Source organism: Diceros bicornis, chromosome 36 (assembly GCF_020826845.1).
Source record: "Diceros bicornis minor isolate mBicDic1 chromosome 36, mDicBic1.mat.cur, whole genome shotgun sequence".
NCBI classification, from domain to species: Eukaryota; Metazoa; Chordata; class Mammalia; order Perissodactyla; family Rhinocerotidae; genus Diceros; species Diceros bicornis.
In genome coordinates this window covers 16,717,001-16,856,546 of record NC_080775.1, presented here as the reverse complement: position 1 = coordinate 16,856,546, position 139,546 = coordinate 16,717,001, and the positions used below count along the sequence as shown (strand labels likewise).

The window sequence follows — 139,546 nt, the reverse complement described above, 5'->3', positions numbered from 1 at the left end:
TTCTGAGCATGCCAGGGAGTTCCAGGAACCTTCCTTGATCGTCTTTTTCTCAGGTTTTGCTCACAGCCAATGGATAGGCTCATTTCTTCAATTTGAGTTCATTGCTCTTGTTCTATTCTTTAGCACAGAAAAATAATTCTGATCACCTTCATCATACTGCCCCATTCAATACTTAGCCACTAGTCACCTGTGGTTATTTAAACTTAATTAAAATTAAATAAAGTTAAAAATTCAGTTTCTCTGTTGCAGTAGCCACATGTCAAGTGCTCAATCCCACATGTGACTAGTGACTGCCTTATTGGACAGCACCTAGATATGACACATCCATCATCACAGAAGTTCTCTTGGACAATGATGGTATAGAAGAGAGCTTAACCCTCCCTTAAAGGCCCAAACTGGCTGTATTTGTTAAGGTTCTGTCAATTGTAAGCAACATAAACCCACTCTAGGTAGAACAAGTTTTAAAAAAATAAAGGAGAGTGACGTCAGCATCATGGCAGAGTGAGCTTTCCCGTGAACTCTTCCCCCGACCAGATACAACAAAAGCAACAGTCACAGACCAACAACGGAATCCCAGACAGTGAAAACCTAGAGCGGAGGGATCCACACTGCCACACATCTGAGAGCAGAACGTGCTGGGCCCCCGGAGGAAGTGGGGAGAGGTAAGGAGAACTCCGCTCCCTCCCCATCAGATCAGCGATCCCGGTCCACGCGGCTCCCAGAGAGGGGGGAGGGGCGGCCCTCGGTGGGGAAACCATGGCTCTTCGGACTCTCTCAGCCAGTGGGAAACTCCCGCACAGAGGACTCAGAGGAGCCACAGGGCTACCATCAACATCTGAGCACCCCAGAGAGCAGATAAAGAGGGGCAAACGAGAAGCCTCCCACGTCAGGGACCCAGAGGGCAAAAGAGAGAGCTCCCCCCTCCCTGCAACCTGGACTCTGCAGCTCAACCGACCAGACCTAGCGATCCAAGGCAGACCTGATCAAACAACTGGACCCGTGGATCGCAGCGGGGAAAAAAAAAAAACAAAACAAAACTGCGGATCGCAGCAGAAAAACCGGGGCAGAGCGCAGGGGGCTTAGACTACACAGTCCTTTACCACCAGACAGTGGCGGCAGGTGGAAATTGCAACCAGAGACTTCCAGGATGAGGAAAAACAAAACCAACACAGGAACCACAATGCAAAAATATATGAAATCACCAGACCAGAAACAAAATGACAAGCACCCAGAAATCAACCCCGAAGACACAGAAATCCATAAACTAAATGACAGAGATTTCAAAATAGCTATCATAAAAACACTCAACGAAATACGAGAAAACACAGACAAACAATTCAATGAGATTAGGAGTTTCTTCACAAAAGAGATTGAAATCATAAAGAAAAACCAATCAGTGCTGATGGAGATGAAGAACACAATGGAGGAGATAAAGGAGAATCTGGAATCTTTAAAGAACAGAGCTGACAATATGGAGGAAAGAATTAGTACTTTAGAGGATAGGAATACAGATATACTCCAGATGGAAGAGGAGAGAGAACTAAGACTAAAAAGAAATGAAGAAAGACTCCGAGAAATATCTGACTCTATTAGAAAATGTAACATAAGAATTATAGGTATTCCTGAGGGAGAGGAGAGGGAAAGAGGAACAGAGAGCCTATTCAAGGAAATAATAGCTGAGAATTTCCCAAATCTGGGGAAGGAGCAGGAAATACCAGTAAGCGAAGCCAACAGGACACCTATATATATTAACAGACAAAGGACTTCACCACGACACCTAGTGGTAAGGCTAGCCAGGGTCAACGACAAAGAAACAATATTAAGGGCAGCTAGACAAAAACAAAAAATAACGTACAAAGGAACTCCCATCAGGCTCTCAGCGGATTTCTCAACAGAAACTTTACAGGCTAGAAGAGACTGGAATGATATATTCAAAATACTGAAAGACAAAAACTTTCAGCCAAGAATACTCTATCCAGCAAAAATATCCTTCAAATATGATGGAGAAATAGTAACTCTCCCAGATAAACAAAAGCTAAGGGAGTTCATGGCCACGAGACCCCCACTACAAGAAATACTCAAGAAGGCCCTCAGGCCTGAAAAAAAGAAGAGAAAGGGAACACAAAGCTTGGAGGAAGGAGAAAAGTAGGTAGACAAAATCAGAGAAATAGTAGATCTTTACCAGAATAGGTTAGCAACCACTTAAATACTAAACTCAAAGATCAAAGGAAGAAATTCACCAAAAATAAATTTAACCTCATCACTGTAAGCACACAGCCACAACACAAGATAGAATAAGGTATAACAAGAACAACTTAGAAGGGGAAGGGGAAAGTGACTGAATTGACTTAGTATAAGGAAATAGGAGGCTATCAGATAATGGACTATCTCATACACAAGATTTTTTGCCCAAACCTCAAAGTAACCACTAAACAAATAATCAAAGCAAAACCACATATGATAAACAAAGAGAAAACTAGAAGAATCATAAGACAGAACAACCAAACTGAATTGGCAGTCCAAAACAAATGGGACAAGAAACAAAGGAAATGCAAAAGAACCAGAAAATAAGTGACAAAACAGCAACATTAAGCCCTCATATATCAATAATTACCTTAAATGTAAATGGATTGAACTCTCCAATCAAAAGATACAGAGTGGCAGGATGGATTAAAAAGCAAGACCCAACAATATGCTGCCTTCAGGAAACACATCTTAGCACTAAAGACAAGCACAGGCTCAGAGTGAAAGGATGGAAGACAATACTCCAAGCTAATGGCAAACAAAAGAAAGCAGGTGTTGCCATACTCATATCAGACAAAGTAGACTTCAAGATAAAACAGATTAAGAAAGACAAAGAAGGGAAATATATAATGATAAAAGGGACACTACATCAGGAAGACATATCACTTATAAATATATATATGCACCCAACATAGGGGCACCAATGTACATAAAGCAACTATTAACAAACCTAGAAGGAGAAATCAACAACAACACGATAATAGTAGGGGATCTTAACACCCCACTTACAGCAATGGATAGATCATCCAGACAAAAAGTTAATAAAGAAATATTAGACTTAAATGAAAAACTGGACGAGATGGACCTAGTAGACATATACAGAGCACTCCATCCAAAAACAGCTGAATACACATTCTTCTCAAGTGCGCATGGAACATTCTCTAGGATAGACCATATGTTGGGAAACAAAGCAAGCCTCAATAAATTTAAGAAGATTAAAATCATAACAAGCATCTTTTCAGACCATAAGGCTATGAAACTGGAAATGAACCATGAAAAAAAAACTGGGAAAGTGACAAAAATGTGGAGATTAAACAACATGCTACTGAACAACCAATGGATCATTGATGAAATTAAAGGAGAAATCAAAAACTATCTGGAAACAAACGAAAATGATAACATGCCATATCAAACCATATGGGATGCAGCAAAAGCGGTCCTGAGAGGGAAACTCATAGTGATACAAGCCCACCTTAACAAACAAGAAAAAGCCCTAATAGGCAACCTTAAATTACACCTAACAGAACTAGAAAAAGAAGAACAAACAAAGCCCAAAGCCAGCAGAAGGAGAGAAATAATAAAAATCAGAGCAGAAATAAATGAAATTGAGACCAAAAAAACAGTAGAAAGGATTAATGAAACAAAGAGTCGGTTCTTCGAGAAGATAAACAAAATCGACAAACCCTTAGCCAGGCTTACTAAGAAAAAAAGAGAAAAGGCTCAAGTAAATAAAATTAGAAATGAAAGAGGAGAAATCACAACGGATACCATGGAAATACAGAGGATTATAAGAGAATACTATGAGAAATTATATGCCAACAAATTGGACAATCTAGAAGAAATGGATAAATTCTTAGATTTATACAACCTCCCAAAATTGAACCAAGAAGAAATGGAGAATCTGAATAGACCAATAACAAGTAAAGAGATTGAAATAGTAATCAAAAACCTCCCAAAAAATAAAAGTCCAGGACCAAATGGCTTCTCCCGTGAATTTTACCAAACATTCAAAGAAGATTTAATACCCATCCTTCTCAAACTATTCCAAAAAATAGAGGAAGATGGAACACTTCCTAAATCATTCTATGAGGCCAACATCACCCTGATACCAAAACCAGGTAAAGACAATACAAAGAAAGAAAATTACAGGCCAATATCGCTGATGAACATTGATGCAAAAATCCTCAACAAAATATTGGCAAACCTAATACAACAATACATTAAAAAGATCATACACCATGATCAAGTGGGATTTATACCAGGGATGCAGGGATGGTTCAACATCCGGAAATCAATCAACGTGATACATCACATCAACAAAACAAAGAATAAAAACCACATGATCATCTCAATAGACGCAGAGAAGGCATTTGACAAGATACAACATCCATTTATGATAAAAACTCTCAATAAAATGGGAATAGAAGGAAAGTACCTCAACATAATAAAGGCCATATATGACAAACCCACAGCCACCATCATAGTCAACGGGGAAAGACTGAAAGCCATTCCTCTGAGAACAGGAACGAGGCAGGGCTGCCCACTCTCACCACTCCTGTTCAACGTAGTACTGGAGGGTTTGGCCAGAGCAATTAGGCAAGAAAAAGGAATAAAAGGAATCCAAATAGGTAACAAAGAAGTGAAACTCTCACTATTTGAAGATGACATGATTGTATATATAGAAAACCCTAAAGAATCTGTTGGAAAACTATTAGAAACAATCAACAACTATAGGAAAGTTGCAGGGTACAAAATCAATCTACAAAAATCAGTTGCATTTCTATATGCTAATAATGAACTAACAGAAAGAGAGCTCAAAAAGATAATACCATTTACAATTGCATCAAAAAGAATAAAATACCTAGGAATAAATCTTACCAAGGAGGTGAAGGACCTATACAATGAGAACTACAAGACATTATTGAAAGAAATCCATGATAACATAAAGAAATGGAAAGATATCCCATGCACGTGGATTGGAAGAATAAACATAGTTAAAATGTCTATATTACCTAAAGCAATCTACAGATTCAATGCAATCCCAATCAGAATCCCAATGACATTCTTCACAGAAATAGAAAAAAGAATACTAAAATTTATATGGGGCAACAAAAGACCCCGAATAGCTAAAGAAATCCTAAAGAAAAAGAACAAAGCAGGAGGCATCACAATCCCTGACTTCAAAACATACTACAAAGCAATAGTAATCAAAACAGCATGGTACTGGTACAAAAACAGACACACAGATCAATGGAACAGAATTGAAAGCCCAGAAATACAACCACACATATACGGACAGCTAATTTTCGACAAAGGTGCTAAGATCATGCAATGGAGAAAGGAAAGTCTCTTCAATAAATGGTGTTGGGAAAACTGGACAGCCACATGCAAAAGAATGAAAGTGGACCATGTGCTATCGCCACTCACAAAAATTAACTCAAAATGGATCAAAGACCTGAAGGTGAAACCTGAAACTATAAAACTCATAGAAGAAAGTATAGGCAACACACTATTTGACATTGGTTTTAAAGGAATCTTTTCGGATGACATGCCTACCCAGACTAGGGAAACTAAAGAAAAAATAAACAAGTGGGACTTTATCAGATTAAAGAGCTTTTATAAGACAAATGAAACCAGAATCAAGATGAACAGACAACCAACCAGCTGGGAGAGAATATTTGCAAAACATACATCAGACAAGGGGTTGATCTCCATAATATATAAAGAACTCACACAATTGAACAAGAAAAAAACAAACAACCCGATCAAAAAATGGGCAGAGGAAATGAACAGACACTTCTCCAAGGAAGATATACAGATGACCAATAGACACATGACAAGATGCTCAACATCACTAATCATCAGGGAAATGCAAATCAAAACAACACTAAGATACCACCTCACACCTGTTAGAATGGCTATAATCACCAAGACAAAAAACAACAAATGTTGGAGAGGATGTGGAGAAACAGGAACCCTCATACACAGCTGGTGGGAATGCAAATTGGTGCAGCCTCTATGGAAAACGGTATGGAGATTCCTCAAAGAATTAAAAATAGAGATGCCCTATGATCCAGCCATCCCACTACTGGGAATCTATCCAACGCACCTGAAATCAACAATCCAAAGAGGCTTATGCACCCCTATGTTCATTGCAGCATTATTCACCATAGCCAAGAAGTGGAAGCAACCTAAGCGTCCCTCGACAGACGATTGGATTAAGAAAATGTGGTATATATATACAATGGAATACTACTCAGCCATAAAAAAAGACAAAATCATCCCATTTGCAACAACATGGATGGGCCTGGAGCGTATTATGTTAAGTGAAATAAGCCAGAAAGAGAAAGACAAACACTGTATGATCTCACTCATATGTGGAATATAAACCAACACATGGACAGAGAAAACTGGACTGTGGTTACCAGGGGCAGTGGGGATGGGGGGTGGGGGATGGGGGGTGGGCACAAGGGGTGAAGGGAGTCATATATATGGTGATGGACAAACAAAAATGTACAACCCAAAATTTCACAATGTTAGAAACCATTAAAACATCAATAAAAATAAAATAAAATAAAATAAAATAAAGGAATAGGAAGGTGGTGGTGGGACTTACTGGGAGATATAAAATATCCCACAGGATCAGAAGGACAGTTGAAAGAAATAAGGGCAGCTCCAAGAACTTCAGCAATAGGCTTTTATGGGCCTTTTCTCTATGGAGCTGTCAATTTCTCTTTCTATTCCACATCTCAAAAATCAGGAAAGAGAATCTGAATGGCCCATTTTCAGACAAGGATCTACGCAGCCAAGTGTGGCTGGTAAAGAGATGGCAGCAGGGTCCAAGGGGATAAAATGGTCACAGGATATCCACCCTGGTGTCTTCCCAATGATCCCAGAGAACAAGGAGTCACTGTGGGTGGGGCCGCCATCTCAATCAGAGTCCACTGCTCTGGATAAAGGTTTCTCTTTAGTGGTTGATCCAGAACCTTCCATTGCAGAGTAAGCATTGCATATACTTTGATCTTTAGTTTTAGTTGGGGCACAGACAGCAAATATGATGATTCCGTTTACCTATTTGGCAACATTTGTTGAGGACTTACTTGGTGCCCAGGTGCTGGTAGAGATGCTATGGGAGATATAAAAGGGAAAGAGGTCTGTTATGTTAAAAGTATACCTAGTCCCTTAATAGAATCTTGTTCTATACAAAACTGAATAATTTGAGAGCTGAAGGGAGGCTGGTTTCACTGGATTCTTTGCCCGTTACTTTCACAACCCTAATAAATATTTTTATTCTTTTGCTGCTTCATCCCTGTGAAAAATTATACAAAACAAACAAACAAACAACCCTCAAACCTAGGCTTTTCCTTCCAAAGCAACCATCTCGTTTACTTTAACCAGTTTTTATTGCCAGGATCAGCTATAATGACATCTTGCCGAAGCCTGCAATTTTATGTTAGTGAGACAAATCCTGTAATTCTCCACTTTCACGAATAGTTCACTCAAAAAAAGTTTTCCATCTTCAATCTCGTAGATTTTCTTTAAGTCAGTGTATATATACCTCAATCATCCTATAACACTGAGCTCTATGATTGCAGCTAAAGTCCACACAAAGACTTCAAACCCCTTTAAAATATGCTATTGACCCTAAAGAGGCCACTTCATTTCAGAGAACTCAGTTTAGATTGAACTCTCTCCTACTTTAAATTAAAAAATGTTACACAAACGAATCATTAAAATAATTGCATTTATGGTTAAAAAATTAAATCACTAATGAGTCCAACATTAATAATCAAGAAACAAAAGGAGGAGTGTATTGAGTGGATGACAGCAAAAATGAATCTCCTAGCCAACAAAACAGGGAAGATTTTAATTTGGAGTTGCCCCACTCCCAGCGATCCATTCATAGTATGCATCCATCAAGCTCCTGATGAATATGAAGGACCACAATTTATCATACCAGTAGAGCGCTGGCTAAGGATATCAATAGATTTTGAGTGGGTCAAAGGATATGGCGGACACCTATATGGTGAATCTTCACTGTCTCTCTCTTTCCTCTCTATTGCTATTTCCAGTTGCATTGCTGAATAGTGTAATTGTCAATTCCAAGGGATTCCGATTCTTTAGATATGCTCACATTGCTTCAAAATCTTTCCATGACCATGACGAAATGTAAATGTCAAACTTAAATGTGCTGCCATATTTGAAACTTGAGTTATTCTAAGAAAGCTGGTATGGAAAGCTCTCAGAAGGAAAACCAGCAAGTCATTTTTCTCGCTCATTCAGATTCTCCTTTACTAGTTTAAACCACCTATATTTATTCTGGCATTTTTAGCTCCCTGGCTCCATTCCCTTTGGTGTCATGAAAAAGTATTTATTTTTCCCCTTTGTATTGTGTACTGTTTGTTGCTTTCTAAGAGCAGTTTGCCTTTTATCTTCTGCTGATGGGAGAGTGTTACCTTTGGAGTGGTTTCCCGTCCCGAGTATTAATGCACCCATCACAGGGATGGCGTTACCATCCACGGAACCCATCTCAAGTTCATTTCATTTCACAATACATATTTCTATATTTTTTATATTATATATATATTATATGTATTATATATTATATCTAAGAGGAGCTGAAAACTGTTAAAATTCGTCCTATACTGCATGCTCAAAAATCTTCAGAAAATTCATTGGCTGTCTCTGGAGTTCTGGGGTGCTTTTACCGTGAATACACTTGTCTATATTTTAGAGATTGTGCATAAATATCCAATAACTTACTCTAGGCTAAAATTAGAGTTCCTTAGGTTGAAATAAATACTCTTAATTATCAATAAGCAATTAAATGTGAAGGGATAAAAGTGATTTTTGTATTTGCAGTAAGTAGATCAGTGTTCGCATTCACGGGGTGCATACAGTTGTTAATTTTTTTCCCTCCCAAAAGCTGCAGTGCATGGTTGTATATACTAGTTGTAAGTCCTTCTAGTTCTTCTGTGTGAGCCGCCATGACAGCATGGCAACTCACAGACAAGTGGTGTGGTTCTGTGACCCAGAAACAAACCCGGGCTGCTGAAGCGATGAGAGCACCGAACCTTAACCACTAGACCATCAGCGCTGGCTCGGTTGTTAATTCTTTTTGTGTGTGAGAGGAAGATTAGCCCTGAGCTAACATCGGTTGCCAATCCTCCTCTTTTTGCTGAGAAAGATTGGCCCTGCGCTAACATGCATGCCCATCTTCCTCTACTTTATATGTGGGACGCCTACCACAGCATGGCTTGATAAGCAGTGCATTGGTGTGCACCCGGGATCCAAACCTGTGAACCCTGGGCCGCCAAAGTGGAGTGCGCAAACTTAACTACTATGCCACTGGGCCAGCCTCTTAATTTTTCATATGAGTAGTTCCTGCTGTCTATGAATATTGTTATCAAATAGTATATGCAATCATTTTCTGTTTTCAAAATTGGAGATTTAGGTGTGATTTAGTTAACTTCCTATCTGCTCAACATTGTGTTTTTATAATATGGATAGTAACACTTATATTTGTAGTAATTCACGGATCAAAATATTATAGGCATAATTTGGAAACCAATCTGCCAAATAGTTCAACTTTGTTTTTCTGTAGCTAATCACATTTGACTGATCTTTTCAAATTACATACTAAAAGGAAACAGAAATGTGGAATTTATCTGCATTTGTTTTCCCTGAGCTTCCTCACTCCAGTGACAGCGTTTACTGCGATTTGATTTTTATTTGAAAATGAGTCGTCACCTCTTCTGGTTTAAACTCCTCTCTCTGCTCTTGATCCCATTCATTCTGTTCTTGCTAAGTGTATATTTTCTGGGAGTAGTATTTGCCTCTTGTTCAACGTGTCAGCTTTCTTTGAATGAATTTCAAGATGTACTATGGTTGGTAAGCTGAATTAGATTTGGGCTGCTTTTGTTCGTCATTGGGGAACATTTCTTCATTTTTGGTAAAGCTGCCTTTGACTATTATCCATGATATGGTTTCATACCCTTCACTTCATAAATTCTTCTTAGAATTCTTTGATAGGAAAAATTCTTTCTCCTGAAAGACTGGTATGTTTCTTTGAATAAATCATGAGATCAAGGTAACTCATGGTGTTTCCCTTTTTGCCTTGGCTATTGGGGAGCACAGAAGTATTTTATTTTCTGTATAGCAGCTACTGTCCTGGACGTAACACTGCTGCTGCGATTCTTTCTCCCCTCTCCCCAGCTGTTCTTTCAGTCACATAGCTCTAGTTCTCTTATTTTTATTTTAAAGGAACTATTTTATATGTATTTTGGTTTTTTTTGGTCAGAAACTTCAAATACTTCATTGGAAACAGGTAAAGTTTAAAAGAATTAATATGATCATTTTGTACTTTAGAAGAAATATATCATCTCCATTTCGCGACACTAAATAGAGTATAGGCAGAATACTTTTCCACAAATCTTAAAGAAATGAGCGGAAGAACTCCATAGGAGATCCACCGGGGCATACAGTTTAGGTGGATCATATGGCCATCCTCTCTGAGGAATTCATCTTCCCTTTTAGTAATCACAGGTGAATTTCTGCTCCCCACCATGCACATGCTATGAGGCATTTTGAAAATTCAATAATTCAATGGTTAAACACATCTAGTACTATTTTTTTTTTTCGTTAAGGAAGATTCACCCTGAGCTATCATCCATTGTTAATCTTCCTCTTTTTTTTTTTTTTTTTTTTGGCTTTAGGAAGACCAGCCTTGAGCTAACATCCGTGCCAATCTTTCTCTACTTTGTATGTGAGATGCCTCCACAACATGACTGATGAGTGGAGTATGTCCACGCCCGGGATCGGAACCCTTGAACCTGAGCTCCTGAGGCAGAGTGCACGGAACTTTAGCCACAGGGCCAGCCCCTCTAGTACTATTTTTAACCTATTAGAACTGGTCCTAAATATCCATGAGTCTACAAACATCCCTTCCCGTATAGTCCACATATATGAGGTCTGACATCTAAGGCCCTCATACGTTTCAAACTCCAGCTCTTGTACAGGTTATTTCTGAGTTCTTATCTTTACTTCTTTTATAAAGAATTGATATTCATCTGGTTCTTAATCTAACATTTTGGGCAGTTTAAAGAGTATTCAGTCCTTGGAAATGTCTAATTTCCAGTCCAGGCTTGTTCACTATATCCAGATTTCTTCAATCTTAAAAAGCTCTTTTGAAAACTATGCTGTTTATTCCCAATTCAACAACTCAAATCAACAAACATATATTTAGCCCCTAGTAAACATGTCTTTAGTGCCTGTGGGTGGGAGCGGGAGGGGGAGATGGGGGGTGGCAGAGGGTGGGGGATGCCGAAGATGAAAAGACCTGGTAGTTCTCTCAGTAACAGGAGAAAGGACAGGGGCTTATAACAAAGCAGAAGGAAGTACATGCTATAAGAGGAGGGAAACACACCAGGCCTGGGAAGCACAGAGAAGAAAGATGCAGCGGGAGGGGGTGGGAGGGTGTCACGGGCGCTATCAGGAAGCGGGATGAAGACGGTGGCTTTGCAGTGGGGCTACCTGAAGCGCTGGAGGAAGGTGATTGCAGATGCTGTGTGTGAGATGCTTTGGAGATGGCAGAGACCGGAGGAAGAGGAGCAAAGTGCAATTCTCATCTTGCATGTTTTAAATGAAATTAAATTGAACACGTTAATGAGAAGGTAATAGAAGCGACTTATCCAGAGAATTCATTCTAACCAGTGCAGTCGGACACTAGATAAAACATAGATTAGGGCCTTCTGAGCTTGTTCTGAATTTCTGAAGGAAAAGTTAATTATGTAGTTTAGACCTGATGCTTGACTTTCTCTGAGAACCACACTTCTCCTAAAATCTCTTTTAATTAGCTCCTAATCTTTTTTTCTCTTTTCCGTTCAAGACCTTTTTAAAAAAGGAACATGTGGAGGCCCCCCTCAGCCCTGGGGGAAATGGGCAAAGAGGGCCAGTCAGTGATCTGTCTAATGCTAGAACAAACGTTCGTATGTGCTAGGGTGCCGAAATCATGTTTTTGGGCTTTTGACACAGAGAAACCATCATGGGTAGTCCATATCTGGCTCTCTTTATCTGACTATTGAGACCTTCTGCCCACCCACCAAAACAAATCCTTAAGAGTAAATGTAAAAGAAATCATATATATATATATATATATATACACACATACACACACATACATACACAGTCATGCATCACTCAACTATAGGAATGCATTCTGAGAAATGCGTCATTAGGCGATTTATCGTTGTGTGAACATCATAAAGTGTACTTACACAAACCTGGATAGTATAGCCTAAACTACATACCTAGGCTATACAGTACTAATCTTATGGGACCACTGTTGTATATGTGATCCGTTGTTGACCGAGACGTCGTTATGTGGAACATGACTGTATAGGTAATTGGGAATATAGACATACACACACACACACAAATAAATACACGATGGAAGCTATTGGATAATAGACATGTTCAGGTAATCCTCTAATTTAGCCAATAGTTTTAAATTTTTTTCCATGAAAATTTATCAAAAAAATCATGAAAGAAGGCATTGATAATAAAATGAAAAATTTTGCCTCTGTGAAGTTGCTGTCTTGTTGGAATGGTCCCAAAAAGGCAGCAGCAGGCAATAAAAGGCTAAAATACCCAGAATGATTAGCATCTGAGGCTCACACTCAGGCTCTTCCTGTCTGCTGATTGATATGAGAAAGGCCTGAGTGAAACCGTAGAACCTTCGTGGATATTGACAAGTGGAAGGATTTCCACTTGTATTTTGAGCTGTACAGAAAAGGAAAAATCACAAAACCCTGATCTAAGTAAGACCAACTCTTATTGATTTTTTCCACTTTCCAGAGCCAAAGATAAAGTAATTAATTAAATTATGAATTGTTACTAATACTTTCAGTGGGAAACACTGAAGTATACAACTACTTATATTGAAGGTAAAACTACCTACAATAGGTTGATTTTGGCTTTTTTCCCTCCAGCTTATGACAGATCTAAACTACCCCCACAATTTATTTTTAGCATTATGGTTTCAAATTATATCTATTTTCACATAGCTTAAGACTATTCCCAAGAAATTGCCTGCAATAGGGAAAAGCTGATATGTCTATTCGCCTACAAATACCCAAGGGACACAGTATTTAATTACAGGACATATTATTCATATTTGAAGGTGAGTTGCTCTGGGGTTGCACTCACATAGGAGTGGGGCTGAGTGCACCTTCATGTTCATGCCTCCTCCAGCCTAATTACTCTTAGAGCCAGACTCTAGAATATCGGCTACTCTTGGTAGGGTCTGGTCCTGTTGGGGATTCTCTGTAACCTCTGCTCTCAGAATGGAGGATGCTTTAGATGTTTTAAAACAAAACAAAACAATAACACTACCAGAATTCTTATCACTGCCCGCCCCGCTGATCTGTCTGCCGCCCAGCTCCTCAGCTGTGTCCCTCTGATGTATCTTTTGCTTGAAAATTCCCTGTAGTTTAATGACAGCCGCTTTCAGTTTCTTGGATTCACCTATGTACCTCGTATGACTGAGTTACCATGACTATAGCTTAGGAGGACTTGCTGATCTCTTAGATCTCATTCTTTGTAACTTTCCCTCCAATTCTACATTAAGTAGGATCATAGGGACCAAACATTCGACCCATGGCAAGCAAGTATAAAATATCGTATCCATTCTAGAGATTTCATCCTTCTCTTGATTGATGTAGCAATAATTTGGGACCAACTCAAAGCCATATATTGTAACTGAGTCTCACATAACGTGCTAGTTACCATCTCCATCTGGCTATTCGATAATTTTCTGTCAGCAGACCTCCAAGCTAGCTTTCCAACTCACTGTCTTCTGTGGAGAGTTTTGTGTTGAAAATCCCCTACTGAGTGTGGTTATGACTTAGGTCTCCTTCAAGGGGATTGCTCTTCTGGCTCACTGTACAAAGCAGCCCTCCACAGTATGTTTGCTTTGTTGAGAGTCTTCATCCACAGGAACAGTTCCTACGCAACTACCTCAATGATTTTTAAATACGTTTGCAACTTGTTGACTTGGGGAATTTTCCAGAGGACAAAAAGCACGTTCTATTGCTTCCTCCTAGGTTCTAAATCCGAAAACTTTGTCTATCAAACTTCAGTGAATTCAGATGACTTGCTATGGAAGTTTATTTTCTTACTTTGGAGAAGGGTAAAGTGATCCTTGTTTTGCTGTGCTTTATATTATAGAAGAATACATGTAGACAACTCTCCTGGAGAACTTTTGTGTTCTTTCTAATTTTGTCTAAGTCTGTGATACTTATTGCCCATTTGATGCCATTTGTCCTACGTCTGACCTTTTTGCTTTAGCTTCCTTTACTAAGCCTTGTGTGCTACCATCCAATTCATAAATACACACCCTACTCGGTAGTCCTACAATATACCAAGATGAAAGTTGACCTTTATCTGGCTCTCATTATGTGTTGAGTATCATTGTAATTATAAGCATTAACTCACTTAATCTTCACAACAGCCCTATGATTTAGGTATTAGTGTTATTCCCATTTTATAGAAAAAGAAATTAAGCCTCAGGGAGATTAAGTAACTTTAATAGCTACTAAATGAGGAAGCTAAGATTCCAATTAAGACCCATCTGATTCCAAAGCTTCCCTCTCTAACTAACTCCAAGCAGACCCTTTCTGGCTGGAAATCTACAGTTCTTCAGTCAAAAGAGTGTGTGTTCTAAAATACAACTTGGAGATCCAGAAATTAAAGATAAATAGCTGATCCAGTCCCATTTTTTTTTACATTTTTTATGTCTGTTTCTCTAGATAGCCCTTGGGTTTGTTACTTCATTTTTTCCCCTGATATAAGAAATACTATTTCGGTTTAAGTGCTGCTGGATTTGGAAATCATTCTCATGACTAAATATTTGTTTGCCTAGTAAGAGCCCAGTGTAGGGCTGTGCTGCCAATGGGTGCTCAATAAAGATTAATGGATGACCGTGCACGTCTGTGTGGGAGTCGTGTGCTTCAGATCTGCTCAGTTCTCCGAAAGAGACAGAAATGATGTGGGGAAGGTGGAAATCACAGGATCATCCCCCAACCCAGATCATTGGTTTCCGTATTTGACATTTAAGGGTCCCAAAGGCCCAGATGCTGAAGGAATGGGAATATGGAGTCTAGCGTTTTCTTCAGAAATGATTGGGAAGTGCTGTGAAAATTAGATTCCAAGGCCTACCTCCCAAATTAATATCAAATATGAGAGAAAACTCGGTTCTCAGATGAGGACTGCAGAGAATCAAATATTTTTTTAATTGACACATTTTCTATTATTATATACATATAAAGATGATGAGTAATATGCCATATCAGATGGTTTATTCAAACTGTCAGAATAAGGGCTGAAGCGTGAGTAACTTTCCAGTGAACCTTGTGAGAAATGCAAGCAGTGGAAAGTGGCAGTAACCAGCCATGAGTTCATCCACGGCCCAGTCATCCCTGAAAATCTTGGGTGAACAAAAAAAAGTTTCCCCCCAACGTCTGTGGTGGGACATTTCTAGAGGAAAGGAAGGAGACCAGTAATTGAAACTTACTTCACTAAAAAACCAAATGCCCAGGCACTGCCTGGGTTTGCACACTCAGTAGAGTAGATCAGCCATGTGGCCCGGGGGGTGATGCCTTCATTACGAATGATGACTACTGAGCTCCTTTCCAAATCTCAGCAGAACTCTAAGATGTTAGAGCCCTCACTTGCAAAAGCAAACTTTGCTTTGGCATCAGAGAAAATGGAAAGACGAAAGCCTCAATTACTGGGACCAGTACTGTAGGTCTTGGGCTGGGCTGGGATGTGTTGATATTGTGGTACAGAGGAGAGTGTACCAGCAAGCTCATTGGATGGCCCTGATTCCATGCCCAGTTCTGTGTCTCAGTCTCATCGTCTGCAAAGTGAGCGGGTAGAGAGTAGCTTTAGGGTCCACTCCAACTCTGCTATTTCATGTTATCCATTATGGGTTCCTCTCTGAGATGAGCATTCTTCGATGGAAAACTCCATGTGTCTTGAGGTTTCCAGTGAGAATTTATTTATACAATTCTACCTTTTAAAAACTCTTTTATCCCTCACTGAACTTCCTTCAGCAATAAAGAGGTCTCATGAATTTTGATAATTTGGCGCATCAGTAAAGAGTGTATTTCATTAATACATTAACCTCCATTGCCATCACACTTTACCATTTTGTCCCCCAAAAGAAAGGCTACTTTTGGGAAGCAGCCCATAAGGTGTGATAGGTGTTATGGCCAGGAAAGAACTTACTATGTGTTTGCTGCTTAAACATATGGAAATAATGTAGCTCATGTGAACAAAATATTCTGAACTCTCTCTATATAATTATGCCCAAGTTATAGACACACATTTATAAAACCACAACCCTAAAATAAAAGTTAAAGGTTTGAGAAGTGGGAAGGACTATTTTCCAGTAGCAGGCACAGTGGCTTTCTCAGCAGCCAGGCGGAGAGAGAATGTAGAGACCGGGGGAGGGGGTGGGGCAGGCTGAGCCCCACAGCCCAGCCCTCAGTGTTGATTCTCCCAGGAAAGACCTGAAGGAACTGCTGACATTTCTCTTAAAAGAATCAATGAATCTTTGTTGCCTTCTGCTTGTTCATTTGACCTTATTTTGTTTTGAAACAGAGAAGGAAAGAAAGAATGAAACTAGTGGGGTGGGGTGTGGGGTAGGCAGAAGGAATAGAGAAGATGTCCGTGCTGTGGAGCCCACAGACAAGATCACAGGCCACTGATCGTTTCGGGGATGTTATTGTTTGCTTGCTGTAGTGTTATTTGTTCCTGCTTCCCATTTGAGATTCTCGCCCTGATGTAATAAGTCACCATCTTCCCAGCCATCATCCCTGTATTGACAAGCAAATGTCACCCACGTTTGATTGACATCCTTTGCTCCTGAATGCAAAAGTATGATTTACGAATCTATTCTACTTGTTCATTTAAAGCTGTTCTTGTGTGTCTTATATATTTGTTGGTGGGATAACTTGCCTAATATCTACACTGGGGTGCTTTCCGTTAATATTATGAATCCAGGCTTTTCCTTCTCCTGCTCTTTCACTGCAAATGGGGCCCTTTCTCATATTTTTCCTATTTTCCCCATCCCCCATCCGACACGCAGGAAATGTGCTGTGGAGCTTATGTCTTTCCCTATCTTAGGAAAAGGTCTTGCCCCCCAGTACTTTTGTAAACACTGCTTGCTTTATCTTAAGACTTTTGAAGGCATTTTGACAAGTGATTATTTCTCATGCATGTAGCGCCTTTAAGTAATGCAACTTCAAATCTAATGCCAGTATCTCCTGGGCTGCTAGAATTGTAAGCCTGTGAGTAGAGTACATGCGTATATGTTCACCATTTGCAGCATTTGTAAAAAGAACCCCCCCCTCCCTTTATGTGGGCATGTTCATTTAAAGTCATTGAGAAATGTCCTTTGGCTTTTCAACACACCTTACTGTTCTCTGGTAACATCTTATTTCATTTTAGAAGGCTGGTGAGGAAAACTGAAGGTTAAAAAAAAATCACATCTACTGTCTGGAATATTCTAAAGGGCCGTGCTTCTGCTAAAAGTGGCATTTTGAAAAGCACCTGAAGCACTGATTGTGGGTGAGCCAGTAGAGAAATATTGTCAACCAAGCCACCCGCCTTTCAACCTTCACCTCCACCCTTCAACTGGGGCTGCTGGCTGTGGGGGAATAAGGGACTTAGGTGTGACCCGTGAGTTCTGAAGGCTACTGCACATCTGTCTCCCTCCCCCCAGGCATGTCCAGCGAGAGCGCTGCCATCGCCTGGGTTCAGCAAGGGAGTATTCAGGATCTCACTGTTCATCCATGTGCAGAGAGGGGAAAAAAAAGAGAGGCCGAAAAAAAAAAATCCCACATTGTCAGAGTAATGCCAAACTCGCTCTGAGTGGGATGAGCAGAGCAGATGCTGCTATGAGATGCCAAAGCGGCTCCCCTTCCTCTGTGCCTTGGGTGCCTATAAATTGCTCCGGCGCGCGTTTGTCAGCCTCCTCTTCTCCTGGCAGGTGGTACCCAGGCAGAATTCTGCGTTCAGTCTCTCTCGCGCTCCGCTCCCGGCCGTGAGGCGCTCGCCGCTGCTCGCTAGCTCCTCCGCTCCAGCCCGGAGCCGCGCCGAGCCGACCGTGCCCGCCGCCGCCGCTCCGCGCGCCCGGGGGGCGCCTGGCCCCAGCTCGCGCGGCCCGCGCGGGTCTCCGGGGGTGCGCCTCGGTTAGAGTTGCGGTGGTTGCAAAGGAGGAAACAACCAAACAAACGAGGCAGGGGAAGGGCGAACAGAGCGAGCGAAAGAAGAGAAGGAGGAGGCAGAAAAAGGCAACTTCAGACGGAAAGTTGGTGCGAACTGGCGCAGTCTGCAAAAACGGAAAAGTCGATGCAGGCAGCGGCGGCATAAAAGTGTGAGCGCCCGGCGAGCGCGAGAGGCGGCGGCTGGCTCTGCCCTCCGGGTGGCCGCGCCGGCGGCAGCCACAGGTGCGAAGGGGCTCGCAGGAGGCGAGAGGGCGCCCTGCGCACCCCTCCCCCCGCCCCCACCCCAGCTCCGGACTTCGGCTCAAGTCACTTGGCGTCCGAACTCCCTCCCCAGCCGCAGCCTCAGCGGGGGGAGCAGGAGCAGGCGAGGAGCGGCCGGCGCGCCCGCCCAGGGGAGTTGGGGTTCGCAGGGGGTTGTTTTCGGCTCTGAGGAGGTCCCCGCCCAACCTTCAAAATTTTGTCCAAAAGCAGACAAGAGGATCGCCCCGCGCTGAGCCGGCTGGTGGGCAGCAGGAGGCGCCTGATCGCCGCCGGGGCGCTGGGGGTGGTGATGGTGCTGCTGCTGGTCATCCTCATCCCGGTGCTGGTGAGCTCGGCCGGCACGTCGGCGCACTACGAGATGCTGGGCACCTGCCGCATGGTCTGCGACCCCTACGGGGGCACCAAGGCGCCCAGCACGGCCGCCACGCCGGACCGCGGCCTCATGCAGTCCCTGCCCACCTTCATCCAGGGCCCCAAAGGCGAGGCCGGCAGGCCCGGGAAGGCGGGCCCGCGTGGGCCTCCCGGTGAGCCCGGGCCGCCGGGCCCCGTGGGCCCCCCGGGCGAGAAGGGCGAGCCCGGCCGCCAAGGCCTGCCGGGCCCGCCCGGGGCGCCCGGCCTGAACGCGGCTGGGGCCATCAGCGCCGCCACCTACAGCACGGTGCCCAAGATCGCCTTCTACGCCGGCCTCAAGCGGCAGCACGAAGGCTACGAGGTGCTCAAGTTCGACGACGTGGTCACCAACCTCGGTAACCACTACGATCCCACCACGGGCAAGTTCACCTGCTCCATCCCGGGCATCTACTTCTTCACCTACCACGTCCTGATGCGCGGAGGGGACGGCACCAGCATGTGGGCTGATCTCTGCAAAAACAACCAGGTGAGTGCGGGCGGCGGCGGGGAGGGCGGGGAGGGAGCGCGGGAAGGTGCGGGCGAGAGGGAGGAGACCCCGGAAATGGGGGTGGGAGCCCGCGGAGGAAGGGCGCGGCAGCCCGGCTCCCGGGAGCGGCGCGAGGGGGGACGCTGTTCCACCTTGGAGAGGTGGGGGTCGTACGCCAAAGAGGGCGCCCGCCGGCCTGGAGAGGGCGGTCCCCGAGTCTAGGACCTGCACTCGGGGCCCGCGAGAGTGAGCGCGACCCTCAAGGGGCGGGAAACCCGAGCTCGGGCCCCTGGACAGCTTGTGCGCGGGGAGTCCCGGAGCAGGAAGCGTCCCCGGCTGTGGGGTCCTCAGCAGCGTAGGATAGCTCTCAGGCTTTGCCGGGAATGGGAGGGCTGGGGGTGGGGTGGGGGCGTCCCGAATGGGCGTGCCACGGTGACAAACCCGGGGAAGAAAGACAGGGGCCCGAGGGAGAAAGAAGGAGCCCGGAGGATCGGGTCCAAGCGGGGCGCGTCCAGGGCCGAAGCGGGACCGTGGGACCGGCGGTCGCAAGCCCCTGCGGTGTCCCAGACGGGGAAACTCACATATCGTCAAATTCAAGACGCAAACTCCAGTTTAGTTTTGGCCGCAGGAGAAGGGGGAGAGGTAGTGAGTGCTGATAACAAAAAGAATAGTTGCGAGTCCTGGGTTTATACCGTAAAACAGCCCCAAACACAGAACCCCAACTCGCCTGGCTGGAGTAGGAGGGCGCACAGGCAGGCGGCCGAGCCCAGCCCCGGGGCTCTGGGCCTCATTGCCAGGGTGACGGGCTTTCCAAGCCCTGCCTTGTAGCTCACGGCGGTGGCCTCGGCCTTGACTGTGAAATAGCCTCAGATGAGCCCTCGGCCACGGCCACGGCCACGAGGACTTGCTCTCCTGAGCTGGTCGGCGCTGCCAAAAGGCCACGGCTTTGCAGTTTTATGCTGGGGCCACTTTACCGTTTGCTTGAGAAATTCACGGTCACTGCAAAAGCGAAGTGCGTCTAATCTCTTAGTCACAAGAGGAAAATAATATTTGTAACTACCTAAAAGTGTAATCAGATCCACTGCACGCGCTGAATCAGCAGCCCCCTTGGGGCGAGGCCTTGCTGAGGGCGAGCCTGCAGCCTGGGCTGAGTTTTTGGCTTTACCTCTGCTCATTGGGTGACACAAGGAATGGCCCGCGCCCCTGCCGTGGCCAACTTTGACTTTACAAGGGCTATCCGGCTTCATGTCTCTCGCCCCTGGAATTCAGACCTTTTTAGCTATAACCCAGGTTTCTATAAGCACCGTTAAAGCAGAATTTCTAATTCTGACACCTAATTCAGTGTCAGAATTCTTTCAAAAGTGTAAGACAAATATCCTACATGTTTAAGAGAGAGGAAGGGCAAAAGATTCTGTCCCTCCCCCTTCCTGCATCCCCACTGTTCTAAAGGAATTTAGAAGTCAATGGCTTAAGGGACATTCTGTTCTATCTCAGGACAGGTAGAACAAAAAGAGGAGAAATGGCCACCAGGAGGCACTGACAGGGTTGTTTATTATAGTTATTATGCACGAAAATAATATTAAGATAAATAAAAATTATTCACAAAGCAGTGGGATAGTTGTAGGTAAATGGCTAAAAAGAGGAGGACTCACTGTGCACCCTAGAGCAATTGTGTCACGCTTACAGAATGGTCTAGGAACAACCCCTGAGTAGGCAGCAATGAGGCACCCATTTATTTACAAATTGGTTCTCTTCTGACTCAAAGGCTAGGTCTGGAAAATACTATTAGGCTGCAGAGCTTGTGTGTGGAGTTATTAGTTAAACTGGAATAAGATTCAAGTTGTATCAGCCAATGTATAAAAACGCTCACATCTTTAAATATCTGAAAATTTCAGTTGCATGAAAAACCAGGGAACCAGTTAGATTAATTTAAATGTTGATATCTAGACTGCTGAGCCCAGGTATGTTGCACCGATTCCAAGAAAACCATTCCATATACGTGTTCTATGGGCATTTTGTTTTTAAAATTAGTTTATTTTGGAGTGTAAGAAGCTCCTTGGTATAATCCTAGCATGTGGATTCTACAAGGATCAGGAAAAAAAATAAGGCAAAATAGCTGACCTTATATGTGTAATGCTTTCCATTGGCATGATTAAGCTGCTACTTTTGCGAAGGGTGTGCAACAAGTAATTCAGAAAAATAAATATAGTAGCAAACAATATATTTTCGAGTTCACCATGGACTATTTTCGAAAATGGTTGTTACAGTATTACTGTTAAGGAATTTAATCTCTAGAATAGAATTAGTTTGTCAAGTCTGATCTGCAGGAAGTTGCAAATGAGAAATCTTATAAAATCTGTTTTTCATTAATATTAAATAAATACTTTATCCTTGATTCTCAATTATGCTCTCCTCCGATCACTTTTTTGAATGGCGGTTTCCATTCTGAGCTGACCTAATTTGTTTTCATAAAACAGAAGCTCAGAGATCCATGTCAGCGTAATGTTCTGTGGATTAAGTGGATTTGAGAAGCACAAAAATTAAACTAAAAATGCAGTTCACTCTAGGATAGAGGGATGCCTCTGAACTGTAACCATATGAGAACCATTTTATTTATGCTTTGTGTTGAATGCAGAATCACAGATGGAAACATCAAAGACCAGTAAATTAACCTGATGTGCCACTTAACCTTTTGTTTATGATTCCACAGAAGTACAATGAAAATGAAATTATGAGAACATCAGTAGCAATTAATTAAATTAGCAAATGTTACCATAAATATTGTCTCTAATGATAAGCCCTCACTAATAAGATAATGCTAAAACTATACAACCTATTACGTAGTCACAAACATACCAGTAAAAGGACCACGGTTTTCATATTCCCCATGAAACCATCAACCTAAATTTAATCTCACCATTTGTTGAGAGCCCATGACAGTGCATATTAAAGGTAAAAGTTGGACTCAAATAGCTTTACATAGAGAAAGGAAATATTTTTAATATGTTTGCCTACTTTTAGCAGAAAACCTGAAGAAAAAAATATTGCTATTTGAATACAATCACTATAATAATCCACTGTAATAAAAACTAAAACTGGCTCAAGATTAGAACTATAAAACAATTAAAGACCAATTTTTACTCTAAGAATTTATTAGTTATGGCACCAGTGAACATAAGATATATTGGAAACAATGAATAGTTTGTGGGTTGATATTCATTTATTAGCGAGATTAATGAATTGTCAAATTAATTATCTTTTTAGGGGCTGTGAAACATGCACTAAAGATCAAGCAGAATCTAAATAGTTAACTTATAATATGAAAAGATTTTAGAGCACATTTAGGTAGAAATGGGTATATCGGGCTAAAGAAAGGATGCATCATATTCCCAGAGAAAATGCTGAAATCAGTGTACATTTAGACACCTGAAAATAGCCTCCAGGGTGGATGCATTACCTTCCTCAATAGTTTGATGGCTTAGAGGAAGAATTGCTGGAAGTCGCTGAGCTGGATACTAGAACATGAAATTTGAAGTCCCATTATACCTCTAGAGTATAATCAGGTGAGCAGACATACTAAAGTCATGCATATCACACTGGAGTATGGCAGTGCTTTAATTGAGAAAGTCTTATGGTACAGTATAGGTTCAAATCTTAGAGAATCACTTTCATTACAAAGCAGTCACACTGGCTTTATCCAGCAAAGGAGGTGAAAACTGAAAGGGTAACCTCCCAGTCTATGGGATCACACTAATGCATTTGCAGATTTTTGTGGTTACACCTACTGAATAAAAATGGAAACATTTACATGGGTTTGTGATTATACCCTATAGAATAAAAACTGCAGTGTGTATATATTTAAGATTATTGTCTCTAAAACAAGTGATTTTGATGAGTCCTGGTTCCCAAATGCATTCATATAGAAAACAATTTTAAAGCACAATATCTGTAGAACATATACTAAATACCTAAAGCACTAAATAAAATGTGTGTCTGGTTATTAATAATAGCTGAGAAGTATATTATGGATTGATAATTAATTAATATATTACAAATATGGCTAACTACTAGTTTGCATTTTAATTTTTCTCACCCATTAAAAATCCACACATTAAAAAAATCAGGTCATAATAGCGCTATCCTCCTTGTAGATTTCTTTTTCCTGGGAATTAATGACTAGATGAAATTAATGAATCAAAGCCTTCGACTCCTACAAACTTATGATTAATTCCTAGGAAATATTATGACATTAAATTATATTATTACTTAATGGTCAAAACAGATCACCTCACTAAATTGGTGTATACATTTGAGTCAGTGCTTCTAAGCATAATTGCATGGTATATGGCTTTCATTATATTAGTGTCAGCAGTGTTAAGCAATTGTAAATCCTTTAAGCTCTTTTCTCCTTTTGCTATACGATATCCAGAAAGAAATTTTAAAAATACTACTCAAATTACTTTACAAGTTCAGCAGTGTCAAAGAGCCTTCTCCTTTTTTAACATTTCAGCACTAATGTGAGAACATACCACATGAAAATTTAATTTGAAAGCCTATCATTTCAGTTTTGAAAGAAATGCATGGAAATTCTTGACTTATGTCTCATTTCTCTCATTTTGCCAAGTGATAAAATCCAGCATATTGTACCCCAAGTCATGCATTATTACATAGTGCAGGTTTACAAAACCACTAAATCACTGGCTATGTTATTCAGGGAAATATCATTAGAGTGGAATGAAACAAGCCACAAAGTAGAAGATGTTTTACTGAAATAAATCAAATACAAGTCTGCCTACTGAAAAATTTTTTTCCAAGCCAGAATCAAAATATAGCTAAATGAATATGAAGCCTAATTTGAGTTGAGGATGTGACAGAATGTCCATATTACTTGATGTGATAGGCAGTTTGACTGTTTGCAAGTGTCTATCAGCTCACTAATGAGATTACAGGCTCCACATGAGTGGATTATAAGTAACCTCTGTCCTCAAAGGAAACCACACATTTAGAATCACCTAGATATAAAGGGGTATTCAATGAGATCATTCGAAAATTCTAGAAATTTTAAGAGACCTCAAATCATGGAAATTTAGTTCCTCTTGTAACTTTTAGATATGTTGAAATTAAATAATTGATTTCAGTGCACACATCACAACTAAGTGATAAAAAGGCATAAATAGAAAAAAAGAACTCTGAAAACCTGAGTGATATAACAAGATGCTTAAATGAGTTAAGCTTCTGGTAAAAGGGGCTTTACTTGAATTAGATTTTGAAAGCCCCAAATCAAAAAGCTTTCTTCCTTTTTTTCTTCCTATATAGTAGAGTTAGAGTGGTGGTATTTCTCTGAGTCTTCACCTACTGTGGGTCTCAATTTTCTAATACACATGAGAACTAACTGAAGTTTGGATTGAACTTCTATACTCATAAACAGCTAGTTAGACTATTACTATTTGGTTTAACTTAAAATGCAAAAAAATACCATTATTTCCATTTCAGGAAGTGATTGGGCATAGAGAGTCAAGGAATTAGAAAAAGTAGTGATTTAGGAAGAGAATAGATTCGTATGCATTGTTTACAACATATAATAAGAAAAGAGCACTATTTTTTCTCCTTTCCATTCCTCCTTTACAAAGACTTAGTTGAAACTGTTACAAAGACATCCTTGTAAAGCTCCGAGGCCAAGGTGGACTTTCTCACGCTAAATTCTGTGCCATGGCAGCAAGTCTGCTTGTGATGCTGAGTGAACAGCAAAAAAGAAAACTTGAGAATGCTCTTCGACAAATTCTAATTCTTGTCTGTTTCACGTAGGTGCGGGCTAGTGCTATTGCCCAAGATGCTGATCAGAATTACGACTACGCCAGTAACAGTGTGGTTCTCCATTTGGAGCCAGGAGATGAAGTCTACATCAAATTAGATGGCGGGAAAGCCCATGGAGGAAACAACAATAAATACAGCACATTTTCTGGATTTATCATTTATGCTGACTGATAACACAGAAACTAAGCTTCTTAGTCTGAGTTTGGACACTGGATTCGTATGGCTAACGTCAGTGAATCAAGGATCCCAGGGGATGCCAGTTGCGGGGCACCTCAGTTGTGTATATGTGGGGAATTCAAATGCTACCTGACTCACATCTGTATACTCAGAAACATGATGTAAAAAAATATTAAAGGCAAGATAAGCAGATGTGTGATTCTCTACCGCCAAAGCAAATACTCCTTATCGTTAGTGTCCGTGTGAATGAAGTCCTCTATAGATCACAAATTTTTATAGAAAAATCTAAGACACTGAATTATTTCTTCAATATATATGATCCTTTGGTGTACTGTGATCTTGCTGCTTTTATCCATGTCAGCTTTGGTTCTTGTGAGTTTATCTGCTTATTATGATACCTGGAGTCCATTCCTAGGGTGGGGAAGAAGGATTTTACCCTGCAGGAGAATGTCTGATTGAAATAATGCTGCTTGTCCCCAAAGAAATCGTTTGCCTTGTACTCTTGTTAACTTTAGAGCTAGACCTGGGAATGATTCAACTTCAAGCCTTAACCTGGAATTTTCTGGATTTGAGGGAATTCCCAAGCATATGATCATTTTCACATTTTCTTTTTCTTATGAATTTTCTTTTCTCTTTTTTCTGGTGATAGTCTTTAAAAATAGAGGTTGAAATTGTATCATAGGATTACCCTCTCAGTGTGAAAATGTGTAATTATGTATGGTATTTAGAAAATCCCCTATGTGTCCATTTTGTCAGTGGAATGCGTTTAGATTTACTCGGAAAGTCAGAGAAATTTATTCTTTGGTCTTAAATCAGACTGAGGCTTTTGCTTTCTTTGGAACAAAAGATTATTCATAACCCAATGCACAAAGGTTTAATTTGAGCTAATGCATGCGTCACCAAGGGGACACTAAGTAAGGTCTTCAAACAGTTACTACAAGTTGTGGCCTGAGGTTATTTCAAGATGAACAATTTCACATATAAACAATATGACAACAAAGTGTATATATTTTATACAAATACCTGCTACATATATATGTGTATATATATATATATATATGTTAGATGAAATATAATATATAAATGGCTTCAGACCATAGGCACAGTGGCTGTATAGCCTCAAAAATTTAATTAAAAAAAAATGTATGTATAGTCACACACAAACATGCATAAATTATTTGACATTTTGGATTGAAATATATTTTGGATGACAAAAATATATGGAGTAGCAAAATAATTTAAATGACTTCTAAGAGTTACCCAGAAAATTAAATTTCAGGAGGTTACAATGCCCTATACATCACATGTCTGTAGATTAAGCCTATGGCTTCTTGATTACCATATGCCAATCAATACTTTCACTGCATTCTGTGGCAGACTGTTAATATTAGGACTGCAGAAACAAAGTGGCTCTCCTTTGCCATGTTTATGAATTATATGCATTTGAATTATCAATTTTTTTCTCTTTTCTCAGGTGGATTGTGGCTGACAGTAAAGTAGATTTTGAGAGTAGTGCAAATCCTTTCTCTCTGGTTAAAATACACTGCCAAAAGCCATCTCTTTAATCTAAGACAAAGATTAAAAATGCATGTTGATATAACCTAACTATCAGACAACTTCCACTATTACAATGAAAAATCTGTTCCCCTCTTAGTTGTCTTTGCAGACTTTTTGACAAGTAGATTTCAAAAACAGAGATTTAAAAATCTGCTTGTTTCACTGGCGAAGGACATTTGCATTTTTTTCATTTAAAGGAATTAGTTTGTTCTCCTGGCTCATTCCTCTTGGGTACTTTCTGTTCTAATACACAGAAAGCTTGATCATCTTTGATCCACAGAAATATCTTTTATTTAGCAAACCTCAACTTTCCAAACGAGTTGTGTGTGCTGTTCCCATCTGAAGGTGCTTGGTTTAAATGCCTCGGTCTGAGCAACTGTCATGATTTATATGATTAAAAACACTTAGCCCATTCCTCAAGAATAATGACTCATTCTATTTGGGATTTCTAATATGTAAGATAAGGAGTTGTAATGGATTTTATTTCCGTTTAACAATATATATTTATCAAAGAGGAATTGGCAGAAAGGATTTGGAGAATTTTTTTTAGATAACAAATACCATAGTAAAGATTCAACCAAAAGATTAATTTATAAACAGCATTGCACATCAGCTAAGAGTTTTAACTAACAGTTTTTAAAAAGGCTTTATTTACACAAAACTTCAGGGCTGGGTATCTTTTAAAGAGTAGGCTCCAGAATCAGACTGTCATTTCTAATAGATCTGACCTTTCCTTCACATAAATAAGCATTATCTTTTCTGTTGAGGCCCAAGGAAAAAAAATAAAAGGCAAAGGAAATAAAGGGACTATATATAAGGCAAACATTTCTTTTTATTTGCATTATATATTATTCATGAATTAAATTGTGGCCTTTGTTATTATAAATGTAATGATTCATTAAACTATATTATGTAATATATTTTGACTTCTATGATTGAATTTTTATAATTCAGTACCATGTTATATGTTCCTGCCCCCTTATGCAAATTTTCCAAAACACAACAAAATTAACAGCAAAAATGGACACCAGAAATCCACAGGCAACAATACTGATTTATTATAAGTATATACAGATAGGTGGACAGCAGACAATTAACCCTCCACACTATTTTTTATCATTGTGAATTGGCAATTGTATTATAGTATCCTTTGGTAAAAAAAAAAAGTCTCAAAATTTAACTTCCCTTGCTGCAGAAGCTATTTTAAAGTGCCATATTATTCATTAAGCATTAATTAAAGAACAGCAGGATAATGAGTAGGATCATCGATATTATAAGAAACATTAGATTGCTCCAGAGGGGGGTAATTTAACTAGAAACACTTCAAATTTTCTCAAGTAGTAGAGCTGATAGATTAAGAAAACAAAACAAAACAAATTAGGGGATACAGACTGTAGATAATTGTTTGGAAATCGGTACTTCTGTAGTTATATTGTTAAGGCAAAACAGTAGGGCTCAATTAGGCTCAATAAATCCCTAAAGGTGCAGATGTAATAGTCGGCCAGTTTCTGAGAAGACAAAACTCTTCTAAATCTCATAAAAAGGAAATGATTGTTCATTAGTCCTACGTAGCTCTGATTAACATCTCACAGAGGGTTTGAAATCACTGAATGTTCTCTGCAAGCTCTATACTCAACGTGTGAATTCATAAACAACCATCCTATTTGAAAGTTAGCCATTGCTTAGGGTTCTCTATTAGTATCTTATCAAGTACGTTCTCAGTTATACCTCTAAGCAACATTTTAGGAACAATGTTGGTAAGTATATGAGAATAGCCATGACCTCCATATTTCATGAGCCGATGCTTCGTGTGTATGTCATGTGCCATCAGAATTCGATCTTCATAGCCTTCATCCACCAGAAGACGCACCCTGTGAAAAATGTTAACTCATTATATGGCATTTGTCTCACATTTAACATTTTCAGGGTGCTTTAAACTTTTTACTCATAAACCTATTGTGCTTGTCGTAAAGATATCGCCTTCCACTGTGGCATGTGTACTGGGAGACCCTTAATAAATGTTGCGTGGTGATGATAAAGATTTTGCTGCATCCTAGTAGGAACACGATCTTTATTCCATGCACTCAGAGGTTTCTAGCCTGTGATACTTATGACAACGCCTGGCAATACTGCATTAAAGATAGCCTTCAGCAGGATATGCCAGTGTGAATGAATGGCCAATTCAGCATTTCACTAAATAACTGTTTTGGATTTGCACCCAGCTCTCAACTCTGAGATACCTCTCTTAGTGGGCCCATTTTTCAGATCTCATTCTCTCTCTCCTTTTTTCTAGCAAATAAAATCAATGACTATTTGTGGTTTAAACAGGGAAACAGAAGGACTCTTCATACAAGTAAAACATTCTGAGACTAAAATCAGTGAGTTTGAAAGAGAAGGGCAAATGATAAGCTAGATGGTCTTTTTTTCTTTTCTTTGCTGAGGAAGATTCGCCATGAGCGAACGTCTGTTGACACTCTTCCTCTTTTTGCCTGAGGAAGAGCTGCCCTGAGCTAACATCCGTGCCCGTCTTCCTCTATTTTGTATGTGGGTCGCTGCCACAGCACGGCTGCTGACAAGTGGTGTAGGTCTGCGCCTGGGAACCAAAGCTGGGCTGCTGAAGTGGAGTGTGCCGAAGTTAACCACTAGGCCACGGGGCCGGCCCCTAGATAAAAGGTCAGCAGTGGTCCCTGTGTATTTTGAGCATTTGTCCCTTTGAAGTCTATGAGAATTTTGACTTAGTAGTCTTAGAGCATTGGATTAAATTGACCAAATAAAAATTTACTCTGTCTTCTTCCCATTTCAACAAGATTGCTATAAATAATGAGCTGTTCCTTTAAATTTATAGTCAGTTGACTAAAGAACACCTTCCTGGCTACTGTCTAAGCATCTAATCCTCTCTGCTTCGTTAAATGCTATAATCTGTGGTGTGAGTCACCTCCTGACAGCCACCATCTGTATGTGTCTGGACTCTGGGCAGTGTCTGTCGTGACTTCCATGGGTCTCTGAAGGCAGGAGATGCAACTTGGAGACAATGGCTCTTCTCTGGCATTTTCTATATAGTCTTGTCAGTCTTCAGATTCCCAAATGGGTCTAGATGCATCGATGGATAGCACCTTCCTCCAAGGGCTAATTATTTGAATGGTATCCTTTTCATTTTGACAGCATTTCTTGGCATTCCGGTGCATGAGTCATATTTAATAACTAGTCCAGTAAGCAAAATGTGGGGTACTGCACAAAAAAACTCAAGCACAAAGCCCTGCCCTCTGAGAATATACATTTTAAAATGAATTATAATCGAAGGCTAGAGCTTGTGTTTACAGGTCAAAGGAAGGCAAATGCCACAGAAGAAAAGCCAACCTGGGCATTTTGTCTAGAAATCTGCATTCACGTCACATGTACCCCATGTGTGTCCTCTAAGAAGATGGAATGCTATTTGTGTCACCATGGTTTATCTGCCTCTTTACAATTTGTATAACATCTTGGGGGGCCGGCCCGTGGCCTAGTGGTTAAGTTCGGCACATTCCGCTTCAGGTTTGGTTCCTGGGTGCAGACCTACACCGCTCATTGGCGGCCATGCTGTGGCAGCGACTCACGTACAAAATAAAAGAAGACTGGCACAGATGTTAGCTCAGGGCGAATCTTCCTCAGCAAAAAAAAAAAAAAAAAAATTGTATAATGTCCAAAAGTTCTGATCTGAAGTTTCTTTTGGAACAAACTCTCTTTAAGGGAATTATCTAAGAGAGTTATATAGTCATTTATTAAAAAGAGAGGAAGATTTGACAGAATGCATATACAATGCTGAAGCTTAGTGTGACAAACCTTGATCCACAACTGAAAAGGAGAATCCTGTTACAGAAAATTTTAGGGTACACTTTCGCCCTTATATGTTCTGAGCATTTCCCAAAGTTTTTGTCTCTTTTCCTTGCATGAGAAAAAAATATCTTATTACTACAGAGGCATATCATATGGATAAACAAATCCCTGTAAGAGGCCTTGTGTCATCCCTGAAACACAAAGTTATTGAATTGTGACATAGTAAGGAAAGAACGTAATGGATAAGATGCTCATTTGAAAATGGGAACCCTTAGAACTCATTAAGTCAAGAATCTGGAGACTAGTTCTCTCTTAAGAAAGATAATGCCGTGGCTCTGGAAACATAATTATATCCTGACTACCAAGAAAACTGCCAGTCACTCCTAAAATAAGAGATCGTCTCTCATGCTGTGCCATTGTATGGAAGAACAGTAGTTCCAGAGATGCCGCCAGAAGGAAGGAGCCACTACAGAGGAGAAGACAAAAAATCACAGTAATTATAGAAATACAAATGAGTTAGTGTTTTGCAAACAAATATTAGAGAGAGACTACAAAGTGTGAAAAGGCAGAGATATAATAAGATTTGAGAAATGGAGCATAAGATTGAAAACAGGTGTTAGACACAGAATTGCTGGTGCTGAAAACCAGAGGTAGGCAGAAGCCTGCTTCTGTGTCCTTGCGCTTCAAAGCTTTACGACTACTAAGCTCAGAAAAGCACCGCCGATGAACGATGAAAATCAAGCGCCCGAGAGCTGGGGGAGAAGGGGTACTGGGGCACACGCAACCCAAAATGTCATTCAGTAATTACCGTGAGCTGCACTTGAGTCAAGTGATCTAATGCATGGTTTTAATTTAAGGCAGATTAAGTATACATACATACACATATACATAGAGAGACACAAACACACCCATATATTATATATAATTTTTGATGTATTTCCATACATTTAGAATATTTACATTTGACACAATGAAAGCTGACCAAAATTAAGTTCTTTTTCTTGAATTAATACCCAAAAGAAATACTGGGGAGCTGATGGTCATCCTTCCCCCATATCTCCTTCATAGCTCCCCCTCTGCAGATCCCCTCTCTTATTCCAGAAGGTCTGGGAGAATCATTGAAGGCACAGGGGTGCAAAAGATACACCTGACTGCCACAAAGGACCTTAGAAAAAGGAAGCAGGTCCTGGAAGCAAACTTCCTATTTCCAAGATGAATTGTAAAACGTGTGTTGAGAGCCTTCATCAGAAAATCATGGTTTTGAGATCATGAAAGAAGAGAAAGACCTACCCCACCACCCCATTTTAAATTCCAGAGAATATTCACCTCTGAGTATGGCATGCCTACTAGGGCCCTAAGGAAACCTGTTTGGCTGTATTGAATGATGCTCCTGGGCAAGTAAATTAAAATCATAAAATAAAATAGACAAACAAAAAAGAAACAATAAATCTGTTTATCAAAAAAAAAAAAAAAAAGGACCTAGCAGGGGCTTGCCTGGTGGCGTAGCAGTTAAGATCCTGTGCTCTGCTTTGGCAGCCTAGGGGTCGTCGGTTCCGATCCTGGGCATGGACCTACACAGCACTCATCAAGCCATGCTGTGGCGGCATCCCTATAAAGTAGAGGAAGATGGGCACGGATGTTAGCCCAGGGCCAATCTTCCTCAGCAAAAAAAAAAAAAAAAAAAAGAGGAGGATTGGCAACGGATGTTAGCTCAGGGCTAATCTTCCTCACAAAAATAAATAAATGAATGAACGAATGAGTGAGTGACCTAGCTTTATTGATCGAGACAGTCAAAGCAGATTACTCATGTAGAGCTGAGTGTCTCCATATTTATGTAGCTAATGTAACATTGATCAAGTAGCTCTCTCTAATAATATTAAACTTGAAGCATATTTTACTGCTAGTGAGGTCATCAAAGAAGAGTGCCAATACACAGGGACAGCAGAAGGCATACAGATGGAAAGGTCCACTGCCCAGGGGAAAGATCCTAAGGCTGTCTCAACTGTGGCCACTGGCTCAAGATCTTCCCCTCACCCCCAGTGTGGGTATGTTCAATGATTGCTCCTTGAGCCTCACAGTGTCTGGACATCACTTCTCTACTTCGGCTTTGCATACTCCCATTCCAACCAGATTTCTACACTCATGACCACATTCTGGTCCTGGTCATCATGGAGAGCTACTTCCATGGAGAAATCTCAATCTTCAGTTTCCCCCTCTGACCACAAGTTACATCTTCCTGCTTTTTCACTCACCCTCTTCTACTGTATGTATTCACCCACTTCATTAAAGCTTCCTTCCATTTGCCCCTGCTATGTGTTCCCTATATATCTTCCCATTTCTTTCTTTTTTTTTTTTTTTTGTGAGGAAGATCAGCCCTGAGCTAACATCCATGCTAATCCTCCTCTTTTTGCTGAGGAAGACCGGCTCTGAGCTAACATCTATTGCCAATCCTCCTCCTTTTTTCCCCCAAAGCCCCAGTAGATAGTTGTATGTCATAGCTGCACATCCTTCTAGTTGCTGTATGTGGGACGCGGCCTCAGCATGGCCGGAGAAGCGGTGCGTCGGGGCGCGCCCAGGATCCGAACCCAGGCCACCAATAGCGGAGCACGCGCACTTAACTGCTAAGCCACGGGGCTGGCCCTCTTTCTATACTTTTTTCCCTCCAGCTTGGACCTCATGACTCTCATCTCCTTCCTTGTTCCCCTGGCCACCAACTACATTTTTCAGACCGAATCCCAACCCTAGATCTCTCTAACATTTTTTTGCTTCTACTCACAAAGCTTCTTTGGTTCTACTACCAAAATACAAAACATTTTTTTGGGAAAATAATCAAATCAAGTGCATTGGTGCCAATATACAGTCATGTAGTCATGATCTCTAGCCTCAACTGGATCTTGCACATGGCATGTCTCTAGTCAGTATCTCTCTCTCACTTGCCATTGATTCCCAACCTTCATCTTCCTCTACAAGGTCCTGCCCTGAATCCACTCTTTCTTTCTCAGGGATGACCATGTCTGCTTCACCGGCACATTAGAGAACATATGCGGCCATATGTCCTCAGTTTCCTATTCCTCTCACCAAGACATTTATCTGCATTCACCCCATTACTTGCCTCGCCTCCTCTCATTTCAATGGAGAAAGTATACCTCCTTTCAACCAACTTTCTATTTGCTTCCCAGATTCCATCTATTTGTCCTATTCTTTAGGAGCCTTGCTCTATATCTATCTCTCCAGATTTTTTTCAGTTGACATTGATTGACCACTTCCATGTTCTATACCAGACACTCAGCTAAAAACTTTGCATACTTTATTTCACATAAATTCTATCACAACCCTGTAGAATAGGCACCACTTCCCTTGATTCATTCTCTGTCTCTGTCCTATCTCTCTGCTCTTGCTCTCAGCCACATAAACACTGCTCAACTCCTAACAAAACTTTCCCTTGATCCTGTCTTGTCTTCTAGCTTCAGCCCTGCCCTCCTGCTCCCCTTTACTACCAAGCTTCTTGAAAGAGTAACCTCCACATTCTCTCTCCCCTTCCTCACTATCTGCTACTCATTCCTCAAGACTTTTCTACCGAGACTGCACTTACTGATTGTGAAATGAGAATTTCCTGGTTCTGAAATCCAATAGATACTTTTCAGTCTTTATCTCACTTGGTATCTGCCACCTATTACAAGTGTTCAAGCCCTTCTGCTTTAAGCATTCTTTCCCACCAATTTCCATAACAACGTATTTCCCTGACATTCTTATCACTTTGAAAACTTCTCAGCCTGTCCTTGAGTGACTGTTCCTGAGTTCACCCCTTAAATGTCGGTGTTCCCCAGGATTCTGTCTGCATTCTCTTCTCTGAGTGATCTCATTCATTCCCACGCTGCCAACTATCACACACAAACCAACCATGTCTAGATTTATGTCTCAGTCCGAATCTCTGCCCTGAGCTTCACACCGTTATCCAAGGGCCCCACTGGAGAGCGATACTTAGATGTTCCCAAACTGAATTCATCCTTATCAACCCCAAATCTATTTCTCCTTTCAGATTCCCTAACTTGGTGCATTCGATCTTCATATCACCTTGTAACTAAGACAAACCAGGTAGCCATCCATCCTTGACTCCGCAAATTTTCCACCGGGTTGCAGAGAATGACCCGTACAATTGTTTGCTTTCCCCACACATTAGACAAATTTGAGAGGTTGGACTTTATATGATGTTTGGTCTTTAGACATTATACTTATAGCATTTAAGTTGCAATCAACTTCTTCAGTGGATACTTTTAATAAAGCCTTTCAAAAATTCATTGTAGGAAGTCATGAGTTTAGCGTGGTCAACCCGGGAAAGAAACAGCTTACTTCATTAGGGATAAAAAGAGGAAAACGTCTTTTGTTCTCTTCTTGTCATGGCAGGGGTTGAATATTATTTGTGTTTCCTGTCAGCTGCCCATCTGCACTGAGCTTCTAAGGCTCTGCTAAGCTTTTGCCTACTTAAGATGACTCATTTTGTCCTTGAAATAATATATAGAGATTTTCTCCCTGAAACAATATAGATAAATTTTTCTCTGCAAGTCTCTGGCTCAGCTTGCTTACTGTTTATTGAATCTTTGCTAATACCTACCTAGATATGAAAAGCAAAAAAAAGGCTGGCAAAAGGGAACGCTATGAGAGATTTCATCCTATTTACCTTTTAATTCTTTTATTATCATTGGGCATGTCAATAGCCGGGTTGAATTGGTAATGAAGGAGTTCGGTACCAAAAAGATCAAATTCCAAGTAACAGCCAAGTTGAGCAAACTCCAGTAGTTCCTTCTTATCAAGTATAGTCCTAGAAAAAATAAGACAGACATATTGTTGTTATCAAGAGCATATTTTGCACATATACAGATTAAAAGTTTTAAGCACACTATGTACTGAAACAGTTTAAATCAAGTAAAAGAACTTTTGAGTTTGCTCTTATGATGTGACTATAAAACAGTAAGTTCAATTTGTTACCAGAAATAAGAGAATTTAGCCATCCAAAATAGGAGTTTTCCCATCTACAGTGCTTGGAAACTATAGACATTTTAATTATTCTGCCATTACTCAAAAACAATTTTGTAATTCTTCTTCAGAATTGTCTTCAAGATATGTTCCATGTTCTTTTGAAGATCTTGAGTGGAACTGCTGTGAACTACGGAAACTATCAAAGGAAATTGGCATCAGGTCTGGTGAATTGGGTGAGTAATACTAATCTGGGTAAAGCATGAAGCTAAGAGAAGGTAATAGAGAGATTTTCTTGTGAAGATCATAAAGTGGTTCTAAACTTAATTCCAAAGTCTATGTGACTATCATTGCAACTTTTTTAAAGGGGGCAACATTCCTACAGATATTTATGTTCTGGTATGCTTATCTTTTACATAGAACTTATTATTTTATGATAACTTTTATGGATATCTTCTCACTTCAATAGAGATCACAGTAAGAATATCACTATTTAGGATGTAAGACTATGTAAATGAATGAGAAAGGAGAGAAACGTTAAGAGAAGTACAGGCTACAGATAGAGGAATAGAGGCTAGAAGAAGGGTAGATTATCTCAAGAAATTTAGATTATAACAAGTAAAAAGGGATGCATTAACTTGACCCCAAAAATGCCATGGTAGAGATTCAAATACAGAGAGAAATAGGAAAGAAAGACAAAAAATCCTACCGAAGACAATATGGAAAAAATGTGAGGAAAAAATATACCCCCTTAGACAATTGTGAGGGGAGTTAAGGACCTAGAGAAAGGAAGTGATTGGGATCCAAATTGGCCTGGAGAAGAGCTGGAATGTCAGACAATCATTGTCTTATTAGGCTTTTATCTGCTCTGATATTCTTTTACTTTGGCAACTCCAGGATGCACGGATTAAAGCACTATCATATGTCTATAAATCTGCTTCTAAGAGGTCACAAGCGTTTTCAAAGCCTTTCTTCCAAACCATAGGAGGACCAATTAAGCCTCCCTGTGTCACAAGTGCGAGAAGTTTCTGCAGTACTGGGATGCTTCCTGGGAGTTGACTATCAACTTTCCCTTGGAGCAATCATATGGTAACTGGCTCCTTTTTATTCTTTTTTTTTTTTGATAGCAAATTTTTTACATTTAATAGTGACTTAAATTTGTCTCTTGGTTTAGAATTTATAAAAATCTGTTCACCAATTTAGCCTAACTTATAGTTCACAACGTTGTTTAGGCAGGGAGGCTAAAAGATCTTTCCTTTATGCTATAAAATGTGCATCAGTTCTGTGCTATCTTCTATTAATACTACTTCTTTTCCATCTTCTTACCGTGGAGACCATCTTCTGCTTCCAAAATTACTAGGCTAAAAGAATGTGTGTTTTTCTATAGCAAACATATTCTGTTTTCCCCCAAAGAACCACCATGCTTAAAAACAAAATATACACAATTAAAATAACATAAGGGGAAAGGGATAAGTTTAGCATTTTTCCTTTTGAGTCAGTTCATTCAGTTTGTTAATTACCAGGAGGGGCAAGGTACTGGGGGGAGGAGGGGAGTCCAGAAGGGGAAGGGAAGCACCAGTAACAGGTTGGATCAGACTCTTACATCTGCTCCTTCTTTTGGCCTAATGCCTTAAGACTAAGTTTCTGAATTTTAACTGATATATTGAGGAATACATTCAATGAAAAGTCCATAGTAAATGAAAAGCCACAGGAAAATCTTGAGTCTTAGATCCAATTGAAAACAAAAAGTGAAGTTGCTTATCATTGTCGTGGTCATCCTAGCTGAAAATTACAAGAACTTACTGTGCATCTGGCATTGTGCTAATTGCTTTATGTTTATTATCTCATTTAATATTCTCCCTAATCCCATCAGATCTCAGTTTTACAGATGAGGAAACTGGGTCTTGAGAGATTAGATATTCACTCAAGGTGATATGCTGAAACATAAATTCAGTCCAAGGCTAGAATCTGTGCTCTTAACTATCATACTATATGACTTCTCCTATTGCTAAATATTCTGTACTCAAAGGACATTTTCAAGAATTACATTGACTGGGTGTTCACATTGTGTCTTTTAATTTTAATTTTGAAATTTAATTCCCTTCTCACAGTACCCTCAAAGTGCACTTGAAAAATAGAGAATTTACCATAAAATTCCCTATTGGGAATTTTAGCCTGGGGCCAAGGGGGTGATAAGCCCAAAAGTAAGAGAGAATTACTTTGTCAAGGTCTTTAATTGCTAACTTAGAGTGTAACTACATCTAATAGACAGGATCTGATCATTACAGTTATTTTGGACAATTTGAATGACGTAGTCAAAGAAGAAGAAGGAACTATATTAATCATGACCGTTGCTTACTTTCTTACTAGGAGCCTGACATTGCCCTAAGCCTTTTACAAATATTAAGGGGCACATATTAAGGGTCTTCTATCACCAGACCAGATCTCTCTCCTGCCGTCCAGACTTGCATGTCTGATTGCCTGCTTGCCATCTCTACTTGGATGTCTAATAGACAGCTCAAGTTTAACATGTCTCAAACTAAATCCCTCGTGTCCCACTCTAAACCAGCTGCTCCAACACCCTTCTCTGTCTCAGTTGATGCCAACTCCATCCATCCAGTTGCTCAGGCCAAAAACCTTGTAATCCTCCTTGACTACTTTCTTCCTCTCATACTCCACATCGAGCCCATGGGGATAAACTTTTGGCTCAACTTTCAAAATATGACCCGAATCCAGACAGGTCACCACCTCCTCTGCTACTCCCCTGGTCCAAATCACCATCATCTCTTACAGGATCCCTGCAATAGATTCTCACTTGCTCTCCTTGATTCTATCTTAGTTCTACTACAGTTTATTCAAATACAGCAACCAAAGTCTGTCTTCGCACCTAAGTCAAATCAGGTCTCCCCTCTGCTCAAAACCCTACCAATGGCTTCCCATTTCCCTCAGAGAAAAAGCCAAAGCCTGACAGTGGTCCACGAGGCCCTGCATGATCTCTTTGGATGTGATCTCACAAAATCTTCCTTTAAGGAAGGAATGGGGAATGTAGGGATCCAATACTCCAGATGTCAATTATATATAAATGCTACTTATATTATAAATGTTACCTGAAGAATATCACCATAGGTAGAGATCTCTTTCTAGAGGAAGACTAACATGTTCAATAAGATTCATCTACTGATGAATCTAATAATTTGAAACATGTAAGTTTCAAAAGTAACCCCTGGGAATTCTTATCCTATAGAACAGCATATAGAAAGAAGTATGATTTTGAGGGAAATGGTCCCTCTGTGAAACACTCTCAAAAATTTTACAGTAACAGGTAGGGAAAGAGAAGCAATTAAGCTGATATTTTGGACATTAGGAAAATGCAATTAAAAAAGGCGATAGAAAAATTTGCTGTCATTAAAAAGCCAGGAGACAGATAGATAAATTATTATTATTATTTTTACGGACATTTAGTGATGTGACGCCCTCTGGATAAATGAACATTAGTGTAAAGGCAATTAAGAAATGAATTCACTTAAATGCTCCTTACTAAAGTGCGAAATCCATGGGGAAAAAGTAGTGTCAATAATCATACATATTTTTCAAAGGAAAGTCCTGAAATAAATAGAATTTAGTATTAGATGTTAATAAGGAGTAGGATGGGAGAAGTAGGTGAAGCAAGAAAATAAACAGTTAATAATTAGCAGGTATTTAAAACAGCCCTTTCTCATTTAATACTTACAAAAACTATATGACAAAGGTATGATCATTCCCATTTTATAGATGAGGAAACTAAGTCTCAGAAAAGTTAAGTAACTCAACTTCCAAAGTGAGGAGCTGTGAACCGAGATTGCATTTGTCTTCAGAAGCTATGTCCTTTGAGCATGCTGCCCCTTTTGTGATGAGAGCACCCACCCACCACAGCAGCTCCATTCCTTCTCACCAGCACTCACCTATGGGGAAATACACCCCATTACAGAGACATCTCGGAGCACCCTGCACCATGAATGCCTAACAAGGTGACTTAACTACATTAAATTGACATTCAGTTGGATGACTTCCAGGGACTTTCAAGGTGCTACTGAAGTTGCATTTATGCAAGTGACTTTTTTTTTTCACTTGGAGAAAGGATTGACCCCAGATGTCAGAATGGTACCACGGGAAAATGTACTCTGCTTGACGTCTTTCAGATGAGGATTAAACAGAGGTCCTGCCCCTCCCAGTCATCAATGATCTCATAGCACCTCTCACAAGAGTAGAGGTGTCAACCTCAGCCAGTTCTGCTCATTCCAAATTCTCTATCCATGAATAATTGTATTCTTTCTTATTCCAATCTTCCCCAGCATTTAAGGCAAGTATTTTTCATCTCTTGCCCTAAACAGTCAGTGAGGTGATTGTAAGATACAGAAGAGCCAGTGCATCCATCTTCAAGGTGGAGGAAGTGGTTGCAATGTCATTTGTAAAATATCCTGGGATTTCCCAGGAGGAAGATGAGATTTTTGTACCAAGTATTTGTTCTTGTCATTCATATTGTATCATTTCTTCCATTGCATGTTTTACACATTTGCTTCTCAATAAACAAATTCTTCTATATAAGGAACAGGTATAAATTTTTGACAAACATATTGCCATCAGCTAAGAAAATGGTCTCTAAAGCAATTTGGCTCTCTTCATTTTCAGAATACGGTTATCACTTACTAGTGTTTTAAGGCTGGTACTAAGCAAGACAGTTGATTCTGTTTTTCAAACCTCTTTATATTCTAGATCTTATCCAAGTGCTGAGGGGTTTAGTTTAATGTCAAAATGCACTCTGACTGGGAGCAGAGAAGCCTGTATAAAGTGATAATTTAGACAAGGGTCTATCTTGGTAGAAAGAACTAAGGAGCAGAGGAAAGGATATGATTCATGGGGGTGATCAAGATGATAACAATACCTAACATTTGTCTTGGGCTTTATAGTTTCAAAGAACTCTCAAATACATTATTTCATTTCATACATTCAAGCACATCTTCATGAATTCATTCAGCAAACATCTACTGTCCTGGACTGTCACCTACCTCGCACTAGCCTCTGTGCTGAGAATACAGATATGAATACGAAATTTAAGCTACTGTCTCAAGGAACTTAAAGTCTAGGAAAGGAGAGAGATATTTAAACTAATAATTACAATTAAATGTGTTGAAAACTTGTTATCGTAAAAGCATTCACAAAGCATTATGAAAGAATGATAATAGAAGCGGCTCTTTTGAGTTGAGTCTTGAAGAATACTACTCAGATAATGGTTGGTGGGGTTCAAGTGTTGGATGAGGGATGGATGATCCAGAAAAATACCTGTTGAGAGGCAAAAAAAAAGAGCTTTTTGTTCTGGAAGATAAGGCTGTAATCGATCAGAGCATGATAAAGTGCATGAGAAGAGAAGCATCCATCCATCATCCATCCATCCATCCATCCATCCATCCATCCACCCACCCACCCACCTATCCAATAAGAAATTGTTGCTCATCTACTTATGACGAGATATGAACTGGGAAAACAAAGACAAATAACACAGAGTCCCACCCTTCAAGAAGTTCAGTGTCTATTAGGGAAGAGACATGAAAACAAATAATTGCTTTACAGACCTTACCGGTGTAATACTAAAAGTACTTCTAGGAACTGGGTTGGCACAAAGAAGGAGATATCAAACTCTGCTTGGCTCATTCAGGAAAAGCTCCATAAAGAAGAAAACCTCTGATGAGTGGCATATTGAAGAAAGACTCTACCAAGTAGATAAGGGGGAATAGGGTATTTGCAGCAGAGGGACTAGCTTGTGTGAAAAACATGTAAGAACCATCAGCACGGGGCACTCAAAGTCACAGTCAGTTGTGCCTTTAGCCCAGATTCTGTGTTTGCACTGGAGGCTGAGGGGAGATGAGGAGGAGGGCTGGGTGGGGACCAGATGACCAAGATGTTTGGATTTTGTGCTGAAGGTGAAGGAGAGCCATTGAAGTGTTGTAAGTCAGGGTGGAGGAATGTAATCAGATTTGCATTTGGAAAGATCAAAATGGTAGCAATATGGAGGCTAGACTAGGGAGCAAGACTAAGGGAGTGATTCCTGTTTGGAGACTATTACAATAGTTCAGGTGACAAATGAGGGCCTGAATTAAGATAACAACAGAGGAATGGATAGGAATGGATCTCTGAATGTATGCAGAGACCTTAGTGAGGCATACAGGTCTTCACATATGGGGGTGCAGGGGGAGGGAGGAGCTCAGGCTAGCATCTGGGTGAATAATGCTATTGTTGACCAGTCTAGGGTGAGCAGCAGGGAGAGTAAAAGATGGGGCTCTGTCCCATAGCGACAGCAATGGAGAAGGAGAATCAGGGCCTGTCTTGGACAACTGATTCGATGTTGACGTCATTAAATGATACCAAGAACATGGGAGGAGCAGGTTCTGAAACTCACAGTCAACTGATGAAATAATTATGCTATATATTAATGTTATTGCATAAATGAAGAAATTAAAGCTTGGGTCTTTTAAGTGATCAAGAACTCAGGTATTTCTATTCCTAGGCTAGCGCACTTTCCATTACACTGTGCTGTGACTTTGTGGTAATTCATCAGCCGTTCCAATCTGTGAATTCCTGGGCCTAGAGAGTAAGCACCATGAGAACAGCTCTATTATGAGACCAGACTAGCTCAGGGCCTGATATGTATAGAAGGAAGGAATACATTCGATGCTAAAACTTAGGACCTTGACCAAGTAATTTTTAAAAATTGGCATATTAATACAGTAATAAGGAGATACTTATATACAACTGATTTATTAAACACAATGTTGAATTTCAATTGCTGATTATTATAAAAATTGTTTATCGGGGCTGGCCCGGTGGCATAGTGGTTAAGTCTGCACGCTCCACTTCAGCGGCCTGGGGTTCACAGGTTCAGATTCCGGGTGCAGACCTACGTGCCACTTATCAAGCCATGCTCACGTGGCAGGCGTCCCACATATAATGGAGGACGATGGGCATGGATGTTAGCCCAGGGCCAATCTTCCTCAGCAAAAAGAGGAGGATTGGCAACAGATGTTAGCTCAGGGCTAATCTTCCTCACCAAAAAAAAAAAAAAAAATGTTTACCACAAAAGTAATTCCAAAAACACTCTTTGTTTCCCTCCATACTGAATTCCTCAATTTAAAATCAAGGGATATTTATACTGATAGTGTCTTGTGGGATTCTTTATTATTTTACAAGAGCTTTTCAAGAACATATTAAAAGAATTACTAAACTCAGCTAGAACTATTCATGTGATAACCTAAAATAAATTTTTAAATATTTATAATACAATGTTTAGAAGAAATTAATATATAAATTACTATAATCTAATAAATTCAATGTTAATATAATTTTAAAACACTATTCATGTATACTCCTATACTGCTAATGGCAGTCCCACCTTAACTATAAAATCTGAAAAATTCTTAACTGATGAATTTCAGTTAGTTAATTTTTTAATGTCAAAAATAAAAACTAAATAGAATGATGTAAGTTTTTAATGTATGGGCTAAACATTGTCTATGGTTAGAAAGTATAATTTGTTACTTCATTTAAATATTTACTGGGAACTTTGGTTTCACATAAACTCAAAACCATCAATTAGAAGGGTGGTATACATTAATATACTAGTTTATTTTCACATATGTAGGTATTTTACAGGTTCATTTATCTTTTTTTATAGGACTCTTTTCATCAAGGCATTACTTTTATGGAAGTCTTTAAATATTAGAAAATAACTGGGAATGAAAAACAATAGAAAAATAATTCAGATTGCCACATATTTATTTTATTCCCCATTATCTATATTTGAACAGCATCTTCTTCCTGCATTATTCAGTTCTCTGACTCCTTGGGTCCGCACCAGATGTTTAATGACATCATAGGAAGGAATGATGTCACACTTTCAATATTATGACTTCAGTGTAGGCTTAAGCAAAAGGAACAGATGGCTGCAAGAGAGAAAAACCCTTGTTTAAATAAGACTTACACCAGAAGTTGGCTCCGAATGCGAAATGTAATTAAAACTTTATTTTTAAATACATTTCACAGTTTATACACCCTAGGAAGGGCTTTTTACCATATGAACTTTCCAGCTGCCACACAGCACAAAAGAGGTTGCGTTTTTCACGTAAGGCAATACACAGTTCAAGGAATGATGGTATTGAAGAGAGTGAAGATAAATCTCATAGACATGGCAATCCTATTTGTTAAAATGTCACATTTCATGGGAATGGTGTCAGAGTCATGAAAAATTGCTTTAGAAGAAAAAAATTACTAGTGGAAGGTTTTGGTGAGTATAATGTACTAGAGAGACTACATGGCCAGCGCCTTCCTTTGCCCTGACATTGGGCTGGTCTGCCCAAATGTCTCTGTTAAAGAGAGCAATTTGGGATATTCAGCAAATATCAATTACCAGCATAACTTAATTGTATTTTATTTGGCACTATTTATGTATATTGAAGAGCTGTGCTATATTTCAGTTTGTTAAATGTTTGTCTGGATTTTCTATTTCATTTTAAATAGGTCCTGCAGTGAAAGGAAATTCATGATAAACAATAATGGGGGGAAATTTGCATAACACTTTAAAGGTTAAAAATAATTTTTCTTAACCGCTTTTGACAGATGAGCAAAAGATTTGGAGGCTTGAGTGACTTACTCAAGGTCATGCAACAAGGTCACGCAGAACTAGAATTAGGCAATGTGACCCCAGCACCCCTATTTCTCCATTGTCCCATGCAGACGTAGAATATACATTGCCTTGGGCCGCCCCGTGGCTTAGCGGTTGAGTGCGCGCGCTCCACTGCTGGCGGCCCGGGTTCGGATCCCGGGCGCACACCGACGCACCGCTTCTCAGGCCATGCTGGGGCCACGTCCCACATACAGCAACTAGAAGGATGTGCAGCTATGACATACAACTATCTACTGGGGCTTTGGGGGGAAAAATAAATAAATAAATAAAACCTTTAAAAAAAAAAAAGAATATACATTGCCTTAATGAAAGAAATAGCTGCTGCCAATGTCATCACACAATTTCAACCTGAAATATATTCAAGGTTTGTGTTTCTGTGTCAGTGAGTACTCGCTATAAACCAGCGTAGACTTTTATGTAAAATTTAAAGTCCTTTTAAACAGGCCGTGATGACTTGTTTAAAAGCATCTAATTTTTAAAAGCATCTAAAATTTCTTATATTTTCCTATCATCTACATAGTAATAACAGAAGAAATGTCAGTGGACATTAGTAAATGGAAAAAGGGAAGTGTTATTAGTAAATATTATCTTTTAAAAGTTTTCACTTGCTTATCAGGCCTCTACTTTGTTGCCTGAACTAATTTCTTTAGTTCTGAGCCCATATAACTAAATAAGTTGTCTATATTATATATAACGTACACAACGTATATACTATACTATATATATATGTATGTGTATACTATACAATGCACACCCATTCTTCTCATTGTATACTATACATTGTGCACATAATGCATGCATATACATAACCCTAATAATAAACTGTTAAGAAATACAGCATCGTACACACAGGATTCTAAATGTTATAAACCGTTTCATGTGCATAACATTCCAATTGTTCTTTTTTAAAACTGCTACCATACTACTATTTAAATATATAAAGATGTTTTGCCCAATTTCAGTTTGCCAAACATTTGCCTGAAATTGTTTTTGAATGGTTTCACATTAATTCACTAGTATTCATAGGAATTAAAAGCACACAGTTCCAAGGATTCCAGAAAATTATTTTTTGTGGCTTTATAAAGACAACCTTAAGGTTAAAAGTCACCATGATTATAATTAAATAATCATTTTGAAGGCAGAAAATGGGTCTTGCTCCCTGCTACATCCCAGTGTCTGGTATATGGTAATTAGGCACTCAATAATTATTTGTTAAATAAATGAATAAATGAAGTGATATTCCACTCATTTACTTCATCTAATTAAGTGCATGAAAAAAAATGTGTCAAATTTGTGTCCTTGGAGTGGTGGGCGAGTTTGGAATGAATAATCAGGGATAAAGAGAATGAAATGCATTGTTAGTCGATCCCCTGTTGCAGAAACTCTTGGGTCAAATTCCTCCACCTTCCACAGGGAGCAGTGTTCAAAGAGAGAGATGTGCCATTTTCTGCACTTAATTATCATTGTGCCCCTAATCAGACTCTAGGCTCTGGATTTCCATCAAAGCCCTTTGGTTTGTTCAATAGATAGCCACGTAGAAAAAAGATTGAGGCATAGCACCTGTCTATTGCTTTCCCGGGGGCTCAAAGTTTAATCTGTAAAGAGTTAGTACCCAAATACCTTTCAGCCCTGTTATTTTACCCAACTTTCCTTGGTAATGAAAGAATTGTGTGATCATAAAAATACTTTAGGCTACCCTATAGTACAATACGGATACACCTTCCTTGGAGATGAATGGCAAAGACTACCCATGCGGTGTCTTTTTCAATCGCATATGCCCCGTGTTAGACCCGGGGTGGAGGCAGTGCTGTGATTATATGCCGCCTGGAAATGTGGATGGAGTTTTAACAGGTAGCAAAATTATAATAAATGATTAAAAGGCATAAAGCCTCTGTAGATTAAAAGCCCAAACAGGAACACTTAAGTGCTGGTGTGATTTTCCAATAAATGTTGACTTTGGGTGGCTATAACTGTCAAGGGCAGCCCCCTACGATGTTCTCTAGGGTTAACTTCACGGCAGTCAAGGAGTGCTTCCACAGGCCCGTATTTCTTAAGGAGAACAGATGGTTAGGGGAGGGCCTAGACACAGAAGCAGATTTATCTTGTCAGGCTGTTATCTCCAGGTAAATGACCTTAAGCACGGCACACATGGTCACATGACAACAATGTGGTTCAGAGGTGTCCTAAGGTGATGGCCATTTGTTAACTCTTCCCTCTCAGGGTCCCAACTGCTCCTTTTGGATAGGCATATAGCAGTTTTGTTGTTGTGTGTGTGTGTGTACAATGTATTTTAAGGCAAAATGCCTTATGCATGAATGCTAGTGATGATTTATATACCTTCAAAAATACTTGCATCAATGGGATTGTGGACATCCTGGAATATTTTATTTTGTATTCTCAAATACTAGAAATCCTACCTTTAAGAGGATAAATGAACAATTTTACAGGAAGTCGAAGCTGAGCATCAGTCCTGCTGGAGAGCCCGGTGTTCTAAAAGGGGCCTCAGGGCAGAGCCAGTGCCTTGACTTGCTACCTCCCCATCCCAACAGCCGGTGGGTTCAGAACCTTCTCTTTTGTGCCTAAAAAGGCAAGGTGGGAAAACTGAAATGATTTTTTTTTTTTTTTTGGAGGCCTTGTTTTCAGGATGCTCTTCTTTTTTTGTGTCGTCCGTGCATTTTGTTTCATGAAACACATGCCCTCTTGTGATTTGTCCCCATTAGAAAAGCTGAAGTCCTTGCCCTTTCAGTACAGATAAGATTGTGTGTGCAACCCAGCAGACCTCAGAGCATCTGTGAAAGGCTGACCTCGTCAAACTTCAGCCTGGCAACTGTCTTGCTGTGAACAGTCACATCAAAAAGCTCAAGTTGCCTGCATCTGCCTCCCTGATTATTTTTTTTTCTGTTACTTTATTTGGTTTGTTTTTCCAAATGCACTACTTGTTCTAAAGCCATTTCCCCCAGCTGCCTCTCCACTGAAATGTTCAGACTTCTATGTTTTTCTTTTTTAGGCACTGGAACCCTGAATAATCCCTAATATAGGTACAGAATGGGTGGCTGCTCTAGAAATGGTCATAGGATTTTCCAGGATGCTCTGAGTTTGTCTGATGTTAGGTCAACCTCTCCATTCCATTCTGAGCCATCCTAGAGGGAGGCATTGAAACGGCAGCCAATGAAAATCAGATAACGTAGCTTTACTGTTTAAAAGAAAATACATATACGTATGTGTATGCATACATATACGTGTGTATACCTATATATATATATGTTGATTTTATGAGCAAAGAATATACATATATATATTTGATTTTATGAGCAAGGATGTCCTACTGTGCTAGGAGTTAAGATTTATTTCACAATTTCCAACAAAACATTTTCTATTAATGCCAAGCATAATTTTCTGATTTACTGACATGTCTAACTGTAAACAGAGTTAGAGAGATTCTTCTTTAAGAATCATCCTGAGCCAGTCCAAGTAGTATGGCAGATTAAACATTCACAGAAAACCTTTCCAGCATAGTACACGTAAAATCCTGAATACAATGAAAGGGAAAAAACCCATATTTTTAAATGCTTGGTAAAGCTGTTGGGAAAGTAAAGGACCTCCTCAGGGGGCAGAAACAACAACAGAGCAGAGAAAATGAGGAGGAAGAGGAGATCTAGAGCTAGCATTGGCCTGGGGGTTTTTAATGGGCCAAGTGAGGCAGAGCTGGGGCCTGAATGGGGCAGGAGATAAAATGGAGACACAGCCTCCACCAGCACGTAAAGGGAGCGCCCCTGTCACCCAAAGACAACACCCATGTGGAGGGACTAGGTAAAAACTGGGCCTGCAGAGGGAGTCTTTGCAGATTATATGTCTTTTTCAGTCTTGTCTTCCCGTGCAAGGGAGGCAGGTTGAGAAAAACGTCCCTCCTGAGAATCCATAACCACAAGCCTGCACTCACTGAGTTTAGGGCCAGAATTCATAGCACCTGGGTGGTTCTAACCCCTCAAGTCAAAAGTTTAGTTTAAGAAGTCACAAAAAGACACACACTGGGGGGCGGAGTCAAGATGGCGGCGGAGGCAGACTCTGAACTCACCTCCTCCCGTGGACACAGCCAATTTACAGCTACTCGTGCAAAAATTACCCCTGAGACAGAACTGAAAACTGGATAAGAGGAACTCCTGCAACAACGGACAATCCTAACTGGGGTGGAAGAGGCAGAGACTCCCTTCCGGAGAGGAAAAACGCCGCCTCCACAAGCCGCCAGCTTCACGGCCGCCGGGAGCAGCTCACAGGTATGCAGCCTCCCTGGAGGCGCGGGGCCCTGAGCCGGGGAGCGCTCCTGCTGTGGGCATTTTGTGGACCCAGCACAATCGAGACCAGCGGCATAATATCTGACTGTGCCTGCTACTAAAGCATTGGGGAGCACCCCCAGAAAACCCGGTTCACAAAGAAACTAAAACTGGCTCTTAAAGGGCCCGCGCACAAACTCACCTGTTCCAGAAAGCATCCTAAAATCACCAGAAAGAAAGGTGCACAGTGCTGGGGTGAAAAGAGACTCACCTAATAGGCCCTGAGTGCATCTCGGTGAGGGGCGAGACCTCTCCAGGGACTGGGACATTGGCGGCGGCCATTGTTGTGGCCTGGTGTGAGCGTGTTGACACAGACGCCATTGGAGTTCTCCCTGAGGCCTGCTAGCCCAGGGTCTGCCCCACCCGCTAGAGCACCGATCTAATCCAGCTCAGCCAGGGCAGGCAGCCCACCCTAGAGACTGGCCCCACCCAACAACAAGCCCTCAGGCAACGTGTGGGCCTGCATAGATTGGTGACTGGATTCTCTGCAGCCTGGCAACTGAGCTGACTTGAGCGGGGCAGGGTGTGCACAAGGAGCGGGTGGAGAGAGTGTGGGGCGGTGGCGGAGTGTGTGGGGCTCCCGCCGTGGAGAGACTGGGTCCGCTTGGGGGTCAGGGCGCTCACACCGGGCAGGACTGTGTTGACTGTGTGTGTGGACCTGTGGGCAACAGGGCTTGTCAGCTGCAGAAGACTTGTGCTTCTCAAAGACCCACATAGGAGCTTTGCCCCACCTTCCAAAGCCTGAAACAATTGGGTGCTCCTGTGCCTGAGGCCAGCCCCACCCAGCTGCAATCCTCAGAGAGCTGACAAGAGACCTAATAGGCTAGAGGCTTACAGCAATTGTAAGGCCCTGAGCCTAACAACCTGCCACGCTGGGGGCCTACTCACTTAAAAGAAATACTGCAACACAAATGTGGTATTAGAACTTGCAGCCAACTGTGCTGGGGCTCCCCACACCTGATAAAGAGACCGAAGGGCCCACAACAACTACAAACAGCTGAGCATTACAACAGCTGGCCAGGAGCATAACTCAGCCTCCCTGGGCGCCTACAGGGAGAGCTAACAGGCCACAATAGAAGGACACACGTAGCCCACATAGGGGTCACCCCTGGAACATTGAGAACTGAGGGAAGGACACTGGAAACCTCCTAAGGCATCACTTACATAAGGTCACCTATCCAAGAGCAGGAGACGTAGCTGACCTACCTAATACCTAGACACAAGCACAGGGAAAGAGGCAAAATGAGGAGGCAAAAGAATACATTCCAAGTAAGGGAACAGGACAAAACCCCAGAAAAGGAACTAAGTGAAACAGAAATGAGCAACCTACCTGACAGAGAGTTCAAACTAAGAGTGTTAAGGATGCTCACTGATGTGGGGAGAAGAATAGATGAGCTCAGTGAGAATGTCAACAAAGAAATGGAAGATATAAAAAAGAATCAATCAGAAATGAAGAATACAATACTGGAAATGAAAAATTCATTAGAGGGACTCAAAAGCAGAGTAGAGGATACAGAAGAACGGATCTGTGAGCTGGAAGAAAGACTAGAAGAAATTACCCAAGGTGAACAGGTAAAAGAGAAAAGAATTAAAAAGAGTGAGGACAGTCTAAGGGACCTCTGGGACAACATCAAACGCACTAACATCCGTGTTATAGGTGTCCCGGAAGGAGAAGAGCGAGACAAGGGGTCAGAGAATCTATTTCAAGAAATAATAGATGAAAACTTCCCTAACCTAAGGAAGGAAACAGAGATCCAGGTACAGGAAGCACAGAGAGCCCCAAACAAGATAAACCCAAAGAGGCCCACACCAAGACACATCATAATCAAAATGTCCAGAATTAAAGATAAAGAGAGAATCCTAAAAGCCGCAAGAGAATGTCAAGTTACATACAAAGGAAACCCCATAAGGCTATCAGCAGACTTCTCAGCAGAAACCTTACAGGCTAGAAGAGAATGGCACGATATATTTAAAGTGCTAAAAGAAAAGCCTTAGAACCAAGAATACTCTACCCAGCAAGGTTATCATTCAAAATGGAAGGAGAGATCAAAATTTTCCCAGATAAGCAATAATTAAAGGAGTTTGTCACCAAGAAACCAGTGCTACAAGAAATGTTAAAGGGACTGATTTAAGGGGAAAAGAAAAGACCACAAATAGGAAAAATTATCTATTTCCATGATTAGAACGTAATGGATACAAATGCACAAAAAAGAGGTTAGATATGATATCAAAAACATAAAAGGAAGGAGGAGGGGAGTTAAAAAGTACAGCTTTCAGACAGAGGTCAAACTAAAGTGACCATCAATTCTGTATAGAAGAAGTAAGGAACAGAGAAGGACTACTACAACACTGAGGAAAAAAAAAAAAAAAAAGTTAAAAAATGGCAGTAAGTACATACCTATCAGTAGCTACTTTAAACGTCAGTGGACTAAATGCTCCAATTAAAAGGCATAGGGTGGCTGACTGGATAAAAAAACAAGACCCATATATATGCTGCATACAAGAGACACACTTCAGACCTAAAGACACTCACAAACTGAAAGTGAAGGGATGGAAAAAGATACTCCACGCAAATGGCAATGAAAAGAAAGCTGGGGTAGCAGTACTCATATCAGACAAAATAGACTTTAAAACAAAAACTGTAAAAAGAGACAAAGAAGGGCATTACATAATGATCAAGGGAACAATCCAACGAGAGGATATAACACTTGTAAATATCTATGCACCCAATGTAGGTGCACCTAAATATGTAAAGCAATTATTAACAGACATAAAAACAGAAATAGACAGTACCACAATAATAGTAGGGGACTTTAACACTCCACTTACACCAACGGATAGATCATCCAAACAGAAGATCAATAAGGAAACATTGGCCTTAAACGACACACTAGAACAGATGGACCTAGTAGATATATACAGAGCATTCCATCCAAAAACCGAAGAATACACGTTCTTTTCAAATGCACATGGAACATTCTCCAGGACTGATCACATATTAGGCCACAAAACAAGTCTCCATAAATTTAAGAAGATTGAAATAATACCAAGCATCTTTTCTGACCACAACGGTATGAAACTAGAAATCAACTATAGGAAGAAAATCAGAAAAGCCACAAATACGTGGAGATTAAACAAAATGCTACTGAACAACGACTGGGTTAACGAGGAAATCAAAGAAGAAATCAAAAAATACCTGGAGACAAATGAAAATGAAAATACGACATGCCGGAATTTATGAGATACAGCAAAAGCAGTTCTAAGAGGGAAGTTTATAGCGATACAGGCCTATCTCAACAAAAAAGAAAAATCTCAAATAAACAATCTAACAATGCACCTAAAGGAACTGGAAAAAGAAGAACAAACAAAGCCCAAAATCAGTAGAAGAAGGGAAATAATAAAAATCAGAGCAGAAATTAATGAAATAGAGACCAAAAAAACAATAGAAAAAATTAATAAAACCAAGAGTTGGTTCTTTGAAAAGATCAACAAAATTGACAAACCTTTAGCTAGACTCACCAAGAAAAAAAGAGAGAAGGCACAAATAAGTAAAATCAGAAATGAAAGAGGAGAGGTTACAACAGACACCTCAGAAATACAAAAGATTATAAGACAATACTATGAAAAGCTATATGCCAACCAATTCGACAATCTGGAAGAAATGGATAAATTCTTAGAATCATACAACCTTCCAAAACTGGATCAAGAAGAAGTAGAGAATTTGAATAGACCAATCACCAGTAAGGAGATCGAAACAGTAATCAAAAACCTCCCCAAAAATAAAAGTCCAGGACCAGACAGCTTCCCTGGTGAATTCTACCAAACATTCAAGGAAGACTTAATACCTATCCTTCTCAAACTCTTCCAAAAAATTGAGGAGGGGGGGAAGCTCCCTAACTCATTCTACGAAGCTGACATTACCCTGATACCAAAACCAGACAAGGACAACACAAAAAAAGAAAATTACAGGCCAATATCACTGATGAACATCGATGCGAAAATCCTCAACAAAATACTAGCAAATCGCATACAACAATACGTTAAAAAGATTATACACCATGATCAAGTGGGATTTATTCCAGGGATGCAGGGATGGTTTAACATTCGCAAATCAATCAACGTGATACACCACATTAATAAAATGAAGAACAAAAATCACATGATCATCTCAATAGATGCAGAGAAAGCATTTGACAAGATACAGCATCCATTTGTGATAAAAACTCTGAATAAAATGGGTATAGAAGGAAAGTACCTCAACATAATAAAGACCATATATGAGAAACCCACAGCTAATATCGTCCTCAATGGTGAAAAACTGAAAGCTATCCCTCTAAGAGCAGGAACCAGACAAGGATGCCCACTGTCACCACTCCTATTTAACATAGTATTGGAAGTCCTAGCCAGAGCAACCAGGCAAGAGAAAGAAATAAAAGGGATCCAAATTGGAAAGGAAGAAGTGAAACTGTCACTATTTGCAGATGACATGATTTTATATATAGAAAACCCTAAAGAATCCACCAGCAAACTTTTAGAAGTAATAAACGAATATGGTAAAGTTGCAGGATACAAAATCAACATACAAAAATCAGTTGCATTTCTGTACACTAACAACGAAGTAGAAGAAAGAGAAATTAAGAATACCATCCCATTTACAATTGCAACAAAAAGAATAAAATACCTAGGAATAAACTTAACCAAAGAGGTGAAAGATCTGTACACTGAAAACTATAAAACATTTCTGAAAGAAATTGAAGAAGACACAAAGAAATGGAAAGATATTCCGTGCTCTTGGATTGGAAGAATTAACATAGTTAAGATGTCCATACTTCCTAAAGCCATCTATAGATTCAATGCAATCCCTATCAAAGTTCCAACAACATTTTTCACAGATATAGAACAAAGAATCCTAAAATTTATATGGAACAACAAAAGACCCCAAATAGCTAAAGGAATCCTGAGAAAAAAGAACAAAGCTGGAGGTATCACACTCCCTGATTTCAAAATATACTACAAAGCTATAGTAACCAAAACAGCATGGTACCGGCACAAAAACAGACACACAGATCAATGGAATAGAATCGAAAGCCCAGAAATAAACCCACACATCTATGGACAGCTAATCTTTGACAAAAGAGCCAAGAACATACAATGGGGAAAAGAAAGTCTCTTCAACAAATGGTGCTGGTAAAACTGGATAGCCACATGCAAAAAAATGAAAGTAGACCCTTACCTTACACCATACACAAAAATTAACTCCAAATGGATTAAAGACTTGAATGTAAGACCTGAAACTATGAAACTTCTAGAAGAAAACATAGGCAGTACGCTCTTCGACATCGGTCTTAGCAACATCTTTTCAAACACCACATCTGACCGGGCAAGAGAAACAATAGAAAAAATAAACAAATGGGACTACATCAAACTAAAAAGCTTCTGCACAGCAAAGGAAACCATCAACAAAACGAAAAGACAACCTAACAATTGGGAGAAGATATTTGCAAACCATACATCTGATAAGGGCTTAATCTCCAAAATATATAAAGAACTCATGCATCTCAACAACAAAAAAACTACCAACCCAATTAAAAAATTGGGCAAAAGACCTGAACAGACATTTCTCCAAAGAAGATATACAGATGGCCAACAGACACATGAAAAGATGTTCAAAATCACTAACTATCAGGGAAATGCAAATCAAAACTACAATGAGATATCACCTCACGCCCGTCAGAATGGCTATAATTAACAAGACAGGAAACAATATGTGTTGGAGAGGATGTGGAGAGAAGGGAACTCTCATACACTGCTGGTGGGAGTGCAAACTGGTGCAGCCACTATGGAAAACAGTATGGAGATTCCTCAAAAAATCAAGGATAGAACTACCATATGATCCAGCTATTCCACTGCTGGGTATTTATCCAAAGAACTTGAAAACACCAATTTGTAAAGGTACATGCACCCCTGTGTTCATTGCAGCGTTATTCACAATAGCCAAGACTTAGAAGCAACCTAAGTGCCCATGAAGGGACGAATGGATAAAGAAGCTGTGGTATATATACACAATGGAATACTACTCAGCCATAAGAAACGATGAAATCCAGCCATTTGTGACAACGTGGATGGACATTGAGGGTATAATGCAAAGTGAAATAAGTCAGAGGGAGGTCAAATACCGTATGATTTCCTTCATTAAGTAGTAGATAATAACAACAATAAACAAACACATAGGGACAGAGATTGGATTGGTGGTTACCAGAGGGGAAGGGGGGAGGGAGGAGGGTGAAAGGGATAATTCGGTACATATGTGTGGTGATGGGTTGTAATTAGTATTTTGGTGGTGAACATGATGTAATCTATGCAGAAATAGAAGTACAATGATGTACACCTGAAATTTTTACAATGTTATAAACCAATGTTACTGCAATAAACAAAATATTAAAAAAAAAAAAAAAGACACATACAGTATCATTCCACTCGTATGAGGTACCTAGAGTAGTCAAATTCATGGAGAAACAGTAGGAGGGTGGTTACCACGGGCTAAGGGGAGGCAGAATGGGGAGTTGTTGTTTAATGGGTATAGAGATTCCGTTTTGCAAGATGAAAAGTGTTCTGGGGATTGGTTGCACAACACTGAATGTACTTACTACTGAACTGTACACTTAAAAGTGGTAAGATGGTAAATTTTGTGTTATGTGTATTTTACCACAATTAAAATTTTTTAATTTTTAAAAATTTAGTTTAAAGTCATCTCAGGTTGGTACTGCCCCCTAACTGCCTATAAGAAACAAACAAAACAAACAAATAGGAAAAAAAATCCCAACTCAGGACTCATAATTTCCAAGGAATCTAACATCAGAATAAAAAAAATTTTTTTAAATACAAGGAAATAAGCTCACGTGAATGAGACCCAGAGGAACCAACAAACTGTAAAATTAGAGTAAAAAAGACAGTAGAAATTGGATTTATTTAATTACAAGGTAAACATTGTATGCTTAATATTTTTTTAAAGATTGAATTGAAAACATGTTGAAGGACAAGGAAATTATCAAAATTAGCCAAGCAGATTTGAAAAGTAACCAAGTAGAACTTATAGAAATGTTAAAAAATTATAGTTCTTAATATTATAAACCAAATTAATAGGCTAGGCAACAGATTGATTCTGCTGGAGAGAGAAGTAGTAAATAGGAAAATAGAACTGAAGAAATTACAGCTCAAAAAGGCAAATGGATGGAAATATGAAGGAGTGTTAAGATACATGGAGGACAGGCAATAAGAGCCTACATATATAAAATTGGAGTTCGTGATGCAAATAGTAAAGAAAATGTGGATGAAGCAATATTTGAAGAGACAATGGCTAAAGTTTTCCAGAAACAATGAAAGACACATCCTCACATCCAGGAATCCCAAGCAAACACAATTAAAAGAAATTCACACTGAGATAGATCATAGCGAAAATACAGAATACCAGAGAGAAAGATATTAAAAGTAGTCAGAAAAAAAGGCATATTACATCAAAGGAAGCTCAATTAGTTTCAGCTGATTTATCCACAGCACCAATGTATGTCAGTTGAAAGGAAAATCTTTAAAGGGCTTAGAAAAAAATAACTTCTAAATAGAACTATCTATTGTAATTAATTATTATAAATTATCTATTCTATTAAATTATCTCTTATGAATGAAGGAATAAAGTCATTTTCAGATACATAAAATCTAAGCATTTATTACCAAAACAGATCTGCACTAAAGGAACTTCAAGTGATGTACCTAAAAAAAATCAAGGATAAAGATCTAAGATGTAAGAGGGAATGGTGAGCAAAGAAAATAGCAAACAGAAACACTGACCATTTATATGTTTTATAATAATAAAATAGCGTCTGGGGCCAGCCCGGCGGCGCAAGCCATTAAGTGCACGTGCTCCACTGCGGCGGCCCGGGGTTCGCCAGTTTGGATCCCGGGCGCGCACCGACGCACTGCTTGGCAAGCCATGCTGTGGCGGCATTCCATATAAAGTAGAGGAAGATGGGCATGGATGTTAGCCCAGGGCCAGTCTTCCTCAGCAAAAAAGGAGGATTGGCAGATGTTAGCACAGGGCTGATCTCTTCACAAAAAAAAATAAAATAAAATAAAATAATGTCTAGTCACTAAGATTAAAAAAAAGATCACATAGACACAACATCCTGGAAAAAATAGCATATAACTTAGATGGTGAGTGACGGTAAAGGGTTCTAAGGTCCTTGTATTACTAGGAAGGATGGTAAAAATATTTATTATATTTAAATTTTGATATCATCAATATACATTTTAAATTTTCTATTATGACCACTAATAGAATAGAAATAGTATATACACCTTCCAAAGAATTAAAGCGGAAAAATAGAATAAGGAGGTGAAAAAAATCAATATAAGAAATCAAGAAAGGATAACAAGAACTATGACAAAAAGAAAAAGTGGAACAAGTTATATCAATGTAAACATAGTCAATGTAAATAGTCAGTGTAAATAAACTGAATTTTTCATATAAAAGAAGGGACTGTCTGACTGGCTAAAACCCAAAACCCAGCCACATGCTCCTTATATAAGACACATCTAAATTATAAAGACTAACATAAAAAGATTGGTATGGTCACATTAATATCAGATAAAACAGCATTTAAAACAAAAAGCACTACACGAATTACTAGAGATAAAGCAGTTCAGTATATGTTGATATAAGTTTCAATTCACCAGAAAGATATAACAACTTGTATGCACGTGATAACATAGCTTCAAAATACATAAAGAGGGGCCAGTGCCGTGGCATAGTGGTTAAGTTTGCACGCTCTGCTTCGGCAGCCCAGGGTTCGTAGGTTCGGATCCCGGGCACAGACCTGCGCACCCTTCATTGAGCCAGGCTGTAGCAGGCATCCCACATATAAAATAGAGGAGGATGGGCAAAGATGTTAGCTCAGGGCCAATCTTCCTCAGCAAAAAAAAGAGGAGGATTGGCAACAGATGTTAGCTCAAGGCTGATCTTCCACCCCCCCCCAAAAAAAAAATATATATATATATAAAGAAAAAGATTGAAATATGTACAATCAGAAACTAAAAGTCCACCATGATGGATTTTAACATATTCTCTTAGTAACCAATAGACTAAGCACTCAAAAACTCAGTAGGAATATAGAATATTTAAACAATATGATTAACAACTGTAGTCTAATGGACATGTATAAAGCATTTATATAATAACAGCTGAATACAGTATTTTCAAGAACCTAAGAAATATTTATAAAATTTAAAAATATGTATTATCTCTACTCATTTGTATGTATGACCTACTTCACACTCTTAAAAAGTATTTAAAAATCATCATTCTTGATTAACGATGTTACATATGTTACATGTATTCTGTATCATACAGAGTAACATTATTAAATATGTTATTTTAAATTCAAATGAAAGTACCCAAGATCTCAAGGCAAATAGTAGAGTCAAGATTTACAAGTAGGTATATCTGGGTCCAAAGATTCTATTCATCATACTACGATGCAGCATCTACGAGCACCCCTCTATTTTATCAGTACAACCAGAAGATTCCAGAAGATAGCCAAGTACTGATCTTGATACCAACCCAGTTGCCAGGAGAATTTCCTTTACCTTCATGTTACTCAGTTTCCCCATTAATAACTGGCTTCTCTGTTCTGCCACAATTATAACTTGTTTTATTTTTTCTGCATAGGATTTTACAATATTTTTATTAAGTAGAAGCATGTTATCAATACATTCTGTAGGATCGTTAGTTTGTTAAATCGTAGAATGTCAGGTATGATGATGAGGATTTATCAGTCTGTTAATATGGCTTTATTCCAATATGCAAGATAGAAGTAACTGCAATGTATTATTAGACTTATTTGTACTGTGTTAATTCCTTAATCAATTCAATCTAAAGGCTAATGTCTAGCCTTTGCAACATTGTTAGGCTTCTTCATAAAATTAACCGCAGCCAACATCTGTATATTTAGTCAACTATTTTGCTGACCCCTACCCAACTATATAATGTGTAGGGGGTTGAGCAGTGGACCCCAAAAAGACATGTCCATGTTTTATCCCTCTGAACCTCTGGAAGTGACTCTATTTGGGAAAAGGGTCTTATAGATCTAATTAAGGATCTTGAGATGAGATCATTCTGGATTATCTGAGTGGGCGTTAAATCTAATGACAAGTGTCCTTATAAGAAACAAAAGAGGGTCCAGCCCTGTGGCATAGTGGTTAGGTTCGAGCACTCTGCTTCGGCAGCCTGAGGTTCGCAGGTTCAGATCCCGAGTGTGGACGATGGCCCGCTTGTCAAGCCATGCTGTGGTGGCGTCCCATATAAAGTAGAGGAAGATGGGCATGGATGTTAGCCAAAGGTCAATCTTCCTCAGCAAAAGGAGGAGGATTGGCATCGGATGTTAGCTCAGGGCTGATCTTCCTCACACACGCACAAAAATCATGAAGGAAAAAAAAAAAAAAGGAGGAGAAGACACAGACAGACAGGAGGAAGCCATGTGAAGACAGTGGCAGAAACTGAAGTTATGCAGCCACAAGCTAAGGAATGCCTGGAACAACTAGACAATGGAAGAAGGAAGGAAGGAGTCTCCCCCAGAGCCTTTGGAGCAAATGCAGCCCTGCCAACACCTAATTTCAGACTTCTGGCCTCCAGAACTGTGAGAAAATAAATTTCTATAGTTTTAAGTCACCCAGATTCTTATTATTTGTTATAGTTGCCATAGGGAACTAAGACAATACCACCAAACAAATAATATACCTATTACTATTATTTTTTATAATTGCATTTCCCAAAATTCAGATGATTCAAACCACCAGTCACAACAGCAAACTTGAACATTAATATTTGTGGTTTTCTTCAGGGTGAAACCATTCGCTTTCCCTTCCCTTTATATTTGCAGATAAATTTATCACTCTAACTACTAGCAAATACTGAGTATGTGGAATTGGCAGCTACTGTGATGTCAGACCCTGAAACAAAGAAGTGAAGTAAACAGTGACACCTACTCTGAAGGGTTATGAAGGATTAAGTAAATTAAAAGAAATGACTCATGCAAAATACCTAGGATACTCTCTGACATAGAGTGGGGACAGACAGAAAAATGGCGGCATTGACTTTTATTAATGTTTACTGTAACACTTTATAATTACTATCTTCCAAGTAGCTAGTGGTTTTCTCTAGGTGATTAGTATTTGATTGACCTGATGACTTTATTTATTTGATCAGCCATAATCATCTGATGGCTTGCAGTAATTTATAGATATTCTGCTTACCTATCAAGGTGTGACATAACCGTTCTGGAGATATCTGCTCCTGCTTCTTGCAACACTCGGATAATCTGAAATGGTGCACTTGCATTCCTTCCAGGATGAACGATAACAGGACAGCCAAGCTGAGCCTGAGCATGAGCGGTTGCCTGAAGAACCTTTCTTTCACTCTCGGTCAGAGGCCAGGAGCAACCAATTTCCCCAATAACACCACACTTGATACTGGTTCCATCAGCTCCATGGAGAATTTCATTAATGAGGACATCAGTAAGCTAAGGAAGAGTAAGAATGCAAATATTTTACAGACTGTGGAATTGTAACATAGAGTTGCCACAGTATGTGAATGAATTTATTTGTTTAGGCATTCATTCTTTAAAAAATGTATTCATCATTCATTCCACTAATACTGGCCAATGAGAAAGGCATTTTGCTGGCCAAATCTCAAATTCAACAAGTTATTCTAAATGAAAGATTTAATAATATCTTACTGTGTTTATTTAACAAGAAATTCATGGACTTAAGAAAGTCACCATAGGGGAAAAAAGTGACTTAATGAAAGTACATTCAGATTGAGAAAAAAATCTATAATTTAACCTGAGGAGCATCTAGGACATAGAAAGACTGCCCTTGAATCTATGTCAATTGAATAAAATAATTTTTTTTTTCTTGGTGAGGAAGATTTGCCCTGAGCTAACGTCTGTTGCCAATCTTCCTCTTTTTTCGCTTGAGGAAGATTATCCCTGAACTAACACCTGTGCCAGTCTTCCTCTATTTTGTATGTGGGTCACCGCCACGGCATGGCTGATGTGTAGTGTAGGTCCGTGCTCGGGATCTGAACCTGCGAACCTGGGCCACCAAAGTGGAGCGTGCTGAACTTATCCACTATGCCATGGGGCCAGCCCTTTCAAGCAATTCTTTAATTCTCCCTTATTTATTCTGTCCTTTACCCTATACAGCATAGCAAATCCACAGCACACAATACTAATATTATACTTTTTGATTCATATTTATATTTACTGATAAGAGTGGTTGGAAGAATGTGTAATCCCTGACATCGGGATACTCTACAAATAATATAAATATATAAAAAGGGAAAGGCCTAATTGGAAAATGACGCAGATAAAATTTTGAAATACAAAGTACTTCAAAGGTCAACTTTGCAAAGACTGTAGCTGACAGTCTATGCCCATCAAACAGGCAATGGTAGATACATACGAATATATACATATATGAATAAACACATATAAATACATACATGTATGTATAGAAAGAGAGCATAAACACGTGCAAAAAAAGCTTCGCAGCTTATGCTTTCTTTTTGTCCATGAAAGATTTACTTCCTCCTGCCCATTCTTGCTTAAGATCATATTTATGACAAAAACAGGGGAATGGATTTTCTTCCACCCCTCCTGGTTTGTAAAAGGAGAAGGAAACATATTCGCAAATGTGCCAAGTCTCTGCCTGCCAAGTTTCACCCTACAGTGAATTTTTATTGCTGGTTATTATAAAATCCAGAAAGAAAATCGAGGTTGCATAACTGAAGCCTATAATGGAAAATCGAGGTTTACAAACACACTGGGGCACTACTACTGAGCATAGATACGATATATACAAATCTAAGTATTAGCACGGGTTTTTCGGTGAGCAGTGCATTAGGATCTCCTTCCTCGACGGTTTCTCTTTACGAAGTGAAATGTTCCTAATTTGGGTCTCAATTGGCAGATGTCTTTGCTAGCTAGCAGATTTCTGTAGCATGCCCAGCTACCTCTGAGCCAATGACACTTCCAAATGTAGATGACACGTAGGGATAATCCAACTCTGACGTTCTGGCTATTCTGAAATTATACACGAATATTGTCAAAGACCTTAGGGCGTTTTACCTGCTCCACTGACATGGCTCTGGTCTCTGAAGAGTGAGTTGCATCCACATAAAACCCAGCTCCGGATATGATATGGATGCCAGTCTCTTCCGCAAGCCACTTCAAAGTCTGCACATCTCGGCTAATCCCGGTGGTTGTGTTCTCCACCAAGGCTCCTCCGCCTTTGGCTTTAAAATACAACAATTCTTCCTTTATGGCTTCTGTCTCCTGATTCAATTGAAGATTCTCTTTATGGGAATAAGGGTTTTTCTGAATCCAAAATAAATTTTTCATCATAATAGGTTCCTTAGAGGTAGCTTCATGAGAGGGAGGAGGTGGGTAGTAAGAGCAGTCAAAGGTCATTGTCAAATGTTCATGGGTCAGAGTGCGGCCCAGTTCACTTGGCTCCACAAGGCCCAGGACGGTTTGGACTTTCCCACTTAAGGAAGACATTTCTGACGTCACCGGGAGACCTAAAAAGAGTGCTTTCTGGAAAAAAGAAAACTATATCAGAAAATTTAACACGCACATAAATTCTGTCCATAGGGGATGTGAGGCTGTGAACGTAGACTCGTGTAAGAAAGAGAATCAATGAAACTAGAGATACGATCTCTCTTATAATCCTGCCAAAGTCAGAGTCTGTCCCTTGTAAATTGCTTAAGTTCACTGCAGCTCTAAGCGACATGCATGGTGTTAAATGTCCCTCAACCACTTCCACTGGGACTCCGCTGCCTGATTTAATCCCAAACTCATCTCCTAGAAATATTTCTTAATATCTAGTTCACATTTTTTTTCTGCTTAATATTATCTCATTAGTCATAGCTATACTTCCTTGGATAATTCAACAATAATCTCCATGAAAAAAAACTCTTCATAATCAATAACATATCAAAACCAGCCATGTATCAGAACTGTTTCATTTGTCATTTTTCAGCCAAATTAAATACGCTGTGGCTACGGATCATTCCATTACTCATTCACTGTCCAACTGGACAAACTTCTGTGGAAGGTCCACCATGTGCCAGAAATGGAGCTATAAAGAGGCAGAAGACAAAATCTCTGACCTTGAGGATTTCACAGATTATTCCCCAAAAAATAACTGGGGAGAGCACACCTAGGCTTACTAACGAAAAAACAAAAACAGAAACAAACAAACCTCTCTACTCTAGATGTTTTATTTTGTCAATGGCACACAGTCAGAAATACACTTCAAAAATACGCAAAAGCAGGCTGACTCGTGGCATAGTGGTTAAGTTCCGCACTCCACTTCGGCAGCCCGAGTTTTCGGGTTCAGATCCCAGGCATGGACCTACACCACTCGTCAGCCATCCTGAAGTGGTGACCCACATACAAAGCAGAGGAGGATTGGCATGGATGTTAGCTCAAGGCTGATCTTCCTCACCAAAAAAAAAAAAAAGTATATGCAAAAGCAAAAGTTCTTAGCCATAATGGAAGTGACTAGGATTTATTGAAAATGAAATCTGCTGTCTCTAAAAAGAGGAAATATCTCTCTGTTTAGCTGTTCACTTTCATTTGGAACACAAATCAAGTATTCACCAAGTTTCTATCACTGATGGCAAGAACCCCAATTCTAGTGCTTCCATTTGAAAGTACATTTCCTAAATGAAGGGATGTCACTTGCAAAGTAAAGGCCCTACTGGAAGAGGCAAACACAAGCATGTGAGCAAAACCGTGGTCAGAAAGGGTGTTCCCCACAGAGCACTAGCCAGACACACTCCGAGGACGGCGAAAAAAATGGACTGGGAACTGAGTAAAAGAGAGTGTCTTTTGAAGCTCTCAAATTGTCCCTTTAAAAGACATTCTGAAATCATTTTTCCCCACATCCCTTTGAAGGCCCTCTCTGACTTTCTGAGCATCAATTTTCTCATCTGCACATTAAAATAATAATGCATGTTTCATAGGCTGTCATAAGAATTAAACTAAATTTGAGACCACAGGTAAAAAGACTTGGAAATGTGTTTGGCACATAGCGCATGTTCAAAAAATAGTAGCTTTGTTATGCTAGTTCTGGGAACTATTATGTATTTCCTAAGTAATTTCTTTTCAGAGGAAGTGGTTGATTAGGGAGGAGATCATGAGAGGGAGCAGTGGGTATAGGACAAACTCATAATGGGTCTAGTGCATACATAAAACAAGGTGAAAACCGATCAGCATCAGAGAAAAGGGAGTACTGAGCTATAGGCTAATTTACATCAAGCCACTGTAATTATCTGGAACTCAGGTATTTGATATATACAGTCGGCCCTCCATATCCAGGGGTTTCGCATCTGTGGATTCAACCAACTGCAGATCGAAAGGCTCACAGGGGTTGCATCTGTACTGAATGTATACAGACTTTTTTCTTGTCATTATTCCCTAAACAATACAGTATAACAACTATTTACACAACATTTACATCGGATTAGGCATTATAAGTAATCTAAAGATGACTTAGAGTATATAGGAGGATGTGCATAGGTTATATGCAATTACTACCCATTTTATATGAGGGATTTGAACATCCGCGGATTTTGGTATCTCTGGCAGTCCTGGAACCAATCCCCCGCAGATACTGAGGGATGACTGTACTGGCCCACAATGCAATGCATAAAAGATTGACTTAGACTGTTTGACAAAGAACTTGAGCACTTATGGCTAGCATGGCCTCTCATTTTTTTTTTTTTTTTGATAGTGCTCTTCTGCAAGCCACACTTTCAACATCTAAATAATTCACATGGCGGCCATGACGAAAGAAGATGGCATCTGTTTAGAGAATCACTGTGTAGCTGCCAGTCACTACACAGGGCATTATTTTTCATCGATGATGTTGAAGAACTCACTGTTCCATGCCTTATTCCTTGTGACTGAAAGCAAGGAATATGTAGCTGGTTCCTTCAGTTGATGAAATTAGAGTACCATTAATAACAGATTCAATCTTCCATATGGGTTCATTTGCTCTTTCCTTCCTCTGGCTGATGGTCCTACTGAGGTGATTCTAGAGAGTCACTGGGGGGCCAGAAACTTGGATAAATTGATCAAGCACTATCACATACCAGAAAAGTACCAAACTGCATATTTAATTGATACAGATTTGAAAGATAAATGTTGGTAAGTTTCAAGCTCTCAAGCTGTGAGTCTTCGTGAAAAAAAAATCACTTAAGAAATGTCATCTCTTCTGGGAAATTCCTCTTAATGCTCTCAGGCAGAACTAGTTGGTGTTTCCTATGATCATACACAATGTCACCCATACTTAAAGGATAAGAAAAGATTAAAGAACAAACTGCAGCCAACACTGCTCTAAGCTGGAATGTGTCTTTTAGTGGGATAAAATATGTGTGTGGAATTCACGGTTCCTGCGCAGCGAAGGAATCCCTTTTCGGTCTACACTCAGCCTGGAAGTTGTTCTCTTCTCAGTATAGAGGTGAAGGGCTATTAACGACCTTCCACCATAGAGATGAGAGTTCACAGAACAAGGAGGAAAGTCACAGAGAGTGAGAGGTTCAGTGCACAACCGTGCAGACAGGAATAACCCCCAACACAGAAGGCAGGCTTAAGGCATTTTGCAGAGCATCCACAGGAAGCTTCCGCGTTGCACATACCCGCACAGAAGGTAGTGGGAGAAGAGATAGCTGGAGCTATAAACACATTTGCGAAAAGCTTTGTTGTACTTCAGATGTGAAATCTGAGCAGTCGAGAGACTGAGGGTAGTCTGCAGTTACTATTACAGCCTGGTCAAAGGAAACGATCCTTCTCATTTCAACGGATATAGAATCAAAATTAAGACATTGAACTTTAAAGGGAAAAAACGACAAAAGAAGAAGAAAATCAGAGAACAATACTACAGCACTGAGCTGGAAACCAGAGACAATATGTAAGATTTGTCTTTTTTGAAAATAGACGCATAAATTAACTTTTTTCAAATATATAGCAAATTTGCTGAATTATTGGTGATTTGGTGGTGGGTGGGCAGTCTAGGGGCAATTCTAGTTTAGTTTGACTTAGATTTTTGCCACAGCTATTTCATCCTGGCCATTATAGTTAAGATTTTTCTGTCCACCTAAGTTGAATATCCATTTCAGTTACACTTCACATTTCAGAGGGTAGGACTTCTAGAACTCTGAATGTTTGCCATCTGAATGAGTGGAATTTCTCTTAAATGCAATGCTCCCTATTTCATAGACATATGCCCTTTTCCTGCCCTGCCTCTGCTGCACCTGCTCTTAGATCTGGTTGAAGGTACTCAATTTACAATTTTAGAAGCAATGGTCAAATTGGTAAGTTGATGTTTGGTGAACTGATTTTCAGTTCACTTCTCCAGCAACTGTGTACATTCTAATCCCTATCATAAATCCCTGGTTCCGTTTCACTTATAGCTGTTTTCTTTCCCTGATCAAACCCTGATAAAAAGTAGGAAGGCATTTCACAGTTTTATGCAGGAGATATGAACTGAATAACCTGGCAGCCATGTGGAGTATGGATAGGAGGGGGCCAGTGAGCCTGCAAAGAGAACAGCAGGGTGTTGAGAGAATCTGGAAAAAATCAGATGGTGGCCTGGTCTGAGGTGACACCAGTGGAGATGGTGAGAAAGCAGAAACATAGAAGTAGAGCAGATGAACGTTTCTAACTGGACTTGCTGGTGCTATAAAAGTATCCCCCAAATAAATGGGCTCCTCAGAAGAAAGTGCTGTCTGGGGAAAATGAGTGGGCACTCCCATTTTTTATGGCTTATATCACAGAGCGGCCATACTCTATAAACACTGCACTTAAAAGCTGACATTTGATTTGTGACCAAAATAGTTTAAAAACCACACAATATTTTTTAAAGCTTGTGTCAATACCTCCATCATGTGCGGGTTCAAACCTGTGACGTGTCTTAAATAGCATCGGTCTGGTGGCTGAACAGTGGTGACACACGATTTCCTCCTAGCACACATCACCGCACGTCCACTTGCCCAGATATTTACGGTTAAATGGCTCTACTGCATGGAGATTTAGAACTTTTCATATTAAACACTGTCAAAAAATCAATAACCACGCCTGAATAAAGAGAAAGAAATCCGACCACTTGACTACAGAGAGCAATAATGGGACCCAGCAAGTTCTTCAAACTGTGACGTAAATAAAACAAAACCACTCTGAGATATAAATGAGCCGCTTGTATGTTGCGTTCAGAGGAAAATGGTAAAATTTCATTTCCAAGTTTGTTTTTTTTTTCTATTTGACTAAGGGAGCAAGAGAGACAATCTGGGGATATTTCCAAATTCCAAGAACAAATATGAAGATGGTGGCAGAGATGTACCCAGGAAGTGACACTCCTGGAAAAAGGCATTCAGACAGGGCTGCCTGGGAAAGGTCCTCTCCTCTGGGTCAGCTCAGGCCTTCCCTATCCTGCCCTCCTAGAAGTGTACAGTTCATCTAAACTGAGAGGTCACTTCAGTCAAGTGCTTGTTAAAGTCAGACATCACATTGGGCCACTCAACTGAAGGGAGCCGGCTTGGGGCTTAACTGACTCTTTAGTCCAACATGTGCTAACTGGTCAGTCTTCAAGTCACACACACTACAAGTTTGGTCAATAGTACTACTGGCTTCTGGAATTTGTTATCTGTTTAGTCAACAAACTGAAAATATTTTCTCCTTAATAAAAGAAAGGAAGAGAGGGAGAGGTAAGGGAGGGAGAGAGGAGGGGACGAGGAAAAACCCAGTATCTCTACTCAGGTCAAAGTGCAACATTACTCACTGCTTATAGTAACATCCAGAGTTGGGACAAATGTAACGTTGTTGAAACGCTACCTGTAGAACTGACCTGTATGGTTTTCTTCCTTTGAAAACCAGATCTAGCTCATCTCAGCCCTTCTCATTCTCAGGGGAAGGTTCCACACTCAGTGCTATGAGATGTTTGATGTAAAATTTTTGATTTACTACTAGCATATAGGCCTGGAAGTGAAACATATACCAAGTGACTGGATACAGCAGTTTAACTTATGTTTCTTCATAAAGATCTCTCCAAGTTGAAGTTAGTTCTCGGCTTTTTATAGAAGGAATTTTCTCTTCCATGGATTCCTAGCAACAGGTTGTCTTCCAGAAACAATATTTTGAGCAAACTGCACAGTGGGTCCTTAACTGTGTTTAGTCATTACAGAGCTTAAGATCTGTGCTACTTTTGATTCCTGGCAAATCACATATTGATTTTATTTATTTATTTTTTTGCTGAGGAATATTGGCCCTGGGCTAACATCTGTGCCCATCTTCCTCTGTTTTGTATGTGGGACGCTGCCACAGTGTGGCTTGATGAGCGGCATGTGGGTCCGTGCCCAGGATCTGAACCCGTGAACCCGGGCCACTGAAGCAGAGTGCATGAGCTTAACCACTACGCCACTGGGCCAGCCCCACAAATTGATATTTTAAACATATAAAATATCTATATTCCTCACACAATTTCATTTGGAAGGCTATTCTCGAGGTGACTTGTTTAGTTGGAAGAACAGTAGGTTCAGAGTCCAGAGCTCTTGGCTCTTCCACTGAACAGCTGTGTGACTTTGGGCAAGTAACTTAACCACTCTGAGCCTGCTGTCTCCTCTGTGAAATGAGGGGTTGGACCAGATGACTTCCTGATGACGTCCATGGTTCCATGATAACTTGAACTTGGAATGGATATTATTGACTTTCTGTAGATCATTAACTATACATGAAGGCAGTACTCTAAGAACAGTTTTTAAAATGTCTATTTTATATACATGTACATACATGCATACATATACATGTAACGAGAGAGAGAATGAATGAATTTCATTCATCAACTATCAATTTCATTAATGAACTACCAATGAAGGCTGTACCTTAAGAATGGATTTTAAAATGTATATTTTATATACCTATGAATACATCCATACACGTACATGGAGAGAGAGAGAGAGAACGAATGCATTTCAGTTGCAGATCCTTCTAAGTATAAAAGAGAACTCTAGGAGGGATGGGTGGTTTGAAAGAACCCTGAATTTGGAGTCCTGGCTCCAGCGTTTCCTAGGTGTGTGATTATGGAAAATTTAAAAGCTTACGATGAGTTCACTGTCTCACTTGAAACCTGGAATCATATCTGCCTGACCTACTGCACAAGATTTGAAATTAAAAGCAAATAAGATGATACCTAAAAGCACCACCTAAATTATAAGACCCATATATTTGTTTGGAATTATTATGCTAAATTTTGAATGATTTTCCAAATATTTGCTTGGTATCCTCAAGCAAATGAACCTAGACTTGTTCTTTAAAAAAACTAATGACAAGGTTCAGCACTGAAGTTTATGAATCAAACTGAGGCTCTAATTTGCTTATAAATGAATTCCTTTACTGGAGGCCTGTGATTGTTAAAAGCAGATTGACTGTTGCGATTGACATCACAACTCATTAGGCTTTTGGAAATGACCCACTGAAGTGATTACAGCGAGAGGAGGTCCTCATTATCCGTGAGTAACTGGTCCTGGAAATGCCGTTTTAAATGAATTCGCTTAATACAGCCTGTTAGCTGGCCTCCATAGGTGGCTTTCAGTGATCTGTGCCTTCCAACATTCACATCCTTGGGCAGCCCCCGTCCATACCGAACCTAAGCTGGCTTGTGATTCGCTTTAGCCAATAGATTGTGGCAGAAGTGACGCTATGCCACCTTGGGACCCAAATCTTTAGAAGGAGCTTCTGCTTCTGTGCTGTGGGGAACCTTGAGCTGTAATGTAAGAAGTCTGGCTGTCTTCCCCACGTGGAGGAGGAGAGGCCCTAAGACTACCTGGAGACAGAGAGAACCCCCTGCTCACACCAGGGTCCCCACTGAGCTCAGCCTTGTGGCTGTCCCTATGAAGGTACCAGGTAAGTGAGTGAGTCATCTTGAAGATTCTAACCCAGCCAAGATCCCACAAGACTACAGGCCCAGCTGCAGCCAACCCAGCAGAGTCTGGCCAACCCACAGAATGATGGGAGATAACAAAATGATAGTTTGAAACCTATGTTTTGGGGGTGGTTTGTTACACAGCAATAATAACCAAAATATACAGAGACCAACATTGACTAAGAAGTCATATTTAAAGGACTTGATTAATATTTCAAATTAGAAAAATAAAATAAATATTATTTAAAAAGTCATAATTATAAATATGTCCTAATTCTTAGAATGAAGAATTAATTGAATGGTAGATCTGGGGGGCAGGGGGTATAATTTTTATGACAAAATTATGTGATATGACATCCTTTACTTGACTTTTGCACCCCAGTGATGAAAAATTTTATTATTATTTATTATTTTTGCAAAAATATTTCTGAAGACTTTATTGTTTTTACTGAGGTCCTCTATTAACCAGTTATTGCAACTCATTCTCTCTCTTTTATTTTTTTTGCTGGGAAAGATTCGCCCTGAGCTAACATCTGTTGCCAATTTTCCTCTCTGTATTTTTTCCCCCTCCCCAAGGCCCCAGTACATAGTTGTATATTCTAGTTGTAAGTCCTTCTAGTTCTATGTGAGCCACTGCCACAGCACGGCTACTGACAGACAGGTGATGTAAGTCTGCACCGGGGAACCGAACCCAGGCCGAAGTGGAGCGCACCGAACTTTAACCATTAGGCCATCAGGGCTGGCTTGCAACTCAGTCTCTTTGGAAGCATTCATCCTGACCTAATCCATCCCAATTTCTCCTCTTGGACTATTACTGTGTCACATCCTCATTTGGTGTTGTATATAGTTTAGCATTTCTCCAATATCATTTTCATCAACTTCATGACTTACTGCATCTTTCTTTCTTTTTAAGTTTTCAATTTTACTTTGCAATCTACTTGTATCATATTACTTGATATTTATGAATATCTACAGCAATCAGCCAGAGATGAAGAAAGTGATGCTGAGATGCTAGGCAGAAACAGAAATTAGTATGAAGGAAATAGGAATGCTTAAATGAGAATTAATATTTGAATGGTCAACCCATAGACTTGGTTTATCTAAGTCACCTATTAACTGGGGGAGGGGCACTCATAATGAATATATCATATAACGAGATTCAAGAGATTATCTCAGCACATGTCACATTGTACTGAACTAATCTATTCAGGGATTTGTCTTCATTTGACTACGTGCTCTGTGCCTGCGTGCAAGTTGGAGGGGAATGGGGGGGGTCTCTCTTTTATCCTCTAAACTTACATAGTATCTACCATTTGGTTTGCATTTGTGAAAATGAACTGAACTGAGTAGAGAGAAAGAAAGTAATTAGTTTGTGCCTTAATTAAAGAATGAGAGAGTGGAAAGTTTTGTTCTAAAATGAATAAAATCAAATGTACTATTACTTTAAAATTCACATATGATTAAAAATTTCCTTTTCTTTTTTTTTGTTTTGGTTGAAGTTTGAAAGTGGAACTGGCACATAATATACAGAACCAGACTCCAAATCCCATTGTATTAAAATATCCCACAAATAATTACTTTTTTTTATATACAAACAAATGTGGCAGTCTAGTTTAAATTACTCCTTCTCAAGACACAAAGAAATGGAAAGATATTCCATGCTCTTGGACTGGAAGAATTAACATAGTTAAGATGTCCATACTTCAAAGCAATCTATAGATTCAATGCAATCTCTATCAAAGTTCCAACAACATTTTTCACAGAAATAGAACAAAGAATCACAAAATTTATATGGAACAACAAAAGACCCCAAATAGCTAAAGGAATCCTGAGAAAAAAGCACAAAGCTGGAGGTATCACACTCCCTGATTTCAAAATATACTACAAAGCTATAGTAACCAAAACAGCATGGTACTGGCACAAAAACAGACACACAGATCAATGGAATAGAATCAAAAGCCCAGAAATAAACCCACACATCTATGGACAGCTAATCTTTGACAAAAGAGCCAAGAACATACAATGGGGAAAAGAAAGTCTCTTCAACAAATGGTGTTGGGAAAACTGGATAGCCACATGCAAAAAAATGAAAGTAGACCCTTACCTTACACCATACACAAAAATTAACTCCAAATGGATTAAAGACTTGAATGTAAGACCTGAAACTGTGAAACTTCTAGAAGAAAACATAGGCAGTATGCTCTTCGACATCGGTCTTAGCAACATCTTTTCAAACACCATGTCTGACCCGGCAAGAGAAACAATAGAAAAAATAAACAAATGGGACTACATCAAACTAAAAAGCTTCTGCACAGCAAAGGAAACCATCAACAAAACAAAAAGACAACCTAACAATTGGGAGAAGATATTTGCAAACCATACATCTGATAAGGGCTTAATCTCCAAAATATATAAAGAACTCATGCATCTCAACAGCAAAAAAACTACCAACCCAATTAAAAAATGGGCAAAAGACATGAACAGACATTTCTCCAAAGAAGATATACAGATGGCCAACAGACACATGAAAAGATGTTCAAAATCACTAACTATCAGGGAAATGCAAATCAAAACTACAATGAGATATCACCTCATGCCCGTCAGAATGGCTATAATTAACAAGACAGGAAACAATATGTGTTGGAGAGGATGTGGAGAGAAGGGAACTCTCATACACTGCTGGTGGGAGTGCAAACTGGTGCAGCCACTATGGAAAACAGTATGGAGATTCCTCAAAAAATCAAGGATAGAACTACCATATGATCCAGCTATTCCACTGTTGGGTATTTATCCAAAGAACTTGAAAACACCAATTTGTAAAGGTACATGCACCCCTGTGTTCATTGCAGCGTTATTCACAATAGCCAAGACTTGGAAGCAACCTAAGTGCCCATCAAGGGACAAATGGATAAAGAAGATGTGGTATATATACACAATGGAATACTACTCAGCCATAAGAAACGATGAAATCCAGCCATTTGTGACAACATGGATGGACATTGAGGGTATAATGCAAAGTGAAATAAGTCAGAGGGAGAAGGTCAAATACCGTATGATTTCCTTCATTAAGTAGTAGATAATAACAACAATAAACAAACACATAGGGACAGAGATTGGATTGGTGGTTACCAGAGGGGAAGGGGGGAGGGAGGAGGGTGAAAGGGATAATTCGGTACATGTGTGTGGTGATGGGTTGTAATTAGTATTTGGGTGGTGAACATGATGTAATCTATGCAGAAATAGAAGTATAACGATGTACACCTGAAATTTTTACAATGTTATAAACCAATGTTACTGCAATACACAAAAAATTAAAAAAAAAAATAAGTAAATTACTCCTTCTCAGTGATAAATGAAGAGATCAATGGCTACATACATAAAATCCTCATGCCTACAAACTAAACCTAAAGCATGATGTATTTCTTGAACATAATTTTCAGAGGATACAACATAATAAGAAGCTGTCCAAATTTCAAATAGCTGTCTAAATGTCCAAATATCAAATAACTGGGATATTTATTTGGAATTACTGCAGCCAGATAAGCCCCAAAACATGGTGGGGGGAAAGGGATGCTTGCTTTCAGTTTTGTGTGAACAGTGCTAAATAATAAAAACATTTAAAATGTATAACACATTTAAGGAACTTAACTTACACTTGCAACACTGGAAACGTCAAATAACCATTTGTAATTTCTCATGAATAGAAATCCAGCTTCACATTGCAGGAAAACAGCTTTCCATTTTAAATGGCAACTTGGTCCTAAAAGTTAGCAGAAGTGGTCACATTGTGGGGACGCAACAGAAACTATCATTTAGGAGACAGTTAAAACAAATCCGACCAAGGGTTCACTGACTGGTTGGAGAAACAGAAGCAAGATTATAGTGAGTGTGATAATACAACAGCCCTCCCACAGGCAAAAGCTGGAAAGGTGCACACATGCCCAATTTTTCTAAAAAGCGGTTTAGCAATATGTATCTGGAGTCTTAAAATATTACTTTGCTGTTGGGGATCTGTCTTAAGAAAATATTTCCATACATGTAAAAAATATTTATGCACAAAGATTTCATTGTGGCATTATTTATAGGATAGTGACCAAAATATCTCATAATATGGGAATGTTTACATACATGATGGAACATTATGCAAACATTCAAGTTATATTTTTAAAAAATATTTAATGACATAGGAAAATGTTCTTATAATGTGAAAAAAACAAACTATGAAACTGTATTGTAAGTATTATAAATGTATGGAGAGTGTATGTATCTACATATACGTAGAGCTTAACTAGAAATACTAAAATGTTATGTGTATCTTTGGGTGGTGGAAGGAGTAAAGATAGTTAATTTTTCTTTCATTACAATTTAATGTATTTTTCAGTGTTTTATGTTTATCTGTTTCATTTATAATCAGTAAAAGGGACTAAATGGGAAAAGATCAATCTTACCAGTGTAAATTATCTGATGCCTATATGAATGTCACATGTAAAATAACAGAATATAGATTTTGAATCCTCCAACTGAAACACACAGATAGGCAAAGATTTATGAACTCAAAGCTATTTCAAATTCTTCTTTATTATCACAGAGTTCCTAATTGCCAGTCATACCTGAGATTTGCTATTGTTCGTGTGCAAATATTTCCGATCAAATTACATGCCTTTGCAGTGGCTATGGTTCACTCTGATTAAATTCAAGCTCTTTGACCGAGTCCTTCATGGACTCATCTCGACTCTAGTGGAGGTCCTGGAGCTCAGCAAGAATTTTGGAAAAGGTTCAGCAGCCTGAGTAATTCTTATCACAGTCAAGCCACACAGGGACCAAGATCCCACTATTTAATACACCCCTTTGTGGGGCTAGGAGTGCAGATGGGGGGTTGTCAAGGAGACATTTCCTGGGAAAGTGTCAGAAATTATGAAGCATGGGTCATCAATTATTTATAAGTGAAAAAGAGGGATCAAACAAAATAAATTTTAAGAAAAGATAAGCCATATAAGGACAGAACCATAAAAAGAATCTATTTTGTGGCCAGCCCTGTGGCCTAGTGGTTAAGTTCAGTACATTTCACTTCAGTGGCCCAGGTTCAGTTCCCGGATGTGGACCTACACCACTTGTTGGCAGCCATGCTGTGGCGAAGACCCACAAACAAAATAGAGGAAGATTGGCACAGATGTTAGCTCAGAGGGAATCTTCCTCAACAATAACAACAAAAAAAGAATATATTATTTTAAGGAGGGTTAACAGCCTTCTGCAGGTTAGCAGAAAAACAATAAGAAAGATGAAATAAACAGTTATCCATTCACTGGGTCCTCCTCCAATTTGTTCTCCATAGACTAGAGATCCTGATAAAACAGAGATTCGATCATGTCTCTCCAGCTTAAAATTCCCCTAGAAGTTTCCCATTTCCTTTAGGATTCAGTCCAGAATACTTGGCATAACCTATAAGGCACTGTATGATCTAGTTCCTGACTGTTTCTCCAAACTCATTCCACACTCCACCCTTTCTCTCTGATCCCTCTCCTCCCTGGCCTTTCAGTTACTCAAAAACGCGACACTCTTAACCTCAGGGTCTTCCTACAAACTTTAAAGTTTGTGTGTTTTCTCCTTGTCTGATTTTCTGACTAAATTCTCAACTTAGTTTCATTTCCGCACAAGCCTTCTCTATTTTCAAGATTGTCTGGTCCTAAGGGCACCTTAGACCTGGTTCCCTAGATACATTCTCCACACCCCCTCCTGGTCACAAGGCACTTGGGGGATCTTCTCCCCAGAGCCCAATCTGCCTCTGCACAAACCTCCACAAGTTAACCCTTTAGCATCCAGCTTCTCTATCCATTAAAAAAATAGTTATCATAGATTCGATAAATATTTATTGAGCATTCCGTAAGGGTAAGACCCTGTGCTGGACAGGTAGGGCCTATGGGAGATACTCAACATGTTGGCACCTGTCTCGAGGACTTTGTGTTTCTGCCTCTTTTTTCTGAGTTTCCAAATCCAACTCACTCCCACTCCACTTCCTCAACCCGTTTCTTACCCTGGTTAACTCATACCAGGCTTTCAGGATGGGGCTTTGGCATCATTTCTAATTAGAAGCTTTTCCTGACATTCTTCCTCCTTGCTCAAGCAATCTAGGTAAGATGCTGATTCCAGGTTCTCTCCTAGCACCTTGACACTCACTTCTTATGTTAAAGTCTCTCCCTCAGACTGTGAGCTCCTTCAGAGCAGAGTCCATGTCTGTCTGTCAGTCCTCAGCCCCCTGCAGTGCCTGGCACACAGTTAGTACTTAACATTTATATGCTGCCTTGTTTTAGTCCAGCCTTATTCCACAAAGGATTTGAGGCCATTTGCACAAAAGACACATCAAGTAGCAAAAATGAATATCAACGTGGGAGCAAGGAATTATAAAAGGAAGTAGAATCAGGACCAGAAAAGAAAAACAGGTTAACGGTTGTTAGAAAAGGGCTAAAAAGAATTTCCTGGAATATTTATTTAATATATTTCTGACAATAGATAATTCTAAGATCATAGCATACCCCTTTTATGGCATATCACAATATTTCCCTGAGTCAAAACAGCTAAAAATTATTAAAAAGCGTGGAAAATATTTTCCCCAAATCCATAGATTTTGATGCCATGTTTGTTTTTTCAACTTTCCTAAATCTTCACACTCCAAACTCTCAGAAGATAGTAAACATGCCATTTTAGCTTATTCTTCTGCACCCAAGACAATACTACCTAGGAATACATATGTTTTTTTTTCTTTTAACTTTCCTTCATTTAATAAGAGCGAGACTCTTGAGCATATAAAAACAACAGCAAGTGACTTTATCTTTAAGATTTCTTATCTGAATTGATAGAAGCCAATTATAAATCAGAAAACTAAAATACTTAGTAAAATTAGTACAGGTGATTCATGGCTGTAGCCATTCCTTTACAAGGAGTAAAACTGGGTGACGGCTCTTAGGCTAATTTTCTAAATGTATGGACCATCTGCACTAATTTCTTTTTAAGGCAGTTTAATTTTAAAATAATCTTTCTTGAATCACAGAAAGGCTTCCAGTAGCATGGAAAACTATATATCTAAAAGGTCTTTCCCACCAAATCATCTCAAGTCCTTTATTTTGAAGACCACATAGTAGACTCATAGAAGTCTTTTTTTTTTTTTAATTTTTTGTTTATTGCAGTAACATTGGTTTATAACATTGTAAAAATTTCAGGTGTACATCATTGTACTTCTATTTCTGCATAGATTACATCATGTTCACCACCCAAATACTAATTACAACCCATCACCACACACATGTACCGAATTATCCCTTTCACCCTCCTCCCTCCCCCCTTCCCCTCTGGTAACAACCAATCCAATCTCTGTCTCTACGTGTTTGTTTATTGTTGTTATTATCTACTACTTAATGAAGGAAATCATACAGTATTTGACCTTCTCCCTCTGACTTATTTCACTTTGCATTATATCCTCAATATCCATCCATGTTGTCACAAATGGCTGGATTTCATTGTTTCTTATGGCTGAGTAGTATTCGAGACCTCTGGGACAACATCCAGTGCACTAACATCCGTGTTATAGGTGTCCCAGAAGGAGCAGAGTGAGACAAGGGGGCAGAGAATCTATTTCAAGAAATAATAGATGAAAACTTCCCTAATCTAAGGAAGGAAACAGACATCCAGGTACAGGAAGTACAGAGAGCCCCAAACAAGATAAACCCAAAGAGGCCCACACCAAGACACATCATAATCAAAATGTCCAGAATTAAAGATAAAGAGAGAATCATAGAAGTCTTGACTTGTGCTACCCTGCTTAGCTAATTTAGAGTTAACAAGAATCAGTGCCATGTATGTGCCTTTAGATCCCCAGGCCTAGCCTGTTTGGTGTAAAAAATGGTAGTCATGCAGACAAAGGTCTGAGAGCCACTGCAAGGAGAGCAAGAGGCTCTTCCAGCCTGATCCTAACCCTCCTTGTCCTGTTCTAGTGACTTCCAAAATGTGATCTGCTGCCTACCTGGACACCTGTATGAGAAATGCCACGCCATGGTTGATGAAAAGGAGTCATACGTATACTAGCTGTTGTTTTGATAACCACTGTAATTCCATTCCCACACACGGAGAAGTAGGTACCAACTCTGAGCTGTATTAGCTCTCTGGAAGAAACAGATGCTCACTAAGTGTCTGTTCAACCAATGAGCAGTTTTAGTTCTATCCGCCCTTCAATTCCCCACTGATGGAACGTAATTTCAGCCAAAAGCAATCTGATGTTCATTAGTATTGTAGCCTCTTTTTAGGCTTGTGACCAGCCTTGTTCTTTTTGAAATATTAAGAAAAGCAGCTTTGATTTATAGGTTTGAGGGGAGAGCTTGGGTCTTAAATTCTCAGAGCATAGGAAGGCAACATCAAGGAGCCTGCTTTCCAGGCACCCACAAATTTTACCTGAGTTCGGTTCAATGTAGCAAATGTTTGCTGAGGACCTACTATGCCCTAAGGAGGATACTATGGGAAACAAAGATGAAAAAGGAACAACCTGAGGCCGGCCCGGTGGTGCAAGCGGTTAAGTACGTGCGCTCCGCTGCGGTGGCCTGGGGTTCGCAGGTTCGGATCCCGGGCGTGCACCAACGCACCACTTGGCAAGCCATGCTGTGGCGGCGTCCCATATAAAGTGGAGGAAGATGGGCACGGATCTTCCCAGGGCCAGTCTTCCTCAGCAAAAAGAGGAGGATTGACAGATGTTAGCTCAGGGCCAATCTTCCTCACAAAAAAAAAAATAAGAAGAAGAAAAAGGAACAACCTTGCTGTAGGAAGCAGAAGAGGCCAAACACAGTGCCCGGCATGTGGTGAGCATTCAATGTGAGATTGATATTTTCTCTAGATTAGTGGGACACTTATGGTATAAAGCAGAGTGCAGTAAATGTTAGAAAAGAGGTACAAAGCAAGTGCTCTGGGGAGTATTGTCTGGACAATATTCACCAGTACTGGAGACACTGGGAAGGCTTCCTGGAGGAGGTGGCATTTAGCTGAAGCTGAAACATTAAGAGGATTTTTACAAAGAGGCATTCCGGTGACATGAGCAATAAAGGGTATGTTTGGGAATTTGTGAGCAATCTGTAGAGACTCATACACAGGTTGCACGGCAGGTCCATAGTGGAAAACACTGATGCATGGGCTGGACCCAGAGGATAAGACCTGTGTTGGGATGGTAACTGAATGGGCAGTATGAGCATAGGCTGAATGCTGGAGACAGGAGGCCAGGAGATGAGTTAGGAAACTAAAACAATTTTCATTGTTCCTTGGGAGCTTTAAGAGCAGGAATACATTTCAAGGGAGAGGAAGCCTCGATGAGCACTTTCTTTTTTTTTCCTCTCTAATTTACAAAAGTGTTAGAATGATATCTGTGTAAAGTATTTTTCATAATCATAGTTTGAAAACAAAATTGGAAAGTCTTAAGAGTTGACTAAAAACAGCATGACTTGAATACTTAGTGACCTCCCGTGTGTGTTATTTACTGCTGGGAAAACATTAAATCAAAATACTTAGAACAGTTAGAAAGTTCTAGTAATTGAACTCTGAACTCTCCAACCCACAATGGCGACGACTACTAACATCACATTGTATGGATGTGTCTTCATAAAACTCTAACCGTCCTGAAGCCCTGGCTTTATATATTGCAGGGTCATTACCTTCAAGAGACTACGGAATATGGAAGGTATGATCTACGCTGATAATGCTGTGCGTTTCTCTAAAGAGCTTAGGGCACTCCACACTTTAATTAAATCTCCTAATGTCCTTGTGAAATGGGCAAGGGACCAATAGAAGTGAGTCACTGAAAAGTACCCAACTAGAAGACTGGACCATAGGACATACTTTGAAATGAAATTCACTTTTATTATTATTGTATCCATTTCACCAATGAGGAAATGGGATGATTACAGAGACAAGGATGATGAGCTATCTTCCATTTTCACTGGAGGCAGAGTACACTGCTGTAGGCTCTGAAAGCACCCCCCCGGGGGACCTTTAAAAATATTATATAAAAACCATGACCTCTGAGGTTTCTCCTTTGAGATTCAACCAACATTTACTAATGAACACCTAAAATGTGCAGCAAAGAAAATATACATTGCCCTTTTCTTGCAAAAGAACACAGGACAAGAATCCCAATTTATCATGATGTATAATCTCTTATCTATGATTGGCTGGTTTATCAGAAGCTTGGCTGAGTTCTCTCACAGCCTCCTTCCCTATATTCCCCAAGCTCCCCTCAGCAACAGAGAGATGAGTGGGCACTGGTCTTAAGGAGGTCATATTGGAAGGAGAGCTGTTTACGGTAAAGACACAGTACAAATTGCAGGGGTAGAAAAAATGGAAAACGCCAGAAAACTGAACAAGTCTTGACTCTTGGTTCTACTCTTAGGATAGTGGTATAGATTCTAAAGTCATACTCAAAAACAGACATGCAGTTATCATATATGATCTAGTTTATAAACCAACTCTCCTTCTTAGAAAGGAAATCAAAGAGCCCAAACCACTTTACCAGGCTATGGCACCACTCTCTCAATCTAACCGCCTTCTGATGTCCCAGGAAATACAGTCATGGCTCCCGGGGAAACAGAGATCCCACTTTGAGGAAAAAAATGTCATAAAAAAGATAGATGCTGTGGTTTTAGGTAATAATTTTGTATCACTGAAGTCTAAAAAACATGGAGATACCAATAATGAAATCCTATGGCAATATTTGGTTGTAAGATGGTTATATTGATCCAGAATATGCTCAGAATTGTTTAGGTTTTCATAAAAATGAAAACAGAATAAAAAGTTTTGTAGAGAATGTGTGAATCCTTAAGTTTGAGAAAAACTGCTTTAGAGATAGCCTTTATAAATGAGTCTAGAAAAGAGGGCAAGATAAATTTTGCTTGGTCCTAAGAGAGTGTGGCACCAGACACAGAAATCTCTTTTTGGGGAAGACTAGTATTGGATGTACTAAAAATAAAGTAACAAACAGCTTATTTCTACTCCTGAAAACTGATTTACTACAATGGGATCAAGGGCAAATCTGTAATAACTACATGTGTCACAGAGTAATAATCACTCTTTCCCAATCTTTGAGATGGCAGAAAAAATGTTCTAATGGAATTCTAAATTCTTCAGATAAAAAGCCTCACAAAATTAGGAAAATTCCCTACAGCCAAATAACAAATTTTTAATTAACTAATCCCTTATCACATATATGCATTTAAATATAAAGGGAATATAATTGTTTATTTATTCTCCTCGTAAAAATAAGGTGCCCTACAAGATTTAGAAAGGTTGTCAAGCACTATATTTTAATTTGGTACCTCAATCATTGCTATCACTTGCTTCCTAAGAATTCACAGGAAGTCATATTTTAAATATTATTCAACACAACTGTTTATCTATATACTTGTACAATTATGCAAGCAGAAATTAACTTTCATTGTAGTTCTAACTGTATTTTAACAATATTGCAGGTATACCAAAGGACTATAATTTTAATTTCTTCTTTGGATTAGATTTATATCTGCAACTTTAATAATTTTCATAAATTTCCTAAATAAAAAAGACATTTGTAAGTCAAATTAAAAATCTGCTGAAACACATCAAATTATTAAATGTATCTAAATAAGGTATGATTTTGAATTTGGACGAATGGTTTTAAAGTAGGCAAAATAAATATTTTTATTAATATCAATATTAAAATGCATAATATTTATCATTAAAATATCTAAGTTTCAATTAATGTTAATTACTATTTGATCTCAGAAATTTGAGCTGGAAGGGACTATGGAGATTGTTTAATTCAAAGACTTCATTTTTAGATGGAAAAACTGAATCCTTGATCTTTTTTTTTTGTGTGTGTGTGAGGAGATCAGCCCTGAGCTAACATCCGCCAATCCTCCTCCTTTTTTGCTGAGGAAGACGGCCCTGGGCTAACATCGGTGCCTATCTTCCTCCACTTTATATGGGACGCCGCCACAGCATGGCTTACCAAGCAGTGCGTCGGTGCGCGCCCGGGATCCGGGCCAGCGAACCCTGGGCCGCCGCAGCGGAGCGCGCGCACCTAACCGCTTGCGCCACCGGGCCGGCCCCTGAATCCTTGATCTTTTGAAGGCCTAAATAGCCCAGACTGGAACCCAGTCTCCCAACTTGTCAGTCCAGTGTTCCTTTTATTTAAGCATGTAAGTATTTATTATAAACATCACATTAAGTGAGCCTGGTGTCCGTTAATGTGGAAGTACTATGCAGAGGTAACATCACTCATTGGTCTAAGGAAGAAGCTACAAGTATCCAGGACCAGAGAATTGAATCCCAACTCCACTGTTGACTGGATGCTGTGAAGCAAGCCATTTAACTGCACTGTGCCTTCCTTTTCCTAATTAGAAAAATAAGGACTTGAGTAATTTAAACTTACCTACTTAAATTGGTTGTCGCAAGAAGTGGTAATAAAAATAACTCTAAAGCATACAGCATATTTAAGGGCAAACTAAATACTTAATAACAAAAAACTCATCTTAACTATATTTAAACCAAGGAGCAATAACCACTTGGAGTCATAATTAGGAGGGAGTATATAGTAGCTATTGTGTGTCCGTATGACATCTGAAAAAGTGAATGCTGGGGGATAGCTAACAAGTTCAGTAGCTCCTAAGTTTTCCCAGTTTTTTGTAATCTATCTTTATGTTGACCTAAGCCATATAATACTTATCACTTGAGAACAAACTAGAACTCTATAATTTCTCCAATGCAACATTCATTCCTAAAGAGAGAGACCGGCTAATGAAGTACCTATAGTGTTGCTAATAGACTCTGAAGAATTTCCTATAGAACCATCCTGTAACTGATCTATGCAGAGCAGAAACCCTGCCAAATACTATTCCTAATAATGAAATATAGTTTGCTGGGTGGCATGTAAAATCATCCAGCTTGAGCTGAAATTTACGAACAAAAATTTATCAACCGGATTCTTTTGGATAAGAATAGATCTGGGGGGCCGGCCTGGTGGCGCAAGCGGTTAAGTGCGTGCGCTCCGCTGCGGCAGCCCGGGGTTCGCAGGTTCGGATCCCGGGCGCGCACTGACGCACTGCTTGGCAAGCCATGCTGTGGCGGCGTCCCATATAAAAGTGGAGGAAGATGGGCACGAATGTTAGCCCATGGACAGTCTTCCTCAGCAGAAAAAGAGGAGGATTGGCAGATGTTAGCACAGGGCTGGTCTCCTCACAAAAAAAAAAAAAAAAAAAAAATAGATCTGGAAGGGATGGGATGAATAAATAAGTGGATTTTTAAAGTACTGTATAATACCAATTTTTGAAGAAAAAATGTGTACGATATGCATACAGAATAGTCTGAAAGAAAATACCCAGCGATGCTAATACTGGTCATTTCTAGGGAGTAGAATGTTTTTTAGTTTTTTTCTTTTTCTCCTTTGTACTTATCGGTTTTGTTTGATTTTGAAGATGAATTAATTTTGTTGTATATAAAAAAGGTTACTTTTAATGGAAAAAAAATAATTTGCTTTAGTCTCTTGATAAGGTACTATTATGCCCACTTCAAACATGAAACAAGAAGGCTTGAAATGTTAAGTGGTGGGAGTGATAGAAATGGGAGTTAACACCAGGATTCTCGTGTCCTGATACTGGTTTTGGTTACTTCAGAGGGCCTGCAGAGAGGGAGAAAATCTGGGGAGGCCACTTCGATGTGGGCTTTCACACCTCGTAAGTGCTAAAGGGCAGAGTTGTACATGGTTTTCAACCATTCCTAAGCTCATACTTGGCATGCATTCTTTACCCACAGTTTTCATTTCCGGATTGTATGTCTCCGTCTTAAATTTAAACAAGCATTGCTTTCAGTGTTTAATTACAATTTAATGGAAATACTACTTGCATTCAAATTAGCTTTTAGTTTTCACGTCATGAATGTGCATCCCAGTTATTGTGTCATTATAATCTCATGTTATAATGGCTTCATAATGCAAGTCCCTGCAGAGTTGAATTAGTAGTTTCCTATGGTAATCGCCCATCACTATAATATCATAATCACATAAGCACAGTCCCCCACATGCTTCCACCGCAATCATTTTGACATTGTAAGAGCATTTTAATAGTATTAGCATAGATTCTCCAGAGAAATCATCTCGTTGTCACTGCATTACCATATAAGATTAATTGTGATGGAGCCATGTTGTTATGATATGAAAGTTTAAAAAAAAAAGTGATACTCAGCAGTAAAGCATTTCTCTTCTCAAAGGTTCAGTGCATTTTGCAGTAAGGTTTGCCATACCACCCTTAACTGAATACATGTCCTTTCACAAGATGTAAGTTTTTCGTTTTGGTTTGTTTTTCCTTTTTGTTTAGGAGTCACACAACAGTAATAAATGTAGTCAGTCCTTCTCTGTGGTACAGAAAGAAAAAGCAGACATGGTCCCTGTCTTCAAGGAGTTTACAATTTAATCAGGTTTACAACAAATTATATGTAGCGTATTGGCAAACGCAATTAATACTCTTAGGATCAAGTACTCCGAAGTAACTGGCATTACATAGGGGTGAGAGAAAGCGAATAAGGTATTCCTGCAGAGAAAATGTTTGATAATTACCTAAAGGGTTAAACATATTAAACAGAAAGACTAGTTGGCAGAAATGGGGTGCATGTTGTCAGGGCTCATAAGTCTGGCTAGTGTCTTTGTAGTCACTAACTCTGGGAAGAAGGAAGGCCGCCAAAGACACTAGTGGTGGACACAGCCACAGCCCCTCCCCAAGGAGGAAGCGAGAAGAACAGGTTATGGGCAGGAAACCTCTCCTCAGTACGTATCTCTACTGCTTTCAGTGCAGAGAGTGGAAGCCAGACCTTGTTCTTTATTTCTAAGAGAAGGATGAGCAGAGATGTTCTCTTGAAGCATCAGGTCAAGGGCCAGAAAAAGGAAACTCCTGCTCAGAAAAGCACTGCCCAGCCCTCAATACTCTCCTTGGTTTGAAGCCACAGTGCAAAATGACTGTGTTGTGTCAGTGACAAATGGCACACACTGCAGAGACTGGCAGGGTATTCTGCTCATTTGAGGGGCCTCTAATCCTCTGGTACGCTCTGGGGACACCCCGGGAGAATTGCAAACAGATTATCATAACTCTCAAGGAATCCTCTCTGCTCAATGTTTAAGTGAGGACAGCGTCACAGCCAGCATTTGGCACCACCACTGGCCCATAGTGGGCATTCTATAAATGTTTAAGGATGGATGAGCAAATTAACATGACTGGAAAAATGCACCAGTTTCAGAGCTGCTGGGTCTGAAAACACAAGGAGCAGATTTGGAATAAGTCCTCTCCAGCAGCATTAACAGCAGAGGAATTAACAACTGGCGATGTCTCTTGTATTATTAAAGACTTGCTTGCCTTCTTGGTTATGGCAAATCACAGCATGCTGAGGGGTAATGATTGCTCATTTTCCCTTTCTCGACTTGTGTGGGCCTGGGAGATCTCAGTGCTACTCCGTGGCTCAGTTTCTGAAAAGAAGTAATAACACTTTTTAAATTGGAACACAATGAGGATAAAGATCTGCTAAGTACTCAAAGCTGCTTTCACCAACAAGCTGTGGAGCAATATAAACTTATTACATAAACACAATTAGCTATCCTTCCTTTAGAAAGTTATTTTTAATTTCACAGGTAAAGTCAATGGCACCTGCTATCCTAGTCTTCCTTTTGAGTTCCTGTTTAGGCATCACAGGAAACTAAACTCTCACTTCTTGGCCTATTCGTCCTACTAACTCATTTCATACATTTTTCATTATAAATTCATATCGAAACTTACTTTTATTACATTTGATTATCACTTTTTATTATCTGCTCTGTTATTAGACATACAGACTAAAAATCAAGAACTCAGGATGTTTGAATCCAACTGCGGTAAGAACAGAAATTTTATTTACTATGTAAAATGTATCTTGACACTGCTTAAAAAAATACCTTGACACTACTCTCGTTCAAATGTATTAAAGGCAACAGAAATGATTCCTGATAATATTCAAGAGGTTACTCTCTTATTTCATACAAACAATAGTAGCTACAAAATATCTTCAGTGCCACTAAAAATTAATGTTAACTTACTATATTTCAAAAATGGAAGAATACACCCAGCTGAGACAACATAATGCTCTTATGAATATATCACTATTTCCCCAATAGGAAGAAAAGCTAGAACTTTACCAACTACATAATTACCAAAAAGTTGATATGCTAAAAGTCCATCTTTGGGCAAATCACTTAGACTGTGGGCCTCAGTTTTCTCATTAATAAAACAAAGGAGTTAAACAAGGTGATCTCGAAAGTTCCATCAGATACAAGCTGTATGATTCTATGTGAAGAGCCGTTAAATAACCTCTAAACGAGCACGGCCACAGCTCCCCATTAGTTCACCATGTTTAGATGTTAAATGAACGGCGAGACATGTGTAGTGGAAAATCAGGCAGAAGATTTCTATCCACGGAATGTGAAACCTGTTGATATCTCTTTCTACACTAATTCTTTTTCTGATCTCCCATCAGGGCAAACTACACTCTAACGAACTATATAATATTATTTATTTTACTATAAACTTCAGATTATCTAACAGATGAGTGAAAAAAAATACCTCACAACCCAGATTATTACTTTATTATCACTCTTTATACTGCTCATGAATAAAACAGAGGCACTAGTATAAAATAATGGTGGCTTCATTAGCCTTCAAATAAATGATGCTGATGGTCTCAGCAACTGAAAACTCTTGGCTATTTCCCAAATAACAGCTAAAACAATCCATTATCTATCTATGTACATGTGTGTGTACATATATATACATATACATGTGTATCTATATGTATAGTTTCAACATTTTCTAATCATCACAATACAAGCACAGAAATTATTCTTAAAATTGTTTTGTGCCAACTTTACAACTAAGAATTATTTTATTCTTGGGGCCAGCCTGGTGGTGTAGTGGTTAAGTTCACGCGCCCTACTTCGGCGGCCTGGGGTTCGCAGGTTCAGATCCCAGGTGTGGACCTACACGCCGCTCATCAAGCCATGCTGTGGTGGTGTGTCCTACATACAAAACAGAGGCAGATGGGCACAGATGTTAGCTCAGGGCCAATCTTCCTCACAAAAAATAAAAAATAAAAAAACGTTTACAACTCTGATTTGGGCTTTCAAAAAGCAAAAGAATTAAAAATTAATCTTTTTGACCTCACTGTATCAAGAATAAGCAGTAGTATTAGGTCCATGAAGTATTCCTAATGCTAGAAACTGTATATGTTCTTTTGCATATTTTAAATCGAACAATTAAATGAAATTCCACAGACAAGAATATATAGAACTATATAGAATCTTCACGGAGATCATTTTAAACTTGGATCTCTTCGCTTGAGATATTTTGATCTTTCTACTGAAATACACTGATAGACAAAAACCAAAAAGACAATTCCTGGGAGGAATGAAGAACGTCAAAATGGGGCACCGCACCCCATCTGCCAGAACCTTCTCCTTCCCCGTACACCCACCAGATCAAATATAGCTGTCAAGTCAAAGTCTCAATAAGGTCACTACTTAAAACAGCAAATTCTTTACCTTTTATGCACTGAGCTGCTCCAAAATATTTAGTTACACAGGAGAAAGAGGAGCACCGTGAAGATGTACTTTCCTGAATGATAATGGGGCAAGTTCAAAGCAACACAGAAGCAAAAGGGAATCTACGTCAGGCCTTAAACTTAGGCAGAGATGTGAGTGAGACTCACAGGCGAGGCCCAGGACAGTTCCTAATCCTGTGGAAGCTGGGAGAACTGGATTGGTACCAGACCTAACCGGCAGGAGACAGGGCTTGGGGGTAACAGTCCTCAGAAATACTCTCAGAGGAGATCTTTTCTTGCCTAGTGTCATCCTGTAAAGATCCCTCCTGCAATAGTGGAGGACATCTTTATGGAAAGTATTGGGCAGAAGGCATTAGCCGGGCAGGGTACCTTGGAAGCAAGTGGCCTTTTCTTGACTTCCCACGTTAAATGGATTTGTACAGTGGCGAACGGAAAGTCTCTGGAGTTAAAGACTGAACTTGGAGAAAACACAGCCTGGGAAGCTCTAGAACTGGTAGAAGCTGACTCATGAAGTGATAGACACACCATACGCCAGGGAGTGATAAATAAAAATGTGTGTCAAATAGACACTCTTTCCTGGGTAAGGGTTTCAACAACGGAGCGACTGGTCGTAAAAGCCATGCTCTACTTACAGGTGCATTGTCTTATATATGCATGCATATCTCATGATTCAGATTTAATCTGTCCCTGAAAACGGGATGGGAATCAAATTTTGCATTGCAGGAAGCTATATATTTCATTCATTTCTTCTTTTTAAAAAAATTTTATTTTATCTAAACTTTTTAATATGGACATTTTATTTTACTCATTTAAACTTTTTGATATGGACACTTTCCAAAGTTTACAAATGTACAGGGAATAGTATAATGAACTGCTGTGTATCCATCACCCAGCTCCAACAATAAATTCCAAGAAAAGTAGTTTTTAAAGGGAAAAATAATGTTTGGCAGCTTGCTCAAAACTGCCAACGAATTATCGCAAATATTACTAACATACTCTTATATACCCAACATAACAATCCTCTAAGGATTTCTGGCTATTAATTAACTAGAAAATACATTTTTTTTTAGAATTAAAAAAGCACTATTATTCTATTCTGGAGGAACATTGTAAAGCTTTCCAGAACACTGTAGAGGTTTCCAGAATCAACTATTGTACGCGTGGTAGACGTGGACGGGTAATGGTTAAACTGAGGTCTTTGATGCTTTCACATTCCCAATATTTCTTCAAATGTAAGAGCTTTTCTAGCTTCTTAGGCTCATCATCTCTCTTCAGAGACTCTTCTGCTTTCTTAGATATTTTCAGCTGATAATATGGAGGCAATAATGCACAATACATTTAAACAAGGTGAGCACAAGATGTCACTCTCCAGGGTGAAGATCTGAGAAAGGAGCACAGTGTACTCTATGTCCTGTTGCCCTTTTTGATGGCACAAGTACGTGGACTAATCATAGCAAGTTTTCGATTCAGAGAGGAAATTTTGGGTAAAAATATTTGTGAGTTGTTGCAAGGTATACTTGATTATATACACTTTATATAGAATACATTTAATAAGGTTGCTTCAATTTTTATCTAATTACTTCAATGTTTTAAGTCACAAGCATAAAGCTCTCCTCCAAGTAATGTTAAGAAAAAGTTCCTTAACTGAGCGGACCCTCCAAGATTTGCAGTCATCACTTGGTTGCTCAAATTTGATAATAAAAGAAAATAACTCTAAAAATGGTAGTTTCCAGAGACCATGATTATTGTAGGTCAGTATTATGGGCTGAATTGTGTTCCCCAAAATTCATATGTTGAAGCCCTAACCTCCAGTACCTCAGAATGTGACTGTGTTTGGAGATAGGGTCTTTAAAGAGGTAATTATGTTAAAATGGGGTTTTTAGGGCAAGTCCTAACCCAATATGACTATTTTGTGTAGTTATATGAAGAAGAGATTAGGGCACAGATAACAGAGGGAAAACCATATGAGGACACAGGAGATGGCCGTCTGCAAGCCAAATAGAGAGGCCGCGTAAGAAGCCAAATCTACCGATACCTTGATCTTAGATTTCTAGCCTGCGGAAATTAGGAAAAAATAAATTTCTGTTGTTTATGTCACCCAGCCTGTAATATTTTCTTATGGCAGCCCTAGCAAACTAATACAGTCAGTAATGGAGTTTGTCTAATTCAAGCTACAGAAGTGGCCTTTAATTACATGTAGGGGCTCTGGGTCTATAAAGTGAGTAGAAAATTCGTCAAAAGGGCTGACCAGGCATATGCAATTCAATCTAACCCTTTTTGACAAATTTTGACGACAATCAGGTGACAGCTCAGTGCATGGACTCAGAGTAAATAAATCATTATTTCAGTTATTTGTCAGTGCTTAATAGGAAAGCTTGCTGAAAATCAGATCCCACACACAACATATGCAGAAGCTGTAGAATGTGAAATACCCCTGAAATGGAGGGTCCAGCTTTATATCGCCTGCAAATTTTTAGAGAACATGATTGCTAAAAATATAACTTTCAGATATTTAAGGAATGTCGTAGATGAGACATAGAAATGTGATGGTATAACATGATAATTTTGAGAGTTGATGAAAACATTTTAAATATTTCAAAAATCAATACATATACAATTTTGAAAATAGTAAGCAATATTAGGAAAGAAATCTTTGCCAGTATACAATAATACTGATGATTTTGTGGATGCAGTAGACTTTCAGTTACACAAAGGAGCATTAAATTAACAACAATATTTACCAATATTCTCTTCAAAGTGCTTTTCAAAAACTAAATAATTACCCAATTAAGCCACTGTAAGATACGCTGTTATTACTCTGGATTTAGTGAAAAGGACTAATAATTACTATTTTAACAGTCTCTGTGAAGAAAGACTCAATGTTTACTGAATGTGACTGTGAGAACACCCCACCCTTTTAGTGAGTAGGGACCAGAAAAAACAAAAGGTTGATTAAGTAAGTGAATTCAGGGGAAGACAGAGATGATTAAGAACTAAGAACCATGACCTGTGAAAACAGAGAATTTAATATGCAGAGCGGAGACCAAAATAGGCAGAAGGCTATTTATGAATCCTGCCAATATTCAATGTTGCAGACTGACAATGGAGAATCTTCGGTCATGCCCTGAACAACATAATTCATCATGCTAGAGCTTGGGGCAGTCATGTCCAAGCAATTTATCATCATCATATCACTCGTCCGAGTAAGAGAGGGGGAGAACTTTGATTGTTAACCCCTAGGGAGAGTGGATTTATAGCCAGCATCCCTAAGAATGGAGCACAGCTCTGCCCAAAGCAAAACGCTCCCCGCTTTACTTCTGTGTAAGTCAGGGCAAAAGAGTGGACACATTGCCTCCAGGACGTTGGGAGCAAAACCTAGGTCTGACACTCTCAGATCCGAAATAAGATAGCCAGGAAATCATACTGAAAATACCCTTGAAGCTGCTTTAAAACAATGAGTCAATGGTAAGTATGGATGATTCATTTCAAATGTCCTTTGGCAACAAAATAATTTCTGAAATGCATCCATGGATAACTACATTTGGCAAGAATTATCTCTTAACAATGAACCCATGAACATTCCTCTATATTGGAAAACTTGGAAGGATGCTGAAAATTTTAAAAAACTGTATATAAATTATTTATTCACAGGCATACCTCATTTTACTGTGCTTCCCTTTATTGCACTTCGCAGATATTGCATTTTTTTTCCAAGACTCTCCGCGAAAAGGTTACAACTTGCTGAAGGCTCAGATGATAGTTAGCATTTTTTAGCAACAAAGTATTTTTTTTTTTTTTTTGCTGAGGATGATTCACCCTGAGTTAACGTCTGTGCCAATCTTCGTCTATTTTGTATGTGGGTCGCCGCCGCAGCATGGCTGCCGATGAGTGGTGTAGGTCCCCGCCTGGGAACCAAACCCAAACTGCTGAAGAGGAGCATGCTGAACTTAACCACTAGGCCACGGGGCCAGCCCCAGAAATAAAGTATTTTTTAATTAAGGTATGTACATTGCTTTTTTAGACATAATGTTATTGCACACTTAATAGACTACAGAATAGTGTAAACATACTTTCATATGCACCGAGAAACCAAAAAATTCGTGTGACTCACTTTCTTGTGATATTCGCTTTATTGTGGTGGTCTGGACCTGAACCTGGAATATCTCCGAGGTAGGCCTGTATCTAAACACTATATATTTATTATATATATTTTATATATATATAGTTCTCTTCAAAATAAAAATGAGAGTCTTAATTCCCATCCCTTCTGAGCACTGAACCTTTATGTATTATACACTTTAACACTGGCTGCCCTTACAGTGTGTAAACATCTCAATGCCCTTTTGCCACCTTTGATTAAAATCATGACGCTGAGTTGAGCATTATGGAAACAAATACACCTGCTATCTCCTCAACAGTCAGAGAAGAATCCGTCAAAACAGCAAGCCTCCTACAGCATCTTCCCTCCTAGGCTCCCAAGGTGTCTGGTTCACTGGAAACCAGTAATCCCTGGAGGGTTGTGGCTCATGTCTTACCTGAGTATATTAGTCAGGATAGGCTAAGTTATGCAGCATTAACAAACAAATCCCAAAATCTTGGATCTAAACACAACAAATGCTTATTGCAAGCTCACACTGTATGATAACACAGGGTGACAGGGATTTCTGCTCACTGTCCTCATTCCATAACCCAAACTGACAGAACAGCCACTATCTAGAAAGTTGGTGGTCACGCTGGCAGAGGGAAAGAAAGTGTGACAAACCTCTCACTGGCTCTTAAAGCTTCCACCTGGAAGTGATACATGTCACTCCACTCACATTTCATTGACCAAAGCAAGTCACATGGCCATGGGCCATACCTAACTGGAAGGGGACAGAGAAATGGATAACACTTGTGACTCCCAGGCTGAGCAGGCAGAGACATTTGTACCCAGGCAGATATTGCTTTCATGAAACAGGCAGTCAGAACCACAGAGCCAGTTTATGCCAGGTGGGCAGGTGGAAGCAGTATTTCATGTTTCTTCTTCCTTTATTTTTATTTTAAGTGAGAGAGGGATGTCTATGAATGAGAAGTCTCTCTTTTTTTTTAATGAAGGTCTTTTTAGAAAAACCTGGACCACTGAAAATACATTATAAAGAGCAGCTAAAGAAAACAGAACGAGGCCACATTGGTGTATGAAAAACATATTCAACAACCATCTCAGGTCCTCCTGGAACAGTGAAGTTCACAGGGCTGTGGAGCAGGACACAGTTTCATCAGGAATTCTCAGCATTGTTACCATATGGTTCACCGGGTTATTTAAGACATTTGAGGAGAAGACTCCTCATATAGTAACACTTTAAAGCATGTGGAAGCAAGGATGGGCATTTTCCAAGTTCAGTAGCTCTCCTGTGTTATACAGTTCACGATTTTGTCTCCAAGCTTAATTCCAAGAGCAACCTCTAGAATCCTCACATAGGGGTTCTCTACCTATATGATCCCAGGGCTCTTATCGCCAAGCCCCAGGCCCAGAGGGCACTGAATACACGGGCATAGACCTCTCAAGACTCTAAATGTTCTATCTATATATGGGCTCTCTTGTTCTCTGCTCCCAGCTGGGTCAAACTTTACTCACACTTCGAATTGTATTAAATTGCATTTTTTCAGAAATTCTTTTCATTTCAGCCTTATTCAAGGTATTTTCTGCCCTTCATGGGGAAGGGGAAACTTGTCCAGTGCAACCTATCTTGTAGTTAAGTCACCCCCAGAATACACATCGTCCTGATTCTCCTTCTGCCTCACTGGCCATCCTCCTTTGCTGGCTCCTTCTCCACTGACCTCTAAACGTTGGGCTCTTAGGGACTGAGTTCAGTGTCCTCTTCCCTTGTCTATCTATTTTCTCTCCCTGGGTCCCCTTATATATTTCCAACAGCTTCATATATCATGATGAATGGCTTCCAAATAATTATCTGCAGCCCAGATCTCTCCTGTGAGCTACAGTATAATATACCCAACAGCCTATATGACATCTCCCCTGGGACATCTCATAGACCTTGTGGTAGGCAACCTATACTATGGCCTCCCCCGCCCCCGCCCCTGGTATTCACACCCCCGTGTAGTTCCCTCCTACATTGCACAAGGGTTGGTCTGTGTGACCAACAGCATACAGCAGAAGTGATGGTATGCCATTTCTAGACATCATATTCTAAAAAGACGATGGCTTCCATCTTAGGTTGTCTTTCTCCCTTGGAACATTTCTCTGGGGGAAGCCGCATCAGGAACAGCTCTATGGGGAGGTCCATACTGTAAGGAACTGAAGTCTCTGGCTAACAGCCAACTGAAGTCTGTCAACAGCCATGTGAAAGAGCAAAGAAGCAGATCTTACAGCCCCAGTTCAAACCTTGAGATGACTGTAGCCCTGGCTGACTCCTTTACTGTAACATCATGAGAGATCCTGGGCCAGAACCACCCAACCATGCCATGCCCAAACTTCAGACCCACAGACACTGTGAGATAATGTTTGTTAGTTTAATGCTAAATGTTAGGGTAACTTTTTTAATGTAGTGATAGATAACAATCCACACATCACAGATTTAATGTGCACCAAATAGAACTTTCGATCTCCCCTACCCCAATTCCCAATCTGTTCTTTCCCTAGGCTTCCTCTTCTTCTTAATTGACATCGACGTCTGCCCAGTTTCTAAGCCAGCATATTGAGAATCATCTTTGGTTTCTCCTTTTCTTTCACTGCCACATCCAATTCATCAGCAAGTTCTAGGGAGTCAAAATCCAAGACATTTATTAAATCCATTCATACTACAAAATGTATTAAGAGCCCACTTTGCATAAGTCACAGCATCAGGTGCTGGAGAAACAGCAGTAAACAAAATATGTGAACCCTGCCCTCACATAATAGACATTCTTATGGGAGGGAGTAAATAACTTACAAATAAAATATACAGTATGTCATGTTAGACTAGGTAGTATGGAGGAAAGCTAAAGTAAATAGGAGAATGGGGAATGCCAAGGTGTTCGAGGGGTGTTCAAATGTTATTTTAAATAGAGTTGTCAGAAAGGCCTCACTGATAAAGGGACATTTGAAAAATCCACATTCTCTGCCTCTACTGTCACTGCCCTAGCCTGAGCCACCATCACCTTTTGTTTGGGCTTCGTCATAGCCTACTTCATGTCACTCCTCTGACTGCAACCCATCAGTGGCTTCCCACTGCTATTAGATGAAATTCTAGAGCCCTCACCAGGCTTCACAAAGCCCTGCATGACCTGGTCCCAGCCTGTGTCTCCAACTTCATCTGGAAACTATCACCCAAGCTCCAGCCACAAAGACCTTCTGGCAATTTCTAGAGGATGCCAGGTTCTTTCATGCCTCCTTTGCCCTTGCACGTCCCATTGCAAGCAACGAACATAGCTAGGTCCTTCTCATCCTTTTAAATCAGAAGACCTTGGGAAGGCTTCCTTTTCACCACCATATCCAAAATGCCCCTCCACACCCTCTCCATTTTTCTTTGGTACAGCCCTCTGTTGACAATTTGCAGCTGTTTGTTAATTAATTTGTTTGCTGGTTCCTTCTTTGTTTCCTCAGGCCCCTCTGCCTCCCACCTGAGTATAAACTCCAAGGGGCTAGAGTCCTTATCTGTCCTGTTCTTCATTGTAGCTGCAGTGAGTCCAGGTATACAATACACACTTATTGAGTGAATAAACCGGCCCTTCATGACCACCCTGTAATTTTAAATCTGAATGTGACTAAAAATATCACTAAATCATAAAAGCAGAATCTTATCTTCACAAATCTATAGATTTTTAGATGTAGTAGAGACCAAGAGATCAATTACCTTTATGTGCCTAGAAAAGATGAGTAACTTGTGCAAAGTCACACAGCTCGAACAGAACCAGAATGAGGTTCCACTCATGGGTCCTCAGAGGTCTTTGAACCAGCAACCTCTCTTACTGCCCTATCTACCAGTTTACCCTTAGTCCCTGTTGGACACAGCACACTTGTGACAAACTAAGTACTGGCGGCTAAGGGATAAGAGCACAGGTTTTGGAGTTTGAAAGACATAGCTTTTTTTCTTAATTTTCCCGCGGTGTGGTCTCACCCTTCTGTGCCTTACCTTCCTCCTCTGTAACATGAGACTACCTCATAGGGCTGTGGAGAGGATTAAATCAGAGTGCACAGGGCTCAGAGACAACCTCTGGTGACTGGCTTTTACTAACTGTCAAAAAATATAGGCTGGGGCATTCCTGTTATGATTCTAAGATCAAGGAATGGAAATAAAATGTATTTTGCTCTTTTATTCCACAAATCTATATGACATACATTTTAGTCACTTTTACAACAATAAAGCAACATCTAGCCTCCACAAATGAAAACATGACTTAATAAAGTAGCACTTTGTGAACTTTGTGTTTAAATTATCATCTTTAAAATTAAGTTGCTATCTTGCTAACAACAGTCAGCAAACTGATCTTTTTCTTTGCAGTGTGCATTGAGATTTCTTTTTGAAGGGGGTTGGTTATTTCTGGAATTACATCAGGCCTTAGGATAATTGCTGTACCCCCTATTGTCTATGTAAAATAAAATGTAACTGGCTAAGTAGGTGTCATAAGTCTTAGAGCTCTTTTCTTCCTGACGTTCATTCTATATGACAATGACTGTGATGACTCTTTAGGATAGGAGTAAACTCGTCAGTTTCCTCCACTGTGTCAGTGATTTAAGGACGAATGGACTCGTGTTTTTACACAAGGCAGAAGTTCTCATGTGTAAACGTGCCCCCCAGGTGTAACTGCACCTGAGGTGCCTTCACAAATGTCACCACTTCGCGCCTGTAAATCCCATGCGCCCGTCCATAGGGAAGGCGCGCCTAAGTGTGTTTGGAATATATTTGTGATAGAAGAACCAAGAAAAACGGTAAAATAAAGAGCAAAGCTGAGGCCAAGGCTTAGAGGTGTGGTTTCAAAGCTTATTAAAGGAGAACCAGCACGGAAGAGACGCGCCCCACCCCAGCACAGCTGCCCGACGACGACCCGGAGCATTTCTGTCGAGCATCAGAGCTCGGGCCACGCGGGGCCCTCGGGCCTCTCGGCCTCGGGTTGCAAGTGAGGCTTCGCCGGACCAGACTTCGGGGCAGCCAGTTCCACGCCCAGGCCAGCCCCCTAGGCCTCGCGCGGCCTCACGATCGCCGTCTTGGCAGCGTCCCCAGCATTTGGGGAAAGGCTCGCCAAAGCGCGGGCTGATTTAAACCTCCCTCCCCAGGGCGGGCCTCCGCGGAGCTCCCCGCAGGACCCACAAGCAGGGATCGGCCGCCGCAGCTCCCCGCGTGGGACCCCCACCTTCCTACCCGGCCTACAGCTCCCGCGCCCGCTCCGGCTCCCGGGCGCCTTCCTCCGCTCGTTGCGCGCCGCCTTCTCCCCCGGGACCCGCAGGGCAACTTCCCGGCGCGTAACTTCTCCCCACGCCCTCCCTCTTCACCCTCCCGTCTAGTCTTCTCCCCGCCCCTGCGTCCCCGGGCCCAGTCCCGCGGCCCCGCCCCGCCCACCCCGACCTGAGGCCACGCCCACCCCCGCCCGGCCACGCCCCACCCAGGTCCTGGGCCACGCCCAGCAGGCGCCTGTCGGGGCCCGCCCTCGCCTTAGAACACGCTCAGTGGGCTCCTGCCAGGCCTCGCTCTGGACTCTCGGCCACGCCCAGGGGCCCCTGCCCCGCCCCCCCCCCCCCCCCCCCCCCCCGCCTCCAGGCCGAGTCTGGGCTCCGGCCTGCAGGCGGCCTGGCCTACCCCTGAGCCTGCAGCAGCCTTGTAGCTGCAGGATCCGCTTAGCGGCTGGGCTGGGAGCCCACTTCCTCTGCGCAAGGGTCTATTGTAGATACCCTCCAAATATCCAGGAAGGAGAGGTTTCTCATCTTTCTCTGGTTCGGCTGAGTTGAAAGGATCAGGGGCTCCAAGAGGAAAGCAGCAGCTGCGTTTTCCCCGGATCCCAGTTCTCCTCCATAGAAAAGCCTGGAACATGGAGGCTTGAGTAGCTATTTTAGTTTTCTCCAACGATAAGAAATCAGAGGGGGTGCACTAGCAATTCGTTGTCACAGGTTTTGGATCACCATCCTGAACCAGACAGCTTTGGGTTTACTCCTCCACTGTTTCATGCCGCTGGGCCTGAGGTTTCTCATCTTTAACGTTAGAGTCTGTCCTGGAGCATTGAACTGGCCCCAGCCCTTCAGGTGACAGATGGGCTTAGTGAACATGGGTGAGTCAGTCTCAAAGCATGGTGCTAGGAGCACTTGTCACAATACAGAGTAGTACCTTTAAGTATTACACTGTATGCAGTTAATTTCATCCTGAATTCTGAGACAAAAAGGATGAATACTCAGATAGAAGAGGCTTCAGGTGTCATTAGAAAGGAAAGTAAACAATAATAATAATAAATGATGTTTCCCGAGGCCAACTCTGCTACTGTAGGTACTCTGTATATGTTATCTTGCTTAATTTTTAGAACAACCTACATGTGGCAGGATCAATTTTTGTCTCCAATTCCAAAAGATAAGAAAACAGACTTGGAGAGAGAAGTGCCATGTGCGAGGGCCGGGACTAGAACCCAGTTAGTTTGATGTCACTACATCATGCCTTTGTGGTAGAGACTGGGGCACTTTGATAGGAGGCTAGGAAATTAATAATTCAGAAAAAGAGGATAAAAGGAAATAAAGGAGGTTTTTTTGTATGTATTTTTTTGTTTTTTAAGGAGGGTAAAAGTGTGAGAAGTTGGCTGGTAAGGGATAGGCAAGGAGAAAATACAGTTGAAGAGCAATGGTCCTTACAGATGGTGGCTGCTTAAATCTAAGGAACAGAGAAGGGGATAAAAATAGGGCCCAGGGGTGGGAGAGACGAGAATAGATGCAGAGGTTAAGAACTCCAGAGGGATGAGTATTGAGCGAGTTGAATATTGCTGGGAATGAGTGGGGCTCACACTGAGATGGTGTAATGAATAGATGGATCGAGGGAGGCTTCCAGAGTGATTTCAGTGCTGGCTACCACTTTGATTGCCTTGCTGCAACCATGAAGCAGTATAAATGTGTACTTGACAATGGTTGTTAAGGAGAAACCTAAAAGTCCATTATTTATAATGTTATGTATTTTACTAGTCCACGCTGCCACACGTGAAATTACACACAAGATTCATGTTAAGAAATGACTTCAGCTTTTCTTCATGAAAGTTACTAAATTCTCCACTGCCCACATTACACCTATTGTGGAAGATTTGTGATGGATTTCACATGCAGGCTCTTCTGTCTACGGCTTTACTCCGTCAAAAGATAGTGTTAAAGAGAAACTAGTCTGGATTTTATTTCTCTGAAAGAAGTAGCTTCAAACAAACCTCAAATTAATATGCAGGAGTTTTGTTTCAGGAACTTTATCAAATTTCCTGAAATAAAATTATTTCAGGAAATAATTTTGAAATAATTATTTCAATTATTCAATAATTATTGTGAACACACGTGTTCACACCAGGGGAGAGAAATTCATGCAAATTCAATGCACAACAGTGAAAAACTTTGGTAGCAGATAGCATTTGAATATATACTGTAATTCCATTTGACGTCATAAGTGATTTAAGCACTACTGATAGATAAGTACCTATCTATTTTAAAATAATTAAAATATGGGCCGGCCCCGTGGCTTAGTGGTTAGGTGCGCACTCTCCGCTGCTGGCGGCCCGGGTTCGGATCCCGGGCGCACACCGACGCACCGCTTCTCTAGCCATACTAAGGCCGCGTCCCACATACAGCAACTAGAAGGATGTGCAGCTATGACATACAACTATCTACTGGGGCTTTGGGGGAAAAAATAAATAAAATTATAAAAATAAATAAATAAATAAAATAATTAAAATAAACATCCTTCAGTACTGGCCCCCACATCTACTAGCCCTGAGAACTGGCAGACAAGAATGGATGAAACGGGTCTTTTATGATCTTCTGCCATCAAAATTGATAATCTAGCATCAAGCCTTGTGCCCAACTTCATTTTTTAGCATTTCTTCCTGGAAGAGCTTAACTTGGAGATATTTTTTGAAACCCAGAATATCAGTGCACTATCATATGTCTGTGATAAAATAGCCAAGTTAAAAATCACATTATCAAGGAACCAAAGGTTTCCAAATCAATCTCTCAGTTAAGAGTTTAGTTCAAATGCACTCTCATTTCTGCTGTACCTGCTTTTCATTTTCATAGGGTCTTTGAATTTTGACAGTACCTGTACTCAGAAACACTAAATTGGCGGTAAGATTGAAATCAAAACCAAACATCAAAACCCCCTCACTGTTTGGGTTAAACTTCTGGAAAGTGCTCAGGTTTTCATCACTCTAGTTAGTTGTTTTAATATTTATGCAAAAATAGTCTGTAGAAAAACATCTGGAGAGGACAAGATATCAAGTCATCTGGGTAATTGTCAGATGAGCAGCAGAAAAAAAGCACAACTAATGATTTCACTTCGTAAATGCTCTTGCTGTCAGGTTGTAATTGTTAATTGGAAGTTAAAATTTACAGTGCTGCAGAGATTTTCTTCGTTTAAGTTTTAGTCATGGTGTGATAAAATAGTGCCATCACCGTTAGATATCAGTGTCACAGAAAGGCTAGGACAGAGCTTTCAACAGGCATTTTTCTACCAAATTCCTATTCTTTGTACCTCCCAGAGAATACAACTAACTACTCAATATAGTTGGTTACTTCACCTAGAGGCAAAGGAAAAAATGAAATTAAAACTATTCTAGTTCTTAAAGGGCTGAATTGAAAACATAAAATCCCCTAATTTAGGAAACCTTTTAATGGGGACTATTCTTTTATAAATGAGTCACTACAATCTTTTGTAGAAGCTGATTACAAGTTTGTCTTTAAAAATAACATGACTATACAGCAACTGTGGAACATAGTAGAACAGTTCCTCAAAAAATTAAATACAGAATTACCATATCCAGCAATTCCACTTCTAGGTATATACCCAAAAGAAATGAAAGCAGGGACTAAAACAGGTATTTGTACACCCATATTCATAGCAGTGTTATTCACAATAGCCAAAAGGTGGAAAAAACCCAAGTGTCCATTGATGGATGAATGGATAAACAAAACGCGACATATTCATCATACAATGGAATATTATTTAGCCTTAAAAGGAATGAAATTCTGATAATGCTGCAACTTGCATGAAGCTTGAAGATATTGTGCTAAGTGAAATAAGCCAGACACAAAATATTGTATGATTTCACTTATACGAGGTGCCTAGAGTAGTCCAATTTACAGAGACAGGAAGAAGAATAGTGGTTACCAGGGGCTGGGGGGAGGGGAATGGAGAGTTACTGTTTAACCGTGACAGAGTTTCAATTTGGGAAGATGAAAAAATTCTGGAGACGGATGGTGGTGACGGTTGTCCAATAATGTGAGTGCAAATGCTGCTGAACTGTGTACTTAAAAATGGTAAAAATGGTAAATTTTATGTTATGGATATTTTACTACAATAAAAAAATGTTTTGACTTGAGACAGCCATTTGTAAATAACTTGCAAAAGTTGACTTGAATTTAGAACACCTATTACTCTCACTAGATTTGCTAGTATAAATAAAAAAGTCATAATTTTAATTATATCACCATTAATTTAAAAAATCTTTAAATGGAATTGCCTGTTTTTTTTCTGGCCTGGCGATTCCTTTTGGTATTTGTGACAGAGACTCAGTGGTATTTGGTGGCTAGGTCCTCACTAAACTGATTTCCTCCTCTTCCTGGGCACATAGCTATACTACATTTCTCAGCCTCCCTTGCAGATGGGTGTGGTCCTGCCACTGAGTGCCAGCCAATGGGATGTGGTAGAAGTGACATGTGCCTTCCCGAACTGCCCATTCAAAAAACCTCCCACCCATCCACCTTCCTCCACTCTTTCTCCATCCATGGGCAGGGTGGAGAAAATTCCTAGAACCTGGGGATGGAGCCACAGGAAAGAAGGGGGCTGTATCTGAATGGCCGTGTGGAGCAGAGCCCTCCTACCAACTCCAACTATGAGAAAATATGAGTGAAAAATTTACTTTTATTGTCTTAAGCACTGAGATGTGGGGATTCCTTGTTAGAGCAGATAGCCTACTCTGATCAACATAGTATTTGTCCTGTTAAGAGAATCAGGTAGTTCCGTGTGCAAATTGAAAACCACCCTCCTTTAGCCAGCCATTAATAACTAATATTAAATGGCTTCCATGATGGCTTATAAATCCTTGAGAGAATTATTTAAGTGTTAGAGGCATCTATTAGCATGCAATAATGTGATTATTGATCTCTAATAAATACAGTGTTGAGAGCTAAGTTAAACAGGATGAAATTAAACCCTCAAAAAAGCAGAGGAGCTATTCATTAACTTTAAGTCCAAGCATGTGTGTCTATGAAGACTACCAAATGGTAGTTTTCTCAGTGTTGAAAAACAAAACAATGTGGACTTGAAGCAAACATTTAAAGGATGACTTGAATTTATAATTCAAACAACTTGACATTTTTTTCCTTTAAGTAATATGGATAATTTCTTTGTTTTCATTTCAGGATCGTTTATAAGTGTGTGTGTATGTTTTGCCATGGAATTAGTTTAAACTGCTATTCAGAAAGCTTGTTTAAATACTGGTTTTAAATATCGTGCGCTATGTAAGGAACACAGCCTTTGCAACGTTAGTCGCTAAAGAACTCTTCCGTATGAGTAGTTGGCAAACTTGTGTCACTTAGTAAATATTGTTAAGGGAGGTAACAATATACGAAGGTATACAAAAATATACTAGGGTATATAAAAATCATGTTGTAGCTAAAATAACTGAAGAGAAGAGTTTGCTTCAAACTTCTAGCTAGAATAAGGGGGAAAATCAGGCCTTCTGTTGGAATGAATCTCCTGACAGAATGTGCTGGGGTTAGCTCCATTCTCAGAGAATGCGCAGAACCAGGCAGTACTGACCAGTACCTTCAGAAGTAGTTCTAGAGTCTGACAGACCCTGTCAGCCAGCAATTCCTGGCTCCTCTACTTTCTTGCTGTGGGAACTCTAATTTCCCCGAGCCATGGTGTCCTCATATAACATGAAAATACTATTACCTCCGTCTGGCAGCTTACTGGTTGTCCTTAAGATCCAGTCTCCTTTTCTTTCACACTAATAATTTAGCAGGGTTCATGGCCACCCAATTAAAGATTACACTTTGCGGCCTGTCGTGCAGTTCGGCCCGGCCACGTGACTTAGCAGATATGGTATGTGCCCCATCCTGCTGAGAGATGATGAGAATTGAAGAAGCTGCCTTGGGACCAGAGATGGAGTTTGTGTATTGAGAATGTCCGAGACCCTGTACCGTCGTAGGATTTGTGTGTGGATTAAGTGATGTGCCTAATGAAAGTGTCTTATCTGGAATCTTCAGAACAGTACTAAGAGGTTTGCTAGATAGGAGGGGTAATTAGGGTTAAGTATAGAGAAGTCAGAAACAGCAAACAGAATGAAGTAAATAATGCGCTTTTATTTACGGTTTTTTCAATAATTTTATTTATTTATTTATTTTTTCCCCCAAAGCCCCAGTAGATAGTTGTATGTCGTAGCCGCACATCCTTCTGGTTGTTGTATGTGGGACGCAGCCTCAGCATGGCCGGAGAAGCGGTGCGTCGGTGCGCGCCCGGGATCCGAACCCGGGCCACCGGTAGCGGAGCACGCTCACTTAACTGCTAAGCCTTTTAGATAAGAGGGTAGGTGGGCCTCAGGCTGTGGTACTCAACGAGATCGCCTAAGTGAAGAGCATCAGACAGAAGCCCAGGATCCTAAGGTTCAGGAGAAGGGATTCCACACCCAGGCAGGCGGCAGGAAAATCAAGTATCAGAGCCTTGGGCGAGGAGCCTAGGAGCAAGGATTTAGGAATATTGGCCAGTGTAGTGGCACTGGCAATAATGCTAATCATAGTAACAAAAATAACTATCATTTGTTGACAGTCTGTGTGCCAGTCTCTACTCTAGCAGCTCTTTGTAAACATTTTTAAGATTTTAGATTTATATAATCCCCACTTTACAGATGTGGAAACCGAAGCTCAGAGATGTGCAGTCTTTTTGCTTAAGGTCTCATAGCTAATAAAAGGCTAAGCTGAAATTCAGATCTAGGACTAGCTGACTCTAAAACCCAAAGTCTAAGAACTAACTACCCAGTGATCCAGGTAAAGTGCTCAGCATAGGACATATCCAAGGGATCAGTGAATGTTAGCTGTGATTATCTAGACAAGAGAGTGAGTATCTGGCACAGATCCAAAGAAGCAAAATCACACCTAAACTGGAGACTCTGGGAGGCCAGGCTCCCTATATACCGTGTGTGTGTGTGTGTGTGTGTGTGTGTGTGTGTGTGTGTAGGGTAGGGGAGAGCACCGTGGAGGTGGTAGGACATAGAGGTGGTCTGCTGGTGATTCACATTGGAGAGTAAAAAAGTGAAAAGTCAGGAGGCAAAATCATTCCTAATTCCAAACATTATTCTTTCTCTTGAATTGTGTGGAGAAAGAACCAGATGCTTTGAGAACAGGGAAGCTGGAAAGGCAACCAAACACTTTCCTTGATTGTCACAGAATTGGAGATTTTTAGAGCCAGAAGAAGATCTGAAAAACAATCTAGTATCCCACCCTCTCCTCTTAGAAGGAGGCAAAGGACATGCACTGGGATTTCAAAAAATCACTGACTGCTGAGAAATGAGTAAACTCAAAAGGGCTTTTCACTCAAAGAGTCTGAAGTTCCGGAGAAAAGTTTTGACTTTAGAGAAGCAGAGTGAGTCAGAAAGCACTCCATAATCACGGTACGTGTGTGAGATTAAGGTTAAAATACGTGTTAATAGTAACAGCTGTAATAGGAAAACTTCTATATTAGGCTTTGGCATTCTTTTTTGTAAGGTTCCTTAAAACAGAGCATTTCATTATTCTGATGTTTAGATGGTAATAGGATGTGAGGGTGGTGTGATCATTTTAATAAAGAGATATCTTTTTTTAACATAAGGTGCATAAATGTGTAGAAGCTTTAAGAGAGTCTTATTTAAGTATCAGGCATATTTTTAATTGATACAGAAGAATATATTTAATAAATATAATGTAAGTTATAAAGCCTAGTAATAAAATAGACATCTGTGAACCCACCACCCAACATTACCAGTACCATTGATGCCCCTTGCATGCTCTTCTCTGGTCCCATTACTCTCCTCCATCCCCCCAACCAGGGGCAGCCACTCGCCTGAATTTTATGTTAATTATTCTCTTGCTATTCTTAGAGACACCCAGTATTTCAGGCACCTCCACCACCACCATCTCCTGGATGTAGGATTCCAAAGAGTAGGGCAAGTATGACAGTCATAAATCAGAGTTGCAACGTGACAGCAAATGCCATATTTCTTAATACAGTTTTCCCAAATTTAACTTATCTTTAAGATTAGCTAATGATGGTACTTCTCTCAGACATAGAAAATAAGGCAGTAGTGACTTTTAAAAGTTCCTCCAACAACGGAATTAAGCACATAGTATGCTAGTTAAAATCCATAACAAATTAATAAACTTGATTTGGCCTCAGCCTTATAGGGATTATAATTTCCCAAGGAATAATGTCTACCATAGTTACATCTTGAGAGGACTATTTTAACATTAATACTCAAAATTCTATAATGTACAAAGCTTGAGTATACAGAGGCTTTAAAAAGTCACAAAATATGTATTTACAAGAAAGACTGCTTTGCATTTGGCAGATTTTGAATGATGGAGGAAGACCTCCTGGCTTACTCCTCTGCTCCTTAAATCAGAGATCCCAAGCTTTTCCTGGTGAAACACTATATGGTATTTCTCACAAAGACTTCCTTTTTATAGGTGTGGGGCAAGGAATTTTTGCAGAGAGGATAAGAAGTTGATGGGAGGAGTTGTGTCCTCACTGGCTTGCCTGCTGGAATTAGGCCAGGGGCAGATCTGGAGAGCCTGAGCTTGGAGCAGCACCAGGAAAGACTTCAGATCCACCGCAGGTCCTGCTGGACCTCGTGTTAATTTCATGGTACCTGATAAATACCACGGATAGTAGGTGCTCCACCTTAATACTGCCTGGGATCTCCCAGCTAAACATCCTGACTCAAGTCATTAGACAGAAAAAAACCTGGGAACCAGAGCCAATGATGATTTGAGATAAGAAGGCATGCAACTTTGTCAGCGAGTGGAGGGGGAATGGAGAAGAGAAGACAATGCGAGCCAGTGCTGGCTCTGAGTTTTGCTCCCCACAAAAGGGCAATGACGTTAAATAAGTTGTTTCGTTATTTGATTGGAGCAGTATTTTTGTATCAATGGTCTGAAAGGTAATGTTGGTTGTGTCTTATTTTGCAACAAATTTTGGTACCCTTCTAAGTGCGTTCGGTTGTGTGCTCTGGAAAGGATGATCCAGTGATGGCACCAGCAAAGCTCTCAGCATGGAGATGCTGATGGTTAATATGTGTCTGCTCCAAGACAGTTATGTTGTACTTTGTTTAAAAGCAGCCATGTGCTATTAAGAATCTACCTGATCAGCAGATTGGACAGAAGTCCCTTAGCCTCTTTTGGGAGTTGTTTCTTGCCTGTGAACTGCATGAAAATCTGCTTTGGCTCTTCGTTGCTCCCACGTGACCCCACCCTAAGTTATTCCCGTGGTTCTGCTCAGATTCATGATCCTAAACCAGCCTTATTTGAAGATGACTTCCTAATCCGTGGGGGATAAACAGAAAGACAAAGAGGAAAAAAAGGTGGAAAACACAGGATTTGAGATTAATCAGGAACTTATTTAAAAGGACAAGCTATTCTCACTTCATTGATTATAGTAATAGAAAAACCACATTTTTTTAACATTCAGGCAAATTCGATATTTTCAAATAAATCATGTAGGAATAAAATATCACTTAGACCCCCTCAGAGATGGGATTATTACTTTCCTACTGGCATGGGTGTAGTCATAGAAATGTTTATTTCTCTAACTTTTTTGCTTGCCTTCTTTCCTCTTTCAGATAACAGGACAGCGAGGCTTATCAGCATAAAAAATATTTCTGTCAGCATCCGGATACCATGGAGTAAATGTACAAAGAGAGGAGTTATGTCAGCCTGCACTTTTAACCTAAGACTAGACACGAAGAACTTCACTAAATTAAAAAAAAAAAAAGTTGCAAGCTGTCATGGTAATTAACAGTTGGTAAGGTACAAATATCTTCACACATCATATAACAGGCAGATTACGCCTTTTGACAGGCAGTAGAAACCTCACATGAAAATATTTCATTGAATGTGAGTATTAAGGTAGAAAACATGACTTTAGGTGGGAAGAAGGAAAAAAAACCTCTTGCTATGCCAAGACACATTTTTTTCTTCAGTTGGAAAAGGATACAGTTCAAAGTAGCAGTCCACACATGGATCATGTCTTCATTGAATTGTGGTGCTGGCATGATATGCTCATCACCCCCAGTAAAACTTCTGTCACCACTTTCTTTTGAACTACGTTCAGTTATAATGAGAGGCAATGTGCAGAAGTTGCTTTTAGGTTCAAGTGAACCCCTAACCATTTAAAATATTTGAGAACTTTAATTTTAAAATTAGAATGGTGTCTACATATGAATTCAGAATCTTGACTAAAACTTCACTTTACAGTAGAAATGAATATCCTATGGGAAACTATTATAGTTACTTTCCCTAGGAGGTGAATCTTAAGCTCTCATCATAAGAATAAATTCCAAAGACAGAATTAAAAATTGTGTGGTTTTGAGTAATGGTTTTAAAATAGTGAAATGAACCGTTTTCTGTAGAAGGGAGGAGTTCAGATGTGGTTGACGTTAAACTTCAGAACATTGGAGAGTCACAGTATACTAAATGTTAGGCATTAACTTTGTATTCCTGAAGGTCTCCACCGTTTTGCACACTGTAATTATACTCATTTATATTTGACGGCAGAAAGAATTACATTTGGAGGACTTAGAAGTAGGGATGGCTATAATGGCTGGCTGCCTCTGGAAATACAAAATAATAAATTTTTTTCCTGGTAAGTATAGTCTTAGGCAAAAGGTTTCCATGAACAAAAATTGCCTTTAATGCCTCCCACCATTTTCCCTATTTGCTTCCATTTTAGTCTGTTTGGTGATTGTCACTCATGCTGTCTGGACTCCCCATTGTGCACTCTCTCCTCGCTCTGGGATTTGTAGTAATTCTTACTGGGTAGTGCCGCACCTGATTCGACCTGCCCAGCAATACTCCTCACCCACTGCCAGCACCTTCTAAGTACCACCCATTCTCATTCAGTCACACCAAAATGTAAATCCCTTGTCGATGCAAGTTTCTGTTCTCAGAAGCTAGTTATTTTGATGGAAAAGAATTCCATGCTCAATCATTCATGAATGATAATGAGTTCATGAGTTGTCCATCTAGTTAGGACATTTGCATACTATTAAGGGTCATCTGGAAAAGATACATTTTCTCATCTGAGAAAAACAGATCTAATAAGATACGTTGTAAAAAAAAAATGTCCCATGGCCAATCAAGTTTGGAAAATACTGCCTATTTATATCCATTATTAGAGATTCATAACACTTTGTAGTTTTTCCAAACATGGGTAAGTTCCACAGTAAAGATAGCTATTTGTTTATACCTGTGAATTTCCCAAATTTATGAACATTAATAAACATATCTGTCTGTGTGTATTTTTTTCTTAGTATAACACCTATTAATGCTCCACGGTGAACATACTTAGAGATATACTTTCTTAAATGAAAGTGGTGATTTGTCTGATGGTGTGAATTTCAGATACCTTGCTGGTGCCTAGGGTGAGCATTTTGGAGTTAGATTGTTTTTCAATACTTCTGAAGTCACACTGTGTGAATAGCTGTCTTCTCCATCTATGAGTATGTGACTTTCCTATCCAGTTTACTGTAATAGATGATCAATTCTGGTTTTAAGTTTATTCGAAGAAATCATTCATCTGTCGTTTTACATCATCATTGAACTTAAAGCCCTCTTCAGCAGCTCATCCAAGACAGAGGAGTGTGTATTTTCTTTCTACAAAGAATAAGTGTGTATTTTCTTTTCTTTCTACAAAGAAAGGCCTCATTTTGTTTCCTCTTGCCCATTATGACCATTTCTCTTCACCTAGAGAAGAGAATCTGTGCTATCAAGGATCATTGCTTTGGGCATGTAATGCTCACCACATCAAATCCAGTAGACCAGCGATCACTGCTGTAATCTAGAAAACTGAGATAGGCAATGTGTTTCCCTTGACATGCATCAGCTCTGTTGAAGAAGCTGTGTGGGTGGTGGGGTGGCTGCTTCTCAAGGAATCAAGTTGCCATTTCAAAGCTGAACTGTCCAAGTCTGCATGCGTCTGAAATGGCTTGCTCTTATTTGGAGCAGTTTCTTTGTGTTATTTAAGGTTAGAATGGAGAGGCTGTGCCCAGGAAATCACGTCTCTCTCCTGGGCTTGTGGCAGAGCCACTTTTCACTTAGGATCCGTTTTCATTCTCCCATTAGCAACTCTGTCTGGAGAACACGCCAGCTCTCTACCTAAGGGCTTAAGATCACCTGGTGAATCTGAACCTTGCTTGAGATGGCATCAATAATTTTATTCCTTTATAAGTTCAGTTGGAAAGAGAAACATTAATAGAAGCATAAATGCTTATCAGTATAAACTAGTGTAGGATGTATAATTTCTAGTGGAAAGTAGTGTGCACTGCTTTATGAAGGAAATAATACTATAATAATTTACTGAAGAAAGGTAGCTTCACCCATCAAATAGTACTTTTCTTGAACATTATTTGAAAATTTACCGGGGAAGATATTGTTCTCCAAAAGCAAACCAAACCAAAACAAAATTAAAGACAAACGAGAATTGGAGAAAAAGACAAACGTTAGAATCTTAACGTTTGTCCTAAAGCAATGGAAAAGGTATATTTGTCTATATTTCCTTAACCTTTAATATAATTTTTAGGAAACATTGCTCAGAAATTTCAAATATTACTAATAAAAACAGATTAGAGAAATCGCTTAATTTTAAAAATGTACAGTTTTTAAAATTTACAATAAAAATTTTTAATTTAAATTTTAAAAGGTACAGTACTCAACTAACCGCAAGCTTTGATGAACTCCAATGAGTGTCAATCTACCTCTCTGTAAAAGGGAATAAATACTGGGCATACAGTAAGTTTTATGGGTTATAATAATGTGAAAGTATTTTATAACAGAAAAATATTAAGCAGATCAAGTTACTATTATTATAATTCAAATTGGTTTTAAGGGAAAGTTACAAGAAAGCAAGCTATTCTATTCAGAAAAACACAATAAAACAAAACCACAGCCCCATGCCAGTATACCATCAACCCATCCATGCCTTCAACATCCATGCTCCAACACAAGAATTGGAGTGCTGAATGCTTCTCTTAAAATACTGGCAGACCCTGTACTGGCAGATTAATAAGAACAAACTAAAGAATATTTTGTTTACCTTCTAAGAAAAGAATTGATGCATTTTGGAAAGATATTCAATAATAAAGATCGAAATAAAAAGGCTTTCTGCCAACCTGGAGTTAAACAGAAGGTGTTAGTGGTTTATTGTCGTTAAAAATTACCAAACACATTCCAACTGATCACAATGCCTTTCAGTGAATATTTACTCTAATCCAGGTGAATAGTGACCTTTCAGAAAAGGGGTACTGAGTTTTTAATCCTTTTTGTTTTGACAATGGGACGTGAGGGATGACAGAGTACCCCACTGTCATTAAGCAATTCTAATTTAAAAAGTGTTTCCCCAGTATATTCATGAATTAGAGGTTCATTGTGTTACACTAATTCCAGAGAGCAATTGCCCTCTGGATAGACTCAACCTCAACCAGTACAATAGGCCTGTACCATTGAGAACAGTGGTGGGTAAGCTTTTGTCTTGGGTCCCTTTACATTCTTAAACATTACTGAGGATTCCAAAGTGCTTTTATTTATGTTGGTTATATCTCTCAATTTGTATCATATTAAAAATTGAAACTGGGATTTTTTTTAGGATACAAGAATGCCTAACACACTTTCCACGAGCTGTCAGAGCAACGAAGTCCTCACACGGCATGTGGTCTCTGAAAAGCTCCCACTGTAGGCTTGTAAGAGAATAAGAGTAAAAAAGGCAAATAACATCAAAGTATTGATGTTATATTATATATTATCAGAAGAGTTATGATCTCAAGGACTCCTAGAAAGGGACCCAGGGAACCCCAAGTGACCTAGATCGCACGTTGAGAACCACTCTTGTAATATAAACTGTTTCTTAAAGTCTAGTCCTTTTTGCATTTTGGTGGGCGTAGGAATCACAGGGGTCAGGGGGAAGGTAGCGGTTAAAATGCAGATTCCTGGGTTCTGCACCAAGAGATTCTGATTCAGTTAATTTGGGATAATGTTCAAAGAATTTTCCTAATTAAAAATCACTACCCCACCCCTCTTACCTTTCACCCCCCTACACCACGCCTTCTTGTGATTTTCATGCAGGGAGTCTGGAAATGCGCTATGACAGACCCTGCCTGTATTTTATTGTTGGGTTGTTAATATTCATCTTTATCAAATTTATCCTGAATAAGCATGTGTGGTATTGTGGATCAGAGACAGATTTCATATTAAGTATCTCATAGTAAATAATAAGTGCCTCTGTCCCCCTTGCCCCATGGATCAGTCTTATCCCTGAAGGGATGTGATGAGAGCCAGGTCAATTGTCCTACAGGAGTAGGCGAAAGATGAGAAAACTGATTTTTGCCTGTTTATAAGGGTGTGGAAGGTAGCTGCTCTCTCCCCCCTAGAAAGGGTCTCCTCCTCACTCCAGTCCTTTTGTATGCAAATAATGTCTCCAGGAGCCTGATAGCCCCGGTGTTTGTGCTTTTATGACCTTGAGAACTCTCTAAGTTCCTGGGGTCATCACTAGAGGAAATGCAAATCCAGAGGGAGATAGCACTCCGGTCTTCCAGACACCTTGGGCTTAGCCTAGGGACCTACTGGGACTGTAACTATTTGGTCCACTTGGGGAGATAAGAAAAGTTAGTACCCTTTCAGATCAGAGCAATTAGCTAGACAAATGGCTGCAGATCAAATTCTCCTGGTATCTGAAGACCCTTAGAAGGCAACATGCAGGACCACAGAGCCAGTCTGGAAAAGGCAGCCCAGCCACTGCTGCTCCCCAGGCAAGCAGCCACTTATACCCACACTGCCACTGGTTCAATGCTGTTGTGGGTAGTGCTGCCCTTAAATCCAGGGCAGAGCAGTCCCTGCCCTGGGTCCTGTGCATTAGAGGGCCACACACACTACACACACACACACACACACATTAAAGAACATATAGGCATCGCTGGCATTTGGGATCTGGTGCTCAGTTCTGTCACTGCATGACTTGTAATCATAAACATCCATTCTTGAAACTAACACTGTTTAGGCCATGGGAAAACACTTCTCCATATCTCTTGCCCTGCGTCCTTGAAACAAAAGGTGACTATACCCAATGCTGTGAATGAGGGTGGCGTCCCTGCCAAGATGCCAGATGGACACTGCTTCAGAGAACAAGGGGAGTTTGGGCAGCAAAAGAACTTAGGTATGAGAAGAGAGAAATTAACTTGTACCGTCATTCTCAGATACTATCAGTGCAACCTAGTCTTACATTGGGAAATAACATTTCTTAGCAATACTGAACATCCATTTTTCTGCTTCTCTTCATGTTCTAATTTGCAGCACTGAAGATACTCACGAATTAATATGGTACGGGCATACCTTGGAGATACTGCAGGTTTGGTTCCAGACTACCGCAATAAAGCAAATACCTCAATAATTCAAGTCACATGAATTTTAAAGTTATTTTTACATGAAATATCACAATAAAGCAAGTCACACAAAAGTTAGTTTTACATTATACTGTATTAAGTGCATTATGTCTAAAAAAAATAATTAAAAAATACTTTATTGCTAAAAAATGCTGACCATCATCTGAGCCTTCAGTGAGTCATAATCTTTTTCTGTTGGGGGGGGTCTTGTAAAAAACACAATATCTGTGGAGTGCAATAAAGCAAAGCACAATAAAATGAGTTATGCCTGTAGTTGCTATAGTTGCACATGGTAGCTGAGGAAATTTTGCAATATTAATTCATGTTATTCTAACATGAATTAGAGTAGGTCTAATCTACCATTATTACCTCTGAAAATGGGATGTTGCTGCCACTGCCAACAAAGGATTTGAGTCATTAGCTCCCAATTCAAAGTCAAGAGTTTATGTACTGACAGATCAAGGATACCTATGCACCAATGCCTAGCTGCAGAGGAGGTGGTGAAAGTGTATATTTGGTGTTTTGGGCTTCCGTGGTAGGAGGTAGGCTTTGCCTCCTACCAATTCCCAGATGATGAATGTTACCCAAGTATAGGTAAAGATACAGATAGTGGACGGCCAAAAAAGAAAACAAAACAGAATGAAAGAACAATTAACAACAACTACACAAGTAATTCACATTGTGCTGTGTGGGAAATAGAACTGTGCTACAAGAGTGGTATATGCCCAGATATGGAATGATTTTCTCTTAAAAATCTTATCAGAAGACTTGCCATTGCTACCATTGAAAAAGGTAGCTTTTAGGAGGGGTTCCGGTTCAAGATGGTGATGTAAGAGGATCCTGAACTCACCTCCTCACATGAATACACTAAATCTGCAGCTACATATGGAAAAACTTCCTCTGACAAAAACCCTAAACACTGGCTTAGTGACACCTAGGCATCAGATGAATGAGAGAAGGTGTACATCGAAGAGGGTAGGAGAGGCTGGGGCACAATCTCGTCATAGACCCTACCCCTGGCATGGCGACCCATAATTGGGAGGGAACTCAAAACATGGACCTTCTCCCTGAGGAGTGAAGAGTTTGAACCCCACATCGGGCAACCTCCAACTTTTAAGCCCTGCGCCTGAGAGAGGAGCACTCAAAACATCTAGCTTTGAAAACCAATGGGGCTCACATCCTTGAGATCCACAAGGCTATAGTGATCTGAGAAATGGCTCTAAAGGGCTTGTGTGCTCAGACTCACCTGCCTCAGGGTCCACTGCAGAAGCGGCCAATTAAAAGACACTTGGATTTTGTGTGGGAGAGGATCCTTTGCTTATCTTAAAGCATTGGCCTGAGGGGCAGGCATCTGATTTGACACACATTTGGGGGTCTGCTGGAGTGCTCTCCAGGGACAGAGATTGGAGGGCACCATCTTTGTGCTCTCCCTCTGCCTTTTGCCAGCTGCTGAGTGTTATGTTTTTTTTTTTTTTAATCTAGACTGTTTTTTTTGGTTTGTTTCTCAGCCGGCACCATCTCTATACTCTCCCTCTGCCTCACTCCACCCAGTGGGCACCATCTTCATGCTGTCTCTCAGCCATGCTCCAGAGCACGTGTATTGCTCAGAGGGGAGCTTGTACACATATCTAGGGCCCTGGTTTTTAATTCTGATGCCCTGGTCTTTGCAACTGCTGCCTAGGGGATACCCCTTGATTGCCTGGCTCTGGTGGCCAGGGGGGGCTTGCAGTCCCATAGAACTGTGTATATTTGCATACTTTAAAAGCTTCTGCTGAAGGATCTGGCTTCCAATCAGCCTGAATCTAGGTGCTGCCTGAGATCCTGCCCTTTGGGACACTGACAGGTCTTGGCACACCCTCAACTACTGGGAGTCACTAAAGATAGAATAGGCTGCTGGACAATCACAAAAGTTTGAGAGACAGCCAAGAACTATGGCAGGGCTGAATGATAAGATTCATCTCCTACACGGGGCTGCTCCTTCAAGACCAGAGAAGTGGCTGTTTCATCTAATGCATAGAAACCAACACAGAGAAATGAAGAAACAAGGAAAATGAAGAAACAAAAGAATATGTTCCAAACAAAAAAACAAGATAAAAATAAAGGGAAAAACCTTAATGAAATGGAGATAAGTAATTTATCTGATAAATAGTTCAAGGTAATGGTCATAAAAATGCTCACTGAACTCAGGAGAAGAATGGATGAACACAGTGAGAACTTCAAAGAACATATAGAAAATATGAGGGGGGCGAAGTCAAGATGGTGGTGTAGGCAGACTCTGAACTCACCTCCTCCCGCGGACACAGCCAATTTACAACTACTCATGGAAAAATTACCCCTGAGACAGAACTGTAAACTTGATAAGAGGAACTCCTGCAACAAAGGACAATCCTCATTGAGTTGGAAGAGGCAGAAACTCACGTCTGGAGAGGAAAAACGTCACCTTCACAAGCCGCAGCGCCTCACGGCCGCCGGGAGCAGCCCACAGGTCCGCAGCCTCCCTGGAGGCGCGGGGCCCTGAGCCGGGAGCACCCCCACTGTGGGCATTTTGTGGACCCAGCACAATCGAGACCAGCGGCAGAATATCTGACTTTGCCTGCTACTAAAACATTGGGGAGTAACCCCAGAAAACCTGGTTCACAAAGAAATTAAAACTGGCTCTTAAAAGGCCCACGTGCAAACTCACCCGTTTCAGAAAGCAACCTAAAATCACCAGACAGAAAGGTGCACAGTGCTTTGGTGAAAAGAGACTGACCTGATAGGCCCTGAGTGCATCTCGGTGAGAGGTGAGACCTCTCCAGGGACTGGAACATTGGCGGCGGCCATTGTTGTGGCCTGGTGTGGGCGTGCTGACACAGACGCCATTGGAGTTCTCCCTGAGGCCTGCTAGCCCACGGTCTGCCCCACAATGTTCTCCCTGGGGCCTGCTAGCCCAGGGTCTGCCCCACCGGCTAGAGCACCGATTTAATCCAGCTCAGCCAGGGCAGACAGCCCACCCTAGAGACTGGCCCCATCCAACAACAAGCCCTCAGGCAACTTGTGGGCCTGCATAGATTGGTGACTGGATTCTCTTCAGTCTGGCAACTGAGCCCACTTCAGTGGGGCAGGGCGTGCACAAGGAGCGGGTGGAGAGTGTGGGGCGGTGGTGGAGTGTGTGGGGCTCCCGCCGTGGAGAGACTGGGTCCGCTTCGGGAGGTTGGGGCGCGCACACGGGGCAGGACTGTGTTGACTGTGTGTGTGGACCTGTGGGCGGCAGGGCTTGTCTGCTGCAGAAGACTTGTGCTTCTCAAAGACGCACATAGGGGTTTTGCCCCACCTTCCAAAGCCTGAAACAATTGGGTGCTCCTGTGCCTGAGGCCAGCCCAACCCAGCTGCAATCCTCAGAGAGCTGACAAGAGACCTAAAGGCTGGAGGCTTATAGCAATTGTAAGCCCCTGAGCCTAACAACCTGCCATGCTGGGGGCCTACTCACTTAAAAGAAATACTGCAACACAATGTGGTATTAGAACTTGCAGCCAACTGTGCTGGGGCCCCCCCACACCTGATAAAGAGACTGAAGGGCCCACAACAACTACAAACAGCTGAGCATTACAACAGCTGACCAGGAGCATAACTCGGTGTACCTGGGTGCATACAGGGAGAGCAAACAGGCCACAACAGAAGGACACACGTAGCCCACATAGGGGTCACCCCTGGAACATTGAGAACTGAGGGAAGCACACTGCAGGACTCCTAAGGCATCACTTGTATAAGGTCACCTATCCAAGAGCAAGAGACGTAGCTGACCTACTTAATACGTAGACACAAGCACAGGGAAAGAAGCAAAATGAGGAGGCAAAGGAATACATTCCAAGGAAGGGAACAGGACAAAACCCCAGAAAAGGAACTAAGTGAAACAGAAAAGCAACCTACCCAACAGAGAGTTCAAACTAAGAGTGTTAAGGATGCTCACTGATGTGGGGAGAAGAATAGATGAACTCAGTGAGAATGTCAACAAAGAAATGGAAGATATAAAAAAGAACCAATCAGAAATGAAGAATACGATACTGGAAATGAAAAATTTGCTAGAGGGACTCAAAAGCAGAGTAGAGGATACAGAAGAACGGATCTGCGAGCTGGACGAAAGACTAGAAGAAATTACCCAAGCTTAACAGGTAAAAGAGAAAAGAATTAAAAAGAGTGAGGACAGTCTAAGGGACCTCAGGGACAACATCAAGCACAATAACATCTGTGTTATAGGTGTCCTGGAAGGAGAAGAGTGAGACAAAGGGGCAGAGAATCTATTTCAAGAAATAATAGATGAAAATTTCCCTAACCTAAGGAAGGAAACAGACATGCAGGTACAGGAAGCACAGAGAGCCCCAAACAAGATAAACCCAAAGAGGCCCACACCAAGACACATCATAATCAAAATGTCTAGAATTAAAGATAAAGAGAGAATCCTAAAAGCTGCCAGAGAAAGACAAGTTACATACAAAGGAAATCCCATAAGGCTATCAGCTGACTTCTCAGCAGAAACCTTACAGGCTAGAAGAGAGTGGCACGATATATTTAAAGTGCTAAAAGGAAAAAACTTAGAGAACCAAAAATACTCTACCCAGCAAGGTTATCGTTCAAAATGGAAGGAGAGATGAAAAATTTCCCAGACAAGCTAAAATTAAAGGAGTTTGTCAACAAGAAACCAGTGCTACAAGAAATGTTAAAGGGACTCATTTAAGGGGAAAAGAGAAGACCACAAATAGGAAAAATTATTTATTTCCATGATAAGATGGCAGTGGATACAAATGCACAAAAAACAGGTTAGATATGATATCAAAAACATAAAATGAGGGAGGAGGGGAGTTAAGGAGTAGAGCTTTCAGACAGAGGTCAAACTAAAGAGACCATCAATTCTGTATAGGAGAAGAAAGGAACAGAGAAGGACTACTAAAACACTGAGAAAAAAAGTTAAAAAATGGCAGTAAGTACAAACTTATCAATAGCTACTTTAAAAGTCAATGGACTACATGCCCAAATTAAAAGGCATAGGGTGGCTGACTGGATAAAACACCAAGACTCATATATATGCTGCAGACAAGAGACACACTTCAGACCTAAAGACGCTCACAAACTGCAAGTGAAGGAATGGAAAAAGATACTCCACGCAAATGGCAATGAAAAGAAAGCTGGGGTAGCAGTACTCATATCAGACAAAATAGACTTTAAACAAAAACTGTAAAAAGAGACAAAGAAGGGCATTACATAATGATCAAGGGAACAATCCAACAAGAGGGTATAACACTTGTAACTATCTACGCACGCAATGTAGGAGCACCAAAATACATAAAGCAATTATTAACAGACATAAAAAGAGAAATAGACAGTAACACAATAATAGTACGGGATTTTAACACTCCACTTACACCAAGAGATACATCATCCAAACAGAAGATCCATAAGGAAACATTGGCCTTAAATGACACACTAGAACAGATCGACCTAGTAGGTTTATACAGAACATTTCATCCAAAAACTTAAGAATACATGTTCTTTTCAAATGCACATAGAACATTCTACAGGATTGATCACATATTAGGCCACAAAACGAGTCTCCACAAATTTAAGAAGATTGAAATAATATCAAGCATCTTTTCTGACCACAACAGTATGAAACTGGAAATCAACTCTAGGAAGAAAATCAGATAAGCCACAAATACATGGAGATTAAACAAAATGCTACTGAACAACGACTGGGTCAACGAAGAAATAAAAAAATACCTGGAGACAAATGAAAATGAAAATACGACATGCCAGAATTTATGGGATACAGCAAAAGTGGTTCTAAGAGGGAAGTTTATAGCAATACAGGCCTATCTCAACAAACAAGAAAAATCTCAAATAAACAATCTAACAATGCACCTAAAGGAACTAGAAAAAGAAGAACAACCAAGCACAAAATCAGTAGAAGAAGGGAAATAATAAAAATCAGAGCAGAAATAAATGAAATAGAGACAAAAATAACAATAGAAAAAGGAATCCTGAGAAAAAAGAACAAAGCTGGAGATACCACACTCCCTGATTTCAAAATATACTACAAAGCTATAGTAACCAAAACAGCATGGTACTGGTACAAAAACAGACAGACAGATCAATGGAATAGAATCAAATGCCCAGAAATAAACCCACACATCTATGGACAGCTAATCTTTGACAAAGGAGCCAGGAACATACAATGGAGAAAAGAAAGTCTCTTCAACAAATGGTGTTGGGAAAACTGGACAGCCACATGCAAAAAAATGAAAGTAGACCCTTACCTTACACCATACACAAAAATTAACTCCAAATGGATTAAAGACTTGAATGTAAGACCTGAAACTATGAAACTTCTAGAAGAAAACATAGGCAGTACGCTCTTCGACATCAGTCTTAGCAACATCTTTTCAAACACCACATCTGACCGGGCAAGAGAAACAATAGAAAAAATAAACAAATGGGACTACGTCAAACTAAAAAGCTTCTGTACAGCAAAGGAAACCATCAACAAAACGAAAAGACAACCTAACAATTGCGAGAAGATATTTGCAAACCATACATCTGATAAGGGCTTAATCTCCAAAATATATAAAGAGCTCACGCATCTCAACAGCAAGAAAACTACCAACCCAATTAAAAAATGGGCAAAAGACCTGAACAGTCATTTCTCCAAAGAAGATATACAGATGGCCAACAGACACATGAAAGGATGTTCAAAATCATTAACTATCAGCGAAATGCAAATCAAAACTACAATGAGATATCACCTCATGCCCGTCAGAATGGCTATAATTAACAAGACAGGAGACAACATGTGTTGGAGAGGATGTGGAGAGAAGGGAACTCTCATACACTGCTGGTGGGAGTGCAAACTGGTGCAGCCACTATGGAAAACAGTATGGAGAGTCCTCAAAAAATCAAGGATAGAACTACCATATGATCCAGCTATTCCACTGCTGGGTATTTATCCAAAGAACTTGAAAACACCAATGCGTAATGATACATGCACCCCTGTGTTCATTGCAGCATTATTCACAATAGCCAAGATGTGGAAGCAACCTAAGTGCCCATCAGGGGATGAATGGATAAAGAGGATATGGTATATATACACAATGGAATACTACTCAGCCATAAGAAACGATGAAATCCAGCCATTTGTGACAACATGGATGGACATTGAGGGTATTATGCAAAGTGAAATAAGTCAGAGGGAGAAGGTCAAATACCATTTGATTTCCTTCATTAAGTAGTAGATAATAATAACAATAAACAAAGACATATAGACAGAGATTAGATTGGTGGTTACCAGAGGGGAAGGGGGGAGGGAGGAGGGCAAAAGGGATAATTCAGCACATGTGTGTGATGATGGGTTGTAATTAGTATTTGGGTGGTGAACATGATGTAATCTATGCAGAAATAGAAGTATAATGATGTACACCTGAAATTTATACAATGTTATAAACCAATGTTACTGCAATAAACAAAAAATTAAAAAAAGAAAAAAAGAAAAGAAAATATGAGAAAGTACCAAATAGAAGTCACTGTGCTGAAGAATACAATAAATGAACTGAAAAATACACTAGAGGGCTTCAACATCAGACTAGATGAAGCAGAAGAAAGGATTAGTGAACTCGAAGACAGAGAAGTGGTACTCAGCCAATCAGAGTGGCAAAATGAAAAAAGATGAAGATAGCTTATAGAACTTATGGGACGCTATCAAGCATACTAACATTCATATTAGAGGGGTCCCAGAAGGAAAAGAGAAAGAAAAAGGGGCAGAAAAATTATTTGAACAAATAATGGCCGAAAAGTTCACTAACCTAGGGAAGGAGATATATATCCAGATCCAAAAAGTTCAGAAAGTTTCATGTAAGATGAACCCAAAGAGACCCACACCAAAGACACACTATAATTAAAATGTCAAAAGTTAAAGACAAGAAGACGGTCTTAAAAGTGGCAAGAGAAAAGCAGCTTGTTATTTACAAGGAAATCCCCATAAGATTATCAGCAGATTTTTCAGCAGAAAATTGGAATGGAGTGGAACAATATATTCAAAGTGCTGAAAGAAAAACTTCCAACCAAGAATACTCTACCAGGCAAAATCATCATTCAGAATTGAAGGAGAGATAAAGTGTTTTCCAGACAAGCAAAAGCTAAAGGAGTTCATCACCTCTAAACCAGCCTTACAGGAAACGTTAAAGGGACTTTTTTAGGCTGAAAAGAAAGGTGACTAATTAGTAACAAGAAAACATATGAAAGTATAAATCTCACTGGTAAAGATTAATATATAGTAAAGGTAGTGAATTAATTACTTATATAGCTAGTATGAAGATTCAAAGACAATATTAGTAAATATAACTAAACTACAATAACTAGTTAAGGGATACTCAAGATAAAAAGACGTAAAATGTGACATCAAAATAATAAAACATGGGGGAGGTAAAGTAAAATGTAGAGCTTTAGAATAGGATCAAATTTAAGTTGTTACCAATTTAAAATAGACTGTTACAAATATAAGTTGTTATATGTAAGCCTCAGGGTAACTGCAAATCAGAAACCTATAGTATAAATACAAAAGAGAAAGAGAAAGAAATCTAAGCATAGCACTAAAGAAAGTTATCAAACCACAAAGGAAGAGAGCAAGAGAAGAAAGGAACAGAGAGGAACCACAAAACAGCCAGGAAACAATTAACATAATGGAAATAAGCACATACCTATCAATAATTACTTTAAATGTAAATAGACTAAATTCTCCAATCAAAAGACATAGAGTGGCTGAATGAATAAAAAACAAGACCCATCTATATGCTGCCTACACGAGACTCACTTCAGATGTAAGGACACACACAGACTGAAAGTAAAGGGATGGAAAAAGATATTCCACACAAACCAAAAGAAAGCTGAGGTAGTTATACTTATATCAGAAAAAACAGACTTTAAAACAAAGACTGTAATAAAAGACAAGGTCATTACATGATGATAAACGGGTCAATCCAACAACAGGATATCACATTTGTAAATATTTCTGCACTCAACATAGGAGCACTTAAATATATAAATAAAATATTAACAGCCCTAAACAGAGGAATAGACAGCAATACAATAATAGTAGAGGATGTTAATACCCACTTACATCAATGGATAGACCCTCCAGACTGAAAATCAATAAGGAAACATTAGCCTTAAATGACTTGTTAGACCAGATAGACTTAATAAATATATATAGAACATTCCATCCAAAAGCAACAGAATATACATTTTTCTCAAGTACACATGGAACATTCTCCAGGATACTTCGTATGTTAGGCCAAAAAACAAGTCTTAATAAATTTAAGAAGTCTGAAATCGTATCAAGCATCCTTTCTGACCACAGTGGTACGAAATTAGAAATCAATTACAAGAAGAAAACTGGAAAATTCACAAATATGTGGAGGTTAACAACACACTACTGAACACTTCTTTCAAAGAAGAAATCAAAGAGAAATCAAAAAATATCTTAAGAAGAACGAAAATGGAAATACAACATACCAAAACACATGGGATGCAGTAAAAGCAGTTCTAAGAGGGAAGTTCGTAATGATAATTGCCTACATCAAGAAACAAGGAAAATCTCAAACAACCTAACTTTACACCTCAGGGAAGTAGAAAAAGAAGAACAAATGAAGTCCAAAGTTAGTAGACGGAAGGAAATAAAGATTAGAGAGGAAATAAGTGCAATAGAGACTAAAAAGACAACAGAAAAAATTAATGAAACTAAGAGCTAGTTCTTTGAAAAGATAAACAAAATTGACAAACTGTTAGCTAGAATCACCAAGAAAAAAAAAAAAGAAAGAGGACTCAAATGAATAAAATCAGAAATGAAAGAGGAGATGTTACCACTGGTACCACAGAAATACAAAGGATCATAAGAGACTACTATGAACACTTATACATCAACAAATTTGACAACCTAGAAGACATGGATAAATTTCTAGAAACAAACAACCTACCAAGACTGAATCATGAAGACATAGAAAATCTGAACAGACCAATTACTTGTAAGGAGATTGAATCAGTAATCAAAAACCTCTCAATAAACAGAAGTCCAGGACCAGACGGCTTCACTGGTGAATTGTACCAGACATTTAAAGCAGAATTAATACCAATCCTTCTCAGATTCTTTCAAAAAATGGAAAAGGAGAGAACACTTCCAAACTCATTTTATGAAGTCAGCATTATCCTGAAACCAAAATCAGACAAGGACGCCACAAGAAAAGAAAATTACAGGCCAATATCCCTGATGAACATAGATGCAAAAATCCTCGACAAAAGATTAGCAAACAGAAATCAACAATACATTAAAAGGATCATAAACCATGATCAATTGGGATTTATTCTAGGGATGTAAGTATGGTCCAATATCCACAAATCAATCAACGTGATAAACCACATTAACAAAATGAAGGATAAAAATCGTATCATCCTCTCAATAGATGCAGAAAAAGCATTTGACAAAATTCAACATCCGTTTATGACAAAAAACTCTCAACAAAGCGAATATAGAGAGAATGTACCTCAACATAATAAAGGCCACATATGACAAGCCTACGCTGATATCATACTCAGTGGTAAAAGCTGAAAGCTTTTCCTATAAGATCAGGAACAAGACAAGGATGCCCACTCTCACTACTTTTCCTCAACATAGTATTGGAAGTCTTAGCCAGAGCAATTAGGCAAGAGAAAGAAAAAAGCATTCAAATTGGAAAGGAAGAAGTAAAATTGTCTCTGTTTGTGAATGACATGATCCTATATATAAAAAATCCTAAAGACTCCACCAAAAAACTGTTAGACCTGATAAACAAATTCAGTAAAGTTGCAGGATACAAAATCAATATGTAAAAATCTGTTGCATTTTTATTCACTAATAACAAACTATCAGAAAAAGAAATTAGGAAAACAATTGCATCAAAAGGAATAAAATACCTAGAAATAAATTTAACCAAGGAGGTGAACCTGTGCACTAAAAACTGTAACACGTTGATGAAAGAAATTGAAGAATACACAAATAAATGGAAAGGTATTCCATGCTCATGGATTGGAAGAATCAATATTGTTAAAATGTCCATAGTATCCAAAGTAATCTAGAGATTCAATGCTATCACTACCAAAATTCTAATGTAATTTTTCACAGAAATAAATAATCCTAAAATTTGTATGGAACCACAAAAGACCCTGAATAGCCAAAGCAAATCTTAAGAAAGAACAAAGCTGGAGACATCATGATTCCTGATTTCAAACTATATTACAAAACTATAGTAATCAAAACAGTATGGTAATGGCATAAAAACAGAGTCATAGATCAATGGGACAGAAGAGAGAGCCCAGAAATAAACCCACATGTAAATGGTCAATTAATTTCCTACAAAGAAGCCAAGAATATACAATGGGAAAAGGAGAGTCTCTTTAATAAACGGTGTTGGGAAAACTGGTCAGCCACATGCAAAAGAGTGAAACTGGACCACTATCTTACACCATACACCAAATTAACTTAAAATGGATTAAAGACTTGAATGTAAGACCTGAAACCATAAAACTCCTAGAATAAAACAGGCCATAAACTCCTTGACATGGATCTTGGCATATGAGACTACATCAAACTAAAACTCTTCTGCACAGCAAAGGAAACCATCAACAAAATGAAAAGGCAACCTACAGAATGGGAGAATATATTTGCAAATCATATATGTGATAAAGGGCTAATATCCGAGATATATAAAGAACTCACACTACTCAATAGCAAAAAAAAAAAAAAAATTAATTAAAAAAATGCAGTCCAATTAAAAAATGGGTAGAGAATCTGAACTGACATTTTTCCAAAGAAGACATACAGACGGCCAACCGATACATGAAAAGTGCTCAACATCACTAATCATCAGGCAAATGCAAATCAAAACCACCATGAGCTATCACCTCACACCTGTTAAAATGGCTATTATCAAAAAGACAGGAAATAGTAAGTGTTGGCGAGGATGTGGAGAAAAAAGAACCCTAGTGCTCTGTTGCTGGGAATGTAAATTGCTAGAGTCATTATGGAAAACAGTATGGAGGTTCCTCAAGAAATTAAAAATAGAACTATCATATGATCTAGCAATCCCCCTTCTGGGTATTTAACCAAAGAAAATGAAAACACTGTCTTGAAAAGATATATGCACCTTCATGTTCATTGCAGCATTATTTACAATAGCCAAGACATGGAAACAACCTGTGTCCACTGATGGATAAATGGATAAAGAAAATGTGGTATATCTATCTATATCTATATCTATATCTATATCTATATCTATATCTATATCTATATCTGTATCTGTATCTGTATCTATATCTATATCTATATCTATATCTATACCTATACCTATACCTAGATCTAGATCTAGATCCACATATATATATAATGGAATTTAATTCAGCCATAAAAAAGAAGGAAATCTTGCCATTTGTGACAACATGGATGGACTTTGAGGGCATTATAGTAAGTGAAATATGTCAGAGAAAGACAAATACTATATGTTCTCACTTATATGTGGAATTGAAAAAAAAAACGAGCTCATATATACAGAGAACAGATTGGTGGTTGCCAGAGATGGGAGTGGGGAGTGGGGAGGGTGGGCAAAGTAGGCGAAGGGATCAAAAGGTGCAAATTTCCAGTTATAAAATAAATAAGTCCTGGGAATGTAATGTACAGCATTGCGACTTTGGTTAATGATATTCTTTTGCATATTTGAAAGTTGCTAAGAAAGTAGATCTTAAAAGTTCTCATCACGAGAAAAAAATTCTTTGTAACTATGTATGGTGACGGACGTTAACTAGACTTATGGTGGTGATCTTTTTGCAGTACGTACAAATATTGAATCATATCTCAATAAAAAAGAAAATAATAGCTTTTATACTCTTCTTATTCTCCACCATCTCCCATACATTTGCTGAAATTAAGCTTCTAATTGCTCCTTTTATTTCCTTTTTTGCTTCTCTTTAGTTTTTTAAAAATTCTATTCCTGGGAATCAAGATTATTCTTGGTAATCTGTTTTCCAATGCTATGCACAATCTCATTTCCTTTTTATATTTTCTCAAGGAGGCTACTGGATGATTGTGTCAATCACATGAGTGCTTGTTAAAAGTGACGATTCCTGGATTCTTTCATAATCCTTCTACATTACTGTTTCGAGAGTGTGGCCTCAAAATCAGAATTTCCAGAACATTCTTGTGCATACTGAAGTTTGAGAACTACTTGATTTTTTAAACTTACTTTTCACATTAGTTTCTTTTATTGCAAATGGGAAAAGAGAACTTTGCAATCCCCAAAGAGCCTATTTTCTAGATGACGGAGAATGAAACAAGTAGTTAAGAGTGTATGAACATGCATTATACAATCAAGTTCTTGTATTTTTTCTAAAAATCAGGACCTGTGCTCATTTTGAAGTGAGTCTAGACATAGCCCCTCCTTTGGTATCTTGATGAATTATTCCTGAAGAAAAGAGAAGGTACGAGAATGGCAGAGTTGGCAAGCCCTTCTTTCTTTTGAGGAGGTTTGAAATATAGATAAGGACTAGATGCCCAAAGACCCAGCTATTGTGTAATCTTGGATGGATCCCTTCATTTACCTGGGTTTCAGGTACCTCATACATAAGGTGAGATGATTGAGCAAAATCATCTCTAAATTCCCTCTGAGCACTAATGAATAATCTCTCTCTCTTTTTCTCCAGGGAAGCATCAAGTTGAGTTAAAGGCAAAAATTGAAATGAAGATAGAAGTTCTCTTAAACAACAGATACTGAAGATGTATGTTGTTTTACAGCCAATTTTCCTTTTATTTTTTTTAAAATAAATAATGTTACAATACTATACAGCAGTGAAAAAGAATAAAATATAGCTATACACACCAAGTTGGATGCATTTCAAAAAATAATATTGAGTGAAAAAATCAAGTTGCAGAAGAATCCAGACAGCAATTCCATTTATATCAACTCAAAACATTCAACTCGAAACTACACATTGTTTGAAGGTATCAACATATATGCCAAACTACAAGGAAAAGCAAGGGAATGATAAACCAAAATGCAGGGTAGTGGTTTTCTCTAGGGAGGGGCAGTATGACCTCTTGGAATGGCACATAGGATCCCTCAAAGGTGCCAAAAATACTCTATTTCTTATCCTGGATAGTGGGCACCTGGTTGTCAATTTTATTGCAATTCATCATACCTTATACTCTTGTTATAATTATTCTTTTGTATCCATTTAGTTTTTAATAAAAGCAATTAAAAATCAGTCGAGAACATGCATGTCTTGATATATAGTAAATTTTTCTCCTCTATCGTGTGTGTTTTCATATTCTATTCCTTACAGACTTCCATGTTTAAGTAAATAAATGTTTCATGAGAAACATGAAACAGAACCCTGTACTTGGTAGTTCTTCATATAGAAACAAAATAGCATCAACAACACAAGGTAAGAGAACATCAACAAATATGTAACAGATACCTTTGCTAAAGTAAACTGGAACGGTGTAAACACGGATTGTGAGAGCTATGCATTTCTGCAAATAGAGAAATCTGGTGCCAGATTTCCAAAGCATCGCCCTCTAGAGCTACTATTAGCTCCTTACATTTGAATAACACAAATTCCTTTTATTCACAAATATTAAAAATGAGGGCTTACTCTTCCCCATCTCCTTGATCACGAATGCCATTATTCATTTTTAAATATCATTATCCAGGCATTGCTGGGCAAGAACTATTCTTCAAAAGAAACCAGGATGCGTGAATGTTGAGTCTGGATTTCTTGGCCACACTTTTGAACCCAGAAGTCTCCTGCTAGTAAATCAGTGACTTTTGAGGCTCTGGAAAATGTTAAATTAGTCATGATGCCCCTCCTGCCGTTGGCCAGGCTTTTCTGCTCATCAGAGAGAAAATACGTAGTGAGGCAGGAAAACAACAAAACAATGAGGTCTGAGATTTTAGAACGTGTGAACTTTCCCCTAAGTGTAAACACCATCAACGATGGCCACCACGTTCCCCAACATATGAACACACTCTACCTCACTCCCTTCTTCACCAAATCCCAGCCAAGATTCGGATCCTAGAGGTCATAAAGCTGTGTGTGTGTGTGTGTGTGTGTGTGTGTGTGTGTGTGTGTGTGAGAGAGAGAGAGAGAGAGAGAGAGAGAGAGAGAGAGAGAGATGGAACAGCTTCCTTAAACATATGTCTAACTTCTCTATATCCCAGATTATATAAAAAGAAAATAACCTCATCTCTCGTGTGAGTACATAGTACAAGAATTTTACTTCCTTGAAATTCAGTATCTAACACTGGTCATAATTAAAAATAGTTAGAAAATAGAAATAATTTACTCAGTTGGTTTTGAGGCACACGCTGTAAATTTTACCTATCTGTGAATGTTGCGGGAACGCATTTAACAAGCAAAAGTCAAAGTAGCTTGCAGTCATTTATCCCAGAAAATGCAAAAGAAAGCCATGTCCTTTCTTATATCTTGTTGCTATGGAAAGTTTCACAGTCTGGATACGCACCCTAAACTGTTTTCAAAAACGGAATAGACAATGCCATAAAAGTGAAATTCATCATTGTTCTAAATATTTAAAACAGAGGTAGCATTTAAAAATAAAACTTAAAGGATTTCTCTTCTATTAAGATGGAAAATAAGTTGTCTCCATTTGTAATTTTTATAGAAGTAAGATCTCTTTTGTAGTAGCTCGAAAACAGAGCGATAAACCTGGATATAACAGAGATAACATACATGACCCTTAAAAATGGATATGGAGAGGGACATACAGAGCAATGGAAGAGACAGGGCTGAAAGGATATGCACAGAATACTGACTTGAGGAACCTCATAATTCAGTGGGTTATTACCAGATGCGCATTCTCTGCTTTCATTTCAGTTTAAACTGAACAATTTAATGAATAGAAAAACAAGATAATATCTTGTAGGAGCCCAACCTTATATATAAGTCAAATTAAAGGACCCCACAATCAACATGATCAAAAGAAGCTGACATTTCTCACAGAAATAAGATCTGAAAATTTTGGTGGAACTTCTTATACTTCTCTTCAGACTCCCAGAGAAAGACCCTATTAAGGCAAACGAAATTGTACCAAGTGCCTTAAAGAGGTGCCTGTCTGTTTTAATTTTCCTGACACTCCTCAGTGGGGCTTGGTCTAATAGTGATTGTGTAAAGCTGTTAGGAATGCATCTGATAGAAAAATGCAATTGTCAGCTAGTGCTTTATTATTTTGATGCTATTCAATAATTTCTCTCATGACTGTTGTTACATAAAAGGATATATTGGTCTACCATCTCAGCCCCTAATTAAGCAACAATGAAGTTTTATACTAATATTGGATTTAAAGGGAAGATTGTAACTGCATTTATCTTCCAATCTTACCTAATTATTGTTAGTGTACAATCCTAAATATAAAGAAATCCATTTTAGAAATGGATTTAACAATGCAATGCATTTTGTATTATTTTTCTGAAGTCTAATTCTCCAAACTTATTGAGTTTTTAATGCTTACCTTTCATTTAAAAATATAGATTAGAATGACTTGATATGTGACTGACAGATTTTCAGACACCTTTTTTTTTTTGCACGTATTACAAAAATAAGTGCTATAGAAATGTCACATTTCATTAATATTATGTTTTGATTTTGGAGTGATGAACCAATCAGGGAAACACTGAGCAGGTAAAAATTAATCTAAAGGAAATAGGAAATCTTTTACAAACAGGTGACCATTTCCAAATTAGCAAGAAGATCAATGAGATGAAAATAGTTAGCTAGTGCAATACAATGAAACAAAAAAAGGATTGATCATCAATCTACTCCTTGATTCATTTGTCTCTACTTTAGGCACACATAGTGTTTTCTCTTAACACCAGCTATTTATAGTTCCATCTTTGTACACAATAATTTGATATTTCCTGGCCCTGGCCATCATAATCATTAAGCGCTTGCAAATACCAGATGATCTGTGTTCACCTGTGTTCCTGCCTATCTTTCCTGAAGACTCCTTCATTCTCAGTACTAATGATTTTGATTCTTGTCCTAGTTGGTCAAATACTATGTCAACTCCAACTGGCCTCCTGTTACTACCCTCAGATTATTTCTTTGTGTCTAGGCAATATATTTCCAATTTCATAAGCTATCATGAAATAAGTACCTCCCGATGCTGGTAGGCGCTTTACATATAATATCCTTTAATCAGCAACATTGCTATAGGGTAGATATAATTATTCTCTCTCTTTTTTTTCATATAAGAAACCAAAACTCAGAAAAGAAAACGACTTGCCTAAAGGTCTCACAGCTTCTAAGTGGCAGAGGCAGGATTTAAACCCAGGGCTTGCCAACTTTGCAACAAGTGCTCTTTAGACGCCTTAAAACAGTTTGGTGGAGTTGTCAGCCCAGTGCCTGAGAAAGCAAAATGGTCTACACAAGGACTGTCTAAGAGGAAATAGAGGGTGATTAACTGAGGATAGGCTGGGTTAGCACATTTTGAAGTGAGGACTGAGATATTTGAGAAATTGCTGATGATGTCAGATAAGTCTTATGGGGTATCTGAGTGGGCAGCAGACTACGGATTAATGAAAAACAAACCGCATTTAGGGCACGGGTTTTCAACTGGGGTGATTTTGCATCTTCCCTCTCCCCACTGCCGCCCCACTGCCCTGGGAAGATTTAGCAATGTCTAGAGACATTCTGGGCGGGGGTGCTACTGGCATCTAGTGGTTAGAGGCCAGGGATGCTGCTAAACATCCTACAATGCACAGGACAGCCCCACAACAAAGAATTATCTGGCCCAAAATGTCAATGGTGAAAAACCCCAGGCTAGGGTGATTTGGAGGTGTCAGAGCAGGAGAATATTGCTCCAACATGGTCCATTTCACTGCACTGATTTTTCTTCGTGGGGCCAACTGTTTTCATTTAATTATGTTCAATAAATTGGATTTAAATTATTTCAAAACAAATGAAGCAATGTTTAGCTTGTTCATTTCTGATGGATTGATAGCTGATTTGCTGTTATGCTATAGATGCAAAGTCTTTAGGAATCTTTCTTCGCTCAATGTTCTTTGACCCTAGTAACTTTGAAATAACTACTCACTTAAAAATAGCACTCCTATTTGTTTGTGCTGGGGGGAACATCTTCACTCTTTCCATTGTTTTTAAACCGGAGGTAAAAAAAAAAAAAAAAAAGTGCTTTCTCTGCAACCTCCCTTCTGTTTGTGTCAAATCCTATAGAAATTTGGGATGCTTTTATGGCTGGTGACAGGAGACAACTTCTCAGAATGTAGTATCACACTCTCCGGTCTTTAAGTGGAGACACTTCCTCTTCATTCTCTGTAGGTTTCTTTTCAAAACACTACAATGAAATCACTCCTTTTCCCTCCAAGACGGAATCTTAGATACAACAGAGTATTAGCAGCTTGTACATTCATGAGACTTTTTTTTTTTTGAAGATAAGGTTTCTTCTGTGTCGAATATGAAAAGGCATCTTAATGCTATCTCTCTGACTTGTTCTCCGTGCTATTCCCTTTACATGTTCACATTATTCATAGCAATACCCGCTCTTTTTTCTTTTTAAATAGTGTGGCTTTTAAGCTGGGCAGACCCAGGTGGAAATGATCAGGGAGGATTTTATAGAAATATTGCTTCCACAGCAGAGCTTTCGTTCCCTCCTAACAGATTGAATGAGACAGTGTTTGTCCTCTCTCTGCTCCACAGCGCAGAGAATGTTTACCATCTTATCAAAATCCCCTCCTCTGGAGGTCTCGAAAGATGAGTCAGAAATAAAGATTTTTCTTTTTTTTTCCATTTCAGCCATTGATAGGCCATTCAGGGCTAAAGGATATTGATATGATCTTGGATAGAGAATAGAGCATAAGGATGGAGAGGAGCAGTTCTCGGCTGCATTGCTCATTTTTCCTCTGACAAGCTGCTGGCTTCACAAAGCAGAGCACTCGGCAGCATCTCACTGGGGGCCTCCGTGTCCTCATTTGCTAGAAGTAATGCGAGCTGCCCCTCTGGCCTCCCCCGACTCTATACAGTGTACTTGATGTTCCACAGATAAGGGTGCAGAATAGCTACAAGATTATCAGGAAGATCAGCTATCCACAAATATTTATCAAGTGCTCACCAATAAACAGAGTAATGAGAATTGTGCCCACTTGTTCACATGCAAAGGACGTGGTCTGCTTCAGATCAACACCTATTGTTATTGTCATCATGATTAAGTTCAAAAGGCCAGAAGCTGTGAACCATATTTTAAAGATCAAAGGTCAAGAGGCAATACACTTCACTTAAGTCAAAACCTTCTCATTTCCAGATAACTGTTCCAGGAGTGGTAACTGACATGAGGGAGCTAGAACCTGCTGGTAAAGTATCATCTCATTTGCTCTTCTGTGCAGTGACTGTAAGAGTCACCTCTCTCTACAGCTCCCTCCTACCCACCTTGCCCACAAAAGATTTGCTCCAGTCCAAGCAGGCACTGTCTCTCCATATAACGTTTCCCCTTTGCTGGAATTTTCTCTAGCAACGTTTCACCTTCATCCTTCTAATATTTATTCAGCACCAATTGCATATGAGGCTTAAACATTCTGACATTTCCAAAAAATAGGTGATTATTAGCTCTCATTTTCCAGGTAGGAGACTGCAGTTTGGGTAGTTAGCAACCTGCCCAGCGTCACACAGGAGTAAGTGATGTCACTCTGAACCTCTGTGGTTTAACTTCAGACTCAGTTATGCCTACTCTATCTGACGGACTGGCTTATTCTACCCAACCAGAGAAACGAATCAGTACTTGATGGCCTTCTTTCTCTCCTAACCATCCTGGTCATTATTGCTATGGGGACCTAGAAACAGTATGAACCATGTCCCCACCCTCATAGATTGTTGAAGATCACCCTACTTACTATGGTGAATGGGTAGTTCTATAGTTTTTACTAAGAACTGAGCCCTGACTTATAGTAAGGAGTCGTGAAACTGGAATCAAGATCAAAATTTGGGGAAAATGCTAAGTTCTTTTCAAAAACAAAATACATCATAAATAAATTAGGAATAATTCCATTTATTCACAAACTCATACTTAACATTAGATAAAAGAAGAACCAGAGGCTTCTGACTGGAGCCTGGCTTCCTTTATTCCCATCTCTAAGTGAGAAGGATGAGGTTGTTTTCTTCTCCAGTTTCTGAGATGCCTTTCCAGGAGTTTCAGTATTTTATTTTCTGGGAATTTTCTTGGGCCCTGGGTTAATGCACATTGCTTCTTACACATGTTTGTTTTCCCATATTGCTTAAGTTAAGTGAATTCTTTTTTCTGCTTTGGTCCCTGGATAAATCTTCATTGTGTTTAGAGAAAATTGAAGGCTCTTGTTGCTAAAAATAAGAGAGATGAATCGATAGTTAAATGTATTAAATAAAAACATTATACTTGGCTGAATGTGAGATTAGCAAAGCATAAAAAGTACCATTATAATATATTCCACTTCCCTTAATTTGACACTAAACTGCTTGCTTTCCTTTATACATAGTCTACATCAGCTCACCAGAAGGTTGGTAGTTAAGAAACAAGCTGTTAAATATTAAAGCTGTATCTATGTAATTGAATGTTTTTGGTATGGCTGTGTTCTAAATATATGCTATTAAGATACTGTTCTACAAAGATATTTAATTACTGACATCTAATCATGTTACTGCTGTTTCTTTAACCAAGCAAAAATATGAAGTGCTGAAAACAGTTTCATTTTAAACAGCAACATTTTATTAATCTCAGCAATGAAACCAAACTCAAATCTCCAAATGAAATCATCCCACTTTTAAAGATAGCACTTCTCAGTTTGGTAAGCTTTGAGTAATGCTGAGATAGATGGCTATACTTAACGTGTTAAAACATCCCCACAAATAATGTGCACAATAAAAGTTAATTATACTTGTTTATTACATCATTACATCAAAATAAAATCTAAACTATGAAATTCACAAGGAGAATTTCATAGTCAACTACGGAGAACTATTATAGATGTTTATGACCACAATATTTTTAATACCATAGACAATTTGGGAAGACGTTAAGGTGATAATCAGATAATAGTGATATCTTTCACTTGTATGGTGTTTGCACAAATTCGCAAACATTAGCTCATTTTATCATAACAGCTATCATAACAGGGCTATGAATTAGGAGAGGAAGATATTGTTGTAATAATTTTACATATGGGGAAATTGAGGCCATGGGAACTTGTGTGACTTGTAGTTCATACAGCAAGTGAAGTGGCAAAACTGGTATTATGACCCAAGACTCTCAATTTCAATTCTTGAAACTTAGAAATTAGGTTAAATGTTAGTAGTTTTATAATAGTGGTTTCTGATGTTCAGTCTTACATTTTTTGAAATTAAAAGGGTATTGTTTAAAGTGATATGGAAAAAATGACTTGACCAATAAATATTTTCTCTCCGACCAAATATACTAAAAGTTCTAACTTCGTGCAAATACCACAAATAGTGGCTTTTGTTTTAGTTTTTTTTTAACTACAAAGTCATCTTTGTTAAGAGATAATATTTTAGAAAATTTTTTTTTACTTCCTGACTTTTCTTTTCATCCTCATTTTATTTCCTCTTACAAATAGGTTAATTTTTATCAAAGAGAATTGAGTGGCTATTTCTCCCTAGTGTCTGTGAACATATTTAGAAAAAGCAAGTAGGAAGTAGAAATGATCATCTTGAATGCTGAAATAATTTCCTAAGGGTGCCAGTGTTAAGCATTGACAAGTCGATTTGGTCTTCATTCATAAGGAAGGAGTTAGGAAATTTGAAATTTGATCATTGGGTAAGAAATTGGACATACTACTCTCCTATCTCAGCTATCGTTAAGATATTCAGAGCAAATCAACTGACCAGCATTGTAATTTCATGAATGGATTCGAATATTGGTTTACTAATCTAATAGGTATGAGGGTGCCCAGCTAAATAGTTGGGCGTTCAATTACCATGATAGCTTTCAGAGGGGTTAATCTAACCTGCCTGGAACAAAATTCTGATTTAATCTTCCTCATTATCTATATCAGAAGTCAGCAAACATTTTATGTATAGGGCCAAATACTAAATATTTTAGTCTCTGTTGCAACTACTCAACTCTGCCATTGACACAAAAAAGCAGTCACAGCCAATATGTAAACAAATGGACACAGCTATGTTCCAGTAAAACTTTATTTAGAAAAACAGGTGGCCACAGGCTATAGTTTGCCGACTCCTGATCTAGACCTGTTGGATTTTGTTGTTCTGCGATTATCTACGAAACGTTATGCCAAAATGTTGAATTTGATTGCGTTTTTCCAGCCATTTGTTTTGCATCCATTGTAGACACAAAAATTCTTTTATTATATTTTCTTGTCAAATAATAGCCTTATAGTTAAATTATCCTCACTCTTTTTTTTCTCTGAGCTTCTTTTCCACAAACATTCAATTTGATTTATTAATAACTGCTAAGTAACAAGCAAAATTCCAGGCACCAGAGAACAAACTTAAAGACCCAAGGTACCTCCTGGGAGGCAATAGCTTGATAGGGAGACTTTCATAAACATAATGCATCTGAGTGTTATGCAGCTGGCATGGACATTTGAAACAGGAGAGTGGGACTTCAAAAGGAGGAATGTTAGACAGAATAATGGCCCCCCAAAGATGTCTAGTCTTGATCCCCAGAACCCGTGAGTGTGTTACCTTACATGCAAAAGGGACTTTGCAGATGTGATTACATTAAGATCATGAGATGGGGAGATTATCCTGGATTACCCAAGTGGGCCCACATAATGGGAAAAGTCCTAGTAAGGGAAAGGGGGAGTGAGAAGAGTCAGTGTTAGGGAGGGAAATGTGAGGGAAGCAGAGATCAGAGTGATTTGAGGAAGGGGCCATGAGCCAGGAAATGCAAGCAGCCTCTAGACGATGGAAAAAGCAAAGAAACAAATTTTCCCCTACGGCCTCCAGAGGAACTCAGTCCTGCTGACACACTGATTTTAGGACTTCTGACCTCCATCACTGTAAGATAAGAAGTTTGTGTTGTCTTAAGTCACTAAGTGTATGGTAATTTGTCACAGCAGCAGTGGGAAATGAACCAGAGGAAAGCGTTAATTTCTCTGAGGTGGAGTGGATGTAGAAAGGATCACGGGGAGGTGATTCCTGAACTGGGGTTTGACAGATAAGGGAGTATTCTGGGGCCCGGAGAGGGTTGGGGAAGGAAAGACCATTCCAAGCAGAGGGAGCAGTGCAAGAACAGATTCAGAGGCACAAAAGAGATTGATGGTTTGGGCAGTTTTGAAATTTACTAATTCACTTGCTAATTCCTCATCGAGGTTCTGTTCAAGCAGGGCTATGGGAGAGAATGACGATAGAATAAGGTAGAAAGGATACATTTGTGAGCGATTGTGGTGGAAAAGCGGTACTGCTTTCTCTCATATGCCCTAGAGCCCTCAATGTCCTGGTTAGAAGTGGACCAACGAGCACCTCTGCTCACTGTCACTGAAATTTGGTAACTAGAGGCTGCTGCTGTGTCCCTCAGTCTTCCCTTCTGAGTCATCTCTCAAGTGCAGCTTGCAACAGCAGGGATGGGAGAAATGTTGCAAAAACTGTATTATGATCTTAGTGCTAATTTATTGAACAAATGTTTTTGGGCCAGAAAATAAACTCTGGGAGCCTAACCTAAAAGAAAAGATAGTGATGTGCTGGGAGAGTGCTTCCACAGCTGAACTACCTCTATGACTTTGCTCACAGCAGATCGTTGGCCCTTAAGCAGAAAAGGCAAAAAGGGGTTGGTGTTTTTAACTGAGCACGTTATCAGATATTTATTAAAAATAACTACGTACCTTACACTGTGCTCATATATGAGATATATCCCACCAGAAAATGTCAATCTGGAGTTTAGTCATGCGTGTAGAGATTAGTTTGTTTTCCTAGGATATGCCTCTTTGGTCACTGGTTCTGTCATAAAAAATGTGTTAAACAAGTGTAATTGATCATTTGAGAAACAACTTTGCTCTGATTATACTATTCGAGAAATGAAAGCAGATTTGAACTTTTGCATTTCAAACCAGGAAACTAGTCCCAGGAAAAAAAATTTCAGTTGAGAATAGGTCTGATTTAGACAGATATTGTCAAAATAGAAGGATGAAGAAGATAATTTATTAGTGTTCAGCTCGCACATATGCTCCCTTTTCCTTTATAAAGTTGGAGTTCTACTTCCCAAGTTTATTCCAGAGTGCTGTATTTGAGTGTAAGCTACTTGAAGGTGAGAATCATAACTATCCTTAATTGTCGCATCTTTCACAGTTCCTAATACAGTGTCTTACACTCTCTAGGTGTTTAAGAAAGTGAATGAATGAATGAGGAAATTAATTAAGAATAAAGGTAGAGTTGGAATGGAGAAAAGAATGCAAACAACAGTAGCATTTTAATCCTGTTGCTTATTGCCATATTTTCTTATGTTTTCCAAATATCTTGTTAAATTGGATTTCTTTTCTCCACTTGCCTCCTTCCTTGTTATGAGAATAGCACTCTCTTTTCTAGGGACTGGTGAAAAAAATATCATGAGGTTACATCAGGTTCATAGAGCTTTAAACGGGAATTCAATCCAACCCTAGCAAACTATTGAAATTCTGATCTCTTTCCCCATCCATGTCTGTGCTGTATGGGAGGATATCATATTGCTGAACTTGTAATAAGATTCAGTCATTCTGATAAATATAAATTATTTATCACTTACTTCCAATTTTATGGCCTTGATGGTATTTAGAATTATATTACCCGGCATCATAATGCTCCCTTTTCCACTTCTCACAGTATTGAGCCCCTCTGCTAAAGGGACAAGTTGGCAAATGCAGCATAAGAGTGACAGGCTTTCAAACAGATAGATGACATGATCGTATAATTTAATCCCAGCCACTTACTGCATAGAAGCCTTTATGAAGGAGAGAATCACATTTTGCTATTTTTCCCCTTTAAGGATGTAAGCAAAGAGACATTAATCTTCTATGATCGAGGCATTGGTTTGATTGGTTACAAGGATGCAGCACCCTTTACCAAGAGTGCAGTACATAGCATGAGCTATGTGAGTTGTTAGTCTCCCATAGCAGCTTGATGAGGAGCTCTCAGATAGTTCAAATCAGAGACTGTCTGGGAAGAGGTCCCCTGGCAGATAACTGAGATTCTAATTCCAGGGAGAGAAATATGAGTGCACTAGGAGACTAGAGATCAATGCATAGTGGCTTGCTGAGGTTGTTAACTCACACACCCTCACAGTTGACCTCCAAAGCCCAACAACTCTATTGCTGGAAGTGAACAGAATGGAGCAGAAACCAGAAAGAAAAGCAGAGAGAAAGCGGGGAGTTTATCTGATTATGTGAGACTCTAAGAGCTAGAGCCATTCACTTCCAAAGATGCCTGTGGGCAATGAAGAGAGAGTCTACCTTAGAAGATACAAACGTAAACTTAACCAATGCTGGAACTGGGATTTGGCAAGGTGTTCGAAGTTCTCCTAAAGCAAGCCAAACAGAGTCAGGGTTCAAGAAGATAGTTAAGCCAGAGATAGGAAACAGCAGCTGTAGGAGTTAGGCAGCTGAATATGTGATTGATATGTCTTTGGTCTTTGGAACACCAAAGATGTACACACTGATAGAACCAAGAATACATTAATTAGAAAGGAGGTTCTGCCCAAAAGACAAGAAAAATGAAATAATCAATAAGTCAAGGGGAACTTGTTTGCGGTGATGGATGTAACATCTGGTAGGTGGTGACCTCCTGTAAAGAAGTCAATATTAATAGAGTCAGATGGTTATTTGGGGATGTTTAAAAAGGGGATGGGGCCAGAAAATGTGCCCTCTCTAAATAAATAGACTGCAATGCTTTGGAGGAGCCTGGGAAATCTTAATAAGGAATAGATTTCATTGATAAGTGATCTTGGGATTGATTTAGACTGAAAAGTATTCATTCAAATAAGTCCTCCTTGGCACCCTTATGCTTCCCTTTCACTTCCCACCTTTCCTTTTACTTCATTCTGCATTCTCATGGCAGGAGGAAATTACCAAACCGCCTCTCATAATTGTCTCTTAACACAATATAAGTTCTATGAGGGCAGGTCTTGGGGTTGAGTTTTTTTCCTGCTGTATCCCCAGTGTCTGGAATAGGGTCTGTCACTTAGTACCTGCTCCATACATACAGTCATGTACCACATAATGACGTTTTGGTCAATGATGGACCACACATATGATGGGGGTCCCATAAGATTAGTACTATAGAGCCTAGGTGTGTAGCCGGCTATACCATCTAGGTTTGTGTAAGAACACTCTTTGATATTCACACAATGACAAAATTGTCTAATGATGTATTTCTCAGAACGTATCCCCGTCTTTAAGATGCATGACTGTATTTACTGAATGTCTATTTAGACGGTTCCCGACGTATGATGGTTGGACTTACAAATTTTCAGCTTTACAATGTTGCGAAGGCGATAGGCATTCAGCAGAAACCATACTTCAAATTTTGAATTTTGATTTTTTCCAGGGCTAGCGATATTCAGTACCATCCTCTCTCATGATGCTGGGCAGTGGCAGTGAGCTGCAGCTCCCAGTCAGCCATGTGATCACGAGGGTAAACAACCGATACACTTACAACCATTCTGTACCCATTCAACCATTCTGTTTTTCATTTTCAGTACAGTATTCAACAAATTACATGAGATATTCAACACTTTATTATAAAATAGGCTTTGTGCTAGATAATTTTGCCCAACTGTATGCTAATGTAAGTGTTCTGAGCAGGCTAGGATAAGCTAGGATGTTCAGTAGTTTAGGTGTATTAAATGCATTTTTGACTTAGGATATTTTCCACTTACGTTGGGTTTATCTGGATGTAACCCCATCGTAAGTCGAGGAAGATCTGTATTCCCCTTTTGTTTTTTCTTTCTGCTCCTAGTTGCTTTCTTCTCACTTTCCCACTTCAACTTGCTGCAAAAACTCTGAGCTACAATAAAACAAATAATAGAAAGCTTTCTGTGGAGTTGAAAGCATCTCTGATTTATCCACTCTCCTCTCCAAACAGTTATCAGTAGAGAGAAATCATTTTGTAGCATTTCTGGCTGGGTCATTATTTAGTCCATGCTTGATTACATTTACAACAGGGAACTCACTTCCATTCT

General features: G+C 39.5%; 2 protein-coding genes across 3 annotated transcripts; one reads left to right on the top strand and one right to left on the bottom strand.

The window, feature by feature from the left end:
* The first annotated feature begins 18,714 nt into the window (after window positions 1-18,714).
* On the top strand, window positions 18,715-26,579 carry C1QL3 (complement C1q like 3). Its single transcript, XM_058532862.1, has 2 exons — window positions 18,715-19,452; window positions 25,258-26,579. Exons 1-2 carry the CDS (start codon window positions 18,865-18,867, stop codon window positions 25,435-25,437), a joined length of 768 nt encoding a protein of 255 aa, XP_058388845.1. The 5' UTR covers window positions 18,715-18,864; the 3' UTR covers window positions 25,438-26,579.
* Window positions 26,580-28,036: 1,457 nt separating this feature from the next.
* Window positions 28,037-96,921, bottom strand: PTER (phosphotriesterase related). Of its 2 annotated transcripts, none has more exons than XM_058532486.1 (5): window positions 96,831-96,921; window positions 62,010-62,477; window positions 60,136-60,401; window positions 35,492-35,632; window positions 28,037-28,871 (listed from the first exon to the last, which is right to left on the bottom strand). In XM_058532486.1, the coding sequence occupies exons 2-5, from the start codon at window positions 62,439-62,441 to the stop codon at window positions 28,661-28,663; spliced, it is 1,050 nt and encodes a 349-aa protein (XP_058388469.1). In that variant the 5' UTR covers window positions 62,442-62,477; window positions 96,831-96,921; the 3' UTR covers window positions 28,037-28,660. The 2 variants fall into 2 exon arrangements, with proteins under 2 accessions (XP_058388469.1, XP_058388468.1); XM_058532485.1 differs by lacking the exon at window positions 96,831-96,921 and adding an exon at window positions 73,518-73,585.
* Window positions 96,922-139,546: the final 42,625 nt, after the last annotated feature.

Bases quoted from the DNA above. Each gene is read 5' to 3' on its own strand.
- C1QL3 (XM_058532862.1), top strand. From the start codon at position 18,865: ATGGTGCTGCTGCTGGTCATCCTCATCCCGGTGCTGGTGAGCTCGGCC. The intron at 19,453-25,257 runs GTGAGTGCGGGC...TGTTTCACGTAG, and splicing joins ATCTCTGCAAAAACAACCAG to GTGCGGGCTAGTGCTATTGC.
- PTER (XM_058532485.1), bottom strand. From the start codon at position 73,562: ATGAGAAATTACAAATGGTTATTTGACGTTTCCAGTGTTGCAAGT. The intron at 35,633-60,135 runs GTAAGCAGAATA...TATTTTTTCTAG, and splicing joins GTTATGTCACACCTTGATAG to GACTATACTTGATAAGAAGG. The intron at 28,872-35,491 runs GTAAATAGGATG...CATTTTTCACAG, and splicing joins GATAATAAAAGAATTAAAAG to GGTGCGTCTTCTGGTGGATG.